At 40.3% G+C, this 121,896-nt stretch overlaps 5 protein-coding genes across 7 annotated transcripts in view; 1 reads left to right on the top strand and 4 right to left on the bottom strand.

Annotated features, from left to right (window-relative positions):
- Positions 1 to 1,436: 1,436 nt before the first annotated feature.
- DCAF13 (DDB1 and CUL4 associated factor 13) lies at positions 1,437 to 27,160 on the bottom strand. The gene is made up of 11 exons (XM_030943143.1): positions 27,047 to 27,160; positions 25,832 to 26,031; positions 23,620 to 23,727; positions 21,781 to 21,870; positions 20,742 to 20,897; positions 19,960 to 20,037; positions 16,006 to 16,088; positions 13,925 to 14,089; positions 10,683 to 10,818; positions 2,785 to 2,948; positions 1,437 to 1,992 (listed from the first exon to the last, which is right to left on the bottom strand). Exons 1-11 carry the CDS (start codon positions 27,114 to 27,116, stop codon positions 1,905 to 1,907), a joined length of 1,338 nt encoding a protein of 445 aa, XP_030799003.1. The 5' UTR covers positions 27,117 to 27,160; the 3' UTR covers positions 1,437 to 1,904.
- A 77-nt stretch (positions 27,161 to 27,237) lies between these two features.
- SLC25A32 (solute carrier family 25 member 32) lies at positions 27,238 to 44,264 on the top strand. The gene is made up of 7 exons (XM_030971609.1): positions 27,238 to 27,427; positions 30,205 to 30,355; positions 31,379 to 31,464; positions 32,683 to 32,843; positions 38,649 to 38,762; positions 39,322 to 39,467; positions 40,934 to 44,264. The coding sequence occupies exons 1-7, from the start codon at positions 27,238 to 27,240 to the stop codon at positions 41,067 to 41,069; spliced, it is 984 nt and encodes a 327-aa protein (XP_030827469.1). The 3' UTR covers positions 41,070 to 44,264.
- A 10-nt stretch (positions 44,265 to 44,274) lies between these two features.
- Positions 44,275 to 51,019, bottom strand: CTHRC1 (collagen triple helix repeat containing 1). 2 transcript variants are annotated; one of them, XM_030971610.1, is made up of 5 exons: positions 50,825 to 51,019; positions 50,686 to 50,760; positions 47,478 to 47,699; positions 45,860 to 46,076; positions 44,275 to 44,711 (listed from the first exon to the last, which is right to left on the bottom strand). In XM_030971610.1, the coding sequence occupies exons 1-5, from the start codon at positions 51,002 to 51,004 to the stop codon at positions 44,569 to 44,571; spliced, it is 837 nt and encodes a 278-aa protein (XP_030827470.1). In that variant the 5' UTR covers positions 51,005 to 51,019; the 3' UTR covers positions 44,275 to 44,568. The 2 variants fall into 2 exon arrangements, with proteins under 2 accessions (XP_030827470.1, XP_030827471.1); XM_030971611.1 differs by having other exon boundaries at positions 50,686 to 50,763; positions 50,820 to 51,013.
- Positions 51,020 to 60,211: 9,192 nt separating this feature from the next.
- Positions 60,212 to 88,621, bottom strand: FZD6 (frizzled class receptor 6). Of its 2 annotated transcripts, none has more exons than XM_030943424.1 (7): positions 88,552 to 88,621; positions 87,681 to 88,061; positions 70,704 to 70,900; positions 66,843 to 67,860; positions 64,333 to 64,481; positions 62,671 to 63,099; positions 60,212 to 62,190 (listed from the first exon to the last, which is right to left on the bottom strand). In XM_030943424.1, exons 2-7 carry the CDS (start codon positions 87,858 to 87,860, stop codon positions 62,034 to 62,036), a joined length of 2,130 nt encoding a protein of 709 aa, XP_030799284.1. In that variant the 5' UTR covers positions 87,861 to 88,061; positions 88,552 to 88,621; the 3' UTR covers positions 60,212 to 62,033. The 2 variants fall into 2 exon arrangements, with proteins under 2 accessions (XP_030799284.1, XP_030799285.1); XM_030943425.1 differs by lacking the exon at positions 88,552 to 88,621 and adding an exon at positions 88,445 to 88,548.
- A 15,528-nt stretch (positions 88,622 to 104,149) lies between these two features.
- Positions 104,150 to 121,896, bottom strand: part of BAALC (BAALC binder of MAP3K1 and KLF4) — a 23,738-nt gene continuing 5,991 nt past the window's right edge. Inside the window, exons 2-3 of the mRNA XM_030943581.1 lie at positions 109,858 to 110,027; positions 104,150 to 104,714 (exon numbers count right to left, since the gene is read on the bottom strand). Of these exons, the coding sequence (XP_030799441.1) occupies positions 104,610 to 104,714; positions 109,858 to 110,027 (275 nt within the window). The 3' untranslated portion in view covers positions 104,150 to 104,609. The remainder of the gene's footprint in view (positions 104,715 to 109,857; positions 110,028 to 121,896) is intronic.

The raw sequence follows: 121,896 nt of genomic DNA, 5'->3' as shown, positions 1-121,896 counted from the left end.
CGATCCTTAGAGTTGCACCACTCGGATTCTCTTGAAAGCAACAGTTCACAAAGGTGTTAGAACATCAGGAGATCCTTTGGACACGGCTCACACCCATTGCTCCACACCAATGCCACACCACAACCTAACCAACTCCACAACTGAAAGCTTTCAGTACATTCAGAGTTCTGCACCAAAGCTAATAAATTCCAAGCAGCAGGGCTTGTTCACACCAGAGGTTACCATGACTCAACAAATCATTAACCAACAGCTTCAACTCACACAAAACTGACAAGGTTGAAAACTTTTAATCACATTTCGGGAGATTAGTCTGGTTTTGCAAATCGTGCAAGACTTGACTACAGCTGTGTCACAAGCCATATTTCAGACTGCATATTCTCCCTCAATTTTTTCAGTATTTCAGGAAGAAAATAAACTGTATTTGGCACAGAGTGCACTGTATTAGTACAACAGGCACACAGCCAGCATCAGCCTATTTCCTGATCTGTTCCAATTCTTCTCATCATGCTACTTATAGCTCTTCAGATCTGCTTCTCTTCCTGCATCACCCATAAAGGTAAGCGATCCAGAGAGTCAAAGATACATTATGGCCTCTTATCACCAAAGAGCCATAATTTTGCCATGATGATTCAGGAATCTTGCCCAAACATTACTGCAAGAGACAAGTTAAAGAGTAGGAACCAGAAATGCATATGGATTAGTGTCAGCAGAAACATTAAACAGGATACTATATGAAGGCAGGTGCTCAAAGTGCTCAATTTCCAGATTTAATAAAAAAAATTAAGTTTACTCTAATTGAGTTCACCATTTTTTTTATGTTGTGCATAAGCTCAGGGCAAGGGGAGTGTCATTACACACTGTAGCGTTAAGACTTAAAAAGAGCTTTTTGTACAGATGATGTTAAGCAACATTACAGTTATTACATATCTCATATCTCTCTTCAGTCTAGACAGCCTAGTTTAATTCCAGCAGGGTTTTCTCATCACCTTGGTAACTTCAGTAAAAGGCTGTTTATTGCATGGGAAGAGAAACAGGGTGTTTCCCAGGCAAACTGTAAAGGAACTTTGGGATACAGATGTAAAGTGTGAAACTTCCACTTTTCTTCTATAAATGTAAAATAGAAAGCTCATAATAAATCTCATCCAAAGGAGTTTCTGTGGTTTATAAAATATATGTCATTTTTTTATCCAGACTTTGCAAGTTTTAAAGTGAAAAAATTACTCAACTAAGTAATTATAAATATTAGCAACTTAACAGTCTGAAGTTCAATCAGCTTATATAATAATAGTTAAAAAGACAGAGCAAAACTATAAATATTTACAGATGTCTGAAAATCCTGTTGAATTTCTTTCTGGATAAAAGAAAAATAATACATTGTACTGTAAGAAGTATAATGCAGACATTAAGAATAATCAGTTGAAATAATCAAAATCTAGTCCATTGCTTAAGATCGCTTTATTAAATTTGTTTAAATAAAAATTTTAAAAAAGGACAGCATAAGGACAATAATTTTGTAACTCTTTATGGAGCAGGTTTTTTTTGCTTTGACAAGTATTAACCTATTTTATCCTCTTTTTGTAGTAACAGTACCAATGCATAGAACTAGAATTACAGATATTCTCCACCAAGTTATCTGCTTGTATCAAAAGGGTCAAACTCCACTGCAATATGCAGTGTTGGGCCAGTAAAATCAGACAAATGGCAAAAAATATTACAGGGGAAATTTTCATAACTACTCAAAACAGATGATGACTTGAGAAGTCAGAGGATGAACAAACTTGGAAGAAAAGTCATGTTTCTGGAAGCACATGCTGTCTTACCAAAGTCCATCAAATTTTGTACAGTGTATTATTTTAATAGTGACATTTTTCTTTCATTGTGGCATTTTGTACATGTGAAAACAATTATTTCACTACTGCCACAATATGCTTCTTCCTCTCTGGCACGAAGGGCACAGATCCTGGCTTGCTGTGCTTACGACGATTCAGTTCCCTAGAAACAAAACAGAAAAATGAAACTCAGTAGTCAGCACAAATGTTTAAGAAATCCTGTCTTCCTCCTCAAGCTACTAATGAAGTCATCCTACAAAGAAAGCCAAAAAAGTTAAGAATTGCTCTGTTTCTAATAACCAAAAGCCATATACTACTTTGGGAAGAAGAAGACCATCCCTTTTGAAAGTAACTTTAAATTTGGCTAATTTAGAAAGGTTTCAAATGAGCCTTTCTTTGGGAGCTCAGCTTGGCTTTCAGGTCAACACGATCAGCTGCTCCAGTTTGTGGAGTTTTTAGCTAATAAAGATGACTAAGACCCATCACTTTACTGTTAATTCAATGCTACAGCAAAGTACACCACCTTCTACTCCTAGAAATTCCAACACGGCAATGATCCAGGTGGTATAAAACACTCATCCTGGAATCTGGCATTATCAAAAAAACTAAAACCACAAACCCACAGAAAACCAAGCAAACACCAAAAAACCCTCCACACACCCTGTAACAGCCCATCCTAGTTCCACTGCAATGGGGCACCATGTCATGTGTAACTCAGCACTGTGGCTCTTTCCAACATGGCATCTCTTGCCATGTCTTCGCTGTACTTCTGGGAAGCAGCCAGCCCTCACTGCCACTGGCACTCATCTGCATTTTCCTTAGAATCAATCCAGTAGCTCATGATGCCTCATGCAGATGCTCAAAGGAGCTCTATCACTCCCACAGACCACAGCAGCACTGCAGGGATGGGTTTTATTTAGAGGAACAGAAAGTGAAGGCAAAGAGGAGCACGCACTTGCGGCGCCGAGCCTCCCTCATGATGCGCTGCTCCTTGATCTGGCAGTAGATGCTCTTGGGCAGGTGCCGGTGCTGAGCTATGCGCCGGATCTGGGGGTGGAACTGGAACTTCTCCTTCAGCTTCTGATTGTAATTCATGGCTGCCTTCTCTCGGGGTGCAAGCTGCAGGGAAAATAACGCAGACAAGCACGTTATAAAGGAACAGGGATTTAACTGTCAATCTTCTCTACAAAACAAAATTTTAACTTTTCATTCAAATGGCTTCTTTCTAGTAAATTCCTCCAGAATACGGGTAGGTAAGTATTAAAAAAGCTAAAATTCCATCAATATCCCAATGCTCAAATGCAAAATGTTATCATTTTAAAGCTGAGTGATGTAACCAAATTTAATTCCTGAGAATCAGATTTTAACGTGCTGTAGAGTGACAAATGACAACATAAATAGCTGACAGTAAACATTCTTTGATTAGTCTTTCCTAACCTCAGATGACGACCAACTTTTCCTGTAAAACAAAGATTTTCAGGCATTTTAATCACTAGCCAGTGCAATTATAAATGCTGTAGAGGAACTGCCCTCATGAACAGCTTTACAGAAAGCTCTTCTGGTGGCCTGAATCTTATCCAGCACCCTGATCCCTTGGGAAGCACAAAGCACGGATCAGATTTGAAGTATAAGCTTGACTAAATGGCACACAGAGAGTTCCAACTTTCATCAAGCAGCTAAAAAAGTCTTCGTATCACAACCACAGGAAATACAGGTGAGCTGGTATTGCCATAAAAGACTAATTTTTAATTCATGTTTAAAATTCTGTCCAAGCCACCATCAACAACACCAAAGTAAGAAACACCTTCTCCTGACAGCCAATTTTTTCAAGTAGTTTTTTTTCCTTTGGTCCTAATGTTTATTTTTCAAACGGAAAAAAATGTGTTTCCTGTGGTTTTATTTAAAGCATGCATTGCTTCATGAGGAAGAGCAATCTCTTATGTATTTTGGATTTACTTGGATCTTTGGGAATTTCAGCTGCATTTCAGTCTAGTGAGTTTTCATATAAATATAAAATGTTAGTATAAATTTAATATTATTTTAATCCCATCCTCTTTTCCTACCCTCCTGCCCAAATTCTGTAACTCCAATATTTCAGACATCTTAAAAACCCTTCATGTTTTCAATTAGACCATGGCACCAGTCTTTTGCCATCCCACATTTATGTCACACTACTATCTCCACCTAGAACATTAAAAGTAAAACAATAGTTCAGGCAACTTCTATTTATTCAGCTTTGCAAATGACTCAGTGTCACTAACTTCTCACTTAAAAGAAAAGACAGAAACTGATGCTAACAACAACAAAAAAAAAGCAGTAACAAAACCAACTTTATTACACATACATTTGGAGATTTCACTTACAATATGATGAGACGTGTTTCCCCCCACCCTTAAAATCAGCAATTAGCTATTTATTCTCCACCCTGGAGATCACTTTTGTGTGTGACTTCTGGTAGAATTTTTCAGAAATTCTGAATAAATAAATATCACACTCATATTATTTTGGCCCAGAATACAATAAATGGTCTGAAAACAAGTATTGATAAAAAATACCCCAAAGGAGCTTCTGATTTGGGACAATAAAGAAACTAGGTACCAGATACAGAGTTGCTCATGGCTCAAAAAATTCTCATTCAGACATCAGAGATACATGATGCTCTTAACATGTTTCTCCACACCCTCTTGTTCATAAAATCCAAATCCTTCTGCTTTACTTACATTCATTGTGGCCTCTGAAATTGAGTACATTTTACAGTCTTAGCCCACTAAAGCTACTCTCCCCCTTTTACTGAAATTCCTTCTTGCGAGCCAGCCTGTGAATAGCTGGTTCACTCTCAGTAAATCCCAGGTGTTCCCACTTTGCAGAAAACTGCCAACATAATCCAAATTAAAGAGCTTTATTTTAATTAAATGCAATGATTTTCCTTTAATTTTAGAAGCGCAAATTGCTGCCGATTTAGTATAACCTTGATGATTCTACAGACAAGAGGTGATTCTGAAATTTAAAGACACATCCTGGACATCTTATTTAAAAAAATAATATAGATTAAGAGGTGGTGGAGCCTGACTCTATTTTTATGGGTAATGTGGTATAGAGAAAGGGACACAGCTGGTGACTTTCCACCCAACTACCAGATGCCAGCGGCCAACACACCCAGCCGTGCCAAGTGCACCCTCATCCACACAATGGGAAAAGAAAATGTTGCAGTAATGACAAGTTTCCTTCATGAGAGGTAGCAGATAGCTAAGAAAGCACATTGCAATAATGCACTGAATTCCAGCTTTCTCTTGTAAGTCACTTTACAAAGTTCAGTGTGAACAGCTCAAGAGAACTGTGCTACTTCCCATTCTGTTTTGGGCTGGAGAAGATGCACAGCACGATTTGCAGGATTAGAGATTTCATTTATAGGGACTAGAACACTCTCCAATTTAATATATGTAATAAATTAGGAGTTATGTGACATCATGAGGGGAAGACATACTTAAAGGTGACATATGACTGTTTTTTCCTATGTTCAAATAATGAATGTGCAATTTCTTTCCTACATGAGAAAAATTAAGATTATGTGGCAGAAACATAACTGATTTGTGTCACTTACACAGGAGGACTTCACAACAAATACTTCGGGTGAAAAAAGGGAGAAAAAATTCTTTAAATGCACCAAGCTGTCAGCAATAGGAAAATGCCTCTTCAAGTAAACTGCCCATGCCTCTTCTCCTCCCTCTTGATGACACAGACTGCTTATTTTTCCATCTAAGCAGAAGTAAGCATTTTTGCACAGCTCTGATTAGAAGCTAAAACCACCCTTAAAAATTCTTCTCTTCAAGAGGGCTGTATTTAAAACTCCACAATATTAAGACTTCTGTAATTCAGCATGAGAAAATGAAATGAATGTTTATCTGTCTTCTTCAGGTTGCCCTTCTAGGTTAGGGCAGGCAAGAGCACAGATGCAATATATTTTTAGAATCCAGATATATCCCAGCAATTTTCTACACCATAGCTCGTCTTTATTTATTTTTCTATTGCTCTGCAGAAAACAACTTCTAAATTTGTAGCCATGAAGTTCATTATTCATTCTTTCCTGGACCAAAAATTTTGATCTCTTTACATCTAAATGGATGATAAAAGCAAAAAACCAGAAAGGTAATATAGGGCAATGTAGATGTTAAGAGCATAAAGTCATAGCTACAGGGCTGAAGTTGCAGGTGCACTGAATTACAAACTGAAAATCACTATGAAAAGAATGCCACGACCCACAGTGTCTGGTAGTGCTTGTTATCAGCATTATCTCAGAAAATGGAACCACATACTAGAAACAGACTGAAAGGATAAACAATTGCTTACGACAGTTTTGACGTGCTCCTGCTAATGCACTTTGCTAGATCAAAACCAAGACTTCTAACAGCACTTCCTCCTCTCTCTACTAGCCCATACTCAAAATCTGGTATTTCTGCATTTTTTAAGAAAGCAGTAAACCTATGCTCTACTACTGTTCACTCACTCATCAGTAGTTTCAATAAAATTCCAAGCATCCTAACCCACTGCTCTGTACTAATTCACAAAAGTAACAGAGAAAAAATTTTGCAGCTGTTACTCAAAGAAGTAAAGTTACTAAGAATTCACACTCTGAGAAGTGCAGGTATAGTTTCTTTTTTAATGTGGCAGTAGACTGAAGAGCAATACAGCTTCTACAAGTTTTATTGATGGTTCATTATTTTCAGTACAATTCAGAGAAACCTAGTCTATCCCTTTCTTTCTATCAATTACATTAATTGTACACTATTAACTGAAATCCACTATATTACTGCTGCTTTTTCAGCCTTTCCACTCAGACCAGGTTCTATTTTCCTCCTCAAAAGTCAAAATCATTTACCTTTTCGTAAGTCCCAAACTTCTTCAAAAGCATAGGTTAAAAAACCATCAAACATACTTAACAAGCCATATTTTATGTATTTGAACAGTCTAGAGTTTCTCAAGTCTTAACTGAGTCTTTTGCTTCTGGGCATGCTGAGATAGATGTTCACTGCTTTAAAAATAAAACCTGTTACATCCTATTTAATAATACATATTAATCAATTAATGAAAATTTATTAAAAGCTAAATGTAGAAAATTATTTTGAAGCAACCTCTGCAGCAGCACAAACACAGATATTTGGGTTTTGTTACCCCTACGTCAAGCCTGTGCAGACTTAATTGTCAGTGGAGTAGAGACACAAGATGCCTCTGGCTCCTCCAGAAACTTTTCTTCTTTCTTTCATATTTCACTGATTTTGAGTAATGAGTGCAGTGCCAAATACATTAAAACCCAAAAGAAACATGCATGTCAGAACTGATGACTGCTTGGGTACAGCTCAGAAAGTACAACTTTCCAACTGGATAAATGTTCACCAAGACACAACATGAGTATTACATATTCACTATAACTTCCTTTGAACTCAGCAATGTGAAAAAACAACTAAGTACTCACCAAAGGAAAAAAAAAAAGTTTGATTACTATTTTTCTTTCTCAGTCAGGATGTTGATTTTTACCCACCCCCAGCACAAAAAATATCCATCTTAAAATCCAATGTATTGCAAGATTTTAGCATTATATCAGAAATACAGTGACCTTTGGATGAGTCATTCAATCAAATCTTCTCAGCAAAGAAAAATAGCAGACCAAGCAACTAAGCATTTAAGACATATTTTGACACTTCTGACAGAATTACTGAATGTTCAGCTTTGAATATTCAAAACATTCAAAAAATAGCCACAGACTGTGGAATGACTGGACACTTATAAAATAAGTAAGCATATGTCTGTGAAGATAAGAACACCAACACTCTAAAAAAGAAGCAGATACTAAAAAAACATCAGTGGAACCTGCTAAATAGCCATTAACAGTTGCATTCTTAAGAATCACAGGAACTACCAGGCTGGATCAAACAGGGATTCGCACTGAATCCCAGCAACATTCCCAAGATATATCCAAGAGCATGATAAACCATGAGGACTCCTGAGTCCTATTAGCTACCATTGCTCTCTTAACATCTGAAAAATAAAACTTCATAGTGCTTCTAAAAAATTTTAAACAACTATAGCCACTTCAGACGGCTTCAAATTCTGTATCTTGCTAAATTCACGGCTTCAACAATACCATGTTTGAACACATTACCACATAAGATACAGGGGTGTGAAATGTTCTTTTCTCATTATAATGTAATTCTTCACAAATTCTTCTCTGTTCTGTGAAGTGAGAGCAATTTTTCTATGCCCCTTTAAGTTCTTCCTGTATTTCTGAATAGTTTTGCCTCTTAAGATGACTTTTTGATGTTGCGAGGTGTTTTCTCTAAAAGAGGATGATAAAACTATGGGAGGATTTTCACTTCTGATAGTTAAACCCCCCCCCCGCCCCCCCCCCAAAAACAAAAAACACCAGAAAAAAAATTCCCCCAAGAATAATTCAAAAAACAGGGGAAGAAAAAAAACCAAATAATAAACCACAAGTCCCCTTGACCTGTGTCATAGATAGTTATTGATCTGGTTCTCTTGGGAGCCGACAGCCCAAGTGCTGTGACAGAACTACACACCCTTACACACGTTACAAAAACTTCACTGGAATGATCCCACAAGAGCCGAACCATATTGTGGGTGCAGCCTCCAAGGGGCACATCAAGCAACAACACTGTACTCACGAAGGAAAACAACAAAGGCTGTTTTTTGTAGGACTCCTGTCAGGCCAAGGAACACAAGAGTATTAACGTGCATACCATATCCAATAGCCAGTAGTCACAACTAAGTAGTGTCTTTTTTTAGGCCCATCCATGGCCAGTTTTCACTGACGCAAATACTACAGAAAAGAACAGAATGTCATTTACCAGTCTGCGCTCTGAACACTTAAACTACAGCAAAGTTGTCCTTTTGGTACGCAACATTTCTGCAATGTAGGAGTAGCTGTGCCTGCCTATTACTTCACAGTCAATTATCCTTACTCTTCCATAAGAAAAGGAGCCAATGCCATCTAGTAGTCAGTGCAGGGAACTTTTTGTTCACATCTGAAAATACCAGGAATGCTTCTACACGAAAATTATATTTGTGACATTCTTTTTACCCACTTGTCCTTCACACAAAGGGCTCAGAGTAAAGATGAACATCAAAAATATCAGACAATTCTGTTACAGAACAGCATCTTAGAGAGAAACATCATGATCTCTTGCTAAAAATATAGTGAAATGGAGAAAGCTTCAGTTAACGTAATAAAATTAGGTGAAAAGGGTGTTGCCATGGGCATACGGATATAACAGAAGGAACACAGACAATATTTCTACCCAACACTGCACTATCTAAACAAATTCAACACGAAGGCTAAATCCAAAAGTCTCAAAATAAGCAACTGTAGAACTGATATTTAAGTGTTTGACCAAAGCACCACATGGGAAAATACCAACAATCAATGCAGAAGAGCAGGGGAGAAAAAAAGGGGAAAAAAAAAGAAAAAAAAAATCCACTAAAAAATTTAAATAAAAAAACTCAACGTAAACAATCATCTGTAATCACAATTACTGCAGAGACCACAAAGCTGTGGGTTTTTTTAATCTACTGCTCTGTAACAAAACTGGGAATACTAGCAGGACTTCCCAATACCTATGGCGGGCCATGGCTAAAGATATACATGTTATTTTAACTGTGCTACTCCACATCCAGTGCTTCAGAGAGCACGGCAGTCCATGAATTTTCCTGTGTCCAGCGTAGCCCTAAGTACTCCTCCACTCCCTCCACCTGCCACCTCTCCCAGCTCTGTTTCACTTCCCTCCTACAGATAATTCACGTTGATAGAGCCTCAGGTAATCACAAGCAGTCCTAGACATTAGTATGCAAGAGATCCAGCATCTCAGCTGTACCACATTCTTCCCTGAATCACAGCTTCCCTTTCCTCTCCCCACAACCTTTCACAAGATCAAGCAGAAACTCCCCCAGACATTATCTGACAGCTCTGCTGATGGGCTAAGAAAAGGCAATGTAAGCACCTCCAAAATACCATAACAATATAAAGCAACATAAAGGGACTACTCCCAGCACACAAAGTGCCAAATTCATTCTCCAAAGTCACTCAATACTTTGACTCAACTGTGCAGATGAATCTATGCAATTGGTAATTGAAAGGGAACATTTGGGCTTTCTCTGTACACAAAGATTTGAACAAGTATAACTGAGAAGCCTTCTCTAATGAGGCTGGTGATCATTCACACTAAGAACACCTCAACCAAACAGACTTACACTGAATTAAGCAGACTTCAGATAGCACCCTAGTTTGCCCACTTGGTATCTGAGAGTTACAAAGGTTAACAACAATCTCAGTGTCAAACTACACAACGGTGCAAATAGTCTACTTTACAATACATATGCTTATCACAGCATGATTTTTTTTACAAACTGCATGAATGAATATGAACTAATCACATTCCAGTCAAAATCTTTAAAATAAACTTCAACAGAATTACTTAAGTATGGCTAAACAGAATTTATTACATTTTTCCCAGTGGTAAAGGATGAATTCTAACCATTAGCACACACGTAAAAAATTCAATTCTAGGTTAGATAGAACTGATGATTATTGTTAACATTAAACAAGACCAAAAGAAGTCATCTTGTATAGCAATAATGAGGCATCTCATTTTCTTCTTATTATTATAAGCTGCAGTAAATGCAATGAGTTGTACTGCACATGTCAATCTACAAATTAAACACAAATGTCATAATATAATTTTACAGCTTCCCTTCATAAACAAGTTTTAAAAGTTGAAGCGGTTGTAATAATAACAAAACCCCCCAAACATCTTGTGATAACAAAAAGCAAAATGCAACTCTTACCACTCCCAGTTTTTCAGAGGCATTAGCTTTCCACAGGCGAATATTCATCTCATCTGAGCCACACAGAATGTATTTGTTATCTGAAGTCCATTTTACGGTGATGACGTGCTGCATTCGTTTGGTATGATAAACCTCCCTAGAGCAGAGAAACATTTTTAAATTATCTATCATCACTTTTCTCACCATTACTTTTAAAATAGCAGAGAGCATTCCGTTCAAGGCAAAATATTTTTATATTTTCTTGCTGTTGTTTTTAAAAAAATCTGACCTTTTTAAACACTTCTGATCTTACCTTTCTATAGATAGAGATTCAAAGGAAGTGTGATAGACTGATAAAGAACTACCTAGGATAAGCTGCTTTTTAAATAAGTGCTTCCACAGAAATCATAGTAATGAGTTAAATAATAACTCTTTTTTCAAATCATGCTAAGGGTATACAGTATGAAATGCATACTGTTCCTGAAGTAATTTTGATTAATATGCTTTTACACCGAGATTAATACAGAATGGGAATGCAGAAAACAGATGCCAAAGAATCTGACACCAAACAGCAACAAAACACCTCCCAGCTGTCCATTTATGATATGGCAATGGATTTGCTACTCTTCATTGTGATTTCCCTCCTTTACCCAAAAATGGACTCCATTTCTTTCTTAATTTCCACTGATCAGACTCCTGCTCAACAAGTGCTGTTGAAAAATGTTTCTGCATGCTGCATTTAAATCAATATTTAAGTTAAACTTTTGTCTAAACTTTTGTTAAATTTTTGTCTAATTTTTTGAAGTATGTATCAAGCAAGTTTATTCTTTTATTTCTCCTATAAAAATAAAGGACTAAATACACTTTTTTTGGGAATTCTATTTATTAGCATTCTGAATTAGCATTCTGAAAAGAAGGAAGAAGGTCTATTTATTGTCTACCAATAGTCATTCCTTTGATGCATCAGTCATGCACTACAGCTTATTCTCTTTCTTCCATTCAGTTATTTTTGCAAGGAAAACCCAAGTAATAATGTAAAAGAAACACAGAAGCAACACCTATTCAAGTGGTGTGGAGAAACTAGACTGGGGTTGAGTTGAAATGGTTGAAAGAAAAGTAATCAATATATCAGAATAAATAAGCTTTAATAAGCTTAATCACCTCTTTTAATTTAATTCACCAGGAAGCAATACTCTACAAGAACAACTATGTGGAAGACTGAGCACAACTACCATCAGAAAACATTAATACTCACATCAGCTTTTCACTGTTTAATGGCATGAGTGCACATCTGCACTTTCACAAGAACTTCTATGTTTTACTTTCCTTCTACCACATGACTCAGTAACAAAGCTTTTCTTCACCCACCTTTGGGGAACTAAGTCATTTTCCTTTTCATACTTTGAATTTGCAGCCTTTGCCTATCCTGTGGCTGTCATCACAAGGTATTAAATGTAATTTTTCAGGGACAGGAAAAACAGAAAACATGGCCAAATAACCTGGATCTGTCATTTAGAAGTTTGCACAGAAATACAGTTCTGTTTGCTAAGCATTTACTAAATTTAATCAACTTCATAAAAAATCTTATTTCTTAGGGCTAAACAATTTCACTATTTGAATTTTCATTTAAAAATAAAAGAGAAAGCAACTGCAGTTGGGAGTTTTTCAGATTGGGAGGACATCAGAAGTAAAAACTAGAATAGCACCAGGATCCTTATTTAGAGGTGTTCCTAACTGCCCTCTCAGTTTTCCAAGCAGGATCAGACCTTCTATTTAGAGACTTTCTCCATTCTGTGAGATTAATATGAACTGCGCAATTCTAAAGAAGCCCAGCTTCTAAAGAAATTTAAGTGTACCAGAACACTCTAATCAGCTTACATGAGGCAAAATTTTTCATTTGTAAAGCTTCTCCTCACTAGATTTATGGCTACAACACAAAAGGGGGAAAAGTGTGGACAAAGAAAAACCCCTTCCACAGGCATTGGCAACAATCTGCTAAAATGTGAAATAAAGTCTTTTACTGTTGTGTTATGGGGTCTGAAAACTTCTGCTCAGTGATGTGTGTTAACTTTACATATCACCACTTCTGTGAACATTCTTAATTCATACAAAGAAGCTGCTAACCATATTGTTTAATAATGCAAGTCATAAAAAAACCCCAAACCTACAGAGAAACTGCACCATCTAATTACATTTAAAGTATTATTGCAAGACAAAAAGAACATGAAAACTATCTGTAGATTACGTATAGAGGGAATGTAAAGAGCCCCTCCCACTATTTAATGCAGCACAGGAGCACAAACAGTTACAGATTTCAATTTACAAACAGCACAATTTCATCAACCAATAATAAAAACATACTCCTTCACCAAAACCAGTATTTCAACGTTTTCACCCTCTTGACTTGGTAACAACCTTCTGGGAGGACAAGGTTGGAGAGAGGAAGTCAAGCAGAAGTAAAATAAAGTCAAGAATAAAGAAAAAGGAGGAAGAACTGACAAGAAAGAATAATGAAGGCAGGTTTATGAAGATCAAATGATACCAGAAAGATCAGATAACTTGCTCCAGTTTCATGAAACTGAAAGAAAACCAAAAAATAATGGAGACACAGTAGATTCAATCTGAACTCCAGCAAAATATTTAATATACTGACTTATGAAACCTTACATGAAAAACAAACTCCACGTGAATTGTATTCAAAGCACTGTATTACAAATCAAAACCAGGTTAACAAAATATGAACAAAAGGTAGTAAATGCACTGAAATAGATCACAAAAGGGTCCCAAACTGATCCTCAGGAATTCATACAGCAATCTATTTTACATAATGTCTTCAGCAATCATCCACATAGGATGAAGACAATCCCTAGGAAACCAAATGCTACAATGCTGTAATACATGGCAAACTCAAGTGGTGACAAAAACAGAACAAAGCAACCTAAAACGACTAAAGACGCATCAACAGGGAAATCAAATGGGATTCATCATGGTAAAATACAAATGACATGAGCACAGTAATCCACTCTAATTTTAATTCCACATTGTGGAAGTACTGCTACTTGTTAAATAGTTCTACTCTTGATTCATTCTCCAGAATTAAGTCAACTACACAGCCTTTCAGTTTCAAGCTACTGACAGAAAAAGATTTCAACATTCACAGGAAGCAAATGCCCCAGTGAAGATGTTAATGAATGAATTAGTAATTTTGAGGATTTGGGAGGAACTCACCAGAATTAAGAGAGAGGAAGTGTAAAACTACTCACCTGCTGTGACCTTTGTCTACAGGAAAAATGCGGATGGACTTGTCAAAGCTGGCAGACACAAATTCTTTCCCAGTGGGTGAATAATCCACGTCAAGGACAGCAGACACATGATCCATGTGCACCATCACAGGCGATTCAAGAAAGCGCATATCAAAAGTATATAAGCTTTAAAATAAATACATCAGTAGCTTAGTATCAGAACAAGTCCTAAGTAAACAGTACATTTTACATAAACCACACTTAAGGACAGAGCCATATTGCAGAGGGAACTCCTTAAAACAGCTCATAATATGTGAAAAGAAAGAAAATGGCATTGTTTAGGGTTTGAAAGAAGCTTGTTAATCAGAGGAACTAGTTATTGGATCAGGTTTCTTGCTCCCTATCAAAGGACAGATAGGCTCCACTTCATCATCTGTCCATGGGTCAGATTGCAGGCATCACACTGGCCTCCTTTACTCCATCTTCCCATGTAAGTATGCACCTGAACTTGTAAAAGCACCTCTCAATCATTACAGCAAGCCCATCAGTTCTGAAAGGTTCCTTAATATTCCCGTGCTATGAACTCCTAGTAATTCAGAGTCTACTGTAAAGTTCCATTTGGTTGGCATCCTTTGTCACTGCCTAATTATCTTAGGCAGACAAGTGCAAGGAAAGCTTGGTGTAGCAAGTCTAGGAGTGCAGGGAAAGCTTGGTCCTTACCCATGGAGATGGTAGTTCAGCAGAGCACACTACCCATAGAAAAACATGGAAAGCAGGTGTTTTATGTTAAAAGTAAACACCCAGCTGCTGGACCACAGCTGGTTTGCTCTTAAGGACTTGAAAGCTCAGATAAAGCCTACCTCTACTCCCTTTGAATAAAGAAGGAAGGCATAATCAACATGCAGATCATCAAATAAGCATATGTGCTTTACAGACAATGCATTTATTGGAACCTGATTAAGATATACTATTTAGTAGAACTATTCGGTTAAAAAATTTAATTCAACAGATTTCTCACCTTCCTTTCTGCAGATGAATGCATAACTGAAATATATCTTACTGAATACTATAATGGCGATTATTGCTTTTTCCTTCTAAATTCCCCAAGTATGCAGCATCTTATTCAAAATTGCTACGCCATATAACCAGCAAATACTTGCATATGCATTGTTGATGTGTCCATTTGCCTTTGCATATTAAATCCTTCAGGCTGCAAGAGAACAGTTGTCCCTGACAGCAACAGCTATAATTTTTAGTTTAGCAAGAGGAAGAAAAAAAAAATTGAAAAAACCCAAACCAGCCAAAAACTAAATGCATAAACAAAAACCTCAAACTTATAAACAAACAGATTAGGTAGTCTAATAGTTTTACCATAACATAAATACAAGAAAAACAGCACATTGAATATAACACCACTTTCAAGCTCTGAGCCAGATTCCATTTCCTTAGAAAAACAGCCTTAAGTTAAGTGATAAAATTTCTATGTTCTAGAAGAAAACAGTGATCTATTGTTAGATCACTGACTTCCTGGAAAAAAGGATATGGAGCATATTTGCAATGGCCTAGTTTTGAAGAGACAGCTTTTTCAATATCAGATTAGCTGTTCACATGAATAGTATTGTTCAAAAGTAAAAAACTGCTCCGAGACATTGAAAGGATAAGTACTGCAGTCTCCAGAACTGTCTCACAAAAGATTAATTTTTTTTTTTTTAAGAAATGTTCTCATGAAAATAGCTGATCAGTACAATGTATCAAGCTTCACAAGAGCTGGCAAGAAAATGAACACTTATATTGCCTCAGACTGGACCAGTAGTACTTATTTTCCAGGCCCCATCTCAAGGTACACTTGCATTCAGCTGCATTTATTCTAAGTTACACTGCTTTTTACCCCCCAGGTACTGAGACACACAGACAGAGGCAGTCTACTATCAATTCATATTTCTTAAAATCAGTATTCCCATAATTCTCTAGGTTATAAAGCAATTCAAATTTAGAGTTTGAGTAGTCTTTTAAAAATTTATTTTAGCACAATCATAAATAACCAAGATACAGATGAAAAATGTAACCTGTCCAGGATTATCAAAAATCAACGTAACACTTACTTGTAATCTTCATTGGCTGCAGTAAAAATGAAAGCTTCCATAGGGTTCCAACACAGTGTATTTGTCCTCATGTTCAAGATAACCTGAAATATATTTACACATTGCTACCTTGTTAAAGGCAGTAAAATACTCACTGCAGTTCAAAACTTCCTACATAGCCCTGAAGACAAGGACTTGGTAGATAGATAATTATGGCAGAGGAATAGTACATGACAGAATGTTTCCTCAGCAGTGTTAGAAGTGAAACCCAAGAACATCGTGTCTCTCATTACATGCTTCTGCTTTGGGCTACACAACAATTAAATTTTCCTCTGTAAATCACCTTAGAATCAAATTCTTCTAAGTGGTCATTTAACATGGCAACCTGTTAGTGGTCAACAAGTAAATCTGGAACTTCCAAAACATGTTGCTTCTGTGTCCTATTTACAGGAACCTTTAGTTAAGTAATCTATAGACACACCTAATTAAATGGTTATTTCAAGGTCATAGTCATTAATTGAAGCTGTGAACCAACATTTGCAAAGCAATTGTAACATGTTTATGTTCTCCCAGTAATTACGCCTTCATTATTTTATGTCTAAAATTGCAGTTCACCAATTCTCCTGGCCAGCTGCCATTTCTTGTGCAAGTGCCAAGCAAGGCACACAGAAGTTACTGTGTTGTCAGGTACTCAGCACTCTCACTGTACTAGCAGTGAATCATTCCTCACACATTTGTAAGATTTGCTTGCTGCTTGTAAGCATATGGCCAACAAAGAGGCCAGCTGGCCCTGAAGTGGGAGGAAGGCAGCTGATAACAGATTAATAAAACCCTTCTGCTTTCTAACTGCAGACTAGACAAGAGGCACTAGCAAGCTATATGTTGGATGTCCCCACCTTGGAGGACAGCTGGGCCCCTGTGGGACAAGGCAAGGCAGGGACAAAGTCATCTGACACATCAGACACTGTAGTTTTGGCTCCTGCAGAGTCTGAGAGGAACTTCCAACCATTTACTTGAAAATAAGAGCTATACAGTATGCCTGACACAAAGTGGATGTGTAATTACAGAGCAACTGATTAACAAACTGAACAACTCTAAACAGGATTTTCTACAATGCTCCAGGCCAGCTATAATCCTACTTTAAAATCCTGAAATTTGGGTGTTTAACAGTATGGTATTCAAATCTCATTTTTATTCTTGGCTTACTATGCTGAACACCATAAATTTACACACCTATTTCAGAATATAGTTGTACAATTATAACCCTTACAGTAATGAACACAGCCTCAAAACAAGTTAATAGTGATGATTTTACTGAACATCCCTCCAAAAGATTGCAATGAATGTGCATCTATTCCTGTAATTCTCATTCTCCCCAAATCCTCATTCCCTAGGTGACACCATCCTGTTCATTATAAAGTCTGTGCTGCAGAACACTGCTTATTTTCAGGAACTGCATGCAGCCAGAAGGGAATGTAACCACCAGATCTCTAAAGTGATCTCTAGTTTAAAAAGCAGACACTGAGATGTCCTCTGTTTACACTAATGTGACAACTAGAATTTGTTCAGATTTCAGTATTGTTCAAGTTATAAAACTTGCACAAAACTGGGAAGTTAATAATCAAGGACTGTTCTTTATTCCTTCCTGGTACAAGTTTACCAGCCACTGCAAAATAAGCACACAATTAATGTCAGCCCACCATATCTATAATAAGTACTTTAGGTCATTTTACAAAATAACTTCAATATTGCTAAAAATCCAGCTCTTTCAAACGGAGTCAAGTTCTGTCACGCTCCAAATCTCTATTTCTTCACCAAAATTTACAAGCCTTCAGTTGATTTCAGCAGTGGCTTTTGGAATTAAAGTAGTGCCTAAGAAATGAGATTGTCTCTACAGTTCTAGCATTAGGTTTAGTAACAACTATGTAAGGCAACCTGGGCTGGAAATTATTTAAGTTGCTGTAAATACATTAATAATGGCATTTCAGAACTATCTAAACCCATGCCAGAGCCATTTTTAACTGCCATTTTTTATCTATTGTACATCTTCTTAGAAAATGGGTACATTTAAGTCCCCATTAAGACAAGTCAAAATTGTGAAGTCCGCAAAGACTTGGTTCTCTGGGTTTAATTATTTTAACTGTGAACAGTTGCTTATAAAGAATGTCAGTCTGGAAATGCTGAGATTATTTTAATACAGAAACATTACCCAAATAATTAACCTGTCTTCCTTTACTACCAGCAAGGTTTTTGGTTGAGATGAACACCTAAGAATGTAACAAGCAAGAGAAAACACAGCTCCTGTCAGCTGTTAAAATGCTAAAGTCTATCTTTACAACACCCTAAGCTTTCCTGATCCCACAGGTTGCACAAGAATGACTTTTAAAGTGTACCAATTCCTATCAGAACATTTTCCTCTTGTCTTTCAACAGAATTGCTTTCATTCATCTTCCCCAGCTTTTTTTAGACTAGTTTTTCTTTTGAACCTAGGTAGCATCTCACTATCTCATCCCTCCCCTTTTTAAAACTTAAGGCTTTGAAACCCACACTCAGGACAAACGGGCAACAGAGCTACACAATGTGAGAAATGTGTGAATAGGAATGCATGTGTGATGTACTCCTATTTCCATTCATGAAAGAACTCCCACTGAGTTCCAACTGCTCTGCTGAGCAAATCCCAGGAATGCAGCAGTGCCAGAAAGCAGTGCCCATACATAAGTATGGTAACACTAATAAGCAAAACCAATCTCCTACGAGTTCCAGAGTTCTTCGCTCTCAATGCAGAAATGGACATTTCACCTCCTCTCCACAGAATTATCCCTATCCCAGGAGGAAACCCAGTACTGTGCCCATGGAAACAAGGAAGTCCTAACCAGTGTTTTATTCTTACAGCAGGAAATGCACCTCAGCACACTGCTTACATGAGATACACAAACACGTGCACACAGTCTACAGTAATTCTATATCCACACGTATGTACAGTCATATATTTAGCATATATACATATGTAAAATTCTCATAGATTCAAACTTTGTTCACAAAGGACTCAACTGCATCCTTTGCTGCAGCTCAACAGCACTGGCTGGGCTCATTTCAATATTCATGTCTTTAGCTGGCATCACTGACAAGTTTCTATAAGCACTGCCTCAGTGGCCCAAATGAAACTTCACTAAAAATTGTTGGGGCACAGGGAGAGAAAGAAACACTGTTATGCCAACAACTTTCTTTTTATAACTAAGTACCATTTTATGTTGTAGTGTGTATCAGCTCAATGACACTGCAGACAGTATGTAACACTGAGTGCATACTCACAAGCCAGAATATTGTATTTCAAGAAGAATACTGTTAAAATAGATCTGGGGCTTAGAACTACTGAACTTGATTGAGGTTTGATAGGTGTGTATGAATTACCAGCCTCTTATCTAAATAAATATAAATATTCTGTTAAATAGGAATCTTTAGGTCATCGGTATGTTCCACATATAAATATTATTTTGATTACACTGCAAAGGATTTCTGAATGTTTATGGTGGGTGTATAGGGAAGGGTTTATGTCCCTTTGAAAAAAAACCACCTTTTCAAATACAGAGCAAGGCTCTCCAGTGATGAAGTTAGCTTGTTTCCTTCTGGTAAGGAAGAGAAAAAAAAATTTAAAAAAAATCACACATACATAGACAGAATGCAATACAGGAACATAAAGTTCTTATTGTGAAATTGCTGTCAGGTCAGGCACTTGATCAAGAATTACAACAGAGTGAGCATGACAGCCTGTCTGAATGCAGAAAAAGGCCCTTCTAACTCTGCATTGTTTAAATCCCAACGTTAATTCAAACTCAGAAGACTCAGACAATGAAAACTCAGTTAACTCAGATTTCAGAGCTTCCCATTCTCTACTGTCACCAACAGTTACAAGCTATTAATATATTCAGTATCATTATTAGCACCAGTAATTAATCTTAAAAAGAAAAATATTACCTTCTTTAATGGAGTTGATTTTCTCATATCATACAGCACAATATTTCTGTCAGAAGCACAGCTTCCCATAAGGTAAGTCTGAAAAAAAAAACCAAAATCAGTGTGTATAGTCTTTTGAATACTTACAGAGTGTGGTTAACAGCTTACATCAGATATCTAAGCTATTTCACAAAGCTGGTCATGAGTTTCTTTTCCAGTCAAGGAAATACCTTCATCATTTCTTTGTGCAGCTAATTACCCAGCACAAACATTTTAAATAGCTTTCCCTGTAAGATCCAGAATCCATGCAGTGCCCTCTACTTTAAAACTAACAGACAATTCCTCATAAACACCTTTTCTATGAGCACAGCCCAGTCAAGGGGTATAACAGAAGTGCTGTAAAAGATCAAATGCAATTGTTTTGCTGTGGGACAGGTGAGAAGTCTCAGTCACAGGGAGTAGAATACTGGAACAGATGAACTGGCAGCTCCTCAGCCACTTAACTGCTACACTGTATGACTGAGCTACTAGGTATGTTGTTGTTGTGGGCAGAATGGAGACTGCTCTGCTTTTGTTTCTCCTCTCCCACACTAGCAGAGACAAAAGATAGGAAGATAAAATTGTATGGTACCACATTCCAAAATAATATAACCATCAAAATCTATATACGCATCTCCTTACATATTCCATTAAAACATAAAATCTAAATTTGGAAGAAAAAAAATCAAGATGGTATAAACAGAGTTTACATTTCATATTGTTCAAGAAAAATACTAATTTCCAATATATTACACAATCATTACCTCAATGGGATTAAATTTTACACTGCTTATGCTATCAAAACCCCAAGTCAGAGAACACTTGGGGCTTGTCCTTTGTTCATCCCAAATGTCCACTTGATGGCCACAGGTAGCAAAAACAGGCTCCTTCCAGTGGTGATCAATTCCTGTATACACTGTCTTTAAGGGAAAATAACAAAAAACAAAGCAACAATTTTAAAACCCAATTGTATGCATAAAATACTCCATTATGTTCTGTTAGAAAAAAAAATCAACAAATCTTTGCATGTGGAGTCTCACATGGTTTTTCTCATTTATATTACTGAAAATTAAGTCATCATTGCTACTAGAAACTAAGCCTTATCAGATGCACCCCTTCCAGTAGGCAAGCTTTCTTTTCCATTTAAGGTGCATGAATGCATTTTTTGGTAATTTACAGTGGAGTTGGCGCTAAAGGCATATCTACAAAATCCTGTCTAATTTTAAAGTAAATGAAAAATTTAAGAGTGCAATTGTATTTTCAGTGGGGACCTGAACGGATTTCACAGACATTACAATAACTAAAGAGTTTCAAACCATCAATTTGAAAAAAGCGTTTAATGTTTTTCTTAACACAAGCTTATCATAAATTCAAAGTGCCAAAATATCTATTTTTAGACTGCTTTTGTCAATAAGGAAGATGTAAAGTTAGTATTTTGTATTGAATGGCTGTGAGATTGATATGAAAAGTAACCTATTTAATGCAGACTAAGCACTGACAATACACATCTGAAGAGACTACAGAGAAATGTGACCAGTTTGCAGGAAAGGGATAATTAGTACAGACAGAGGTAAGCAGTCTCTGGTGGCATCCGAGGAGTCCTTTCTGGTTACATGTAAAGTAAGTGCAATAAAAACATTAAGATACTTTAAAAATGCCATAATAAAATTTGATGCCAGCAAATTACAACCCATTATGATAACAGGTGATATCAAATTATTTCTCTCTCCTTCAAAAGCTAGATATGATTCAAACTTAATTCAAAAGAAGAGGTGTGGGAAAATCAAAACTCAGATTTACTACCTTTCCAAGAATTGTATGAATAGGTTCTTCTTCTTCTCCATATTCTGGACTCTCCATTTTCCACTGTTTTATGGTTTTGTCATCACCAACCTGGAAATATTGGAAAAGTTTTATGTAAATATATTCCCTTTTATTTTGCTAGATGTGCTTTGCAATTACATATAGGAATCCTTTCAAAAAAAATATTCTGTGATATACACAAATGCTTCCTCCTGCCTGTTCATTGTTCCATTTTATACCTCCAAGCTACAGATTAGCTCTCCTGGTCATAACGTGTCATTAAAACATGTACATGGTCTGGCTGCAGTGAACATTCTTCACAGCAGCCCACCTGGTACTGTGTTTTTGATGAAAAAAACATAAGGGCTGAAAAAAACATTTGGGCTGAAACAGCCCTGATAGAGCCCCGAAGCCTTGGCTGTGCATTTCCCCCTGCTCCCACTCTGTCTCCATCATCCCTGCCTCACCCACCAGCCACAGGCTTGGGGTGGGCAGCAGACTGGGAGGGGAGACAGCCCTGACAGATGTCCTGAACTGGCCAAAGGAGTATTCCATACCCCAGAACAACACTCTGCAATAAAAGCTGCAGTACTGGGAGCAGAAAGAGGAGGTGGGGGCTAGCTCCACAGTGGCTGCTGCTCAGAGATTGTCTGGGCATCTGTTGGCTTCTGAGAGCAGGCCATGGATTCCCAGCTTGTCACTTGTTTCCCACCACCACCTTTCCTTCACCTATTCCACTGTCCCATCCTGACCCACAAGACTTTTCCAGTTTCCAGTATAGATAGCTGAATAGGAAAAAGGTGAGCTGGAATGATGGCTATTTTGTAAGGCTGAATTTTGTGGTTTTTCATCACCCTAAACTGCAAATTATCTTCTGGAAGTCACTTTGGCGAGCCTGTAATCAGTTAAAAGGCACTTTCCACCTCAGTTGCTCTGGTTGCCTGCTCCAAATTTTGCTCTACCTCTTGCACTAATGCCAGCACAAGCTTTTGCAGGGCTGTGCAGTGACCTGGATCATGAAAACAGGCCTAAAAAATGTTAGCTTTACAAGTTTATCCTCCCCTCCCTGACTGCACTACTACTATTTCTCTCCCTCTCTCAATTTTCAGGCAGACATTGTCAAAAGGGGTGTAACTAACTTGGAGTCACTTAGGATTTTTTACTGTGACTTTCCCTATATCCTAACTACTGTCCCTGTGACCTGGTATATACCTTAAAAAAATAAATATACTGTAGTGAAAATGGCTCTTCTATGACCAGTTTAAACAAAGCACAACCTCAGGACACTTCCTGTTTTCAAAACCAGCTCTTGTTGTGTTATCTCAGAACTGTTTTAATGCCAACAGGAAGACATACTATTTCCAAGCAGTTTACATGCAACTGAATCTGTTATGGTTTTTATGAATTAATAAAGCTTTATTCATCTGGAATGATCCTATCTTAATCAGATTATTTTTAATCACAGTATATGCAAATGGTTACTTTTTTGCATGGTATATGTATATGCAAATGGTTACTTTTTAACTTTTTTACGTCTTGCAATGAACATAATCCATTTACTACTTTAACAAAAACTAGTTTACTGGAGTTTTAATTACATGACCATCTGTTAGCTCTTTGCTGATATTTATCCCTTCCATGGTCTTGAATGATATCCATATCACAGCATCAGAAAAAACTTCATCCTAAATAGAACTGTTGGGTTCACTGACACATTTAATAAGTGTATTCATACAATATTTAAGTGTTCTACGGCAGAGAGCAAGCTTCTCAGTGGAAAACAGATGGTGAGCAGGTTCTCTGTGCTGCTGCACTGCTAAGGAGCCACATAATACTCACAGTGAAGAATGATGTGCCACAGAAACGGGCACACATGCCTCGAACAAAGCCTTCGTGGGCTTGTATTGTGCGGATACACTGTCGTTTGGTCAAGTTCCAAATCTTAACCTGATAAAAACAAAAAGCAAATATTCTGTAAGCTTTCTACAGCCCACAGCTGCAGTTCACAATACAAGTACAAGAGATCACACATGTTGTAAGGAAATGGTAGAGCTGGCTTGGACACCAGTCAGATTTTATTATGTTAAAAACTAATTATTTCTTTCTTGGAAAATAATTTTAAAAGTGAGGCTCTTTTGTTCCTACCCTCTCCCCGACCTAAGCTGTATACTTTCTGCATTTTGCACTCCCATGGTTTTGAACTAGAATTCTTGCTAAAAAACAGCAGCAGTTATAAATTTAGCAAAATAATACCCCTTTAAAGACAAAAATACAAAGAAATTTGGAACCAACAGAATTTTTTTCTGTCCAGCTGCTGTACTACATTGTCTATAGATGTCCACCTCTCACAGAGGTTTCTGTTCCAAAGCTTTTGGGCTCATTTAAAAATCAACAACAAAGAAATTGAGGTCACTTTTTATATTTTCATGTATTTACGGTACCCAGTACTTGCTCTATCAGTGGATAAGAAATTTGGGTAAGAACTTTCATAGAAATTTGTTCCACTTATCTCTGAAAAGGTTAACCCCCCTTATACTACTGCATGACATGAGCACTTTCTATAAAAAGCAGAAAGCAACCAACTGCCTAGAAGACCTTTAAACTGCCCTTGATTACCTTTAAAGTATTCAAGTACTATCAAATGAGCAATGCAAGGGTGAGAAAAGACAGGTGATTCAGAAAAGACAGGTAGTTTTTTCTGCCACTAGTTCCATTAGTCCTTGATTGCTATTTATAATAGTTATGTAAAACAATCAAATATATACACATAGCGTTAGCCTTTTTGAGGCAATATGAAACCCTGCTATTCCAAAACATTTTTGGTTGTATGCCCCTTCACCCTAGCCAATCTGCCAGTTGAACTTCTTTAGGGGGAGCAATCCCAATGTGTATTGGGTTTGCATGGTCAGGTTTTGGTCATGGGAGTCTACAGGGGTGGCTTCTGTGAGAAGCTGCTGGAATCTTCCTCCATGTCCAGCAGAGCCGATGCCAGCCAGCTCCCACACAGACCCACCCATGGCCAAGGCCAAGCTAATAAGAAATGGTGGCAACAACTCTGTGATAACATATTTAAAAAGGAATAAAAGTTAGCGGGCAAATGTAACTGCACTCAGAGAAGAGAGGAGCAAGAATACATGAGAGGAATAACTCTGCAGACACCAAGGTGAGGGAAGGAGGAGGAGGAAGAACTGAGGTTCCTCTGAGCCTGTTGTGAAGACCATGGTGAGGCAGCAGTGCCCCTGGTGCCCATGGAGGAGGTTAATGGGGGTGCAGAAATCCACCTGCACCTGTGGAGAAGACTGAGGCCAGATGCACCCAAAGCAGGCTGAGATCCACGGCAAGCCCTTGCTGGAGCAGTCTCCTGGCAGGGACCTCAGGACCCATGGAGAGAGGAACCTACACTGGAGCAGGTTTCCCAGGACTTCTGACCCTGTGGGGACCCACCCCGGAGCAGCCTTTTCCTGAAGGACTACACAATGTGGAACAGTCACCCACACAACAGCACAAAAGCTGCAGCCTGTGGAAAGGACTCACACTGGAGAAGGTCATGGAGAACTGTCTCCAAGGAAGGGATCCACAGTGGAGCAGCAGAGCACCTCCTCTCCTTGAGTAGAGGCAGGAACAACTTGTAATGAACTCACTGTAACCCCCTTCCCCCATTTCCTTGTGCTGCTGGGGAGGAGAAGGGAGAGCCTGGGAAGGAGGGAGGGAGGGGTGGGGGGAAGGTAATTTTAAGGTCTTATTTTATTTCTCATTATTCCGTTATGAGTTTGTTAATAATAAATTCAATTATTAATCCCAAGTTCAGTCTGTTTGTCCCTGGTGATCTCTCCCTGCCCTTATCTCAACCCATGAACCTTTCACTAAAATCTGTCTCCCAAGTTTGTCTCCCCTGTACAGTGGCAGAGTTATAGAGCAGCAAAACTGTGTGAGGATGGAGGTAACATGCTGAACAGAGACAGAAAAGTAAGGTGTGACAAAACCAACCAAACAACCCAACAAAACACAAAAGAGAAAAAAGATGTGTGTTTGTTGTGGTTTGCAAGCTTACCTCTCCATCACAGGCTCCAGACAGCACAGTAGACAAACTTTTTGGATGTTTGGCCATGCAATTAACTCCATCTCTGTGGCCATCAAGTGAACTAAGAAAGGGTTTTGCAAACACACGTTCTAGCTTTGTGGCGTTCAGAGCTCTTGTGTACTCTCGTGCAACCTCAAATGGATGCAATGCAGGGTCATAGTTCCTTGGAACTGCAACAGAAAGAACACACATTAGAAACCCATGCTGGAGCAGGTCCAGAGGAGAGATGAGCAGAGGGACGGACTACCTCTCCCATGAGGAAAGGCTGCAAGAGCTGGGGTTGTTCAACCTGGAGAAGAGACGGCTCAGGGCAGATCCCACTGTGGCCTTTCAGTACTTAAAGGGGGCTGTGAGAAAGATGGGGACAGACTTTTTAGACAGTCTGTTATGATATGACAATGAGTAACAGTTTTAAACTTGAAGAGGGTAAATTTAGACTAGATAGTAGTAAGAAGCGTTTTACAATGAGAAGTGTTTTACAATGCTCCCTCAAGGTTCTGATTAGTCCGAGACAGCTGAAGATGTCCCTGTTCACCACAGTGCAGGGTGTGGGGGGTTGGACTAGATAACCTTTAGAGCTCCCTTCCAACCGACAAAACTCTATTACTCTGTGTGTAAAATGAACACAATTTTTGGCAGTTTTAACAATGAACGTGTAAGAAGCAGAACTCGACGTACCAGGAATGGAAGAGCATTAAGTGCAAAAAAACTGCAAAGAGTAACCTAGGAAATACTAAGCGCAATCTCGGGGTACCAGAACAGTGATTAAACCCCCAGCCTCTCATTCCTGCTCTGACGCCGCTCCCAGACCAGGCTCTGGAAGCTCCAGGCTCTGCCACCCCGACGGGAGCTCCCGGCAGCCGCCGCCCCGGGCCACGGCAAGGCAAGTTCAGCTCCGCAGAGGCCCCGCACGCCAATCCCCGCCTGGGAGCGGCGCCCGCGGGGAGAGCTCCCGGTGCCCGCAAGGAGGGAAGCGCAAAGCCCCTGCCCGAGCTCTCCGACTCTCGCTGCTGGGGGCAGCGGCGGAGGGGTGGGGACCGGACAGGAGCGGAGCGGAGCGCGGCGCGGATGACGGGCGCCCGAACGCCTTCCTGGGCCGTCGGCCTCATCCCTTCCGGGCGGGCTGTGCTGTGCCGGGCCGTGCCGGGCCGTGCCGGGCCGTGCCGACCCCGGAGCCGCGCTCACCTCGCTGCAGGTCCAGCTTGGTCTCCCGCACGTAGTCATCGGGGTTGCGGCTCAGCACCTTCACCCGCATCGCGCCGCGCCGGCACCGCGAGCGCACGTGACCGGATGCGCCGCGCGAGCCGTTCTCGCGCGAAGCCGCGAGCCCCGTCGCGGCCCCGGCCCCGCCCCCGCCTCAGCGCGCGCGCGCGGCGATGGGCGCCGCGGGCCCCGCGTGCGCGGCGCGCGAGCCGCTGTCGCCGGAGCCGGCGCTGTCACGCGAGCCGGCGCTGCGCTCCGTGCTGCGGCACGTGCGGCTGGAGAACCTGGCGGCGGGAATGAGCGGCGGCGTCCTGTCCACCCTGGCCCTGCACCCGCTGGACCTCGTGAAGATCCGCTTCGCAGGTGAGGCCGGAGCGGCCGCCCCCGCCGTCCCGCGCTAAGGACGCACCGGCGTGCCCGAGCCCGTCGAGCTCGGCCCGGGACCTGCCGGGCTTCCCGCCCACAGCCCGCGCTGCTCCGCCCGCCCCGTGCCCGGCTGCAGCGCCCCGCTGCCGGGGGCAGCCCCACGGCTTGGAATAAACCGGCCGTGCGCCGAGAGGGTCTCCCGTTCTCTTCCCTGCTATCCCAAGGTGCTCCTTGCGCCGTGCAGGGGCTGCGGCGTGTGCGGTGGCCCCGAGCTGTTTGCGGGCAGGTCGGGAGCTGCCCGCCTCTGCCCGCTCCCGTGCCCGCCAGTGCCGGAGACCCCCGAGCGCTGCTTTAGCAGGCGGGCTGCCCAAGCCGCGTTCAAAGTTCACCTCTATGCCAAACATTTTCAACACTCAAAGCGTAGCGGTGGTTTTGGAATAACCTTGGTTGTTAACAGTAGTGGTATTGTTTTGCAGAAAACTCTGTGACTGGTTTGTTTCTCCACAGGGAAACGTGGCAACTTCTCTTGACTTTTCTGCTGATTTGAAAAATTTGTCCACCATTTATCGTATTTTCTTTCAGAGAGGTTGAAACGTTTTACTGTATCTTTGGATTGTTTTCTTAAATACGGATGTTTATTCTTAAAAATTGATGTTTTAAGATCTGGAAACCAAACTATCACAGAGACATTTTTCAAAATTCAAAACGCTGCATGTCCTAGTTAGGCACATCCTGGGCTGTGTTATGAGAAGCACAGGCAGCAGAAGGGCTCTTTTCTCTCTGTTTTCCATTTGTAAGACTATGTCAGAAGTACTGTGTTTATTTTGGGGCTCTCCAGGACAAGGAAGGAAGGCAGTGACACACACTGGTGTGACTCCAGTGGAAGCCACCAGACTGGTGAAGGGGCTGGAGCACATGGCACAGAATAGGCTGACACAACAGGATCCCTTTGGCCTCAGAAAGGAAGGGCTAAGGGGAGCTAAAATTGCAGTCTATGACAGTGTTCTTGGAAGACAGAGAGAAGGTAAAGCCAGATTCTTGGAGATAGTTAGAAGGAGCCAAAAAGGAACAGGCACAAGCATGGAGAATTCCAGTTATTTTACTGTGAGAATGGTCAAATACTGGAAAAGGTTACCCAGACAGGCTGTAATCTCTTCAGCCGTGGAAATATTCAGGAGTCAACTGGTCATGTCCCTAAGTAACCAGGTCTAATTAAATCTGGTTTGAATACAGGTTTGGATTAGGTGGCTTTTGGAGGTCATGTACTTTCACATGCTTCTTTGGGTTGAAAATAATAATTCCTGTGTTTTGTCTTCAATGAGGGAGCAGGAGCTGTTATCAGAAATGAATGTTGTCAAGATTCTTGGCAGCATCATTGACAGAAAGAGTTGCATTCGTGTCTCTGATTTGCAGTGTTGTTTCATATGTTTATAAACTTGACCTAGTGTCTGCATGGTAAAAAATTTCACAAATGCCTTTGGGAAAGGTCTAGCAACACTTAGGAAGGAGAAAAGAGGTGTTTGTGTTCTAGTTTTGAGTGATTGTCAAGGTGTTCAGTAAAAGCATTTTGTCTTTAATGCTGAAGCCTGTCACAATGTGACACAGAGACTCAAGAGGACACAGAGTTTGGACACAGAGTTCAAGGGGAATTAATAATAAATGTGGCACTGAACAGAAAATGCCTGTTTACCAGGATTAATTTTGATGGGGACACAAAAACTACACTTGTGAAACTTTGAGATCAGTTTTCAGTACAGTTGCAGTCTAGCCATATGTCTGTGGTAAGAATGCTGCTATGTTGGCGTCACAGAGTAATTCAGGTCAGAAGAGAGCTGAGGAGTTCACCCCTACTCAGATAAGCTCTGCTTAGATCAGTTTGTTCAGTCTTGTGTCCTGGAGTTTTGAGTAGCTCCAAAGATGCTCTTCAGGCAACTTATTTAAGTATTTGGCCATTCTGCTGGATAAAAAGTTCTGATCAAAATTCCCTGTATTTCAGCTTGTGTCTGTTGCCTCTTATCATCTCAGCATGGATTGCATCACATATCTCATCAGTAACCAACTTACTCCTTTGTTGTTTTGGTAGGAGCAATAGTAGTCACCACTCCAAGTTTTGTGGACATCCATGTTCTACATGATCTGTCAGACAAAAACTTGGCGTTTTCTCTATTTTTGAATTGATATTTTCTGAACATTTGGACAACAAGCTGTTAGGTTATTAGGTGGGAGAAGAAACCTTTGAGTATTCTGGTAAAAACTGACTTGGGAATCAGTAGGACATGACCCATTGCTTTATAGAACATTTTAGGGAGAAAATTTGAATTTAAGGGTTGTTACTTAGGACTTGTCTAAACAACTTAGAGAAACATGTCAAGGATGCCATCCATATCACTTGAAATATGATGCAAATTTGCTGGAGTGCTAAAAAGAAGAGACAGAAAACTTCAGATCTGCTGCTCATCAAAAATATACAAAAGTGCATTTATTTAGCGTTGTCAAATTAATAGGAACTTTCCTCTTACTGAGCTAAGTAGTTATCTCTGGTTTTTATTTCTTTTTCTGCCCTTTTTCCCCTAAGTTCTTTTAACTCTAAGCTTATAAAGCTGTAAACCCCAACTCTTGCATACTTGTGAAATAACACTCATGTAATACAGTTGATCAGTTATGTTTCATGTCCATTTATTTCTTTGGAGGCTGTGGACTCCTGGGTTGGCTTGGAGGCAGTTGAACTTTATGCTTCCTGAAATGTTTTCCAGTATAATTTCTCTCTTTTGTAGTAAGTGATGGGTTGGAGCTGAGGCCAAAGTACAATGGAATTCTTCACTGTATGAGCACAGTCTGGAAGCATGAAGGGCTTCGAGGCTTGTACCAAGGGGTAACTCCAAACATGGTGGGAGCAGGAGCCTCCTGGGGACTTTACTTCTTCTTGTAAGTAGAACTGTAAAATGTGTCACTGCCTGCAATGTAGTGTTCAGATATACATTGCATCTTCTTTGTGAGGTATAAAAACGTGCTAAGGGACTTACAGACTTGTCATTCTCTTAGCTAGTCCAGGTTTGTTAGCGTTTATTTTGGTTTGCTGTTTTAGAATTTAAACAATTTGAGTCAGAGAGCTGTTCCTTTGTCAGGTACAGTGCATTCCCTTGCTGCTGTGAAAATACTAAGAAATTTGAGAGGTGGTGATACTATTCAGAAAGAATTCTCTAAAAGTGCCAATACACTGTTCTTTAAACCCCATGAAAAACAGGAATCTAAATTGATTTCTTGAAAATAAAGAGCATGAAGTTTTCTACTAAAACTAAATGTTTGATTGTTTTTAATCATTTTAGTGACAGTTTTTTCATTGTTTTTGTCAGTTCATGGGCTTTGCTTTTAAAGCCCATTTTTTAATATTCTACTTTATTAACTCTGTTAGTACTTATCCCTATTAATTCAAACATTTTAGGGGGACTAGTTAGCTGGCATGCCTATGCAAAGCTCACTTGTCAGTTCTCTAGGCTCTATTATTGCTGTACTTGAGTCCTTAAGCTTTGCTGTAGATTGCTATTGACACTTCATCTTCTGTTGACAATTCCTTAATTCACAAAGATTGCAAACAGGATCAAGAGAAGAATGCTCAGTGTATTTCTGAGCTAGAGGGTAGATACCTAGCACTGTGGGTCCCAATAAAACTCTTTTAGAAGTTAATTCTGGATATCTGATAATTTTCAAGATGCAGTCCCATTGATACTGACAGTTTAATTTTACAATTTAAATATATATTACCATAGTTCACTTTAAAGAGCTGACTGCTCAGAGACAATTAATCAATTAAATAACAGTAGTTTGGATGCCTTTTCTTCAAAGGCTGTGTACCACCATGACCTTCAGTCAGGTATGTCATTCTGGATTGGGTTTTTTGTGATGTAGGTCTGCGTTCACCTTCACTAAACTATGTTGTACATTTTGCAGCTACAATGCCATCAAAGCTTACAAGAAGGAAGGGAAGATGGAAAGTCTCAGTGCGAGCGAACACCTAGTGTCAGCTGCAGAGGCTGGTGAGGTTAAATGCAAAAATTAATGTTCACTTGTAGCCTTTCCATATACTGCTGCCTGTCTTTCTGTGTCAGTGCAGCTTTTTTTTACAGCTGGCAAGTGTAAGTGTTCCAGCCCAGATGCAATAGTTTGTTGTCTGTAAATAAAACAAAGATGTCTAGCACAAATAGGTGGGTCACTGTAGTCCTTCAGTTTTGTGCAGAATTAGCAGTTGTCAAAATGTCTTTTGTCCTAGTTTTCATTCTGTGTAAGCACTTTCCATATTTAGTACTGTATTGGGTCCCAAAATGTAACTATAGAAATCTGCTGCTATCAGATTGTTAACTTGTTAAATATTTAACACCTGGACCTGGAAAGGAGGGAGCCTGTTGAATCATAGAATGGTTTGGGTTGGAAGGGACCTTAAAAATAGGGTTCCAACCCCCTGTCTTTGACTGGGACACCTCCCACTAGACCAGGTTGCTCATCGCCCCATCCAGCTTGGTCTTGAACACTTCCAGAGATGGAGCATCCACAACTTCTCTGGGCAACCTGTTCCAGTGCCTTACCACTGTCACAGTAAAGAATTTATGCCTCATACTTAATCTAAACCTACTCTCTTTCAGTTTGAATCATTTCCCCTTGACCTGTCACTACATGCTGTACAGACAATTTGGAAAACTTTTTAGTAGGATTTTGAAGCATTCATTTACCATTGAAATATAAGCCATATTGTTTGACATGAAGTGTCATAATGCTTTCTGTTACAATGGTATTTTCAATAGCCTATAAAGCTGTAACAGGTTCTTGCTATTAACCTGTCAAAATTATTAAGCAAATCTCACATCACTGAGGTGTCCATTAAATTTTGAATTATTGTATATTGAAGAATAACTCAGATAATCAGTGGTACATTAAGAAATTACATTTACTGTCTACTTCACATTATACTACTAACTGTGGAAAGGTGAAGCAAAAAAGGGGCTATATTAGGAATATGCAAAAACACCTGTGCCCTGAAAAAGTACTACAGCAGGAGTGAATTGGACTTGACTGTGAGCTTTGAAGGGAGAGGGAGGGAGCAATGGAAGGCATAAAGTTCACCAGTTTTGAACAGTATGAGTACTCTGGTAGGAGAAGTAGATTTGTCATTGTAGAAGCCTGTGTTATATTGGACTGAATAAACTGGGACAATCTGTGGAGTTGGCATAACAATGAGAGTAACTTCTGTGTGTTCTCAGGAGCCATGACCCTGTGCATTACAAACCCAATATGGGTAACCAAGACTCGACTTGTGCTACAATATAACGCTGGTGTGGATCCATCCAAGCGCCAGTACAGAGGAATGTTTGATGCTCTCATAAAGATATACAAGACAGAGGGCATCTGTGGCTTATATAAGGTAATCACATTTCAGAAAAATTCCATGATTGCCTGGCACCACCCAGTAGCATGGTGAGACTTCTAAATATTTGTCTACAAAAAAATTAATTTTAATAGCTCGCTTTCATTCTGTGAGTCTTCCCCACTGAAGAACTGCAGCAAAAAGGCTTAGTCAGAAGAAAAGCCATTATACTGGTGATAAACTGCTTTGTAATTTTTTTGAATCTTCCTATAATTACAATTTGGATAAGCAGGGCAGCAACAATGTAACCTATGTTGCTGGCAGTACTTCCTTGCATTTTATCCCTTATCTCTGTATTTCTAACCTCTTCTGGAAGATGACATGACGAAAGTACTTGCTAATTTTTTCTTCCACAACACATAGTTTCACAACTGCTTGTTTGCCCTCTGGTTATTGATGTCTGTAATCTGTCAGCTCTAGATACATTAAATTTGCAGACTTCTAAATAGGGCCTGCATATGTGTGGGGTTTTTGTTCCCTTTAATTTAGGGAAACAGATGGCAACAAGATTTGGACTTTTTGCCTCCTCCTCTCTTCAGGTCACAACATCAAGATGCATTCATCAGTGCCTGGAAGTTGTGAAGAAACCTATTTTAGTTCAGGCTGGCTCTTCTCCTGCAAGTAATGCTGCAGAATCATAGAATCATAGAATGGCTTGGGTTGGAAGGGTTCTTAAAGATATTCTTGTTCCAACACCCCTGTGATGGGCAGGTGTACCTTCCACTAGCCCAGGCTGCTCAGAGCTCATCCAGCCTGGCCTTGAACACTGCCAGGAATAGGGAACAAGACCACTTTCTCTTAGAAATTGTCCTGAGTACTGAACATTAGCTTATTTTATTTTCAGTGAAAAATGTGATCCTTCCTATTCTGTAAGACTTGCATGCTTCATGGCAATGAATGCCAAATTCTAACACCAGGAACAGGGCACCTTACTTATTCCTAAATTGAAATTGTCAGGATTTCTGGTTTGCCTGCCTGGATGTCTGCTCTGTTCCATGTAGATAAGTTCTGATTTCTTGGATCTGTTAGGTTTTAAGATGTCCTTCCACCCTTCTTTTCAGATTATTCCTGCCAGTAGCATGTGTCGCCTTTGGCACTAGACACTTCTTTGTAGTGTTAATCTGCAAGTGTGGGACTAAAGCAGCTACTTCCTTTGAAAGAGCAAATTACTTGCTTAAATCTGCAAAGAAGGTGACCTAAATAGGTCCTGAATGACCTACATAAGTATGCACACTGTGCAGCTTCCATTTGACATCAGGACTCTCTCAATCTTGTCTGTACTGGGGAAAAAGGCACCTCTTCAGGTGGCTCTTGGACTTGTACATGCTTTAGCTTCCTCCATTTCAGTGTTTGGGGGAGCTTTTCTTTTTCTTGCTCTATTTGAAATTGTACAGCTAAAGCTTTGTTAATTGCCCTGAGTCAGGAGTTGTAGTACATGCAATTGTCTTCTTTTTCCTCATAATCTTTGTTTCAGATAGCATTCCTTGTAGCAGATAAGGGGATCTCAGGTAGTACCACCTTATAGTAAATGAAGGGATCTCAAACAGAGCAACTGTCTCAGATAGAATTGGAAATAAAATCTGGAAGCAGTTTCTGTTTGAGATTTGTCTCCTTAGACAATAAAGAATGGAATTTCTGACCAAGCATCTTTCCTGCACAGATGCTGTTACTGATCTGAGCAAATCCTTTCAGTCCTTTGAGGTACAAACTGGTAATGTCAGGCTACATCAATCTTTCTAGCAGGGATCAAAGCTGTCTTTATTAGCTCTGCTGGGTATTGATTGTTCATCAGATATAGTTTGTCTGAATCTGGGTTTCTCAGTAAGCTGTTCCTCTTGAACTTGGCCTGGTTCTGAAAAGGCAGGAGGAGTCTCCTTTGCTCATTATCCCAGTAATCATCCAGTCAGTGATCTTCCACACCCTCCGTCCACTGGGCTTTATCTTTTGGCCCCCTGAGGACAGAGCTGCTCTATTGCACACCAGGCTGAATTAAAAAGCAGCTTGGGGTTATGTGCTTTGAACACACCCATGGATCTGCTGGAGATTTGAGCTCTAAAAATTACCTTGCCATTAATGAATGTCATGCAACCATCTCCATGTTATAAGTGCTGTGTTGTTCTTTTCAAGCATAAGGTAGGAGTTCCCAAACATGGTAAAATAGTTGTAAAATTGTAGGATTGGTGCTTTTAGGAAAACATAAAATATCTCTGAGCTGTTGAGAAGCTGTTAGATATATAGTCTAGAGTGACTGACTACTAAGACATCAGTCAGGAATACAACTAGCATCCTTCATGGCCTCTATTTCTGTATGTGCATTTGTTTTTCTCTTTTATTGACGATATAGAAGCAGCAGTTAGAAATAGAGCAGTGCTTAATAAACAAGAGTAAAATACACGGGAAATGTATAAAATTTAAGGAGATAAAAGTAAAATCTAGGGTCATCAAGACTGAGAATAATAATATAGCATGCTGGCAACAACAAATTCATAACAGTAATGTGTGCTTATTACCAAGTGAAATATATTTGGGCACTTCTGTGTTGGCATTTCACTTTTGGTAGGCAAGATTCTATGCTCTGAGGATAAAGTACTTTTCCTGGTCTCTCAATGGCTAAGGCACTTAGCTCTCTTTATTTTGCAATGCTTTTGCTTCTGTTATTTTTCTTCTTGTAAATATGAAGCTTGTAAACTTGCTATATCTTTGTACTTATACATAGCAAAATCCATTGAGATTTGGCCATCTTGATTTTAATTTAAGTTGCAGGTTCTACACAGAGACATAAGCAAAAGTGGCTTTCAGATAAAAGATGGTAACATTTTTCACCATGAGGGAATCAAGATGATGATGGTGACTTCAGTGTCTTGTCTGCACAAGTTGTCAGAGCAGGGCACTCATACGCTGCAGGTCTCTGACGCACTGAGAGCCCAAATGAAGGCGGCACTGGAGAGATAATAAGGGGTATTTGCTGCATTCTTTTGAAACAAGCAGCAGAAGCTGTTCTGGCTTGAGTGCTGTCAAACACTTCAGGCAGTGATGTGAGTACCACATCACCAAATGATCCTTGTTCTCTTCTTTACTAAGAAGCACAGGTTTTCCAGTGTGTACATTTGTTCTGTGTTTCTTTATATTGTGATGGGTAACCTTTGAAACACTAACCAACAGGACATTTTCTTCTTGTCTGGATTTTCAGCACTAAAACACTTTAAGCCAATTTTAAAACATTTCTTTATTCCCACTGCTGCTCAAAATTATATGCCATTTAAATTTCTAATTATAGAATATAAATATAGAACTATATTTAATTCTGTCTGTTGTTCTAATCCTTTGAAAGAGAATTCAAACAGGACTACTTTGAGGAACCATTCATCTTGTCATGCTTCCATGGCGAAAATCTTCTAAAGATATATTTCAAATATTAAAGTAAAAAAGAACAAGAAATACATGAAGTTATTATAAAATTTCTCTTTACAGTCATATTATGTATAAAAATAAACATTTAATTTTGTCAAATTTTGTGGCAAGAAAGAATTTTGAATTAAATTATTCTAAGAATAAGAAAACAGAATATGTTTCAAAAACTTCCCCGGCCAAGATATTTCACTGCTGTGAAGAAATCAGTTTTGCTATGAAACATTTTTCCATAAGAATACATTGTTTTCTATGATCAGTAAAGGTCAGCTCCCATTTTACTGAGGCACATTGGCTGACAGTTGCTTCACTCCCTTCTTGCATTTTTTAATATTGGCCCAACATTAAAAGTCCCTCAGTCTTTGGAAGCTCAGCACAAGACTTTAAGCCTGCTGGTATTTGTGTATGAAGTACAACCAGTAGATGCTTTAGGACTCAAGGGTGTAAGTTATCCAAATCTTCTGGCTTAAGTTTAAGAGTTTAGCTCTCTTAAAGGTTGCTTTACGTTCTTCTTTTGTTGGCAGGGAAAGTATTACCTCATTTTTCTATGATATAAATACATTGTTCTAATTCTTTCCAAGTGGAGAACAATTACTTCCACTGTCTTTTAGTTGTTTTACTGATTAATCACCAGGAAATGTTTGTGAAGATTTTCCCTGCTATCATTGTCCATAAGTTTCATACTGGTTTTGGTATTTTTTTGCTGACCCAGATAATTTTTTCTTTGACATTTTTGCATAGTTTTTTAAATTCTCCTTCTGTTTTTATATTGCTTTTCTTCTCTAATCCAGGATTTCTGAAAACCAAAGTTGTCCTTTTCCCTCTGTTGGGGCCCTTTGGCTTCAAACTTCACTTTGTGATTACAGCTGACAAAACACAGATATGTGGTTTAATTCCACTTGTTCTCATTTGGGGAAGGTTTTTTTTCTGGGACTTTCACTAGCCTTTAATGCATTTCATCAGTTTGTGCTCACCAATGTTGAGTTCATGACCATTATTTCTTACTGTGAGAAGAAGAAATTCTAAAAAAAATCATTTCCTGAATGACTGAAAAACTTTAGAAATCTATATGTAGCATTTGGAAAGCTGATCCCTGAAGTGGTATTTTGTGTATTATCCATTCAAATTTTATGCCTGCTGTAGTTTTAGTTGTTGGGGTTTTTTCTGCAATTCAGGAGTTTTATTATTTTGTCTTGTTAACACTAATTCAGTGGACTCCTTCAGGGATCCCTTCTCCTTTTCACCTTCTCCAGGCTTTTAATCATATTCTGATAAGTCTTCAACATTTTGGGTTTCCCTTTTAGTCTAACACAGAGTCTGGCATCTGAACACATTTTTAAATTCCTTTTTCTTGCCTGAATGGATCATGGGAAATAAAACTGTTCTTTTTTTTTTAACTTTGGTTCTTTGAGTCCTTTTAACCACATTTTGATCACTTGCTCTGTTATAATTGTACACTACACTAACAGTTTGCAGCAATCTTCTGAGTCCCTTTCTGGCCAAGATAGATTAATCCTCCATATATTTGTGTTTTTCAATGCAAGTGACCAACTCTTCAAAAAGAATTAGTGCTTGTCAGAGCCCCTGCAGCTGGCAGCTCATTTTAATGGAGCTAGTCCTGCTCCTGGGGGAACTCCTGTCTTCTCTTTCTTGTGGAGACAGTTCAGAAAGTACCTGTTTTCCCCCTTCATTTCAACTTTTTTGAATCTAAAGGTTGATGTGTATTTTCCTGTGTTTGTGTAAGAAAGACAGTGCTGGAGCAGCACACTCTTTTCTCCCACAAGGACATGTTATGGCAGTGCCAGGTTTATGGTTAGATTTGATAATCCTAAAGATCTTTTCCAACCAAAATGATTCTATGATTCTACACAGACACAAATATTTCAGTGTAGAAATATATATATCTCATAGACACACATTTATGTAGAGACACACATGCAAACACATGCATATCTATTTCCCAGGCTCAATCACAATAATGTTTTGTACCTCTGCTCCTGGTGGCTCTTCTCTGAATTGCCAGCATCTGTCATTACTTTAACAGTCTCAGGTGGAACCAGACCTCTCAGTGCCAGTTTCTGGAAATGTGCACTGAGCTTCATTTGTGATCCTGCAGTCCTAATCTGTGTTACCAGTTTGTGCTCTCTGAGGTGGAGTTCCTGGGCCAGTTGTTTTATCTCAGTGACTCAGGAGGTGACTTTAGGCTGTATGTCAGAAAAGTAGCATTTATTGAGTGTTGGTGTGATGCCTGCCCTTAAGGACACCGAGTCAGACTGCAGCTGCTGTGCGGGCACAGTCTGTACATTAAGGGAGGACAAATATAGGGGGATGTGCTCTGTCAAGTTGTTTAGGCTTTGTGCTTTACCCTTTAACTTTGTTTTATCCTTTTTTTAGGGATTTGTGCCTGGTCTGTTCGGAACATCACATGGAGCTCTTCAGTTCATGGCCTACGAGGATTTGAAAGAGAGATACAACAAGTATAGAAACAGAGTATCAGATACAAAACTGGTAGGATGCTTGAGAATAAAATTGTGTTATGGCATGTAAATAAATAGAAGTGGATTCCATTTGTCAGGTTATACAGCAGCCAAATGCACAAAGTATTGGTACATTAATTGAAGTGCAGAATGTATAGAAGGAAATAATACTTTCTGACTTTTTAGAAACAAGCAACTGGTTTTCACTGGTTTTGAAAACCAACTTCTTATTTTGGCAAGTGTTTTGAGAATTTTAGAGGAAGGAATGAGGGTTTTTTCTAACACTGTGTAACCAGAGGGGGTGGTACTAAACCTTGGAAAACTGTTTGGATGCAAGTTGGGCAAAGGTAGCTACTATTGGAAGAAGTGTTTCTCTTAATGGGAATGAGAAGGTACAACACATGTTTTACAGTCAATTACTTGTAGCACTGCATGTAGTAAAAATTGACATTTCTTTTAATGTGTTCTATTATAAGAGGGAAAAATCTAGAGTATTGTTGGGTTGTACATTTAAGAATCAAATAAGATTTTGGGAACTGGCTAATTTAAACCATACCTAAAGCAAGCCTGACAATTTTTCTTGCTTTTAGAACACTGTGGAATACATAATGATGGCAGCTGTATCCAAAATATTTGCTGTGGTAGCAACATATCCCTATCAAGTAGTGCGAGCTCGTCTTCAAGACCAGCATAACACATACTCTGGGGTGTTTGATGTGATCCGCAGGACCTGGAGGTGGGTGTGCAAAATTAAAAGCCTGCATGTTGCAAACTGAGTTTTACAGAATCAGAGCTACCTTTACTGGCTTCTTGCTGACTTGCAGAACCAGTACAGTTCAGAGCAAACAGAGTGTTAGTTGTACCAAGTCATGTTGTGCAAGATGCCACCAACAGCACTAAGCTAAGCAGAGAGGAGGAGATGGGAGAGAGCCAATGCCCCCTGCAGGTTTCTGTTGTTTATTCTGTCTCCCTTCTCTCTTCTCCAGCAAATTTCACAGGCTAAAAAATAACATTGTCATGGCTGGTTTGGGACACTAAATGACGTCTCACTTGAACTGCTTTGGCTTATCACAGAGGACAGGAGCATTGTGCTGCTGGGAGTTGTGGCTAATCCAGATTCCTGGCAAGGTGAAGTGAGCTAGCCAGAGCTGATTATACTGATGTCCCTGGTTACCCTGGGGCCTGGCTGCACTTGTAGTCTGTTCCCAGCTTCCTGTAGGACCTTTAGAGACCTGTGACCTCACACTTACTCATATCGTCTCACAAACCTTCCCTGAGCTCTTCCCTGAGCTCCACAGTGCAGGGGAGAGTTTTCACACAGACCTGTGTGTTTACCAAGGTGGCCACCTCTGTGTGTGCATCCATGGCTTTGGGCAGTGCTTCTGGGTTGGGCCATATTGCTGCAGAGGTGGGAATGGGCTCCTGGCTGTGAAGAGGGGCCAGCTGAGTAAGTGCCTGAGGCTCTGTTGTTCCAGTAGCACCCCTGGTTCAGAGGCTCTGCAACCATTTTAATTGGAGGCAATTCAGAGCAAAAGTAGCTCTCATGTGTCAGTGCTGAGCCCTTCAGTGCTGCAGGAAGGCTTTTTAGTTCTGGTCAAGTGTATTACAGCCATTGTGGAGCCACTGCTGAGCTCATGATAAAACAAATGGGACTTAGGGAGGGTTGTGTAAACCACACCCAAGCATTTCTTGGGATCTCTGCTTGCTCCTCCTTCCAGGTGTCCTATGCCTGTGAGGCCTGCACCTAAAGAGATAGGATTCAATGTCTCTAAAAGTTTTTAACAGCCCTAGCATGACATACTGATTCAAATTGGGTGAAATTAGGTTCTTATTTATGGGCCTGTAGAATCAAAATTCTGGAGGGGGTGCTTAAATTCTCAAAAAATGAATGCTGACTTTTCTTAGTTGTTTAGCCAGTTGTTGTAGCATGAAGAAAGATGGTAAATTGCCTTACTTAGACAATACCCACAAAAAACACTCAAAGCCTGGGCTAAGTAACTGATCTACATAATGCTATTACATGTTCAGAAGAAAAAACAATGGGTTAATACTTGATGCACTTTAAACACTGTGTGAAATTGTTATTTCTAATCTGAAGTACATCTCTCAATGGGAGTGTGAGAAATAAAATGTCAGGCCTTGTTCTATGTCGTTTTTTTCTATTAAAAGACATTCATTGAAACTTTTTTTTTGTCTTTAAAGGAAAGAAGGTGTTCATGGATTTTACAAAGGAATTATTCCTAATGTAATCAGAGTGACTCCTGCCTGCTGTATTACCTTCGTAGTTTATGAAAATGTGTCTGGCTTTTTACTTGGTTTTAGGAAAGAAAATAATTAAAGGTATGGACATGTGTTCCTAGGAAGGAATATATCCTTTATTTTTTATATTCATGATCTGGGAGAAATTTACTTCAGCAGTCTTCTTTGACACTGTGAATTGATCTGGTATTTTGAGGAAAGAATGTAGAGACAATAAACCCTGCCAACATCTCTCCTGTTGAACGTTCCTGCGTTGCTGCCTTCCTCTCTGAATCAGCTGTGTCTGCATGAAGCAGATGTCTGCAACTGTGAAATAAGAGTGCTGTGACTGGGTGAAGGCAGCTGCACTGCAATTCCATTCATCCTGGCTTGCCTGGAATAACTCACTAAGCAGTTTCAACAAGTCTCAAGATAACAGTTGGTGAGATTCTGCTCCTGCACAAGTGGAAAACTTCATATGAAAGCAACCCTGGGGCCTGTCAAAACTTTCTTAAATCTCTGAGTCTCATTAAAACAAGGAATGTCATCTGAATCCACCTCTGTGTTATTCATCAGATTTAGGATGTGGAATGCTCCAGACTCCATTGTTCATCCAACACAAAAATGTGTGTCTCAGTGGGGTGCAGTTTGGAAACTGAAATTGTTTTTTTAAGACAGCTGTCCATTCTTGGATTTGAATAATTGCAAGTCTGAAGCTCAGTTCTTGTCTCATACCAGGCCAGACTTGCACTGTGGTTTTTGACTTGGTTTTAGCAGCAGACCAACGTGCTGAAAGTGCATACATTGCTGGCAACTTAATTCATTATCTCTCTTTCATTCTCTCTCCATCTCTTTCTGTGCCAGAGTCTGTCTCCATTAATGATACAGCTGACCACATATTACTAAGTAAATGCATATTTGAAAGTAGGCTTACATTTTAAAGATGAGGATTTTTTTCTAGTAATCCCATAGTGATGCCAGTGTAGCAACAGATAGGACCACATTTACTTTCAGTAATATTCTCTGGGAAAAAAAATGTTTCTAGTCTAAAAAAATCCTGTGCACATGACTTTCTTTAAAAAAACAGAACAATCTGTTAATGTCTTCGGATTAATCTTCGGATTAATCTTAAGGAAAAAATTGTTGATATATTGATTGCTAATTTACTGATAAATTAAATTATAGTACATATCAGTAAATTTGTATAATAATTATGTTTTTTTTTTTCCATACCAATAATTGCCATCAAGAATGTGTACTTCTTAGAGTTCTGGGTTTGGTGGTTTTGGGGTTTTTATTTATTTAAGAAAAGACATTAGTGACCCTAACGTCTGCCTCCTGCTGTTGGTAAGAAGATATTAAGTATCTAGTAAATGTCATTTAACTAGGAAATAAGTTAGCAAAGGCTATCAATAAGCAAAGGCTATCAACAGTTAGGGGGGAATCATCCATTTTGTAGGGAGCAGAATAACCACTTGGAGAAGTCTCCTGTTTACCAGACTAACCTAAAGCAGAAAGAACAAATTTTAATGAAAATTTAACAGATTAGGGACTTGGTTTAAATTTTAAGTTAAATCTGGAAAGCTACAGAAACTACTCAGTATTTTGAATCTTCATTCAGCGATCCACTCACTTGTTTTTGTAGATACTGTTGCCACATACCACATTTTGTGTATAACTAAATTTATTCATAATTTACACTTTCTCTTCCACAATCCCATCCCCTCTACTGATAGAGTTGAGAATCTCACTGGAAAGAATAATCTCATTTGAGGCCAGCATGGCTGGCTTTGGTTTTTATTGTGGAAGGTTCTGTGTGTATTTAGCTGAAGATAAATTTACTGGACGTTTACCATGGAAATAATGTAGATCCAAAACAGCAGCTTCTGCCTTTGGAGGGTGCTTACTGGGCTTTGTGTGTTTTGTGGTACACAGAACGAATTTAATGGAACACTGAATTAACTCTACCACCCCGGTCCAAAATATATCGTGAAGACATATGAAAACATGATAAAAAAGCTGTGCACATAATCCAAGCCTGAATTAATGTGCTCTGGGCCCAGAACAGCTTATTCGTGCTTCAGGATAAATGCAGGGGTGGGCTGTGAGCATGTGCACAATCACTCACTGTGTGTTAGCTGACGTTCTGTAAGTTCACACCACAGCTCAGCTCATAGTAACTTGTTTGTGTTCAGGTACCTTAAAACCATCGTCCAAGCCAGTGAAAACATTGCAGTTCTTCAGAGACAAAATACCAGCTGTGTAACTTGCTGGCTTGCAGCAAATCTCACACACCATCTTGCAGTTGGGCAAGCCCAAGTGCTCCCCTCACTGCAGGTGTCCTCCCCTGGTATCTGCAACAACAGCTACAGACAAGAGCTGCCCATCCTGGGGCAAATCTTACAGCTTGTTCAGAAAAGAAAATGAGATTTCATTCTAAATAGCTGAAATAAATTCATTATCTCAGATTTAATGGATTTTTTCCTTTTAATTTCTGGGAAGAGTGAAGATTTTTGCATGTTGTACATGCTTTTCACGAGTTTTTTTATTTCATTAATGTAAAATTGGTTTTGTAATACAAACATGATTGTTGTTTCTCTTTAGAATGCGTACAAATTTTAAAAATGTTTGAGTATGCCACTTGCAGCATTTGGAAGAAAATACTTAAAACACTGAAGCTTATGGTCTGTTGGCATGATTGGTGTTGTCACTTGTCAAACAGCTGTGACATCATTTTTTCACCTTACCAGTTCGGTTTTGGAAAGCCTAGGCATTTCAACCTGTCTTATTTCTGTGTCTTCTAAACTGTTTAATACATCTAGCTTTTAACCAACACCAAAGTGATTCTGTATAACTGAAGGGCTAAATCCAGGAGAATTATTTTAGTGGAGCAATGAAATTAAGTGTTGTAACTGTAAAATTATTTAGTGTCTGCATCTTAGTAGTGGAGACCAGTCATAGATGTTACACTGAAATCCAGTCTATCAAGAAGCAAGAGAGGGAAGAAGAGCTTAGACAGTCTGGTTTTGCTCAGTTATTCATAATATGAGGTATTTAACACTTACCACATTGTCTAGGTCACAGTTAAGTCACCAGGAGTTCGTTGAGGCAAAACAGCAGAGCATCCTATTCTGCAGTCAGGTTTGCAGAAGTGCATTTTATGTATGTTTTCTGAAGGCTAAAGCCAACACCTGATTTTACTTTCTTTGAACTTTATAGATAAAGCCTTCTAAAGAAATCATGTATCACAACACCATGTAAAATACCTTAAACAGATTAATGTTCAATAAAATAACCTGGATTTCTTTTTTGTAAAAGGTCTTATTTATTTGATACAAAAAGTTATGGTTAATTCTAAAGACAGTGGTGGTATTACATCAAAAAAGAAATTTAAAATGTTAATGAACTCGGTTTTGATACTTGTATTCTAAAATGATTATTATAAAAAGCCTCTGCCGTGTGCAAAACAAGACAAAGGCTACAGATGCAAGGCTTTTAGCCTTTCAGTCCAGTACTTGTGTCCAACTCTATTGAAATAAATTCTGAAAAAATAATACAAAATTTAAAAAAAAAAAAGGTATTATAAAAAGAGAGGGAAGTTATTTTGGCAGTTCTTCAATGATGATTCGGGAGACTGAATTCCATCCAGTAGAAGCATCTCCCCGTGGATAATCTGAGCACGTCCCCACCCAGATGGCAATATCCACCAAGCCAGCGTTGATCCCTTCACACAGACCTTCCACTGGTTAAAGACAAAAATCAGGTTACCTCAGCAGACACAATCCCTTTGTATTTCACAACTGAAGGTGGAATCAAGTGCTTAAGAGCAACAACTTGTTGCAAGCTTGTGCTATTTAGTTAAAAGTAAAATGTTTTTAGAATTTTAAAACAATTTCAGCAATAAAAACTATTATGTAGAGATGTGGCAACATTGGTTACCGGCATGCAGTGCCTCTGTCTGTGCTGCTGTTTGACACTTATTCCAGTACCTGAAGCAGATCACCATCCTCAGGATGGTGAAATGGGAGGTATAGCTGCTGCTTTAAAACCCAAATTTACACACTGGGAGCTGGAATATGGCTTCATATCCTTCCAGACATCTTTCTAGCAGTGATGGGAGGGGGTGAGGGCACAGCCATGCCTGGTTTACAGCTCAGCTCTGTAAAGGTGATTGCCACCCTGTAAGCTTTTCCACACGTCCGTCACTGCTTCTGCATGAAGTTGCACTCCTGATGCCCCACTAGCACCACTAGATGGAGGTGGGGTGATGAAGACAAGTCAGCTCTACCCCTATGCTGAAAAAATCCTGTAACAGCTCTAGACATTAGATTTCATGCAGTCATGCAGTACAGGGAGGAAAATGGAGAAAGGACACAGACTTTACATTCCTTTTTCTTAGTATCACATCCTTTTATGTTGAATGAATTCACTAATTTACCTCTGCTAAGCAAATGAATAATTGCTTCCAGATATTTCACTTTGGAGGTACTTTTGCGCCCTGCCCGAAATCAGAGTAGAAATTGCAGGAGGAAAGTCTCATTTTTGCACAGATAATGTGCAAATACCAGTATTTTAAGCCAGGATAACACTATTTGGCAGTAATTCTCTTTCTCCATAGGTCAATACAGCACAGAATGTCTCTGTAGTCATGTTGTGGCAGAGATCAGTAGACCTGTCTGGACAGAAATCTCTTCCATTTCTAAATCTCAGGATATAGTACCACGAAAAGTACCACAGCAAGAAAGTACCACTTAATAAATAATTATATAACTATTACTTATCAATAGCCAGCTCTGAGACAACAGAGTAAGAGAACAAGTGTGAGTTGGCCACGCTCTGTGTTTGCTGCTGCTGCCTTCTGCTCCATCTCTGCTCCCCTAGCATACGTACCTGAGGAAGTTCTGTGTATGTTAATGGTAGAGTTCAGCTCTGGGCTTCCTTGATCTAAGTATATTATGGCTTCGATGGGCAGCGGGCCAGCACACTCTGCCCCGTTGAAGGTGAAGTACCAGCGCTGGCAGCAGGCGCTCCTGCACTTGAGCCGCAGCGAGCCGCTGAAGAGCACGCGGAGGGCGCTGCTGGAGCGCATCTTGGTGAACGTGCATTCCTGACAGGAGACAAAGCTGCTTCGGCACAAACCTCTGGGTTTCAGCCCATCTATTTTCTATATATTTATGTTTAGGACACGGATTTAGGAATGTATTTATTTCAAAATGTTTTGGCTATTCTCTTTAGGCCCCTCTGGGGAAAAAAAATAAAATTACAGCCTGGGAAACCCCTTGTGGTGCAAAGATGCAAATCAGAACAGCACCTCATAGATGGTAAAGGAGAACGGATTATGGGAATTCTTAACTTTACTTAGATAACTCCTGCTGTTAAGTTGCTAGCCTAGTCACTTTCTGGCATTTATGTAAAAGGATATAAGCTCTCTGAAAGCTGCACTCAAGCCACAGGATCACACAATCATAAGGATTGGAAGGGACCTCTGAAGATCATCTAGTCCAACCCCCAAGTCCTTGCACGACAAGACAGCACAGTTTCTGTCTCTGCTAACAGAAATCCTGGACTTAACGATTATCACAAGACTTCTGAGCAGTTTATACCAAATAAAAGCTCCACAACTGAAAAATAAATACTTTCAGGTTTTTAAGTGGTTGTTAGCCTGTCTTCAACATGCTAGATATCATTGGGAAAAAAAAAGGCAAAAAAAGAAAAAAAGAAAAAAAGAAAGAAAAAGACAAAAAAAAAGACACAAAAAAGACCAAAAAAGACAAAAATACCAAAAAAGACCCCACAAAGGGGAAAAAAAGACCAAAAAAAGACAAAAATAAAAAAGAAAAACAAAGAAAAAACGAAGAAAAAAAAAGCTAGGGACAGTCTGCAGGTACAAAGCAGGCAGTAAGAAAAGTCTACTGAAAAAGTTGATTCTCCCTCTAGCCACAGCACAGCGGTTAAACTGCTATAATCACTCTGGGCTTTGCTTCATAGCTGGGATTGAGCAGGGATTTTTTCTACAAGTTTTACACCCAGGGCTGCAGTGAGGACAGACTGTTTGTGTCAGTCTGGGTGACACTGGCAACTGCTCCTGAGCAATGTGGATCCTTTGCAGTAGCATCCTGCAACTGCAACTGAGTTTCAATGAATAACCACTATGAAGCAAGAGTTATAAAGACGGGTACAGCTAACAGGTTAAAGATGTTCATCCCTTCTTAGGATTCAAATGGTGAAAACCTTGCCCTATTTTGGGCAAGCTAGAGGTACTTTTTTGGTACTGTGACTTTCAGCCTTTCAGTTACAGATCTGGTCTACTGAACGTACTCTTACACCAGCTACAAAATTCTTCCGAAACCCTATTCCAGGAATGAAACAGGCACATAGCTGAAACACAGCTGAGAGCAATCCAAAGTAGCTAAGCGTCTGAGAAGTTCACCCTTGCATGCAGAAAAGCAGGAAATCTGGGAGGCTGGTGCTGTGGCTGCCGTGCAGCCCCCGGTGCAGCGCCGCTTACCGCGATCTTGCCCAGGTCGATGCCGTAGTTCAGCGCGCTCCACGAGCACTGCTTGAAGTTGGGCGTCCAGGACTCCTCGATGCTCTCGCGCATGCACTCGCCCTTCTCCCCCTTCAGCCCGTCCCTTCCCGGGATCCCATGTGTCCCAGGGATCCCATTGGCTCCCGGGTTTCCATCCCGTCCAGGAACGCCGCTGGGGCCTTGCAAGCACATGCCATTGTACTGGAAGAGAGAACAGATCTTGCTGCTTCCATCCCTCAACTCCGAGGCTAAGCAAGCCAAACACAAGTGAATAACAACAAAGCACACACCCCTGCTGTGCCACAATGGGCTATTTCTGCATCTCCCAGAAAATGGTTCCACTGAAGTAAAAAAAAAAAAAGAAAGGAAGTATAAATTTTGAAAGATAAGCAGTGCCAGCAGAATTTGCTGTAAAATAAGATGCCTTTTTAAAATGAAAAGATGCATAAATCCTAGCATTAAAAAATTACCTAGTCCAAGAATTAAAACCTGTTGGAAAACTTCACAAGAGTCAAAACAGAAACAAAAAAAAGAAGTCACATGTTAATAATTACTTTCTCCTAACCCACCATTACTTGTATAACTGTCTATGCTAATACATGTTCAGTATTTTTTTTCCTTTTTTTTTTTTTAAGAAAATTTTCCATTTCATAGAGAGCAAAGTTTAATGTCACTTTTCTTCTGTCACTGCTCCTCTGGTGAGGAGGTGACAACCACATGGTGATAATCAAGCCCCACAAATCAGTCTCCAATATGCACACAAATGGATGGTGATATGGATGTGGGAAGCTGCATCCTGGAATAAAGCTGAACTCAGGAAGCCTGTTTGTAACAGTGGAAAAGCAGACATGGGAGGAGGAGGACACTCACATCCTTCCTAACATCACAGTATTAGGAAAGGTCAAATGTTGCCCTCCCAAACTCCATGTTAACACACATCACCTTCTCACCTTCTGCCCGCCTTGGAGAGTAGGTTTGTGAAGCCCAGAGCTCCTTCCCCCAGCAGCCTGAGGGCTGGGATGTGGGAGGAGCACTGGGCATGGGAATGTTGAGCAGGAACCTGCAGGGGCTGGCCATAGCTTTTACTTCATGTGCTCTGTCCCATCTGGTCACTGCTTCCTCCAGTCTTCATCCCAAATCCTCACAGATAGCTGTATTCTGCTCTTCCACTTTCTCACATTTGTCTTCATCTAGTTTAAACCACCCAGTGCCCATCTGTTTCAAAAAGAAACAGTGCTGCAGCTATTCCCCCTCATGCCAGCCATGCCCCTGTCTGCACTGCAGGAGCTGTAAACTACAGCCTCTGCCCTCTTTCCTTGGTCAAATTGGTGAATTTTCTTCACTGAGGCTGTGCCTTTTCACAGGCTCTGGTGCAAAAACCAGCAGAGCCATCACAGGCTTAGCCGGAGCCACACCAGAAGTAAAATCAGTGACTACATGGAGAGGTCTAGTAAGAAGTCAGAAGAGGGTTTGACTAATGGTTGCTAGCTTTCCCTTACTACCTTCACCAAAGAAAACCCTGCTGGCTAAAGGCAGTGGAAACATTGGAATATTTTCACAAAGAAAACCATGTTTCAGAAAAGTTAGCTGAGAGAGGGCTGGTTGGCAAAGCACCAGCCCAGGAGAACAATGCAAGGACATTTCTATTTCACACAGTAACAGTTATCTGGTTTTGCTGTTGCTTTCCCACTGGACTCTGTTTGTAACTGTGACTGGCTCCGACTTTCGCATGTGGTTCCTCACCACAGAAATCCTGCATGTGGAAAAAGGCAAGAGCTGGGTCAGGCCAAAGCTGTGGCCTATTGCCCCCACCCCTAGAGACACCAGGAAGGGCTGGCCTGCCCCCACACAGGAGCTGCCACCCACAGCCAGACAGGGAGAGCGCCTCAGACATTGCACATCTCAAAAAATAAATGAGAGCACAAGAATCACCTGGGCTTTGGGCTCCATTCCAACTAAAATTGTCTGTCTTGCCAAGTCAAGTCTTTTTAATGTTTTCTTAAGCTGGAAATGCATAAAACATACTTTAAACATCCACTGAAGGCAGGATCCCCCCTCGATCCTGCCTCCACTCTGCCCTGGCAGGGCTTCTGCTGAAGCATCTGTACAGCTGGGCTGTGCACGAGTCAGCTGCCATTGATTTACCCACACTTTGCTGCTCACTCTGCTGCACCCAAAAAGCACCGAGCAATTTCAAAGAAATGAGGGATCCTGAAACACTGCTCAGAAAATGTTAGCTCATCCATGTGTACAGACTCCTTATTCTCAACGCAATTCAATTTCCACAATAAAAGTGAAAAGGCAACGAAGTGGTGTGAAAGGGAAGGAGCTTTGCTAGCAGTGGTGCTTCCAGCACATCACTTTAGGGGATCTCTCTGGAGATCATGGAAGAAATGGTCACACCACTGATTTTCTATAGAAGGGGAACGGCAGCCCAGCAACTCACAGAAATACCTTCACATCTGCTTTCTGCATTCCAAGGACTGGAAAACTTCCCTCCTGTCATCTATCCCTGAGATGGGATAGTCCAATGCATTCAGATTTCTAGTCGCAGTGGAATTGCAAACAATGCTGTGCAGTCCCTGCCGCCAAAGGAAATAATGCGTTCATGCCACTCCGAGAAAAAGTCTGCTCGGTGAGCATGCAGACAGTTTTCAGAGCATGCAGATAGTTTTTCTCATTACTATTTATCCACTAGCATTTTAGGAGCTAAACACCAGTTAACTGCTTACGTTGGAAGGAACTAAGCAGCATTTGCTACTGAAGTTGGGAGGGCTGTGAGGCTCCGGCGTTCCCCTGCAGCGCGCGGAGCGCAGAGCCAGCCCCCGGCACCGGGCACGGCGGGAGTGCGGGCTCGGCCGGCTCCAGCCGCCATCCCCGCCCCGGGCCCGATGGGGAGAGCACTCAAACACACACCGGGCGGCCGAGACCCTGCGGTTTGTGTCAAAGCCCGTGCAGCGCCTTCTCCGCATTTTCCTGATTCAGCACAACAAGGGCTCAATTAACTGAACCGAGAGATGCCCAGTGGCGCGGGACCGGCGCTGTCCTGCCTGGAGCGGCCGCCAGGCTTTTCGAAAGCCTCTGATCTATCGCTTTTTTCGTATCTTTGCAATAACAAAGCGGCTGCGTGGCTCCTCCAGCCGCCCCCGGCCCGCCCCGCTCCCGGCCCCCGGCCCGCCGCTCTCACCACGTCCACCACCTCCCGCTGGCGGAGCGCCTTCTGCTTCCCCTTGGGGCTCTCGGAGCCGCCGTGCGGCGGGGCCGCCGCCAGCAGCAGCGCCAGCAGCAGCAGCAGCGGGGCGGCGGCGGCGGCCGGGCCGCGGGGCATCGTGCGGGCCGGGATGCGCGGGGCCGGCGCGGCGGAGCCCGGCTCCCGCTCTGGGCGGCAGCGCGGCGATAAATGAGCCTTTCAGAGCGCGCAGCCCGAGCTCCCTCCCCGGGGAGGCCGGGAATTTCCATCCTGTAACCGAGCGAGACGGCCAGGCAGAGCCACCCCCCTCAGCCATTGGCACGGGGCCGGGGGCTCCCGCCCCCTCGGGCCGGCCCCGCCGAGCTTTGCCCGGGCCGCGCCGGAGCCCCCGGCCGCGCCGAGCCGAGCCGAGCCGAGCCGAGCTGAGCCGAGCGAGCGGCGGCAGCGCTGCGGGGCCATGCCCGGCGCTCCCGGCTCCCCTCCCGGCTCTCCTCCCGACTCTCCTCCCGGCTCTCCTCCCGGCTCTCCTCCCGGCTCTCCTCCCGGCTCTCCTCCCGGCTCTCCTCCCGGCTCTCCTCCCGGCGCTCCCGGAGCCCCAGGCAGTTCCCTTCCACGTCTTCAGGTGTTTGCTCGGCGCTCGGTAGCTCCTTTCCGATGAAGGAGCTGTGTCTGCAAGACACCGCCTAACGCCACAGCGGGATGCTGATGCACCGCGAGGGGAAACTGTGATAAAGTATCAGCTGGGCATCAGTCACAGATTTCACTTTAACAGAGGTTAAGGTAAGGGCGCAAATCCTTAGAGGATTTTGGGCTTTTTCGTAAAACCTGGTATTGCCAGACTGAACATTGGCAATTTAGTAACAAAGGGAACGTTTTCGGCTACCCAGTATAAACCATCCCACTCTGCTTTCATTCGAAATCATATTTTGCTTTTCATCGTTCTAGAATTGAAAGCACTGTAAAATAAAGGATATGTCCTCAAGAATTCGAAATAGAAATAACAAATGTTTGAGAGGTAGCTTCTGTATACTGCAAACTTCGTGGTATTTGTAGAGGTAGAGTTTCCAGAAGGGGGAGATAAGCTTCAACACTTTTTTTTTCTGAACTATTTAACAAAACCACACATTTCTCCTGCAGGAAAGAATGCTACAAGAAGTTGAGTCATTCAAACAGGCTGCATGGAACCACATTTTTGTGTGGACTGAACCCCTTCATGTGGCTCCGTGCTTCAAGGCACTTCTGCCTTTCTCCCTTTTCCATGTCTGTGCCGGTGGAACAAGAGCAGTGAAGTGAGAGCTACACCACCGGTCAGTCACGCTGCTGTCATCAACCCCGTCACACACCGTCCTGAGAGCTGGGACTGACGTCAGCCACATTGCTGACGTGAGGGCTCCTACCTTGTGAAGAAGAGCAGCATTACATGCTGCCAACTTCAAAAAAACAGCTGGTAAATCATAATGGTTCCCTAAACCAGCTGGGAAATTTTATGGAATGATGTAAATCCTTAATTGTAACAATTGCTTTGGTGACAGCCTCAGTCAGCATCCACAAACACAGGCAGAGGCTTCATTGAGCAATGGCTCGGTGCTGTCAGCAAACCCTGCTGCCTCTGGGCTGATGGCAGTGCTGTGAGGGCGGTGATGTTTGATTTCTGTGTCACCTGCATGTTCACACAAGCGTCCTTACCGAGGGCTGGGGATCCTCAGCACCAACACAGGCTGTTGCTAAGGTGTGTCCCTTCACAGGGTGCCAGACTTCTGCATTACAGAATTAATTTCCTCAGGCAAGGCGCAGCAGCTGAAGTACACAGTGCAGCAGCACTGCACGCCTTCCTAAGGCAATCACTCAGGGTTTTAGAGAATAAAATTTGCATGGAGGTTCACAATTATTTCCCCACCTGGGTTTGCTCACCATATGTTTGAGTGTGGTTTAGAAGCTTTGAAACTCCAAATGGCTTTGCCGGAGGAAGCAAACTGAGGAGCACTGTAAGAGAAGGTCTTAGCAAACAGCAGTGGGACATCTGCTTTGAGCTCTGGTGAGTGCATTGTGCAGCTCCTAGCCCTCGTTTGACTTGCAGTGTGCATTTCCATCTGGAAAGCAGAAATGTCAACATCCTCCTTAGCCTTCTTCAGCCCAAGCAAGCCTTGCCATCTGTTAGGCTTATGTTTTGTGGTCTTCTGATATATTTAAATGCTTCTGAGGGCACAAACCACTGCCAAATGCTGGTGCGATACTCGAATCAGAACTACTGATCTACTTTGCCTTAACTATTTTGTAGCTCAAAGGAGTGATAATAAACTTGCCTGAGCATCCTCTGACCATGATCCAAGGACTTGCCTGAGCATTCTCTGACCATGATCCATATAACATCAACTAGTGATTCTTTCATTTTATCCATCCTGCCATATGATATAGGCTTTATCTTTTATATGTGGTCCCACAAACATATCAGAACATATTATGAGTTGTTATTAATGTCACTAAAATCTCCCAGATGGCCAGTCTGCTCCTGCACAGCCTGGGCAGGCTCACACAAGGTCACTGTGGCACAGTCAATGCATCTTGCACCATAGATGCTCATAGATGAGGCTGATGCCATGAGTGCAGTCTCTCTGCTGCAGCTTGAGCTGCTTTCCCCCTCACACAGCCTCTCAGCATCCCAAAAATCCAGACACACAAATCTGGAGAGAAGGATGTTCCCATACACACATGTGTTTCCATTCATCTCAGCTGTAACATATTTAAATTCAAGGGACTGCCCATGGGGTCACTGGGTCTTTCTGCCTTTCCTGTCCAAACGATTCCACTTTATGGATCCTGTTTGTTAGCACACTGGTTTGACTTCAACCAGTGAGTATTTGTTATTCAGTTCAGTTGTTATTCAATCCTTAGTCTTTACAGTGTGAAATAACTGCAGGGAACCAGGAGCACGAGACTCAGGTGTCTATAAACATTACAGAAAGTTCAAGGCTGAGGGTCCTGAGACAAAAGAGGCCCAGTAAGGTAAGTGCCAAGATTTGGACTCTTCATCTGCCTTTAACTCTTATTGCTTCATACATTTCCCTGTTCTGAGGATGTCTGGGGATTTTGACTTTGGCTGGCAGCCTGATCTCTGCATCACTCTGGGGAGCACGTTGTTATACCCTGGATAACAGCAGAGCACTTGAGGTTAGCACTGCAGTACTCAGCACCCTTGCCAACCTGTCCTTGGTGCTTTTAACTGTGGAGTTCATAATTTTAGATCTTGTTCACTTTAATGCTGACATTTTAGGGTGAGTTGTAAGGTGGTGTGAAAGGCTGAGATCGGGGAAAACTGTTGAATTTTTCAAATGCCTCTTTGCAGGCTGCCTGTCTGATCAAGGAGACAAAGAACTGTCTGTACTGCCGTGGAAGAAAACCAAAGTAAGATCTCTCGGGTAATTTATTACAGATTTAAGAAATTGATTCCAACTTCCACCAAAAAAGCCTTTGGAACTGCATAAAAATCAATAGGTTTGTGGCCTTAGTCCCTTCTAACATCTCTTAATTTAAATATATGATTGATATAGCACGAGTAAGATTTTAAAAAAAATCCAAAACATCTCTCCCTCTATTTTATTACTTTACTAACAGAGATAGACCTATTTAAAAAAAATTCCAGTAGCTTCTGCATAAAATGATAAAAGCATTATAGCCCCAGGAGTGCCTTGCAGGTACACATATTAACATTTGAATCTTAAAATCTAATTTGGGGCATGTGCTCCCCCTTCAGAGGCTTGTCTGCAGAAGAGAATTCCTGTGTTCACACACATGAGGACAGCATTTTTTGAGTGTGAGAAAAAAAATCCTAACAGTAAATGTTAATTCTTTTTTTCTGAATAAGCGCATGGCAGTTTTAATGTTACTATAGGAAATGTATTTTTACACAATAAAAAACATGAGAGAATCAACACTTTTTGTTATTCATATTAATTATGTTTTCTATGGTGAGAGATATTTAACATTGTCTCTGTCAAGTCAAGACCAGGACATAGGTCAGATACCAGTGAAAAGTTATGGAAACAGTTCCTTCCATTGCCTGCTGGGGTTCCAGGCAGATCTGTTTTTTTCTGTCCAAGTCATCAGTTGATTTATAGTTGCATTTGCTTATAGCTGTGTTTCTACAGTAATAATGGAGGCACCAAATATTATAAACTAAACACTGTTCACAAACAGTCAGAGAGAGATAAACTTTAATAAAACTATTTGGGAGAACTGTCTGCCTTGCTGATAAAGGATAAATCCCGACATCCAGATGTTTCCATAGTGCAAACTTTATGATGAAAAGCCCATACTGTTTCCATTAACTGCTGGTTGCAGATTTCAGACCCTGAAGGGGTCTGGTCTGTGCCTCTGCAAGGCTGCTCCCAAGAGCAGCTGGCACAATCCCAGCTGCAGTCATGGAAACATTTGGGTCTGCAGGGACATGAGGAGCACATCTGGTTGAAGCAGGTCCACTTGGATTGGGTTGTTCAAGGACTTGTAGAATGGTAAAATTATTTCAGTCCAGTTTTAAATTAAATTTACTGGGTGTCCAGTGAATCAACACGTGCAAGGGGAGAGGTGAGTCTCAGGAGGAACATTTGCTCATTAGAGTGGCTGGGAATCAGCCAGTGGTAGAAAAATCACTTTGCTACCTCATGAAACCTCAATGAATAGAAAGGCTTATACAGAACTGAAAAGCTAACTTTCCTTAAATCCTGTGCTAATACATAGTTATTAGGATGTGAAATACAGTGCTCCATTCAGACAAGAAGGCTTCTTCAAATGAAGGGCACAATCTGCATTTTTCTACACCATTCATCAAAGTTTGGACTTCCAGTTTTGGAAGGTAGTAGCTCGAATTAGTGATAATCTTGAAATTAAAGGAATGAACTTGAACTTTGAAAGTTTTATTTTATTTGTGTCCAGTAAAACCTTTGAAAATGAGTTCCTCAGGATAAGCAATCTATGAGTGGGGCTGAGACAGGGCTCTGCAGCCCTTCAAGGTGGCTTACAGAAACCAGAGGTCTACAGCCACCATAACAGGCACACACAAAATGCACAGAAGCCTGTAGATGAAAGATTTGGTCAAAGAAACAAACTATTTGGCCCATTTGCACAAAACTCAGAAGAGAGACAGATGAACAGAGCCAAACAACAATGACAGATGGGAACACACTTGATCACTGCAGCTCTGCTTCTTGGATGTAGTGGTGGAGCTTGAAGCCTGTGGCATTCCTGTCACCTGGCTCCCCATGCCCACATGGACCTCAGTGAAAAAGTGCCATGGCTTGAGGCAAGCAGGGCTGTGGAGCTTCTGGGCAGCACCTCCAGCATCTGCTCACACATGACCCACTGCCACTGAAAAGGCAATGCATGGACAGGGGCTGCTGGGTCAGGCACAATGAGGATTACCACAAGTGGCTCAGTGGGGTCATCCTTCAGCCCTGAGGATACTGAAACAGGTAAACTCTTGCATTCAAGTTTTACATGCTAATATAGGAATCATATTTGATTCAACATATTTGCATCAACAAGAGACTGGTACAGTAGCATTGGAAAGGATCGAGCACCTGAATCCCTGGCTCATGTGGAGATGAAATTGTGTTTGGCCAGAACAGCAAAAGACCTGCCAGGTTCCTGTGAAGAAAAATGTGGTTTTGAGCTCTTCTTTAAGTTATATTTTTACAGCAGGTGCACATCTAACTACTCTTTTGTGAGGCATAACTTAATGCTGGTTTCCTTGCTTCTATCCTTGTAACTTTGCTGTAATTACAGCACCTCTTGGCTGATTACAGATCTTACTTATGAGTTCATTTCCCATTGTCAAGTAGAGGAACTTTCAGGATGTGTGCCCTAAAAATGCTGTTGAAGTAATATTAATTTAAAAGGCAAATTCCTTCTTTTTTTTCTTTTGTATGTGTTGTGTTTGTGTGTGTGTATGCATGTGTGCTTTCTTGGCTTTTCCTACTGGTTTGGTGACTGTCCATAGAGAACCTCATCACAGCTATCAGCATCTTTAAGTTTTCCTCAGGATAATCTTGCCTACTAAAATGTTGAGAAAAATTTTGACAATAATTTTAGGAAAAATAAAATAATTTGCATGGTGAGCCCTGACTTCAGCCAGCCCAACACATTTGCATTTCATCCACCCACTGGCACATCACACCTATCAGTGCCATGTCTCCACAGTTCACAGATTCATGTGTCTAGATTATTTATCCCTGCAGTGCATCCACTTGTTCTTTACTTGGAAGTCTGGATCACAGCCGTGCCTGTAGGAATCTGGCAGGAGGAGAGCAAGTCCCAGATGGGACAGTGTCCAGTGGGCAACACCAGTGACTCAAACACAGTGCTCAACTGCTTCAGCTTCCTCAAAGCCTCCATCTTCAGTCATTCAAGACTTACCTGCATTCCTGGATAGTAGGTATGATACTACTGGATTTGGGTCTGGAGGGAATGCTTCCCAGATAGGTTAAGCCTTCAACTGATAAATAATTTACTATGAATTTCTTGTGATCCAGTTTCATGTGGTAAGGTAGAACATCAGGAAGATAAACTGGGGCACACATTCTCTTCTTAGTCCTTCATACACAACCAACATGGAACATCCTTTTTCCTGTTAAGATCCCTTTGGTGACCATGTCTAATCATTCCCCGTCACCTCTCTGAGAAACTTATTCAATGGCAACAAAAGGTCTTCTTACTGTTTCTCTTCCCCTTGTATGGCAAAAATGAGTCCTAAAATACCTTTCCCCTTAAAATATCTGATGTTCTCTCATGACTATCCTGCTGTACATGAGTGTGCTCTCTGGGAGGGAAGTCAGTGTCCCTCCACATCATCTCTGCCCAGTACTGAGTGCCTGTTTAGCACCGCCCTTCCACAAAAAGTGCTTTAATCCAGGACACTTCCAAACAGCAGGAACTACTCCCCTCTCCAGCTCCTGTCTGTGCTAAGAAACCAGCTCTGACTCATTTAATGAAGGGAATTTGTTTAAAGAGCTCATTGGCCATTACTTTATTTTGACTAGTAAAACCTGAAAGAAAGTTAACTTTTATTTCACATTTTGTTTCAGTGATCAAAGTTTGAAATGCAGGGAATAAACATTAATGAAGAGCTCAGATATAAATGTCCTGGCTTGTTTTTAATTATAATTTAAATTATAAATTTTTTATAACTTTAAGATTAATTATACTTTTAATCTCAAGTGCTTTTTAATAGGAACTAAAATCCAGTTAATAAAGAGAAGTGGATTTCATAGACATACATCAGAAATACATTCTGAGCTCCACTTCTAGGTATACAAAGCAGAAATTTCATGAATGCATGGTATAAGTTGCTTTAATTAAACTTCAGTCCATTAAAAAATACAAGTATGGTAAGTGTAAAGGTGTGAAAGAATAAGTGCAAAAAAAAAAAAAAAGAAACTTGCAGGAAATAACATCTATACTCATGAGACTCTGAAATACCTTTGGTGCCAGCCATCTCAATTACTGCAAACACCACTGGTTAATACTGGCAGTGAGCTTTACCAGTGAATGCAGGCAGAGAGCAGCCAGATGCCTTCAAAGACTGATCCAACAAGTGGCCAGTGTGAAGGGAAGGATGCAGAATCTGTCCTTTGATGTGCAGCCTTCTGAAACAGCACGTTGAGAGTGGGTGGTCAAACTCCACAGCAAAACAGGATTCCTCATTCTCTTCAGCTACTGCATTTTTCAGTGTTTTGCAGAATAAACTTATTTTTATTTAAAAAGTTCAACTTTCCTTTTTTTTTTTTTCTATTTTGCTTCTGAATTTCAACTGGATTTGACTGTTTAAACCAAATATATTCTGTATCCTGTAAGGAAACAGGAGTTACAGTTTTCTGTAAATCAGCTGAACAGTTGTCAAAGAAAATAGTGTGATACTTCAGCTTGTTAGTGCTCCATCGCTGAATTGTTGGGGTTTTTACTCTAAAAAACTAGGAGGTTTTAAATACTGCAGGTTTGTTTTGTTGTTTTTTTTTTTTCTTCTCTGGTAATAGCACATTTTAAATGTTATAAACATTATTTTGTTTATATTTTCAAAATTAGACTTATTTTTCCAACTATGTGCACAAATTTACACTCTAGGTAAAGTCTACCCTGGTTTTCATTAAACACATTTAGCAAAATAGAAGAGTAAGATACAGTATAAACAACATCTACTATGAAAGTACCATATTGGAATTTCTGGTGCTGTTTATTTCACAAATCAAGGATTATTTGATATGCTAAACTTATCTTGTCCTTTGAAAGATTTTCTATGCAACCTGAAAACTCAGTGCAATGCATAATTTGAACTGATTTATGACATCTTCATTCAGAGAAAGACTATTTGGCACACATAATTCCAGGTTTGGAGAAGCTGCAGCTTCTTGCAAACAGTGGCACCAAACAAGACTAAAATGGCTGTATCAGTGTAAATAGCTGGATTCACAGTACATCTTCCAGAAGACTGCCAGCTTACAACTTCAGCTGATGGAGATCAGCTCCCCTCTTTCCAGGGAGAAGTCATTCTCACAGGTTCAGAAATGCCCTTTGAACATGAATGGTTTAACTTCATTCAGATAACAAGAGGAAAGCAAATAAATAAATACAATAAATAAATACCTTTTGTTAGAGAAGCTGCTTACGAGATTCTGCACTGCCCCTCACCATAAGGCAAACAGTCTTCCAGGCCCTGACTCATCTCTGTGCCCCTTTTCTCTCAGTTTCCTTCTCCTCATCACTGCTGTGAGCATTCAAACAGAACTGTAACTTCCCATCCACTGCTTGGGTACTTGGTTACAGCACCCAGAGAGGTCACAGTCTCTTTGCCTGCAAGGATCACCCTGGGAATTCTGAGTCTGTTTTTTCTGGTGCAGCTGCCCTGGAACACACAAAGTGCTACAGTCTCAATCTACCACTGATGACTTTCACTGCCAGTCAATGTTTCGATTATTGCTTCATATTTCACACTTTGATAATTTACCTATTTTTAAGCCCACAGTATTGCTATAACTTCAAAATTACTTTACTTTTTGTAGAGCAGTTACCACAAAAGCAATTTTTTCCCAGAGCTTTGTGAAAAGGGGGAATAGCACTAAAAAATTAAAAATCAGTATTTTAAGAAGGTGGCAGCATGAGCAGTCTGGAAATATACATTCTACATAATCTAAAGGAGGTCTTTAGAGGTCATGAAAGAAAAGATGCTGTAAATGTTTGGATGAAAGAACTAGTTCAAGTTCCTCACTCCTGCATAAGTTTGTGTTCATGAGAACAATTCCCAGTATTGTTCTCAGTTTCTCACACAGGAGAAATAAAAACATTGCAATACTTACTAACTCACACAGCCCTACTAAAAAATACTTGTGTTTTAGGTGCAAAGATACTACAGTAGTGGGTAGAGCAACAAACATGCCACATCTAGTTACTGAGAAATATCCACTCAGAAGCTCATACTGTACAACAGCATATTTTATTACTAACAAATACAGTAATAACAAAACTACTGAACATGTGTATAAAGTTACCTGGTTACAAACAAAACTAGAAAAATGAAGGGTATTTAGTGCACCTTTTCACAGGAGGTTTTTCATATCTTTCTTGCTGTCCACTCAGTAGTAAGAATTCTGTGTACTTTTAATGGGAAATTTCTAACAGAAACAGCATATCCCATTGATGGCAATAAATTACAAATGCTAAAATGCAGATACTGGAATAGAAATGTAAAGAAATTTCATTTTTAATGCATGATGGATAAAACAAATAACTTTGGTTTATCAGAACGTAGTTCCTGTTGTTCCCAGCATTTACATGTCTTTTGTACCATGCAATTTTCATTGTTCAATGCATCACCATGAATGCTGCCCCAACTCACAGTAAGTTCTCTGCCTAATACCATAACATTGAGACATATTCTTATTTATTAGTGGTCAAATGCAAGATCCTGGACAGTTGTACAAAATGCACTGACATTTAGGTTTAGAAAACAGCAAAATCTGTCTCCAAATTATCTCAAGTAACAAATCCCAATGGCTCTTTAAAAAATTGACTCAAATGAAGTCAGACAATGAAACTGTTATCCACATCAGCAGTACTTGCTCCTGAGAACCACCTAGCATAAGAAAGGCTATATGTATTAAGGCCTTTTTGATTTAGAGAAAATATATTGCTATAGTATAATAGAAAATTAGGCTTTGTAGAAAATTAGGCTTTGGAGGAAAAGTACTAAGGCTGTCTTCTTTGTAAATAGATTGTTAAAGAAGACTGCATATTCATAACTCACCAGTTATTTGCAGCAGTTATCTGCAAGATATTTCTTTATAGCATTTTTTAAAAAATGAAGTTACTCACATAGAAACAGCACGAGATGAGCTGTCACTGCAGCTCAGGACAAAAGCCCCAAGTCTACATGTCAGGCTGTGCCCACTGAGCCCAGGAGTCTGAGATGTCCCCTTCGTCACCATTCCCTGGAACACCAGGCCAGGAGAGGCTCCAACAGGCATTTTTCTGAGACAGTGCTGCACCTTCTGCAGCATCCCCACAGCAGGGCCTGTCTCACCCCAAACATCAGTGCATGCTATGGATAAAGGTCCAGCCTGCTTTTCTCAGTACTGTGTCACGTTGGCTGATCACCAGGGGACTGCTGGCTTCAGCAACACCCTAAGGGAAGCACAGGAACTTTCCCAAGTTTGTACAATACATACAAAACAGTAGTTCTAAAGATTGACCTTATGCAGTCATTTATTTACAAAATTCATTTTTATGTACAAAATAAACTGCTATAATTTCAGATTCCCTTTCATATTCAGTGTACAAGCTACCATAAACCAGTGCTATAATTGATACAGCATGATGCATAATTTAGAGTATTTAGAAATTTGTGCATCACTTACTTAAGTGATACTGTTGTTTAAGACAGTAAAAAAAAAGAAAAAAAATTAACAAGTTTTGAAAAATATTGAAGAGGCAGATGGACTTTTATACCTTGAGAAGTAACAGTGCTTTTGAAGATTATTTTAATGCAATTCATTACAAAGTGTTCTTTATATAAGGAATAATATTTGTCTCTCATCTTTTTCTTACATTATTGCCATGTTCTACAGAACTTCAATTTCCATTAGTCCTGGACAGGATTAAATACAGTACATTATTGCTAGCTGTCCCCACAACAAAACATACATTTTTAAGTGCAAAGCAGGATATATGTGTTTTTTAATAAGGCACAGAATATCCATTATTTCCAGTGTAACAACGAACTCATGTCAGTTTTATACAATGCAAATGTTCATATAAATTTTCAGTCTTATGCAATACAAATGTTCATATACATTGTCAATCTTTCAAGGATTAGAACTGTTTCCTGAATCCAAGTCTCTTCTGGTGTCTGAAGCTGAGTAGACGAGTAGTGATATGGAAGGTGACTGTGGGGCATCAGGTATTTGGGAACAGCTCCTTTGCAGTGAAGGAGATTCACTAAAATCATTTTTAGGAGTTATTCTGTAAGTAATGAAAAATAAAACACAGACAGTAAATTTTAAGAACAGTTTAATTTCCATTACACTGGAAAAAACTGAGTAGTGAAATCATAATATATATTCAGCTGTAAGAATGCAGTACAGTTCTGTACACTTTTCCAAGCCTACAGTCATCATTGCTCTTTTTCAGATCTGTCACCTCTCAAAGTGATTGCAGAGCAGACACAGGTTTCTTGAGGGTCACTGTTCAGCAAGGCAAGATATCCTACAAGCTGAAGCTCCAGCACACAATGCTTAAAAAGGAAAAGAAGAACCCTACAAAAATACAAAACAGCCCAGAAGCTAAACATACATGGCCACAGTCTGCAAGCTCTCTTGACAGCTCCTGAAGGTCAGGTGCATCCTGAGAGTATCCTGATTCTTCAGAGAGCAGAAACAGAACACTAACAAAACCAGCGGTAATATGTAGAAACAAAGAAAATACTGAGTTCAGGAGCCTTACCTTCCTTCACCTACTCTCTTAATATTCTCAGCCAAAGTACTCATATGGCAGGTGCTGTCTGCTTTGTTTCTCCTTTCCAGCTGATCCACGGTCAGTTTAGCACTGGGGAACATCTGATCTCCGCTGGTTTCACCTTCCTCCACTCTTCGGGCAGATGCTCCGTCTGCCTCCATCTCCTTCTCAGATGTCTCTGGAGAGCTTTTAATTTCTGCCACAGTTTCCTGGCTCAAGTAATCATGATTAGTGATTGCTACTGCAGAAGTTCCATGATTTGTTGTGCCACCTGTACTGGTCCCCATTGACTTTGAAATGACTTTCAGTCTGTGTGAAGTTGACTTGTAGTGCTTCTTTTTATGTTTAACTTTGGAATTGTGCCTCAAGAAAAATTCACATGATTCTTGCAGCACTCTTCGACTCTCGCTGATTGGACTGGAAGAGAGTACAAGCACATCACTGAACAAAGAGGATAATGTTAGCTATAATATAATAAAGACTACTACACAAAACCTTGAAAGAATAGCAACCAGTGATGCAATCTGAGCTGGGTGTTAATGAACACAAGGAAAAAAATTGTATGTGAAAAGAGGAAGAAAAATCATAATGGCTCCAAAGTAACTGTCTGTGGAACAAATAAATAAAGCAGATTTCTACATTTCTTACTTCTGCAAATAGGTCCAATGACTACAGTGAATTAATGATCTACTAGAGAGAAAAGAAGAATTAGCTCATAAGCAGCTGCATTACCAACTTTATATAGAATCAATCTCCTCCAAATGAAAAAATACTAGCATTGTAAAAATTACTTCATTATTTTTTAATCCTTGTAGCTAAAAGCAATTAACATCTGAAACACAAGCAAAAATGATACAGGAAATGGAAAAAGAGGGGAGAGGGAAAGGAAGCTATAGATTCACCATTGAGGAATGGAGATGTAAAATAAAAAGAGCTTAGAGACTACTGCCTTGGGAAAACCAAAGAAACAAAATTATCCAAAGCCACAATATAATTTACAAGTAACAGATAATCTGAAAAGAAATCATCAAGACATAAAAAAGAATTGAAAAAAGCAACAACTATAAGAAACAGAGACAAAATTTATAAGCTATTTAAATCCACAGATATAAATTTGCTTAAATTAGGCAATAAAACTGAATTCTTCTGTTTAATTAAAAAAAGGAACACTAGATTAATGCAATAAAAGTAGTAGTAAGGAGGGTTCAATGAATATTAATTTTAAAAGAAGACAAGCCTGGCAGAGGAGAAAAGAGGACATTATTATCGTATGACAGTAAACATAGTACTAAGTACTGTGTCAAATGATGTGGTCACAACACCTGAAAAGAACTAAACTGATGACTGAAATTATCTTTCCTCCTTTGACTGAACCAGAGATGTATTAGCCAATGCTAAACACAGCAACACACTTTCTGCTCTACAAAAGAGAAATCAGCAGAGGAAAAGATTTACTGTCTTCTTGAGACTGTTGTTAAAAAGTCACTGCATATTTAAAACCCCCAGATTCCAGTGGAATTCTGCTGATGTCCAAACCAGCATTTATAGTCTGAGCACAACATTTTGATTATCTGAGCTATATATAGAAAAACATGTCTGAAAGCCAAACTTAAGTATACATTTTTAAAAGCAGAGAAAAAAAAATCTTACTCTCTTTTGCGGTTTCTGTTGAAGAAATTGGCCCATTCAGAGCAGGTCTTTTTACTTCCCACCCAGAACACTGGAGATATGCCAACAATTAATGTCAGCAAATATTTCATCAGAAACAAAAATATTTCTGGTCTTGCTAGTGCCTTTGCCTAGAAGATAACAAAATTTAATAAATGCAAAGAAGAAAATATACTTATTGATTTATTTTTTTAAAGGAAGAAAACAAATACATTTCTTAAATGAGAGACTTTCTCCTTATGACTGTTGCTCTTTGTTGAGGCTTGTACTGTGGACAAACATCAGACATGTACAGACAAGTCAGATGTGTTCAGCTGAATATACACACAGAAGAGATCTGTCAGAAGGAATTGTTTTTCTTTTAAATTGAAATGAAAGGTAATTTTGGGAGTAATAGTATCAGTAAAAATGTTCTCCAGAGGTAAGTGTGAAAGATTTATCCCTTCAACTCAAAAGAAACAATAAGTGGATCACAGAATGGTTTGGGTTGGAAAGGACCCCAAAGATCATCAACTTCCACCCCAGCTGCCACAAGCAGGAACACCTCCCACTAGACCAGGCTGATCAAAGCCCCATTCCAGCTTGGCCTTGAACACTGCAGGGATAAGGCATCCATAACTTCTCTGGCAGACCTGTTTCAGTGCCTCTCCACCTTCAAAGTAAAGGATTTCTTCCGAATATCTTCCTAATCTAATCTTACTCTCTTTTCAGTTCAAAGCTATTCTCCCTTGTCCTGTCACTACACGCCCTTGTAAAAAGTCTCTCTTCCTCTTTCTTGTAGGCTCCCTTCAGGTACTGGAAGGATTAGTTGGGAGTTAATCTGATTAGACAGCATCTTCAAGGAGCTGCAGGGAACTACACAGTAGCTGTTTATTGCAAAATTAATCCACCTATTTCCAGAGCTGTATCATAGGAGCTGAGACATTTAACCCAGTGAGAGATCATCATCTTCAGCTGTCATGCTGCAAGTTTAATTTATGCCACTTGTCTTATCTGCCAGACCCATCTATGAAAGCCACTATTTTTGTTAGCCAGGTAACATTAGCTACTTCAGTCTGTTTTTATTTGGTTTTCATCTGGCAAATGTAACAAAAGTCTACAAGCCAGCTCAGATAAGCCAAGGCCAAGCACACCACTTTGAGCTATTCCACAATTAGTACACACTGTCTATCATAGGGACAGATCCCATAAAGTAGATCTTTGTGTAATATTTAATGTTGATATTTCTTCCTTCCAATGGGTTAATTAAAGGCTAAAAATACATGCTCTGTGTTATTATGCCAAGCTGTTATATTTAAGCACTACAAAACACATTTATTGATTATTTTTAAAGCATAAAAGTCTTGTTTTCAAACTTGCATATTCTGAAGCATTTAGGTTTATACAGAGCTCAGAATAAAACCCACTGAAGTCAAAATACATTTGTTAAGAAACAGCATTGGAAGCCAAAATAACCAAGTAGTCTGTGAGCTGTGCTACTCTCAGCCTACACTGACTTCAATCCAGAGGATACTAAATGGTGTTTAAGAATGAAAAAGGTCAATCCTGATAATTCCATAATGTCTGTATTTCTATTCCTCATTTTTAATGAAAGTTTATTGCAGCAAAAAACATAGATGGGAAGTTTAATGCAATGAAAGATGACACAAGACACTTGCATTTTTTAGTGATGCTGTCTTCTTAAATATTTGTTTTTAAATTGAAAGAACTAATACTTGTCAGTATACAAAACTCCCTGCAACTGCAGCAGATTTAATCCACTGAACATAGGCAGATTAAATTTAGAAGTCTTTCCAAGGAAGTTGGATTTTAAGAGGCAAATGTTAAACACAATCACCTCCACAATTTTAAGTTGACTTTTTTTTCATTTACTTTTTTTTTTGGTTGGTTTTTTTAATAAAGAATTCTTTGCATTTCTGAAAATCAGCCTGCAAACTAGAGCTATTGTGAAAAAAATACGTGGGAAATTTGTTCTGTAAATTCATATGGTTTACACTTCTACACTTCAAAGAAAAAAAAAGAAAAAAGTGATTCTAAATCTGTGACTATAAGCAGCATTTAAAATCCAATTTTGTCTAAATTTTTAAGAATCCTTATTTCAGCTTCAACTAAAATTGATGAAAATTCAACTTAAGTACTTTGATACTGAGCTTGGCATCGAAGTACTAAGCAAATTCTTTCAGAAACAAATATTGTGAAGAACGACCTTCCTCCACCAAAACTTCTAACATGAAGTTCGAAGATGATAAAAAGCTATATATACTGTTAGAGCTGCAAGTTGAATTTAATTGCTGAACACTACCAATTAGATTAAAATTTTCAAAGCAAAAATAATATTCCATTGTTTTTTGACTTGAAGAGGAACTAATCACTCCATGTTTTTGAACTGATTACTTAATGTAAAAATAATTTATTCATTGCACGGCAGATATGCATAAGGGTTTTTGCTAATTAACTTTACAGTATTATTTATAAAGGAAAACATTACTTGCCTGATAGGGACAAGGAATATGGTACTGGTCACAGTGGTCAAACACCCAAGTAGTTTCCCAGATTTTCCGATTCACCAGTTCATAAACGTAACATCCAAGAAGGGCTACAAGGGGCACCAAGTACAACCCACTGAAAACCCCAATTCGGATCATGAACTTCTTGAGCTTCTCCTGGTTCCGGCCGTCGTGCTGGATGACCTGCCGCACGTGGTTCAGAGAAATGATGCCGGCTAAAAGGAGAGAGAGACCGAAAAACACACAGAGGCACAGCGGCAAAAGCACGAAGTACAGCGAGGCATCCAGGTCATAGAGACCCACAAAACAAACTCCACTGATATTGTCCCCTTCCACTTTGTTCATTGCAAGGAGCATAATGGTTAGAAAACCAGGTATTCCCCAGGCAACTGCATGGAACCACATGGCCTTCTGTGCAATAGCTTCACAGCTCCATTTTCTTCCCGCTGCAAGGAACCAAGTGATGGTCAGAATCACCCACCATATAGTTCCTGCCATAGTGAAAAAGTACAAAACCATGAAAAGGACAGTACAGGCTTTGTTTTGGGAGCCAAGAACAACCGTTTCACCAATTTCTAACTTCTCATCTGCCTCATTACAGGCAGTTCTGTTCCCAAGTAAAAATCCAATAAAGTACATTAGAGAGACTATGCTGTAACAGACAGAATAATAGATGATTGGTCTCTCTGGGTATCTAAACCTTTTAACATCAATCAGAAAAGTTAAAAACGTGAACAGCGTAGCACAAAGACAAAAGATTGAAACTATTCCAATGAAGCTTTTTGCCACATCCAATTCATAATTTTTGAAGTACATATTAGGACATGGGGGTGCACACTGATCAATTCCTAGAAACTTGTAGCCTTGTCCATTGGTAGTGTGTAGGTGTCGGGGACACCAGAATCCATAATCCCTTCGGATCTGGCTTGGGGTCTTCTGAGTTCCATGTACGTTTGTGGTTACAGCAGCAGTGGCAGAAGCAGTCTCATCACAATTGATTAACCTGAATGAGTAAAGAGAAGAGGAAATATCTCAATAGCCCTCATTTTCAACTAGAACTGATGCCTTGGGTTTTAGCTTTTATATTTTTCAGACTCGGTGCTGCTTTAGTGTGTAGTTCTGAGCTTCATATTAAGGGATGGTAAGCTCTCTACATAGAGGAGCTAGACAAAAACAATTCCTTTCCTAGCTTGGAACCAAAGACAACTACCCAAAATTCAGGCCCAAGAGCATAAACAGCAGTGAACTAAAGAGAGAAAAACAAGAAGGATGGGACTTCATAACCTAAAGCTATAATTGGACAATTAACTCCAATATGCTAATGGACCAGAACTTATAAAAGTGAGAAACCTCGTGACCAGTTGTCCATTTTGTGACCATTTTGGGTTCATCTTGGGTGTAGCCCTGGCTGGGCTCTTGTGCTGCCCAAGGTGCATCCATTGAGGCCTTCTAATAAATACCTGCTTTATTCTTTAACTCTCTCTAGCCTCTGTTCTAGGTCAGCCTTGATAAGGCATCAGAATCTCTTCTTAGAAATATGAGAAAAATCTGATCCTAAGCACTGTTAAATTATATATATGATGCAAATGTCAAATTATATGAAAAAAAAATCAAATGGCATTACAAAAACCAAACTTCAACTATCTTTATTTCAGAAGATTTCAATCACATTTAACTGTTGTTCTCTAGCTGTTGTTTTATAGTTCATGAAACACTACTCAAATCACAATCATTCTACACTTTAAAATTATACTAAACTTTTACATACGTACATAAAATATTTACAGTATATATATATTTTTTTAGTTTTTGATAACAGACTGTTTGTGACAACAAAAAAATCTTGTGAAAATACAAGCTTCCAATCAAGGAAGAAGACAGACATCATACTTGATGACTAGTACATGATTATTAGAATTTTTTGTGTTGTACTGCTATTTCATTACCAACAATAAACAACCTAACTGAAAAAAAACCTAAGTAGAATATGCAAGCGCTGTCAAAATTATTAGTATTGTCACAGTTTTCTAGCACTTAATTTCAAAACAGCTCCAGGGTTTAACTGGACACAGGATGTGATGTTTTTATAATACTATCATATTAGTAGTGCTGGATGTATCTTCAAATAAGATTATTTAACTCAAGAGGTAAGCATTTACTCAAAATGGGATTGATGGTCGCATGCATTCCAAGTTTAAGTGTATGTTAAAAGGAACAAGTTTCACATTCTAGCTTTTAAAGTGAAATTCTGTTACGCTGACATTCTTTGTCAAACGCTATTACAAGAGCCTCTCAATTCAGCATCCAAGCTCAGCTCCAGCTAAAAACTCCTTCAGTTCTGTGTTTTACTGCCTATCACGCTGTCCAACTAAATCCAGACTAATTGTTAAGAAAACTGATGCTATGGCAGATTCTTTCATTAACCACAGGCTGGAGGAGTACATGTGGAAACAAAGTGAACTTCATCCACTCATTGTCTTAATCAGCTTCATGTTCATCTGTAAGAATACAGAAGTGTGAACTTCAGTATTCCAGTTACTGCCCATGCTCACTCCAGCTCCTCTTCCATGGGCTGCAGCAGCAGGATTTCTGCTGCTCTGACAACATCCTGGACTTCTCAGAACATGGACTTTTCAGTATTGGCTACCAGGGAGGTATCACTTCACGTATGAACAGGAAAGGTTCATTTTCAGTAAATGGTAACAGTATTAAAATAATTTAAGGCTACATTAAATCCTGCAAAAAACATAATTTCATTTAAAATGTAATTTTAAAGATATATTGAATAATTGGATTCACTTGTAATTGTCATACTTTTTCAAAACAATCCTTGAAGATATCTGCTGGCTGAGTGGCACTATTGTCACATAGAACCCCATAAAAGATGGGAGAAGTTAATGCCTTCTTGTCTTAAAACTCCGTAACTTCTATTTTTCTGCAGAACTATGGGAAATGGCATTAATGTCACTTGTCATATTGACTCCAGTACTGATTTCTACCAGAAGTCATCCACGGGACAACTGTCCCAGCTCTCCCTCAGCCCCATCACAGATTAGCAACCGCTAAAAATTGAGCTTCCAGTCTCTGCTCCTTTCCTGCACCTCTTGACCTGATGCGTGTTAACAAACAAAAAAAAAATCTGGCCTTAATAATTTATAAATATCCACAGTTGGAGGTTATAGTCTCAGAAAGAATACACTGGAGTGTTTCCAGCAGTTTCCATTTAAAATATATAGAAATATTTTCCCCAGATGAAGTATTAGTTGTCCTCTATCTGAAAAAGACATGTGAACACCTTTGAGGAACAGGTGACACTTCAAAAAAGGGAGTTTTGGCAGGCAGTACAGGAAAAGCAACACAAGACTAGGTTGGCACATTCAAACAGGGGCAAAGAAAGGTTTCTACTATGCAATGTTCTGGGTCTGTTGAAAACCAGAATATTCTATATTTCATTATCTTATGAGCAGTTATGTCTAAGACCCCTAATAAAGTAAGCATGATCATCCCTAGTCTAGAGATCAGAAACCAAAGCAAAATCTGTAACATATAGTATTTTAAACTTTCAGAAATGTGCAGTGAAAAAGCTACCTCTTGCAAGGATCTGATTATTGAAAAGAACTGCCACAGAGCTTTGTTGCAAAAACTGTCACAGGCAAAAAATGCAGGTGATAATTTGAATAACAAAAAAGTTTTAATAAAGAAATGGTCCCATGCATAAGCACTGCAAGGTCAGCATTCCAAGGAAGTTACTGCGAGGTGATATTAAACATCCTGCCTCAGATTTTCAACTCAGTCTGTGTCAAACATGAAAATACCACTCCCACCATGTGTCAATATGAAAAATACCTGGTACATTCCAGCTCTTCAGGCCATGCAATTCCAAAAGTGTCCATCAACTGCTTACAGTCAGAATATACTTTCTCACAGAGGCTTCGACAGGGGTGAATCACATGAATCTGATCTAGACAGGCTGGGACAAAGGCTCTGCACAGAAATGTGTGGACGTCTGGCGAACAGTGAAGATTCATAAGAATAAGGAAAGGCTACAGGGAAGAAAAAGGCTTTGGTTAGCAATTTTTAAAAGATAATTCAAAGCATCAAAACTAACTTTCATCACTAGGGCTTACATTTAATCCTATATAGGTTTGAAAAGGTACTAGAAAAGAGTGTTTGTTCAGCAGTTCTGAAAAAGCAAAACCCACTGGCTTGAGTGGCAAGAGGCTCGGTTGGCACTTCCAGCCTAGCCCTTGTCCCAGGATCTTGGACAACCTTTGGCCATCCAAACCTCATCTTTCCTATCTGACAATGTTAGAAATCTGAAAGGTATTATGAATGCCCAAGATATTTAAAAATAAAGTAAAACATTGAGTTTCTTTGTACACCAATCAGCTTCTAAACAAATGCCCTGAGGTTTTCCAAGGTGTGTCTGTTCCTGTAGTTCCTGTTAGATTACATTTTCAGTCCTAAGTGGTGTGATATACTCATCTCTCATGCTAATGAAATTTAGGTGGGTTTTTTTTTTGTTAATGAGGTCTAAACATTATTAAACATCTCATTTAAAATCTCTATCAACATGATTGAGAATTTCTTTGCCTGGATTACCAAGTACCAGGCAGTGAGTAACTGATGACTGTTCTTACTAAAGAATTCATAGAATGAAGTTTAATTTTTTCTGCTCAATGCATTCAATTGCTTATTCACAGTCAGACAGGCTTTTAAGGAAAAAAACCCCAGCCTTTCTGTTCTACATTTTCTCAGCTATATTGTTAGGGCAAATTATTTTGCTCAAAATACTACTGTATGTGCAAACGTTATGTGCGATGCTAAACAGGAACAGTGCATGCAATTTTCAAAGTAGGCCAAGCTTTTAGTAAGATTTTGTTTAGTAAGAATTTTATTTAATTATTTCCCATCAGTATCTATGTCTTTCAAACATTCAACCAACGGCTGTAAAAGGAAAGATGAGAGTCTGAGGTCAGAACAGTATCCTTACTTTTTCCAGCTTTTAAGCATTGCATATCTGTCTATCTATCTATCTATCTATCTATCTATCTATCTATCTATCTATCTATCTATCTATCTATCTATCTATCTATCTCTCCTTACTCAAGAAGCAAGTCTTACTACTGAACATGCAGTTTAAAAGAAAAGACATTGCTAAATAAAATTTCCTTACAAAATTGAATACCTACAAGTCCTTAAAGGACTTTGGTAATAAATACAGGAGGGTGTGGAGAGGAAGGAGGAAGATAAGGCAGAGAAAGAATAACATTCAAGTACTTTATGACAAACCAAAAAATGCTGGCAGTACCCTTCAGAGCACTCCAGCTGTGTGCTGCATCTGCACATGCCATTACAAGAGGCACACATTCGTTTGATCCCCTCTCTGAATGTCTCCTCTTGAGCTGCCTTTGCTGGAACCCAGGATTTGAGTATTTCTTGACAAGGACAGAAATGCAGTTCTGGTATACTGTGTACCAGTTCTGTAAATTGGATTATTTCCTAAAGTCTGCACAGCTTCAGATGAAAAAAGTACTTAGGAGTTTACCTTAAATGAATTAAATTCCCTTTGCATAATTATGATGCTTCTTTTCTTCTCAATTGTTAATTAGTATTTGCTCTGTTCTTCCTGGAACTTAGGATAAACAAAATAGCCTGGGTAGTCATATTAAATTGTTACAGAAATTGAGTTTATTTTTGACATTGTCTTGCAGAATTTGTCTTGATTGTTCTGAATTCTTCCTTTTTGTTACCCACAGTTCATCTCATTCAATAAAAAGTAAAATTAATTTTCTAGAGCAAGTTTTGGACACCAGCCAAAAACTTTTTCATCAATCTTATCTAGAAAAGTAAAAATTTTTTAAAATCTCGGTATTTATATCAATGAAACTGCATTTACCTACAGAGATATTTTACCAATTGTTTTTATAAGCAACTTGACAGTTTCTAAATAGCATTTTCCAATACAGATAATAAGCTTACATATTTTAAGCCTGCTCCTTTGATATAGAAAATGAGCATAAAGAAAACATCCAGAGAAGAAAGTCAGGACATAAAACTAACCTCTACCACTCTAACAGAGTTTCTGTCATATGAAGCTACCTAAAAGCTAAAATAGCACAAAAATCACAATATGTATAATGATATTGTATATTAGAGGCAGATAACGAATGACAAGCAAGAATAAAATGTTTGCGTTTGCACAGAGTTTTACTAAAGCATGTTGTCATTGTCTAAACACTCATTTAAAGAGTATATTTTATTTAAATGTAAAACCACCCTAACAGATAAATTTAAAAAATTTTAGGAAGAATGCTATGTTTAGCCTATAATGTAATCAGAGTAGTATTCCAAGGACTTGGCTGCCAAAAGTAACTGTCCTTACAATATTTCTTTTATTTCTTTCAGCTTGCTAAAAATATTCACCTTCTGACACCTGAAAGTATGAGCACAAGAGCAGTTTGATGTTCTGAAAACACAAGCTGACCTCCTGAGTCAGACCATTCAGCTGGACACCTCATTCCAACCTGGCTGGCAGCAAAGGGGCTGTAATAAGACAAGCTGACATCTCTTCCAGTTTCCTATTAGCAAGGGTTTAGGAAATAAGCTGCAACACAACCACTGTCCTGAGAAGAGTGACAAACCTTTCTTCCTAAAATGCATGTTCTCCCTTTTTCAATCATTTATGTTTGAACCCTTTGTAAAATACTACAGCAGTAAGCTGTCCTGCATAGTTTAAGCAGACATTGGTAAGAAAATACTGCATTTTATCTGTTTATTGTAACTCCTGGTTTTGCAGCCTAATGTGTGTTTTGACAAACAGGTAACAAGTTGCACTATACTTTTTCCTTTCCATTTTGTCTTCCTGCTATAATTTTTATAATATATTTATATACTAGTACAGTAATGCTTTATATTTTGATTTCTGCTCCTTTCTTAATATACTTTGTCTTCTATTTGCCTTGACTAAATTTGAAGACTGACATCACATTTCCAGTGACAACAAAGTCTTTCTGAGTGACAGTAACTGGTAAATTACTGTGCCCACCCAGATAGTGGGTCTTACTCTTCCCCCATATTTATTACTCTGGGGGTTATTTTACCCCAAACTTATTACTCTGCATTTCCCTATCCTAAATCACACCTACCATTTTATTGTCCAGTTGCTTCTAGTACATGATCTCTCTGCAATTCTTTCATCCCATTTGTTTTCTCAGCAAATTTAGTACCTATCCCTCTTCTAGATCCATTTATGAATTAGTTTGTTATCAGAGGTTTCAGTACAAGTAACTAAGGGGAACCACTCTAGTGATTTATTTGATATAGCATGAAACTATCAGCTCAGGATTTAATACCTCTTATTGGGAAAAAAACATGTATCTATTTATTTATACCTACTTTTCTTCTTATTCTTTAGGCAGGCATTGGAAAACAAGTCTACAATGGCTTACCAGCACAGTTGCTTAAAAAAATATAGGCTGTGACCATGTTTTTGGAAACTGAAGTATATATAATCTGAATTTTCCCTTTCAGCAGAAGTATGGAGTCAGTCAAAAAAACTGATAGATTTTACAGCCAATGAGTTTTCTCAACCAAAAAAACCTCTATAAAATGTAAAACTTTGCCTCAGGCACACACAAATGGGATTTGAAAAATACAGATATATTTTCAGCAACTGCCTACTTTTACCATTTAAGAACATCAGAAGAGTTAGTGAATTGTGCCTGGAACTCTGCTAAAATGAGGTATATTTAAATGTGGGCTTCTCTTCCAGCTAGCCAAAATGGAAAAGTCTGCTCATAGAAAATAGTATGTCTGCGTTTCCTGATGGACCATAAAAACAAAATCTTACCAAAACCAAAGTATTTGCTCCTCCAGCTTTATAGTCTACAAGCACAAAGTAAAGCCAAGATCACAAGCTCACTGACAGTAAAATCAGTTCCTTCAAGGACACTTTATCTGAACCGTGGATGTCCCAACCACAAACCACATTTTACCCACGTGGTCAGCTGGGTAAATTGCATGCATGCACATGCTGGTGTCCTAAGCATGCATGTCTGGGATTAAACTCAGTCTTCTACCATAATCCTCCTCTCTTTGGGAAGTTCAGGGTCTGCACATGGCACAAACAAACAAAATTCACTCTTCCAGGAAACTAAGGCACTTGGCATTTCAAGCATTAGCAACCACTGCCCTGTCATTTGAAGAAGAGATGAAAATCTGCACACTGGGTGATGAGAATGCTAAAAATAGAGTGAAACCACACTCTTGAAAAAAACAGAAAGGGAGCCTCACACAGTCAGTGTAAGTTCGAAAATATAAATTCTCATCTTCTTGACAATGGGAAACAAAACTCAGTAAATATAAGGCAAGCTAGAATACAGTAACAATCTTAAAAAAAAAAAAAAAAAAACAACACAAAAACCCCCAAAACAACAAACTAATAGCGGCTGTAAAGTCAAAGATGATGTAGCCTGTAACAGCAAGAGGGGCATGCCTCAAGTACTATCAGTGAAGAACCAAGGACGGTGGGATGCAAACCACCCACTAACAAATATGAACACCTTATGAAGTCCTAGATTCCTTACAGAGTGTATCTATGTTATATTTTCTCTAGCAGCAAAGACAAACTACCTCAGAAATCCAGTTATGGTGTGGTTCTACAAACAGTAACACAACAGAGACAAGTGAAGACAAATGGTGCAAAACACAGAAAAAATGTCTAAGTGCAAACATGTTCTTAAATGTGCCTTGCCAACAAGTACATTGCAACCTAGAACTATATATGGATCCTGTGCTCACCATGCTTCTCTGTTTTGTGCTTAGCAGGCTTACAACTGCAAGACACAAGAGAAATAAGTTCATTATTCCATGCAAACAGTTCAAATGCTCTGTTGTACCTCACCTCAGTCTGATCCTAGAGAGAAGCATTACCAGAGATGATCAGTCTCTGGGGCTCTGATGTATGATAACTACCAGCATATACCAAAACAAGTAAGTGAAAATACTCTCCTGTACTCTGCTGATTAGTGTCACAGAGACACTTTCATAATACAGAAAACTGTGGACTGAAATATCAATGTCTTTGTTACAATCATCTATGGCAAACCTTCATTGTAAAAGACAGGAAATACCTTGAATTGCTGAGACACACAGAGGACTTGAGCCTTTGTTCAGCCACTGGAGTCAGATACAGACAGTAACAACCTGCTCTCCTAACCTCTGGGCTCTACCTACCATGTGGAAGCATTTAGCTTCATTAATCTAGTCAACACTGAGGTTAACTGAGTTAAACAATGACAGACACTAACTGTCTCAGTGTTAAGCCATATCACCTCTTTGATACATATGCTGTGACTAAAGGAACAACACTACAACCTTGTTGCTTACAGAACTCTGTATTTCAGTCACTGAAGCAAAGGTGGGCTTAAAGCTGTATTTCTACAATTGTACTCCACTGTGTACCTGAGATTCCTACCTATACTAAAGATACACATGTAACTATGTATCTGCTTTACAGGAAATAACCCCCACCTCAATAATGAATAATAGAGTCATGGAATATCTCAGACTGGAAAGGGCCCAGAAGGATCACAAATTCCCTTGCTTCTCGCAGGGCACCTTCATGATTAATAATTAAAAATTAATTGTTAATAATTGACAGTACCATATAGACAAACCTACTATCCAGTCACTACAGAATTTAAGTACAACCTCAAACCCTAAACGGAATATATTTATAAATATGTAAGTTTTCAGATGTGACTGATAGTCAGGAAATACAGCCACTGTCAATGACAGTGTACATAAACTATCTCAGAAGAGGAGACATTAATTACTCTTTCTACTCACAGAGCTACACTAACAATCTTCACAGTATCTTTAGCGACTTTTACAGTGATAATCTCTTTCATCAAAAACAGTGGAGCAAGTATGGCACGGCTGATTTAATCCTACACTATTGTTACAATGGAGTTCTTCTCAACTGGATGCAAACAAGATTAGCATCACACCCAGAGGGATTAATGCCTTCATGCAATTCCTAGACAGGCTGGCAAGGGTGGCAGTTTGCTGATGGCCATAGTGAATCAGCTGCCAAGAACCTCTGACTTCTAGTTCATGCACAATTAACTAAGTCATGATAAATAAACGTCCCAACACATGAAACTAAACGAAGGATAAAATGCACAAGTTCAATAGACTCAAAGCAAGGTTGAGAGAAGACTAGGTTTTTCCCACTGGAAGTTACATTGATGAATTTAGATCAAAGGCAAGTTAAATACACTTAATTTCATATGTAAGGATTTTGCAGGAAGCTGAGGCAGTTTCCTGCAAGTGTCAGTGCCTTGTTGCTACATGCCTGCTAAAAGCTGCTACTCAACAGAACTGCAAAACAGGAACATGGGAATGCCCAGAAACATTAGTGCAATGTCAACCATCCTTTAAACCAGCAAGAACATGGTATGAGCTCATCTCAGAGCCCATACACACCATGTCTCTACCTGAACTCTGAGTAATAATCAACTACTGCTGCCAGCAGCAAGTATCAGCTGTAATCTGTATTTTCTCAATTCAGTTAAAATTACATGGGTAAACCAACAACAGATTTTCAGGACTAAAAGTCACCATTTATATTTTGGCTATAAATGTAGAGAAGATATATATTATCTTCTGACAATATAAAAATCCGAATATTTTTAAAGTTTAATATGCATTATTAATGCATCTTGATTTGACAAGGTAAAAAAAAGAGGTAAAAAAACCCTGATCAAACATACAGTAATTTGATTTCTATTTTAATAAGCTGCTTTAAAAAAAAGCATTACTTTCTGCAGCTTCCACAATAAACTAAAAGTACATGCTGTTGTGTTTTATCTAAAAGCTTTTCAAACATTTTTAAAATGCAATCAACTAAACATTTACATAGATAAGAATGAAGTATTTTGTCAGAGTACAAAGTAGGTTGCCCCCATAGTTTAAAAGACAATAGTTTAAGTTTCCTACTCCCGGAAATCTGCAGTTCAAAGAGCTGGTAGAGGCTAGGGGCGGTGCAGGGAAAGAAATGGGCAGTAAACAAGCAGTGAGACAAACGATGCCGTTCTGCAGAGAGATGTTTGCAAAGATATAAGCTTATTTTTGTCCTTCAACCGAACAGCAAAGGCAACACATGCACTTCGACTGTCAAAGGGCTGTGAACAAAGCCTGCGCACAGCCCAGTGCAGCGGCTGATAAACCGGACTGTGCCCAGCAGCGCTCCTCCCACAGCCGGACGGACAGGAGCTGCAGGCCGCTCGGCAGACAGCGGATCAGTGTTCAGAGGGCAAAGGATGGCAGCTGATCCTAAAAACCCCGTGCTGTGAAGTGCCCCGGGACCGCCAGCGGGCAGCCAGGTGCCCCTGGGGGCGGGACGGAGCTTCATCACCCGTCCTGGCAAGAGTGCAGATGCCGGCCTGGGCAACCGCTCAGGGAGCCCCATCGCTCAGCGGCCAAACGTTCAATGGATCTGCAGCAAGAACGAGACTGTCTGCAAACTCTTCAGCATCCCTCCTCCAACACAATATAATATACATACATACATAATATATATGTATGCAATATACATACATACATATATATTATACACGCACGTCTGCATATACATCCTGGTCTGAACTTTCATATTAGCTATTCAAAGGTTATGGGAATATTAATCAAAAATCCTACCAGGGCAAAGATAAAGCACACGGGGGAATGTTTTCAAAGGTTAATAGGACAGCAAGGCACTCATGCACTTTCAAAAAAAGGTAAGATAAACTCCATAAAACTACTCCAATACCACACCTCGGCACTAAGGTTGCCATTGACACTATAAATGGGGACAGACACAGAAGGATAAAGCAGGCTATTCTGCTTTTTTACTTTTATACACTCTGAATGGTTTTTTATTAACTATACAGAACCACAAGATATTCAGAGTTGGAAGGGACTCACTAGGACCAAGTCCAACTCAAGAGAATGGCCCACACAGGGATCTAGCAACAGAATTTCTTTCTGTAGTAAAACAACTTAATTCCATATTTTCTCTTTAAGTATTTTCACATGCAAAATAAAGATACACATATATCTATATTTTTTAACCACAGCAAAGATTATAAACAATATAAATAGGAATATTACATCTCACTATCTGAAGCAAACTAAAGTACAAGTATTTCAAATACTTTTCAAAATAGCTTATGACCAAAATCCACTGCATTTTTTTGTTCTAACCTAAATTATAGCTTGACCTAAATTACAGCTATTCCAGCCTCTGCAATTTACAGTCCTTAACAAACATGAGAGCTTTCACCCAAAAGTTACAGAACTGAACTGTTTTTACAAAGATTTTCAGTTATACATTGTATCTGGTTTAGATTTTGTGTAAACTAGACAGCATAAAAGAAAACTATAAGTTAACTGAAGGAAGGTATACTGCAGGCCCTCAAACATCTGAAGTCTAGACAAAGCTTCATTACATCTGGACTGTAATAGCATAAGAACCTCAAATCTTAAATTCTCCTATTTGCCATGTGTTACAGGAGTACGTGGATTTATTGCTAAACTTTTGCGCAGCATTCAATGTAAAGGATTACCTGTAATAATGTTGATAGACAGTCTTATAATTAAAAAAGCCCCCATTTCTAAGAAAAGCAGAAGTCATTACAGCTCTGGTTCCAAAAGTCATCCAGATTCATGCTTCCCCCTCTCTCTGTGAGTGTGGAGACACACTTCACCATAACAGCACCAGCCAAGTTACCAGATTAGTAAACCTGCACCGTTTCTTTCTTGCCTACTGCATGCATTTTTAAGCAGTCTTAAATGAAAACTTCAGTAGTCTTTAAAAAACCAACTTTGTTATGATGTAGGAGATGTCAGTCAGGTATGCACAAGTAATCTGACCAAGCTAAAGCCCATGAAGCTGCAGTCACCTACCTCAGCATCTGCAATCACTACCTCTGTCTGCTGCTTTCACTACTTCCAGTAGGTCATCCTTTGAGACACTCCCCTGTTTTGAATGCCTGCATTAGACACCGTTTCCTTATTGTTAGCCCACAGTGCTCATCTTCGTGACATTCCCCTCATTATCCTCCCATTTCTCCCATTCTAAAAATTTAAGGCCACCTTTTCTTTTTCCCTGTCACGTTATGATTTGTGGGCCATGCTAACCTTCGACATTTAATGTTCTGTTTGTAGCTCTGTGTATAATCCCCAGCGAGATCCCCCACCCAACTGGATTCTTAGAGTGGTGCACCTTGTACCTTCCTTGCAAGAGCATTAGCTCATGTGAAACATTATGCAGCAGGGACATGGCATACTAGCAAACAGGTATTGCTAGGTCACCATGAGGCTGGATGGGTACAATCCCTCTCCAGAAAAGCAATGCTTTTAATTTTGTATGCAGGAAAACTGTTTGGAGAGTTTGGCCACTAAGTGCTTTGTGGCAGTAGCTACTGAGTCTAAAGAAATCTGGTTATGCAGGCCCTCTGGGGAATACAGCATGAGCCAAACTTGGAAGGATGCGGTTAGTCTCTGAAATAACTTGATCCACCAGAAGTTTAAGTACAGGAAAGGTGGATTTTTTTTTTCTTCCCAGGAAGCTCTTGTCTAGAGGAGAGGTATCTTCAGTAAGAGGACATCCTTACTGTCCTACAAAGACTGATCATCCAGGCCTCTCTCCCCCCATATACCGTAGCTACTCACACAGCTCTTACACACCCCTGCACACCTCTCCCAATAGCTATGCAGAAATCTAGCAAGTCTCCACTCGTCTACACTACACAGCTCAGAAGAAGAGGGCAGACATATGCATCTTTTACTCTGGCAGGCAAATTACCAACATGTTACAGCAATCACAGATGCACACAAATACATAGAAAAGACCCAAAAAGGCAACCATGTGACAAAGGAACTATGTTTGTCCCTAAGGGCTGGTGAATCAACAGTCAGCACTGAGAGAGAGAAAAAGGCAGCAAATTTTGTGGTGCAGTTACTCCCACCCCCTCCCTTTGGAATACAGTAAAGAACTAAAGAGATGACACAATAGTAGTTTTAGAAATTGTCAGCTTTAATCACTGCACTGTCAAATTAGAAAAGAAATCATGGACATGTGACCACATTCCCCATCCAATGTGGTTATTTTCTGGACCATTTGCTTTTTATGGTCTTTATCAAAGAAGGCATAGGTAATATCTTGTAGCCAAGTTATCACTCTGAACATCCATCCTGCAAATGGAAAACTAAGCCTGCATTCCACCTCCACCAGCACACAACGAGAGCCTGAGCTCCATCCAGCCTCCTGACCCATGCAGCACTGTGGGCAAAGAGCATCTCACACCCAAACACCACAAAGGTCACTTCAGAAAGACATCAGGATCCTCTGCCATTCTTAGGCTAGATTTGTAGATGACAAACATCAGGAGCCTTGCAAAGATGTCCCACAATGTACCTTGCTTCACCAAATCCTTCAAGACTGCCCAGTGGCTGTTGCCAGAGCTGCTGTGGGCCAATGCACTGGGTGTGAGTTGTTACCGAGTTGTTGATCCCACAGTTTGACAGCTCACAGACAGCAGAGGGCAAACAGTGTGGACCACCAGCACCCAACAATATACAATTTTGTCCTACTTGCCTACTATTCAAAGAAAGATATGTGAAGATGACCTTCAAAATCATGGTCACCACATCAACCTCAGCAGACCTATCCTACCTAATCTAATGCTAGGTTTTACTAAAGACCAGGTGAAGTTCACAAGGTTCCACTGGGCAGCAGCCACTTCAAAAAAACACTAAGACAATATGGAAATTGCACCTGTGTCTCAAAGCTTTGTACCACTGCTGACTCTCCCCAACTCCAACGATGATGTGTTCTCAGCAGACAGCTCAGCTCCCAGGCCTTACCTGCCTTCCATCAGTAAAGCAAAGTAGTTACAAACTCAGTAGCCCTGTTCCTGCTTTCATTCTCTATATAAAAAGTTTCAGGGAAGCTGTTCTGTTCATCCACAGGTGTCCTCTAGGAGTAGGCTACAGCCACAGGACTAAGTCCATCACTGCCTTCATTTACCCAGTAATTGCAGATTTGAGTGTGGAGAAGAGGGAACTGGAGACACGGCTGCACAGCAGGACTAAGAAACCACCTACAGCTTGCAGCTACACTTGAACATTAATCAGGGCACTGCAGAAGGGACAGACATCTGCAGGAGACAAACAACAAGATACCATGGTATTTCTCAGAAGTCTGCTGTTGACAAAGATGTGCAGGACAGCCTTCCACAGGCCAGCTTCAGACCCCACGCACAGTGAGACTGGCCAAAATCTAACCCAGAGTAGAACTCCTCTATCTCAGGCAGCAGACAGGTAAGAAGTGTGCTGACAACTTCACCTAGTGATCCACTTCTGTAACACCAAATTACTTGCTAGAGTAGCCATAACCTCTGAAGATGGATAGAGAGGAGGCTCTTGGAATCACGCTGTCAACACCTTCTCCAAGAACCCCAGCCACCATCTCTTTGCCAAGCAAGCAGTACTTTGGACCCCCATGCATTCTAAACAGCATCCTTGCAGAATAAGAGCAAGGCAGTGCTATTCACATGATCAAGTGGGCCAAGTCCTGCTGCTCAGAGATAGCAGCAGCAGATTTTGCAGATGACTGATATGCTCAGAGCCAGGGTAATGGGATTACACAGATTCACCTGTCTGCTTTCAGTCAATCTGCACAAGCCAATCACACTTGAAGGGCCTCAGTACTACTGAGGTAACAAACACTTTTTTAGTGGCTGTAATTTACTGTACCCATAAGAATCCGCAAAACCAGTTTATGAATGTTGCTATAAGCACCACTCTAAGAACTAAACATGATGTTTCTTTGGAATACCTGACAGCAAGAGAGCACAAAAAATGAACACGCATCTCAAATTTTTGTTATTTTACAAAATTACACAGATAATTCTCGTTTTCAAACCCTTAGTCAATGCTTTTCTGCAACTTCCAAGGCGATGTTCAAAAGAATTACTCATGTCCACTATTCCATATTTCTTGAGACATAACCAACAGAGAAGTCAGTTGCACTGTCTTGTATTTCCTTTGATCCATATGAAGTATGTATAAAAAATACTTTGGCATCTGCCAACTTCCATTTAACAAGCATCAATTCAACTGTTTCATCACACAATCTTTCGTGACATCCACTACATTCTGAGAAGCTAGAAAAGTTACCTTAGTTTGTAAACAGTAACACATGATGGTCTAAATTTACCGCTTTTTACAAAAGTGTTTCCTGCTTTTTAGTACCGCAGTAGAGAGACAAAAATGTTACAAGCAAAATATGAATTGAACACTCCTTTGTGCTTCTTCCATTGGGTCAATGTCCACACCTCTGCACACATTTCTCCACTTCAGGGTCTGAGGCAGCACCAGGGACAAAACATAACTCCAAGCAGATCAACAATACTGACTGTTTTCCTAAAAGATGCTGAGATTTAAGCTTCAAGTTTCAAGTACTAGTGTTTCATATATTACACCAAGCACTGCTCACGTGGAGTACAAGTGAGAAGCAAAGATGTCTGTCTCTAGAGATTAAGTAAATTTACACCTGTGCTACTTTGCAGGCTATCCCAGTAATAACCTTTTCACAAAACAGCACTTATTTCCCCAAAACTCCCAACCTACAATGGTAGACAGCTTTTTCCTTCCTGTGTGTATACACACACACACACGTACCAATTTGAACTTGCAGACACCAGGTTTGCAGGTTTTTTATAAGTATCATTATATTGAATTAAGTGTAAATTTGGATTTAGTGGAAGCAAATGAAGCCATTACACTACAAATTTTAACTCATGCAACTTCAATATTAAACTTTGGAAGGTACTTTTTAACCCCCTCTAAATGGCTTTGTTTCAACTGACCCCAGTTCTCACACAATTTCTGCCACTGCTGCAGCCAGCTGCATTTAACCCTCCATAGGCATGCACGCACATATTCTGGCACATGGCCATGAACTCAGAAGTGAATGGAAAATTCATACTGAATCATTTTTTCAGTCTCTCTGAGGTACTTCATTGTTCCCTGTGCAACATTTTCCAGTGTTTTCTATAGTCTGCTCTAAAAGCTCACTGGCAAGCCTTTTCCCTTTGTACTTCTACAGACCTGGATCTTGCCCACATCAGGAAGTCTTAAGGGCTCGTCTCCTGTGGACACATTCCAGAACTGCAGCAGAACAGATTAAGAGATAAGAATGTAAGTTACAACACAGTAACTCTCTTCCCTGATGGAATAATGCCTTCAGTTGACAACCTATACCAGGATAGTTAAAGTAGGAATACCTTTGGAATTAGAAGGGACTTGTTTTTGTGGATGACCACGAGGGGGAGTTACACCGATTTAAGTGCAGCTGTAATGAAACAGATCTTCTGTTATGTCCACTTATTTTCTTCATCAGACAAACCCTAGATCTTCCACCTCCCAATCTGAACTAGCAGTAACAAGAACAGTTACAGAACAGTTACTGATAAACTGCTTTGAGATACAGAGATGGTAGGCATCTGCAAATAATCAGATTCCACAGTCATGAAGCTGTTTAGCAAACATACACAAAACTTCACACCACAAAACCATGTGGTTTTACTTTCCTAAAGCCACCATTTGTTGTGTAAACAAAACGAATCCAAATATAAAGTAAAACTCAAGAAGTCAAAACTCAGTCTGTCAAGTTGAAAGCTCAAAATTAAACTAAATAAATAAATATGTGAATGGAGGGAGCAACTGGAAATTACACATTTTTTATTTCAGAAAACAAGATCCCAGAGGGACTATCCTCACTAACCAGAACATCCATACCAGAGGCCCTAGGACTGAGTTAGTCATCTTCCTGCTCTAGTGTTTCAGTGTTCTGGTTTATAGCACATCATTATGAACAGCTGATACATGAGGCAGAATTGTAAAACCATCTATCAGCTGCTTTCCTCGAAGACAACCACTACCTGAGACAGTAGCTCCACATCATCCTCTTCTGGAGGAGTACTGTGAAGATACCATCCAGAAATACTAATTTAACACATCCCCAGCACAGATCTTCTTGCTATACAACACTCCTTTGCAGCAGAACACATCTGTAGAGCCTTCAGAGCAGGGCATGGTGAGTTACCACTGTTTTGGAGAGTGAACTTCACCTTGTGGTGAGACTTGCCCCCTTGACAAATCTTGGTCCTTTTGGGGAGTAAACACTCCACAAAAATTCTTAGAGGGGATAGAAACATAAACATGGATTAACATTAGGGCTCTCTGCACAAAATATTTTTGCTTTCTGGAAGAAAGCCCTACCTTGCTCCTTAGGATTCAATGATCCTACTAAAAGTCAGTTATGATACAGGGAGCAAAATACTGGAGGCCTCAACCTCAAAACCCTGTGAGACCTTACATGCAAATATGTAAATCTCATGCCAAATTTTGAGAACAGGCAGGGGGAAGGGAGGGGAGGAACAAGACAGAATTAAAAAAGAAAGCCTTTAAGCATTCCTACTGAGGATCAAAGGAAAGCACTTCTACAGAGTGAAAACATGCCATTAAAATTCTTTCTTTGGTATGAATGAAGTTTGGACTGAAAACTGACCAAAAAAATTAAGCTCTTAAAACAACAGAAGTCTCCTCCATCTCCTAACACACTGCCTTGTTATGGCTGCAAACTGAAATTAAACACTATTCCAGAAGTGAGTGACTCCTCCTCCCCTGCTGCAACACTGAAAATCCCCTGAAAAGCAGAATCCTTTGGCAATCCTGAGAAGGTTCTCTGCTGCAATCAACTATGGATAAACTGGCACCATTACTGAATGATATGAAGAATGACATCAAAATATGTGACACTGGTACACACTGGTCCCTCTCAGAAAGAAGGTCCATCAATGAACCACAGTAAGCTTTTACCATATTAATGCCAAATCTAACCACTAGCAGTGGATTCAACATGAACTTCATACAGAATGGAGCAAAGACCCTTTCACCTGTAAAGCAGCTGTCTTAAAAATTCTCTTTGACCAAGTAATCCATCATCACTGCTGGACCACAACAAAGGCAGCCAGACCACCACACAAGAGGCAGTTCAGAAATGTCTGCACAGCACCACAGTAGTTAGGAATATCAAATTAGAGGCCAGGCGGTGGGAATGACAGGAGACTAGGAAGCAAATCAAAGAGAGTAGGCAAATTAAATCCTAATAGACAGTGTTGTTCCCTGCAGCCACCCAGCCAGTTGGCTGAGTAGTAATCCAACACTAGTAGTCAGGTTATAAGGGTGACAGGATGGAAAAAGAGAGAAAACAAGAAAACTTCTCACTACCACACATTTTTTTATGAAACAGCTATACAAGAAGGTAGGTAACTATATGTAAGGCAAGCCATGAATACTTTCCAGGAGGAACTCCCTCCACACATGCACTAGGCACAAGTTACTGACAGTTGAGAAAAGTCAGCCATAGCAACCTAATAAAAATGGCTCTGTGGTCTCTCTGCCCTAGCAGCAGCATGACTGGAAGGCACAAATACTGACAAGTGCTGGCTCAATGGCTGCAGTTAACACACACCGAGTCAGAAGCAGCAGTGTACCTGAGGAGATAAAGTGGCAGACACTGCAGGAAGCACTCCTGAGAAGTGATGGCTAGAGAAGCACTGCACAGCTCACAGCTGAAGCCTACAGCCTGCCTTCCAACTAAAAAGCCCTCAATTTGTCAGAGATCTGCAGCAAATTCAGTTGCCTGCATACAAATGGCTTAACATTTGATACCAGAATTTCCCACACATCTACACTGGGCTGACAAAACCAATGTGAGACCAAAGCCTGTGCTATTCCAGGCTGGCAACTGGCAGGGAATTGTGATTATCCCAAGCAACACTAAAAACATGTTTCGGCAACTGAACCAAGCTCCTCCTCCAAGCTCAGTAAACAGTATGCAAATAAGATTTTAGTAGCAGCACCTTCAACACCACATATAATTTTTTTTAAAACAGAAATTTAATATTCATCTCACTTCTGTTGCACTCTCTGCATAGCACAAGACACTGAGCTTTTCAAGACCTGTGTTAAGATTTTCCCCCTCCTCTTACCACTCAAAAGCCATTATTAAAACAGGTTTAAAACTTGTTTTACAAGCCTCTCACCCAGAGAGGCTTTCGCCCTTTACAGGTATTGCTATGGGCAAAGCCTTTCCACAACGTGGCATATTCTCAGGGGAGCCACACTTACAAGTCAGTTCAGGTAAGAAAAGTGCTTATTTTCAGTTTAAAAGAGTGAAGTTGCTCTTTCACTCAGAGGTTCAGCATCCAGTCAGAAGACAACAGAATGCAAAAGCCACAATGGAGAATAGGGCTAAGAATAACTTCAGGTGATCCTCCTTAGTAGATGTAAGGTGAGAGAGGAGCAAAGAGCATCTTCTAAATATGATTTTTGCACTGAGTTCAAGCAGGCCAGGATATCATAAACTATTTCTCCTGAGAATTTCAACAATTGTTCTGTATAGCAGTAAAGTGCCTGAGCTATATGTGATCAGCTCTGCCAAAATGCTCTGAATAGCCACATTGCTGTGCTACACCCATTCCTCTTCCACTCTAATACAGGATCCAAGGCAGGGTGGAGGGAGGAAGTCGGTAGCTCCCTTATATAGTGCTTTACAAGGAGCTCTAGAACACTCTGTTTGAAGACACATCTACTCACTAAACATTACCAGTCTTGTCATTCAGTGCAACAGGAATCCCAAATAGTTTCTTAATGACAAACTTGTTACATACAATTTGGGGGGGGAGACAGGGGTGAGAAACTTACGTCCATTTGGCGAGCAGCCGTGTCCTGATCATAGTGCCCCATGAGGTTTGGAAAAAAAGTCATATTGTAAGGCATTCCTGAGCATCTGGCAATAGTAATTGGCTCACATGTGAATAAGCTGTGCCCTTGCACCAGAGCTACAAGTAAACTGCAGGTCACAGAGAACACAAGTGCTCCCATTTTGTCAGGATCTCCAACTTCAGCACATCGCTCTGTTCAGCAGTTAGACAGACCGGCGTTGCACAAGGATAAAAACACGCATCTTCCTCTGCTAGCTCCGGCGCAAGGCAGCAAGGCACACGATCGGACTCCTCAGAGCTGCTTTACCTATTGTCCCATTTTAGCTGAGCGCGACTTTGCTAAATCCCTTCTTCTTCGAGCCTGTACGTGCAAAGACGGGACAGAGCAGTGAACAGCAGAAACAACCCGACCGCGACCACCCGTCCGAAGGCCGAGCTCGGCCTCCCGGCCGGCCTGCAGGCGAGAGGGCGGCTCCGGCCGGGCCGGGTGCCCCCGCGGCACCTCCCCGACCCCACACACCCCGCCGGGGCCGCAGCCGCGCTCCGGGAGCGGCGCGTTCGTCCCCCGCTCCCGCCCGGGCCCCGGAGCCGCCGCCGCTCCCAACGCCCCGTTCCCAGCCCCGCCCTGGGAAGCGGCGCCCGCGGGCTCGGCAGTGCAGTCGGCCCAGGACCCGGGGCTCGCCGGGCGCGGCCCCGGCGCCGCATCCCCGCCACGCCCGGGCCGCGCCCCCGCCGCCCCCTCACCGGGACCCGCCTCCCGGCGGCCACCCCGCGGCAACGCTCCGAGTTGGAGTCGCTGCTCCCCGGGACGAGACGGGACGGGGCCCTGACCCGCTGCCCGCCGCACTCACCGGTGGCGGCCCCTCCGCGATGGCCGCCCCGCGGCACCTGCAGGATGTGGCGTCTGGCGGGCGGGGCGGGGCGGCTGCACCTTCCCGCCCCGGCGGGGCTGCGGGCCGGTGGCGGCGGGCGGGGCCCCGGCCGGAGCAGTGAGGGGCCGTGAGGAGCAGTGAGGAGCAGTGAGGGGCCGTGAGGAGCAGTGAGGGGCCGTGAGGGGCCGTGAGGGGCAGTGAGGGGCAGTGGGGGAGCGGCAGTGGGGAGCAGTGGGGGGCAGTGACGAGCCGTGAGGGGCAGTGAGGAGCAGTGGCCCGGCCATGCGGCCACGGCCCCGGAGCCGTCCGTGTTGCCCCAGCGCGCCTCGCGTGCCGGGAGAGCCCCGGCTGAGAAGGGCTCCGGGACTGCAGCACAGACGAAAACGGCGTGAAAATCCCTTCAAACTGGCTCGACACTGGGGTTTTCGTAAACATCTCTGAAATGCCCTGTATAAATTCTGAAGGCAATTTACAGACATTCGAATGTCGGGCCATGAACCTGTCCCGCCGTTGGAAGCGTTCTCCAGGATTGTTTCCAAACGCACCTCGGTCTCTGCCAGGCGGGAGGGCCCCGCGCTGCCACCTTCACTGTCACCTTCACTGTCACCTTCACCGCCACCTTCACCGCCACCTTCACTGACATCCTTGCTGCCACCTTCGCTGTCACTCTCGCTGCCACCCATGCTGCGACCTTCGCTGCCGCCCTGGTCGCTACTTTCACTGCTACTTTTGCTGGCACCCAAGCTGCCATCCTGCAAAAGGCTCGAATCCTCAGGAGATGATGGATGCAGACACTCAGTAGATGAGGCTACAGCTGAGGAAGAGGTTGATATTAGAAGTCGATGTTCAGCAATTTAATTTAATGAAGGAAAGGGAAGTAATCAGAAATATTTGCTGAGGAAAGGGACGCTGTGGTGAGAAGAAAGGGAAATGACCGTTCACGTGAAGGAGGAGCACTGCGGTGACTTTGGTGCTCAGACTACTGCTGTCTTCCAGAAACGCAGCTCGAGGATGTGTGAACTGTCCTCCTACTGCTCCCACACCTGCTGCTGGCCGAGACCACACATACCAGCAAGTACTGGCCAGTAGTGCTCAACTGTGTTCACAAACACAGGCCTGAGCTAATGAGACCTAACTATAGAAATTTGTAATGTTACTAAGCAGAGGTGACCAAATTTCTCGTCATGGAGCCATCCAAGGTCTCATCAGGCTGTTGTTCAACCATGCAAGTTGCTCCATGCTCCAGGACTGGAACAGGAAACACCAGATGCTGAGACATGCAAACCAGATTTAGGAATAGGTTGATGATGTTCAGGCGGCACTGCTTCTCTTCTAATGAGCCCCTGGATAGTCTGTGCAGTCTGGCACATTCATCCAGAGAATCCCTCCATGGATTGTGTATGGAGAGTATGAACCTGCATATGGTTATTCAGAAGACAGTAAGTATCTAGAAGCTCTCTATTCGTGCAGGTATTTTGTGTGTCATTGCCTATGTCACTCTAAAGAAACATAAAACTGTCCGGCTTCCCTTACACCAAACCATTTCAGCACCTCTGTGAATCATGAGGAGGATTGTACCTACCTGCTGCATATCTACGTAGTTCTGGCACTTGAGCACGTGGAGTAACTTGATAGCTGGAATTAAATTTGCTGTACAAACAAGCAAATGATGCTAAATTAAATGTTATTTGCAGGATGTGGAAGTTAATGTACTTTACTATATGATAACCCCCATCTACATTATCCTTTGTCATTGCTCCATTTCTCATCTTCCAGCTGTCTTCTGTCCTAGTCTCTCTCAGTAGCTCTTCCTATCCTAGAAATACTACATTTTTCTTTTCATGAGCTCTGAGAGGCCACATACTCCAGGGGTCTGGACGTGAGAGCCCCAGGAGCATGCAAGGGACAGCTTCCCCACTCCATTTCTGCAGAAGTTCTTCTTGGGAAGTTCTTGATCAGCCCTTGCTGAGGTTGCACAGTTGTTCTCAGCTCGGGGAACACCATTAGAGACATTGAAACCTTTCAGAGACAAAGCATGCTCAGTGCAGATTCACACTCCATTAGATTTCTAATGAACTCCCTTTCTAGTTCCATTGACTAAGGCATTATATAAAGTCGTGGCTTAGTTTGTTCCATCAGAATGCATTTTTTAACATAAATCTCTGAGAAATAGATATGGTTAAGTAACATTTTTTTCCTTCTCTAAAGACTCTCATGTTTTTATTAGATGACAGGAAAAGGCAGAGAACAGGAAGCATGAAGCCTTTCTTCAGTCACTCTATTAATATACTTTCTTTGCTCAGAACCTAGTTAAGCAAGTTATTCCAGAGGTTGGTTCTCAGAGTGTGATCTAAATATATTTGTTTCTGGCTCTATTAAGGTCTTGACTAACCAGAGGGGGGAATGTGAGCACTCTCTTTGGTATCTAGCAAAGCACCTTTAAGTATGATTAAGTATTTTAAGCATGTGCTCAGCTGTCTTGCTGATTAGGGATGCAGCTACTCAGATGTGTAAATACTTTTCTTACCTGGCACTGGAGATATTGTTAACATTCCAGTTAATATTGATTTGCTGATCTTCCCTGGCACTGCCTCAAATAATTATTGTTTAGCAATTTTTACTGCAGAGAGTATAAGTTATTTAAAGCGTTATTTAAATCCTAGGTCATCTTCAGATGTCTTTCCACAAATTTAGCAGAAGGAAATTCAGCAGTCACACACAGCAGGTCCCTTCCAAGCTCTGGTTACTCCCACCATCTCTGCAATGGATGTTCTGGAACAGGCTTTGTGCCATGCCCTCCATGCCCATGCTCCCTCCAGCTTGCTTAAACCCACCCTCAGCAGAAACATTCACATCTTGCCTGGGCTATGAGCTAAAGCACCATTTTCTCCATCCAATTTTTGTGGTGACATCCCTCCAGCCAAGGCAAACAGCAAGGTGACCATGTTTACCTGCTGTGTGAACATGTTAGTGCCCCGTGTGCTTTGTAGAGGGGGGATCTCAAGCGGTGGCAGTTGTCAGGAAGAAGCCTTCCTCTCACACAGCAGGAGGATGTGTGTGGTGGTAATGCTTTGAGTCTGCACACAAGTACTTGTACATGAGCTTTCTCCTCTTGACACATCTAAAAGCTTCATAATTGAATTGCACAGTTGGAACATTGTACCAAAGTTTCACCTAATGTAATTTAAATGTTACAGATTTGCCAATTACATAGCTTGATGTTGGCTGATTCAGTTATAAGGCTCATAATGTTCTTATTATTCTGCATTTAAAACACATTATTCATAATTTGTTGGAATTTAAAAGGACTAAATAGCCAGTAGATGGCACCAATAAATCCTGTTGTGAGACTTAGAATGGCAAAGTGTAGTTCTTGTCTTTTTCTCAAATGCATTTTGGAAATGAAAAAACTAGACAAAACAGCATTACTGACAACATTTTACCTTTTCATTTACAGTAATAGTTTTTGATGAAATGTTTGTCTGAAGTCAAAACTCTACTGTGTTATTGAACACATAAACTCGTGAGGAAGAACACAAAAATGTCTTACAGTAATTTCCCACTTATTTAGAAAATCCAGTCATTGATGAGTTGGTCCCTTCTGAGTACTTCTGCAGTCTCATGCAGTTGTGTCAGCTTAAACCTTGTTTATAACATTTTCTTCCATAAAGCCTTTAAACTGTAACTCACCCCCCTCAACTCACTACAGCAATGAAGACTAGAGAAGGAATCATATAGAGAAAGCCAGAATGTTGGTGCCTTGCTGTGTATTGACCTCATTACTGGGTACTTGGAACCCATGTCATGTTCCTCCCCGAACAAAGTATGTTATTTAGACTTTAGTCCTTCAAAATATTAAGCTGTGTGGGTTCTGGCACCCCCACACAAGAAGATGTTGATTTCTTTGATGTAAGAAAGATCTCAAGAAAGATCTCATCTTTCATTTGTCTGTAAATGACAACACCATGCCTTCACAGCATTGCTTTAATAAAACAGTGATTATGCTAATAGTGTTTCTTTCCAAACAGGTTACCTCACCTAGCCTTGGATATTAAGCACGATGCAAACTAAACAGGAAGTACGCTTGTATAGAATAAGCTGTCCTAACAGTTTAAGGCCAAGGACACCTCATTCCTTGTGGACCTTTAGCAGCTGCCTTCACTCCTGATAAATCTGCAGCCCATCCGTCTGGGTGGGTTAAGGGACAGCAACAGTAGCAGCAGCAGTGAGCGTTTTTCTTGAGAGAGCCCCTCTTGTCCCATTGTTCCTGTGGCTGTAGTGGAACTCACCTTAGACAATGTCACACAGGCTGGGGAAAAAGAAATCTGTATTTCAGAGCATGAGCGATTTCCTATGGAAAAGACTGATACAAACCAAGCTATCTCTTAGAGTGGACAGGCAAGGTATAGGTGATTCTGACGGCAAAGCAGAAAATCCTGGCTTAAGAGGTTTATGGTAGCTCTTAAGCTACCAAAACCCAAGTTTTACTCCCTCCAAAATATCAACCCAATAATTTGAGGTGAACTGTCCATTTCAGTACAATGTGTAGTTATCAAAGCAGAAGTGTCACACATAGGTAAAACCTTACAAAAGAAAGGCCTTGTAAAACCGTAGTTCAGGCCTTGTTATTTCAGCTAAGTATAGCTAACAGCTAGCCTGTCCCATGAGAACCTGCAAGCACATCAGCCATTGCTCATGAAAACCTGTGAAAATAAGAAGTCTATCCCATGAGAATCCATGAAGAATAAACATGAACATCTCTTGAAGAAGATGGCCTTAGCACATACACACATGAACACCTATGAACCAATGAATTGAGTGGCAAGAAAGTTACTAACCAATTAGAATTAAACACAAGGCTTTTGAAAACTGTATAAAAATAGGCTGTGGACATTAAAGTGCAGCTTTTGCTGCTTGACTTTGAAAGTGTTGTGTCTGTCTTTATCCTCCTCACAGCAGTACAGGAGTGACTTCACATAGATTTCAAATGTTGTTCTTTAAGTTGGTAGTTCAAGATATTTATTGAAATGTGAGCGTGCTAGAGATACAAGAAAACAATAGCTTTGGAAGTTCAGAGGCACCTACTACAAGGTGATTCATGTCAGGCTGTTAAAGGCAGACCAATGAGCATCCACAGCAGTGTTCCAGGACATTGATAATTATATCCATCCCTTAACCAGCTACTGTATCATCTCTCCTCCTCATAACACTCCTGTGCTGCAGGGATTTCCCAGGTTCTGGTGAACTACATAACAGAGTGCCCTTGTAAAAATAAAACAGATCTGCCTGTAAATACATCCTCTCAACACCTCCTCCCAGTGGGAATTCTGGAGTAGAAGATTCACTATTTGCTAAAACATGAAGGAAGAAGTTCAGATAAGAAGCACAAATCTTTCATTATTATTGCTTCACAATTTCTTTAATAGCATTTCTTTTAAATCCTGTGGAATAAAGCTATTGTTAATGTGTGGAAAATTTATTAGAAAGTGTCACGATCACTGTATGCATTGCCTTTACAAACAGAACAGCAAGTCATTTTCTGTCTTTTTTTGGTCACTGTTTCTGACAACAAAAACTTATTTTAATAATGGTTTTAATGCTCAAAAATAATGTTTTTCCTAAGCTTGTTTGCAGGTGCTCCTACGCTATTATAAATAGAAGCATCATGCAGAATACTAAGTATGTTTTCAGCTGAGAGATACAGTTGTGCCTGAGATCAATGCACAATACAAAAATGAGTCACTCTTTAGATCTTATAGTAAGTCTAACCACGTAAGAACTAATTTCTCAGGTTAATAAAACCTGCTACACTCCAGGACTTGTGTCAGCATAACTGTTTTAAATTAGGATTTGCAAAATAGGGTTCTGAAACCAGTTATACCATGTCCTGGGAGATAGTGCTGACCACTTTTAAGGCTTCCAAAGTATATAAACCTCATTTTCTTAGCCTCCTTCCATGTTTTTTCATCCTTGGTGTTTAAGATCAACCATCATATAACCAGTCAATGTCTGGAAACTAAGCTTTTCCATCCAGGCATTTGTGGTCAGATGATGGAGACAACTGTGTGAGTGTGAAAGCATCTCGAATACAAATTATAGCAGAAAATAAAATCATGGAATTATAGAATGGTTTGGGTTGTAAGTGGATCTTAAAGATGATCTCATTTCAATTTCCCTGCCATGGGCAGGGACATCTCCAAATAGACCAGATTGCTTAGAGCCCCATCCCACCTGGCCTTCAACACCTGCAGGGGTGGGGCAAGTGGAACATGGAATATTGTCAGGCAAAAAAATTAATAGACAAAGCAATAATGAATGAGCTAGGAAAGATTTTGGTATGCATCAGTAGTAATCACAGTAGTTCATAAAACAGAAAAAAAAAAGCTTAATTAGTGAGGGATTGAGTCGAACCATAAAAATGTTTTTTTTCTGACTACATCTAGTTAACATTCAAATTTGTCTTCCCACCTGGCATGCCAGAGTTTCAGTAACTCATATCATCAACTGTGACAGCAGACAATTGGGGCACAAGGAGGCAAACAAGGGGCAAACCACTACTCTCAGGTATTTTTGCATGACTTTTGTACAAAGTGTACTGATTTCATGTTTGTGCCTTCATTTCCCTTCTTGGACTTTCTGACATATAACTGAATGTGTTCAACTTGAAGATGAAAGAGGAGGCCAAAAGTCAGAAATTAAAGCTTCAGATAGAGAAGGAAGGCCAGGAGCCAATGGGGACAGAGGGACAGGATTCTCCAAAGTATAAATATTAGAGGCACGGGAGAAAGGCCAGGAGGCTCTTTGCTTCTCAGAGCACTGGGTCATAAAGGCCTTGTTTTCCAAACAGGTTGTATGGCAGAGAAATATCCATACAACACTGCCTATTACAAACAGAAAATGAAGGCCACTCATGCCATCAGCTCCTGGATCCTAGAGACCTTCTGAGAAATAGAGACACTTAGGATTCATGGGAAAGTTCTCAAGGCTTCCTTCCCAACAGCAGCCTAATCATCGTTGTTATCTTTGTCCTCAGAGGACCCAAATTGCCCTTGAATGAGAGAGATGTCCATGTCCTCTTCCATGGAGCATGAGGTGATGCCCTTATCCTGCAACAGAACACAATTCAGAGCCTTCCAGTAGCAGAGGACAATGACTTAGCAATGGATAACTGCTCATTGTTGTATTTAACTGTTTTCCAAGTCCGACTCAGGGCTTTAATTTTAGTCCTGCACTGCAATAAGTTGCATTCTACCTGTGCTGGGACATATGGGCACAGAAGACCACAGTGAGTCACCCTGTGCCACCAATTACCACCTCATGCACTGATGATCCTTTGCTCAAACTTCCAGGCAGTTTAAGAACCATCCAAAAGGTTCAATTTGATCATGGTATGCTGGAATTACACATTCTTCTGGAGCATTGTTTCTCATGGTTGTATTTAGGGGTAAGTTTGGAACTATGTTCTATGTCTGGTCTAATTTCAGAGTGGTATCATTCTGTAGGGCTGATACTTTCATGGTGGAAAGTGAAGAAAGGCAAAACAATCCCAGCATAGTAGCAGAGGCCATAGGTCTGCTGAGGAGCAAGATGGAAAGGTTGATCATGGTTGGGAGCCACTCCAGACCTAAGGATACTGACAACACTTAAGGGAATAGGCCAACCAATCCATGTAAAGAGAGCATGGACATCCAGAGATGGCAACCCTGTTTACAGAGGTCAGAAAGAGAAAGATATTCCGTAGCAAAGGTATTCTAACACACATCCTGGGACCCTTTCAAAATGTCAGTAGAGCAAAAACAATAGACAAGTAAAAAATCAGTTTAACTCACCCAATTCAATTTATGATGGAAATTCAATTGGAATAATGTTACTAGAATTTGTCAGTTTGGCCCTTGGATTCATAAATCCTTCATAAATTCAATTGTCCTGTCTCTGTGCATCACCACTCAAACAGTTATTTGCTCTTGAACAAAGGGATTGAAATTAAATAACAGACAAAGACAGCATTTTTTTTCTATTCTCCTCTTTGCACTTGCATTATATGAACATATGCCTCATATTTTGCACCGAATCGATTCAGCTTCCTTAGAAAAACTCAGATGAAGCTGTTTAAGCAAGTGTTGTGGAGTAATTTACCCTAAAAACAGATACTAACAATTTCAATAGAAGTTAATAACAATTTTTGTTATCATATCAAAAATTTTAATATATTCATTGATTTATACAGGTATAACCAGAACAACCAAACAACCATTTAATCCAATGGACTGACATTCCCTTAATTTCATAATTTGTATGTTTCCCTTGTTCCATTTTCCTCTCTGGGCCTTTTCTGGCAAGATACACGTTTCTACATCTCTGCCAATTGCATTGTGTCTTTTTCTCAGCCACTAGCAAATACAAGGTTTCTACACTCCTGTGAGTTAAGTGAATAATTTAGCTAAGCTTTTGTTTGAGCTCTACAAGAACTGTGTGAGTGAAGCTGTTGAATGCCAGGAACAAGTTCTCAAATCTCCACCAGTTCAGAAGAATCTAAAGTTGCTTTATATTCAGGAGCTCTAGCTGTGTCAGTTGAAGTGCTGCTTTTAACCTGTATCTGAATTTGAAAGCAATTAAAAGGGAAGAAAATCAAACCTGCATTACTAGAATTTTCTGCTTTCATACTAATTTATAGTGAAGTAACATGGTTTCTTCTAGATTGTGGACTATTGTAGGAGAACAGCAGCAGCATAATCTACGTTGAATGAATGAAACCAGAGGCTCACTAATGAACAGATCAAAGTGGATTTTTTGGTATAAAAATGTTTATAAAATATTGTCTAAAATTCTAGAAAAGTTATTTTTATGTTGTATAACATTATATAAGCAAAACCATAGGAAAAACTACAAATGCACTGATTTGACCCCACATTTAAGTTACTTTATATCACAGTGCCAATGTAAAGTGTATAGAGTGTGCAAGCCATACTCACTTTAAAGTTTTTATGCTAACAAAGTAGACAATGGGGTATGCAATGGCCTTAGTAGTAGTGAAAATCAGTGTCTCTTGAATTAGAACTTACCTTTGCTAAATGCAACCAAAATGGTAAGTTAACAGAAGGAGAAAGATATCACATAGACCTATTGCCACAGAATTTTAGATATATGGAAGAAAATCAGAGAGTAGAAAAAATTTATATTAAATTGCACTGGTGTAAGCAGAGCTTAAACTTGCCTGTCATGTAAAGATGGAAGTCATTATTTCTTTTGATCTCAAAGATCCCAAACACCCAGCAGAAGTGGGAGGTGCTATTACTTTTCTAAGAGTACAGCAGGCAGTCTGAGAGCATTGTCAATACATATTTTATTATAATACACATGTCCAAAAAGTGGTCACCTGGATTTGCTCAAGCAAATCTCCAACAGGTTCTTGAGAGCACAGAAATATATCTGAGTGGCACTGACTCTTCAAGTATGTGGGATAAACCCCACATGAATTTGAAGAGAAACAGCCAAAGAACTGAGCAGTTATAAGTGAGGATATCCTGAGCTAATAAGATTATAAATTTGCAACTGAAGATGTCCTGGACCAGCACACTTTTATTGCAGAGGGAACTGGTTGTTTTGTTCCTGTGTGTTCTCCAGAGGTGAACTTGCACATGTGCCACATGTGCACAGATGGTCTGGGACTAGGGTACAGGAGCAGGCATTGGAGCTAAGAGATTTGGCAGCATAAATTCACCCTGTGATAAAAATGCATCTGTAACATGAAATACCAGCAAGAGCTTATTAGACAGAAATTAAAAATACCTATATGGTGAAGGCATAAGGAATTAATTCTCACCATGGATGCAAGTAATCAATACATTGTAAGAAAAGACAGCATGCAGACAGATGAGCAGCAATGATGACAGCAATTTTGTGCTGGAAAAAAAAATATACATATATATATATACCAGTATATATTCTGGAAGTTATTCTGTTATACTTGTTAATTATTCCTCTAAATTGTCAAAAGATATCAGGCACAGACCAGGGACAGAAAATCCTTATCAGATATGAAATCCCAGCTAGAGCGGGAATGGGTATGAAGTGTTGGCTTCCACAATGATTTTAAACATGTTAGTTCATCTGAAAGATGGTTTTGAGTCAGAAATATGAATAATGAGTATCATTTGCATAGGACACCATACATGTACATTAATATTGCACTCCCTACATCCCAACAGTTCCCAGAGGTGATGATACTGTTTGGGTGGGGTTGTGGCTGTTCAGTGAGTTTATGAGAATTATTTTTGTCCCTGTGCTTGGCAGTTGTGATCATGAGCTTTAGTTTTCAGACCCATGTCTCAATTGGTAAAATTATGCTCTCAATAATATAATAATGTGTCTAATAATGTGCTCCAAAAAATATGTCATATTAATAGTAAAGAGGAAAATAATAAAGTGGAAAAAATCTTCTAGGACGGAACTAATTTGAGGGCAAAGGAAATGCTACTGCCCTGCAGAAGGGCTGGTTTAGGGACCTGGACAGGCCACAAAACCCAGTGTTTCAGGTTCAAATCAGTCCTTGAGCCAGGCAAACTGCACATAAAGCCACTTACAAGTGTGACCTGGAAAGTTCTCCCTCCCTTACATGAACAACTCCAGTATTTAATTTCCTGGTAAAACCAGATCCAGATGAACATGAATAATTTCATGCCTTTTGTATTTGACAACTCTTCATAGCTGATAAAGAATAGGCTGCTGCTTAGCTATGGTGCCTTTTCTTAAGCTGCTTTTTGACTGTGAGCAAACTGTTTTTTCTATCCATGCAGTAATACCCCAGACACATTTCCCTGTATCCAAACATGTGGGTGTTTTGTAGAGGTTAATGGAAATTAAATTAAAGCTGAATAATACTAATTATAATGCAAAAGTGTGCAAGCAAAGCTAATTAATACAACTGGCAGCATAGCTCAATCTTGCCCTGTGACACCACTCTCTCTTTCTCCCTCAATCCCATTTTTTTCCTAAGCAGGGACCCACAGCAACCTAAAGCTACTTGTTTTATACAGTCTTGAATGGACAGATATACAGCAGCATCCCACTTTTTGCACTCAGGTCTTAAATGATATTCAGTCCTCCAGAAATAAATGAAAAGCTATTATGTTCTCCCTTTTTTCTTCTTGCTGATGAACATCCTAGTTCTACCATTAGGATTTCAGTATTTTCTAGATTTTAGTGTTTGTTGAGTTTTTCTACGCAAGGAGCTGTTGCAAATAAACTTGGATTTTATCTTGATTAAGTGACACATGTCAACAAATGTAATTTCTGGTGGACCACCTCACTTTTTATCTTATATTAATGACCCAACTTTGCCATTAGTTTACCAAAGGGCAGAAGAATGGCTTTTAACTATGGAGAGTATGCACAGGCTACCTGAAAAAAACCTTGAAAATCAGAAGGAAAGATTTGAAAACTGGAGGGTGGTAACAGGACAGAATAAGTTCTCACATCCCTGCATCTTACAGTACACCTTATTTCTTGCTAGCACCTTTTCCACATGCTTCACTGAGACAGCCTGGAAAGGAGGCACCTGAGTAGGCACTGGTGCAATGAGGGATGCTTGGCCTGAGGACAATGAAAGTTTAGTGTTTCAAAACTAAACAGTGTATTGAGTTCAAAGGCTCCACTTGCAAGGTACTGTCTGATCCCAGATTTTGAAGCATCCTGTTTGTAGGGTTCCCATGGGCTGTTACACGCCTGAGTGCTGGACTACATCTTCCTTGTGTCCCTAAATCCTTCTTTTTTGGCACATCTGAAAGCCATTCCTCTGATATTATTCTTCCTTTTCCACAGGAAACAAACCAGTTGTTGTGTCAGCATCCTGGCCAGGAATCAAAGAGAACAAGCAACTTGTCAGGCAACACCCAGGGCACAGACAATTAGGATGGGGAGGATATTTCAGCAATAGTCTTTCTGCTAGTAAGGAAAAATATAATGAAAATTTCATGCAATTTTTGAAAAAATAAGAAGCATCATCTGTAAAAGTTATGAGTTTATTTCTATGGCAGAGGTCAAACAACACCACAGCTACTTTTCCATCCTGTGCTCTCCAGTTCGGGCAGGAATAAGAGCTTTTTTTAGCTAGGTATTCTAGTTGCCTCATAGTTGCATCAGGGCATCTTAGTAGAGAAAGTGTCTCAGATTCCCACTGTCTTCCACTTTAGCCATGACAGCAACCACGAACTGTCCCATTTATAATGACACAGGTGCAACTGTATTTTGACCTCATAATCCCTCTTCGGCAAATACACCGATACCTTATGGGAATATATATATTTTGCCTTCTTTCATATGACTAAACAGTCCATAAGCCACAACCTGAGGACATCAGATATTCTGATTCCATGAATAGCAGATGTGCCATTCATTACACCTTTACCCTCTTTGATCTCATCTTTAAAAGCTAACCCAACCTCAAATGCAGAAATGTGAAATAAGTGGAGTAATAAACAGGCACTTTAAAAATGTTCTTTATTTTTATTTTCAAATTTAAGGTCAATCTTCATTAATTTGCAGAGAGTACAAAAATGTTCCCATTAGTCTAGTTTGAATTTAGATGTATTTGTAAATAAAACTAAGCCTGCGTTTTCAAATACCATTTCTGTGCACAAATTATATATCTCATTCTTTTCATAAAGCATGTAAAACAAATTTCAGTTCAAACATTAAAATATTTTACACTTGGGTATCAGAATTACGAACAGGAATTAAAGGTTCTCAAAAAAATGTGCCTGAACTCCAGAAGTACACACTAAAGACATTACGATATACACATGCAGAGACATGCACAAATAAATATGTATATGAGCATACTAGGAAGATCAAAACTACCTGTGTCCTGGTTTTAATGAAATCTCAGTAAGTCTACTAACAAGAATGCATGTTTAATGCAGTACTCATATATTGCTTACACAATAATTATAGTTTCCTATTTATGTCAGTACAAAATCATTTCAGTCAGACATTAAAACTATGTGTCTTCCAGTCAGTGTCCTACAGTGATGCTGAAAAGAAGAAATACATTAAGGAATCATAAGGGAGAAGATGAAGGAATAGTGCAAGATAAAGCTGTACTGAGTTTTCGAGAAGATTAATTTGTCTCATGATGAATTGGTAACTGTAAATCCTCTCTCTTCTTTAGACAATATCCTCTTGCTTTTGAATGATTCAATTTCTCACATAGTGGAAGAAGATCTATCAAGATATATAGGAAAATCCCATGTATATATTGTGTTGGAATTGTGGAAATGTGACAAAGTTCCTTTCTGTTTAAAATCTGAACTTAGATAAATCATAAGAACTCACCATCTGTTGGCAAATCACTCCAGCAGAAAGTGTACCTGTAGAAATCTTCACGTGCAGCCAAGGGACATCAAATAAATTATATGACAATAATGCCTTTTTGGGGAAAATTACATTTAAAAAATCCTGACATATAAGACAGAGATGCCCACAGGTCCTTCATCTGAAAGTCCATGTCTTTTAACATGGTTATTTTATTTGATGTCTTTGAGCCATCCATATTTGAAAGATGATGCTCAAAGAACAGACCCTGTAAATAAGACTCCTCATTTATAGGAAGGCCACCTGGAGTGAAAATGTCCAGATGATTCTTTGGTCTTGCTTCTTCCACTAAAACTAACATGGGAATCTATTATGAGGACTTTAAATTGTCAAAAGTGGTATAGACTAGATTCTGTCACCCTAATTATACAGAGTGTGGTATTATTTTATAAATTGGTTGTTTCTACTTGTGGTTATCTCTAGTAGAAGGAAAGTAAACATAAGTATATCCCAATCTGTGTACAGAAGCAAGATCTACATATCCACAACATGCTCTTAGTTTTATTAAGGTCATTGGAAGCTTGCACATCAAACACAAAGAAGCCACCTAGGACATGTCATTTCTTTTCAGTTACTAATGCCTAATGAATAAGAACAGTAATGTAGTACATGGGGAGTGTGGATAAAATTGCTTATTACTAAACATGGCTTTTACCACAGAAGTTGGATCCAATCTTTGAATGTCGTAAAGTTAAGTTTCAGGATATAAACAGGTTTAGGGGATCTTGGAGTAGCTCAGGAACATTATCATGAGCAGTCCAGGGCAGGCAGCATCCAGCACACTGCAGCTGCCACCCTGATGGGAGCATGGGTCAGCATGAGCAAGGTCTGTGCTGTTGCCCAGGTAATTGTGTACCAAGGCCATCTCCTGCAAACCATCCTGTCACAGCTCATGCTGGGAATACAAGCCTCAAGAGCTGCCTCCCTGATGGCTGCTGGCATGAGCCAGGGCTGCTTCATGTCACATGCAGCTCATGGGCTTCCTTCTGTGGTGTGACCCGAGCTGTGTGACACATCTGCTCAGCACATCATCACTAAATACTTTCTTAGCTAATAAATACTCTCACTGCCTTTGTTCTTGCATCTACTCACTCTAATGTGGTATCCACCCAAGGCCACAACCTCTGGAACAGCTTCTTACACAACAAACCTTCCCTTTTGCCTTCCTTCAAAATCCTGTTTATCCTTAAACACATCAGGATCATTAATCACTTTCTGTAGCTTTCTCATATCATACAAGTTTATATTGCACTCTCTCTGCCAGTAAATCCTTTTAGAATATGCTATGGTATGCAAAATTCTGGCTCTAACTCTGGATTCCAGTTTGCCTTTTTGTTGGAGTAATTAATAAACAAATCCTATTGCATAGACTTGTTGTACAACAAGGAAAGTAACTCATACACTTAAGCAGCAAGCTATTAAAAGGGTCCCAATACAGAACAAACTAGGGTTCAGTTCACAATTCTATTCTTTTATGCTTGTTTTGAGTAGTTCTTTTAAATGGCCCTTTAAGGATACTAATACACATCCATATATATATATGGATGTATATTATGGATATATGGATATATGTCTGATAGGGGAGGCAAATAAATTTACCTCTTTTATCTTCATAAACATGCAAACTCACAGAGAATATATATTATTACTTCCATATGAAGAAGTAATATGTTGAATTAATTCCTAGACTTCACTGTACTGAACAGTTATATTCCTTTTAGATATATATTTATTATAATAATGGAGTACTGTGGTACAGGATGTTCACAATGTATTAAATAAGTTCAGCACAGTGAATTTATTATATCTTATCCAAAAAAGTTAACTTTTTGAACTGACATTAGATATTACTTTAAAAATTGTGGTTATTTTCTTGTAATATTAATGGTAACTTTTTTCCTAGTCAGACTGGGCTTCAACATGATCAAAGGGGCATTTATAAAACAACCAAGTAGCCACAACTCTACTTATTAGTTGAGACTAGGACTTTCGAGTAAGGCTGATCAATATGAGAGTTACTATTTTTTAGACCAAAATTATATCAATACAAACATAATAAATTAAATTAAAACGAAGTAATTGAACATTTAATATATAAAAACATTACAGTATGACTTAACTATATATAACCTATATATATATAGTTGAAAAGAGATTTAGTGGAAGACTAGACTTTAGTCTCACTTTCTTGAGATGTCTGGGTTTGTATTTTAAAATATGTGAGTGCTTTAAATGAACTCTGGGTTTGAATATCCACACTTAAAAGCACTTTATGACTAAAAATTCAGATTCATTTGTTCATTTTCTGGTTTTAATTGTGATGAACTGTACCCTTTATTATCTAGTCTCATCTTAATAGCAACACAGAACAGGACATACACAAGGGATAACATGGAAGTCAGTAAAAAACCAAATATAATGAATTTCTGTGTATGTCTGTGCAGTGCCACTGCTTTAGACAAACTACTATGTCTGTCTTTAGACAAACACTATAATGTTTACAGTGCTTGGAGCTGGTTTCCACAAGACCTGCTTCTGGAGGCACTCAGTAGCAGCTGCCCGCTGTATTCAACCTGGAACACCTAGAGATCTTTATGTCTTCAGTGGCTGACATTTAAAGTGCAGTGAAGCTTTGTTAAGTCCATCCTCACCTGCAATTTTCTTCATTAATTGGCACAATTCTTTGTTTTTCTTCTGTCACTTTGTCTGATGCCTTTTGTAACATTAATGGCAACTTCTTGTGAGGACGTTTTCTGTGTGTCCCATTTACTCTGTGGGAGTTTTAAACAGTACAGTGAGTTCCACAATGACAACAGAAAGAGTCACTGATGATTAACCCCTAACTTACAAAAACAGTTCTATGTAATAAACAGAATGTCTCCAGCATCCTTCACACAGCACTGTGGTGCAGAGCAACTGTGTCATTCAGCATGGACACAAGCTTTTATCTGCTGCAAAGGCAGCGGATGCCCATAGGCTTTGGATCAACATTCTTGCCTATAATTATCATCTCTGCATGTGTGTACTGTAAAGGCAGAGCAAATAAATCTGGTTTCAGTCCAGGAGTGAAAATTAGAGGTTCCTTTTTGTGTTGTCGTGAATAGTGCCTCACTAGCCTGAACTTGAATTTTCTGTACTTGATTTTATGTTTCTGATGTGAAAATATAGTTTTAAATTAACACTTCTGCCTGCATACAAGATCCAAGCACACTATATACCTTTCAGGGATTCATCAGTTTATTTTCAATATTCAAAAAAGTCAGTCTGTCTGAGGCATGCAAGTGCATCCCTAATTTAAATTTATACTTTTCCATCTCCCAGACTGCTTGTTGCCATAAGCAACGCACCATAATGCACAGGAAACTGGATAGGTCTAATAAAGTGTACCCAGATCTGGGCTGATAGAGACACACAGCTGGGTTAGGTGGGTTTGATTATTGCATTGCCAGTGTTCCATGAGACTATTTGTGAGTGTAAGGAATGCCAGGTGAATTAGCCATTATTTACATGGTAAGAGTGCCAGGTAAAATAATATCTGATAAAGTTCAGACATTGATATAAGTGGAAGGTTCATATATATCACAGAGAAACATCTGGAGTTAATTTGTTGCTGTGTATGATTTCACATTTCTGCAGCCTGAATGCACCAGCTCCTTTGCTATTTGCTCCCCCTGTGCTACTGCTCATGCAAGTCCTTGCCAAAGACTACAATGAGAATCAAAGCAGATTATTGTCAGTCAGGGACATAATCTGGATACCACCTTTTCTTTGGAGGGATATCTGACCAACCTGTTACCTTCACTGGTATTAGCAGTCCTTTCTTTATTACTGTCTTCATCATCATCATCATCTTTTACTTCTAAATTGTTTTGACATTACAGTCATGAGAGGATAATAAAATTTCTCTGACTCACTTGGTGTCAAACCTTTTCCGCTTCAACAGCACAAGCTGTACCCTGTCATAACCAGGTATCAAGGGATAAGGCAGATGGCTGCTTCAGAGCTTGATGCAGGAGAAAGTGAGAAACAGAGAGGTGACATGATTTATCCCCTGCTGGCCCACAGGCCAATGGCACAACCCAAGCCTTGCAAGGGCACCATGTGCTGCATTGCACTGTATTCTATAGCGTGTCGAGACAAAAGAAAAACTCTATTAAATGTGAATGCTCAGGTAGATAAAATGGGTACATTTTGAGCTGCAGGGGAAAGTCACCTTTTCAACTCTAAACTTAAGGTGTTCACATTATATGCTCACCTTATGGTTCCCTAAAAGTGGAAGAACAGAGATGCAGAATGGCAGACCAGAGCTGGAGCCTAAATTAGATACTACACTTTCTCTCTAGGCATTTATATTTCTTTTTTTACTATAAGAAGTTTAAACAACTTCTTATGTACCTGCATTGGATGTGGAGAATAATGTAAATGCTTTAGTTATTATCAGAAATTGTTTTGCACTGAACTGCAACAGCACAGATAAATGTTACTGAATGTATCTCAGCTAGAAAATGCAGGGGTGTATCTTCAAAGTCATGGGGCCTCAGGGCAGGAACCCACACTTCACTGACTGGTACCATTACAGTCACCACTCACATGATTAATATGTTGTGGGAATTTGCCCATACTTCCTACTAAGTGCAATACAGAAGTAATTTTCCATTCAATTACAAAATTAGACAATTTTCTCTAACAGTAGGACAGGTACACACTGTAATTATGAATTGTGACCAAGTGTTTTTCAAATTGGATTGATAATGTGTAGTTCTGTTCGGCCACATCCAACCTCACCAATTAAAATTTCTCTGTGGGCTAATGGCTATGACAAGCATTTGGACTTTTCATTTACAGAAATCCCACAGCTCTAGATGTTATGCTGCTGTGGAATGTGCCCCTGTCCACCTGGAGGTGCAGTACCTCATGAAAAGATACAGCAGTATCTGATTAAAAGATACAGCATCTTTTATGTCACCTGGGAATATCTGTGTACTATATCAACACGGAAGATAATAATACAATGGAGGTATAAAATAAATAGACATGTACTGATGTGTTTTGTGTTGGCAAATGCAAGGTGAAGCTCCATCCAAATTCCCTTTTTCATTTGCTCAGACCCCTTGGTTTAGGGATGTGACTCCCAAGATGGGACAGCTTCTGATGGGGTGGGTGTAGCTGTTCTGCCACATGCTGTGCTGAGGCACTTTCTGTGGAAAAATGTCAAAAGACAAAGCTCAGCGAGAAGGAGTGCCCACACTGGCAGTAATTCAGCAGGAGCAAACTGCATGTCTGAGGAGCAGGGACACCAGGAGAGCTTGTTTCATGTCTGAGAGAGGCAAGAAACAAAGGGGGGATTGCACAGAGGTGTTGCAGTCATTCTCTGTTTAAAACAATGCAGCTAACAGGAATTAAGCTAAAGGAATGACCCAAATGGTGACCAAAAGCTGAAATTTTCTTGAACTTGAAATCTCATCTTCCTTTTCATGCCCCATGTAGTATGCTAGCAAAGTAAAACCTGTACAATCTTTACATGTATATAAAGTTACGCAAACTCCATTTAAGTGTGAAATTATGTCAACTGAAACTTTTTCCCCCATCCTTGAAGAGAACAATATAAATATGACTTAATAGGGGAAGGAGGTCAGAGGATACTCTTCCTTTGTGTCCTGGGATGCTCAACAGGCTGTACCCTCTCCTCCCCCATGGGGACTCCTGTCAGGTAGGCTTTATTCCACAGTAATACTATTGCTTATGCATTCTGATGTCATTGCATTTATCAACAGCAGTTTGTGGACCTTACTCTGTCCAAGAGGCAAGAAATTGCCCTATTTGTGAATGCGGAGTCTTACTGAGTTCGCCCAGACTTACAGTGCAATGCATGTCAGTTCTGCATCAGGGGTTGCAGTCCTGACCAGAATTACTGTGCCACCACTCTGTGCCTCCAGCACCTCCCCAGACTCACAGTGCCAGAGTGCTTACTCTGAAATATTGTCTGTGAAGGTCTCCCAGGATCTCAGACAGACAGGTAATACCGAGTGAGGAAGGGAAGGCCCCCATGCCCACTACATCTGCAGACAGCACAGAAAGCAAGGGGGGGAGGGGGATGTCTGCCTTGCCTAATTTTTAATGTGACAGAAGAATTGGTGTAGTCAATAGGATTGCCATGGATAAACAGTTACAGAAGTATGAATATGCTCCTTCCCAGGCAGGCAAGAAATGGGCCCAAAAATTCTGGAAAGATGAAGCAATTATTTGTGCAGTATTGGAGGCTCACTTATCTTACATGCAACAGAGAATCAAAGAGTCCTTCCCTCAAATATATTATGTATAGAACATGTGGCTTTGAAATCAGAAAATGGAGTATTAAATTCATCGCTGGCTTTTGAGAGGGAAATAAAAGATTGGAAACCCAATAACAAGCTTACAACTGAGAAAAATAATTTTAAGGTTCTATTCGCTTCAATAGAGCATAGGGAAAGACAATTATTGTAGAAACTAGGTAGGAAAAAAACATAGCAGTGTGAAACAAAATCTGAGAGAGGAAATAGAGGGCAGGAAAACAACTGAATTGTTGCTATCTTTGGAAACTGAGCAGCTGCACAAACAGTTGCAGAAAGAAAAGGAGATAAAGCAAAAACTGGAAGTAAAGGTAAAAATTATGCTTAAGAGGGCTACCAATCCAGCCAGCATTGTACAGATAAGAAAAACAATTGTATCCCTTGGAAAATGGTGAAAAAACTGAGGGACAGTGGCCACTCACCATTGTCTGCAGGAGACTGAATGCCAATATTACACCTTTAACCACTGCTGTGCTGAATTTTGTGGAACTGTAATGCAAATTCAGGGAGCATCCTATTCACAGAGGGCAAAACTCGATGTAAAAGATGTTATTTATGATTCCACTTGGAATACCTCAAGGCTCAATTCATGCTCACCCAGAAGGAAGTGCAGTGTACCTTTGACAGATTCCCACAGGGATGTAAACATTCACCCGTGACTGCACATTACAGTCTCACTCTCCCCAGATGTGAAATTAGATGATATAGTAATGAGACTCCCCTGAAAAAGTAGGGGAAACAGCAATAACAGCATGGCAAACACTTCTCAAAGCAGAAATTGAGATTCCCCCAGAAATGCCAAGGACCATGTAAAGGACTTTATCTGCTACATCTGCAGATAACCCAGAAGGCAATGAAGTCTTCCTTCCCCAAATTTTTAGCTAATACCTTCTCACATGAGAAACCAAGGAAGCGGTAAACCAGCCATAGATTTTGGCGTTCTTTAGTCTGCAGCAGCTCAGCAGCTGCTGTGCAAACAGGGCAGCAAGTGGAAGGAAGGCTGGAGGAGGCAGGTGGGTGGGTAGGCAACTGCGGCAGGATAAGGCTGGACTTTGGCATAGCCCCAAAGCCTCGTCCTTACAATGTATACAGTGTACACAACACATAAGTGAGGGGAAAATGGGGGAGTCGCTGATCCAAAGCCAGCTGAAGTTATTGAAAAGACACCCATTGACTTTTTCCAGCTTTGAATGAACCAGGGTTCATGCAGTGCACGTATTTTAAGCAGAACAGCAATTAAGGGAAAACAAGTTCCTTTTCAGATAATTAATCGAAGTAGTTTGCACGATACATGCCACAGATGGACTGAGTTGGAAAGAAATGAGCATGACGGCTTTTTTTACTGTAGCAAGTGTGTGTTACTCTGATTGACAAATAAAACATCAATTCTGTGGCTGTTCAGGCATGAAGCATCACCAGAGGTGCTCGGCTCAATCATGCCATGCCTATAGAGCAGCGTGGCACCATTTTCTCATATCTCAAGACACTGAATACAGTTTCACTGCAAAGAGAAAGCTGTCACAAAAGTAACTTAGACCTGGTTGAAGCTCGTGCTGGGCAATAGGGACCATAATTATACTCATACCTCTGTGGTCCTGAAGCCATTCTGTCTCTGTGTTGTAGTTCCCGTGCCATGGACTATGGGGTTTGCACACTGAGAGCCACAGCTGCTCCTCTTCTCAGCATTCAGCATTCCAGCTGTGGCTGATGCTGTAGGTACACCTGTGTGAGCCAATTTCCCATCCTCCAGAAGACCTAGTAGGGACACATGGAATTGGGCAGTTAGTACTGAGGAGCAATGTGAGCTGGCCCTGGCATGCCTGTTTTGCCTCGTTTTGTGGTGGTGTCAGTGATGCAAGGTGCGGTACAGTACCCCAGGGAGAGCAGTCTACCTCCCTGTGGCATCTTCATCCTCACATTTGACATCATTTGGCTTTTTTCCTATGGTCCACTGCTCTGGGAAACATTGGCTCAGGAAATCTTGGGAAAACAGTCAATGAGTGCAGCATGTCCATGGATTTTTGTCACCTGCAGGTCTCCACTGACTTCTCTACACACACAACTCCTTGCATGACCAAGAGTTGAACTTAAGACCCAGAGAAGGCCCCCTTAAATCTGTTCCAGTTCTAGGAAATGAAGGGGTTAGATGTGAGCATGACAGATGAGAACAATAGGGATGAAAGGCTGCTCTATGCACGGCCTTGCTTTGAATATTTTTTTCATTTGAAGTTGAGAAATTTAGAAAAAAATTATTTCATGTTCTTCTGCTTATCAGCAATCAAATAAATAATTTATTTCTGCTCTAGCTGTGTGGATACACATGAATTGTACAATATGATATTGGACAGCATAGATGAATTTTCCCATCTTACTGCATTAACAAAAATCAGTTGTTATTTATGGTGGGTGCAGAGAACTCAACATCTGGTTGCAACAATGGGTCAGAAATCCAAATACAAGGAGGATGCATGACTGTTGCTCTCAGTTTAGTTTTTGTCAAAGCCTATTTATGAAGAGCTTTATGTTAAAAGAGAAACAAAGAAGGCAAATTTACTAACTGGCAATGCAGGTATCAAACCTAGAAAAATTAAGGAGTCATAGACGCTAAATGAGAAAAAAATGTGTGAAAAAACAATGACAAGCCATGGCTGTATGAAGTGACATTGTGTCATCAAAACCTTCTACATTAATCAGGTAGGATTCAAGTGCTGTGTTAAAGATATTAAAAATGAAGCAATGTCCTGAATTCTTTTTCAGAAATCTGTAAGAAAAGATGATTTGTCAGTAGAAAGCAACATTTGTCAGTATTAGCTAGAAAAGGCAATGACTGAATTCAACAAAGTTTCACCCAAATATTCAAAGCCTTGTTCTTGAAAATATATTAGATTTTGTAAAAATAAAAGGTCTCTAAGATCTCTTCTGACTCAAGCCATTCTACGATTCTGTGAGTTAAGAAGTCTGAATACAAACTAGTCACTGCATTTCACTGAGCAGTCAGAAGATGGAGTCAGAGTACTCCAAAGACACTTGTAGTGGTGGTAACTAATAATGCTGTCATGTAGTTTTTGATTGAAAAAATTTGAACTGAAACTTGAAAATATTAGATTATAATTTATTTTTTAAAAAATACTTCTGTCTTTGGAACTGCCTTTTCTGCTAGATATAAAAACTGATGTTGTTCTTGTGTCCAAGTTTAGACGCAACTTCAATAAGGCAACAGTAAACTTCACCTCTCCTGCATCTCCCAAAATTCCCCTCCTAGTTGTGTTTTAGGTCTTCCCTCTCCCTATCACTCCACAGGACCAGAGGAGAGGCAAACGATGCCTTGGTGCAGGGCAGTGAGTGGCACAGGCTGATGTTGTAGACAAAAGCACTGTCAGGAAGGGAGATGGAGAGGCAGTGAGCCACGTGTGAGTCAGAGCTCCAGCCAGGAGCTCACTGCTTCACCTGGCAGTGGAGCTCTGAGAACAGGCTTGAGCACAGCTTTCAACAGGCAAACTGCACTAGGAATTACACACTAATTCCATTAATTGAGTCTTTGACATTTCAAACATCCAAATGATGAGTTTTTCCTTTTGTGGAGTCATCCTATGAAATTACTTTCCACCATGTATCTCTTTGGCCATCTGGTCTCTGACTAAATTGTCTGGTGAAACATCTGTCAGCTAAAAAGCCATTTTGTTATTAAGTTCAATTGTTCATTTATCAGATTGTATTGTGTCTTTTGGTCTTGCACAGAAAAACTTTTCTTACATTAATCCATTTCCAGAGGCAGATGCAAAATCTCAATCCTGAAAATGTATATCTGGATCATTTTTTGTCTCTGTCATTTTGCAGCCTGAGCATACTTGCTGCATCCTGTGTTGCAGGGGTGTGACTTTTTTTGCAATACTTGTCAAATATAAACCAAGTATCAGTATTGAGCCTTCCACTATCACTACTATATTTTTATATGGATGACCTAGTGATCACCAATACTAGACAAAAAGATTTTTTATTTTATACTGTAATATGTTTGCTATTCTGAAGTTAAGAAACTAATTTAGAATTCATTTTCATTAGCAAATAGATGATTTAGACAGTGGGCAACAGCTTAGAGGCTTAAGTGAGTTGCTCATTATGTATGAACACCAAGAAGAAATTACAGTGAGAATACATAAGTAGTGGTGTTAAGAGCATGAGATTTATTGGCAATCCATAAAGCAGTACCTATTTATAGACTAGATACATAACACAAGATGATGATTGCAAAACAGAGATGATGTTTAAAAAGGATTAGGAACACAGGGTTGCTTTTAAAATAGCAAATATTTTTGTCTTGCTATTTAGGATTTGCCACAGTACACAAAAATGAAGAGTTAAGTCTCTTATGTACTATTGGAATTTAAAAGCCAGCAGGGTGGCAATAGTAAAGGTCTTGCCTCATTGTGGTTTAAAACAAGCAAACTGTTGAGATATTTATGCTATCCTCACATTAGGGGTTTGGTAAATAATCTCCTTGGTCTTTCATGGTAGATTTTCAGCTTACACCAGTGCTGTTAAATCAATGTAAACATCTAAATGAACAGGTTCCATAATGTTGTCTTCATTCTCCTCTTCTCAATCATGGCACCCCTGCCAAAAGTCTGTGGGCCTCTTTAGGCCAGGGGAAACAGCAGATCCCACTTCAATGCTCTGTCAAATACACGTTTTACTTTCAAAAGAACTGGCAAGGCTGCAATATTCTCAAGGTTCCATTCCCAAAACCTGGGTTTCTGGGTGATTATTAAATGCCCACAAATGTGATGGGGACCCTCCCCTCAGGAATGGCTGGTTGGGGTTTGGGGACTGCCAGGCTGCTCCCTCTGTGGGGAGGAATGGAGGACAAGGGGCAGGTATTTCACTGCATGCAGTCTGGTTTATTTGAAAGGAACACACACGAGTTCTGTGTCAATGGCCACAGGGAGAACAGCCCTGCAGCAGCCCCATTGCTCATAAATTCAGAAATCCAAGTCCACCTTTCCAGCACAAAGTGTGCCTAAAAGAACTTACCCTCCCATGGCAACGTTTACCACCTTTCTCTTTGCTTGCTGGCCTGCACAGGCACACTGTCTTGCCTTTCTTACCATGCCAATAGAAATCCCTTAGGCTGTAGCTTGACAAATGCTTTTTTCAGCAGCATCAGGGGAAAAAAGGGTTATTTTAAACTGAAATCAATCCTAGACTTCATTCTTCCCCCAATGACGCAAGCAGTCAGACTGACACAACTTGGGAGGTAGCACAGGAATCAGAACAAGCAGCTGAAAGCAGCTTAGCTTGGTGTGCTCTCCAATAATACAAAGCAAACACTACAATTTTAAAATTTTGAATGAGTTTTCATAAATTGTCAGACAGTACCATCCCAATTTTGTGGTTTGGGCAATAGATATTAAAAATTGAAGTCTGAAAAATTGCTCACAGACTTGCAGGCCTATGTCCATTCAAAATGCTTAAATCATATAGCTCTAAACCTCCTCCCCCACCATTTACCTGGGGAGGAGCTGTCTAAGAAAGCTTTGAAAATAACTATTTTAGTAAACAGGATGTTCATCACAGAGAAGTCAGCGAAAATGTATAATTCAGAATGAAAATGTAAGACATTAGACCTGTATTTTTTATTTTTTCTGGTTTCTTTTATTATAATGACAATACTAATGATAATCAAAGATAAACATTGCATACATGCTGCTCTAGTTCTTCATACAGCCTAGTCACACCTAAGAATTCAAATTATTCTTAATAACAGTACTTCATAAAGAGGAGAGGAAATTTTTACTCTTAAGTCTTTCTAACCAGTTTTGTATGATTTTTGTATTACCTTTGTATAAAGATTATGTGAAAAGGGGGGAAATCACCTAATTTATTCAGGTTTTGAATGTAAAACTGGTCTGAAAAGCAAAGTAGTGTCATGGATTGACATCTGGCACAGAGAGACAGAAAAGAGATCTAGGGGACACAGTTCTGTGGCTCTTAAATAACAGGACCACAGGAAACTTCTCAAACCACAAATAACACATAGGTAGGTCTGCCTGGATCTCCTGCACAGGCTTAATACAAAGAGTAAATCTTAGCAAGGTTCAAGGTGACCTGAACATTTCTGTGACTAAGAAAATCAGCAATGCTGCAGTAGCCAATGCTGTTGAGAAGTTTGGGCAGGGTATGAAGCCTTGTAGTAAGGAGACAAAGTTAATCTTAGCCAGAAGAATCAACTATTTGTGGAGAAAATTACTGCATGTGTGTTTGCCATGGTATTCTCCCACTTCATCTTAAAGCAACAGGTAGTGACCAAAACAGGAGATGAATTCTGACCCAAACCTGTTCTAGGTCTGACCCAGAACCCAGGAGACCCTGTGCTGTCAGGTGCTCTGTTATGGAATAACAAGCATACATTTGTTTAAAGCAAGTAGCTGTTGATTAGCCAAATTTCTACCTTTGGAACTGACTATGAACAAACCAGTAGGGTTCCATTTTCTAGTTCAGCAACACCCTTTCTTATTTATCAGGACTGTTATCTCATGTATAATGCATAAGATGCTGCTCTAGAAAGTGCCTGCCTAAAAAGATGCTGCACTCTAAAGATGGAGAGAAAGCTCACAGGGAAGACAAATGGAAAGTGTTATCACCACATACAGGTGCTTCCAGAGGAAATATGTGTTTGAAATCCTCACCAAGTTTCTTGCATTTAATGCTACAGAGTGATAATAAGTATAGAAAGCACTGAAACATCTGTTTTCTCTACCAATTTTCCTGCTTTGAAACTATATATTTTTGGGAAAGCCACGCATCTGCAGGCCTGAGGACTGGTGCATGCTTTGGCTGCAAAAGCCAGACATAGCAAGGATCCAATAAAAAAATGGAGTGGGGGCTGTGACAAAAGTCAGGTTTAAGTCATTTCCTATAAAGTAGTAGCCTCAGGGATGAGGCCAGATGCTCAGGAAATATGCAATAGCTCTTTTACCTAACAAGAAACAATTTAGAAACTTTGACGCATAGCAGAGAGTGGGTTTGTGAGCTAGGATGAAGGATCCAGATTTACAGAGGGATGACCTACTGCAGCAGGAAAATATTATCAGAAACAATGCTTTGTATCAGTAAATACAATAATGCAATAAATTTTCTTCCCAAACATCCAGAGGATCCAGAATGATTTCTCTGAACTCTAATATGATATGAATTTTAGACAGTGAAGCAAAATACAACAAATGCATTTTCACTTTCCACACATTTTGGAGGTCTCTCCACAGCTGTCTCCAGGCAGGCAGGGCTGAGCCGTGCCCAGGCACAGTGCTGGTGTGGGGAGGCAGCCAGGAGCTCTGTACCTTTCTCCATCTTACAGGGGGAAGCTTATTTCAAGTGAGCTCATCCTAAAGCACAAACAAATTCTCCAGCTGCAAACCTTGATATCACCTGCATGGCCTAAATTCACAAGTACATGCTAAATCTGTGCATATTGGTATATTTCAATTTCAAATGGGGATACAGAATCACAGAATAACTATCTTGTAAACAAATTTAACAGTGTTGCAACCATGTCTGTGAAATAAAAGTGAATATTAAAATTTATATTTATTCCAAATAGGAAAAGCATGCTGCAACACTCTTTAACAAATGTGTGATCATTTCAAAGCTCCAGACAAAGGGTTCTTCATGGCAAATAGACCCCAGAAGATGAATTAAAGGAATTGGCCTGACCATCAAGGGAAGATACAAAAGGTAAACTTGAGAGAATTGTAATTATGGTGCTAGGCAAGGACTTAATGTCAGAAAGACAACAGAGTTTAATGCATGAAGGTACAATTTTTGATAACTGGAACAAGATAGAAGAAGCAAATTTTCACCATATTTTGGAATACGCATCAGCAACATTTTGGAAGACCTTGACAGCTGAGTACATCTTTTGCCTGGGAAAATAACACAGAATGGATTAAGCAACTAACTAGTGTCACATGATGTGCCAGAAACAGATCACTCCTTCCTCCAACCTGAAAAACTAACACAAAATAGCAAAGCTCTGAAGTGCTTTTCATGGTACTGGATATTAGAAGGATAGAGAGTGGGGGTATTTGCTTTTCTACATGGAAATATACTGGCTGTGTTTTAGTAAAGCCCATGAAAAGTACATGTTAAAAATTATATACTCCATGCACAATGCCTTGTATCATGGGTCCAAATTATGACAAATCAGCCTGCTTTCCCAAAGTGCTGGCTTTTGGCTCAGTTCCTGTCTAAACCTTTCCTTAAAAGGCCAAGAAAGAAGTTTTCCTTACAGGAGAGCACTGTGTGAGATGGAAAACAAGCAGCAGGTTGCTGGCCCTCTCAGTCACCCTTCCCACAGCAGTAGCCACCCTGTTCTGAGCAGTGCCTTACAGCTGGAGGTGTTCACAGGCTCCTTCCCTCCCTCTCCTTTGCCTGGGCTTTCCTTCTCCTTTGGGATGCGGTAATAAAACCTCTCATTATGGTCTAGACTAATTTCCAACATAGACATGGAAAGCATTACTATCAGTCTCATTACCTAGCTAATCACACATGGAGTTTTAAGATGAGCAAAATGCATCATTTCACTTAATCACACTGAGGAGCAGCAAAAAATATTTAGGCAGACTAAATAGAAATTCTCATGAAAAGCATTTAAAGGTACCTGAAATATGAGCTGAAATGAATCCTCACTTTTGCCTACCAAGGTTCAGCAGCTGGAATTGAAGTTAAACATTCCAAGTAGTACATTGCACATTTATTTTTTAAAATAGTGATTGATTACTGGAATAATTTACAAAAGCTTAAGCAAAATGTCAACCACTGGAAAGCTGTAAATTCAGACTCAATGTCCCAAAGGTATGTTTCTTGTGGGAATTAACTCAGGAAACTCCAGTGGACTGTATGACCTGGTGGCATTCCCAGCCTTACAGTATGAATACATATGAATATACAGATACTCCTGACTTAACCAGTGTAACTATGATCATAAAGTGCTTTGGCTTTAAGGCACCTGTATGCATGTGAAAAAGTCATCACTCACATTTATGTTCACTCTAAAATGAAGGCAGTAACTACATTAAAACTTCATGCCATCAGCCATCAACCATCTTCTAGATAAATCCATTGCATTTTTCCATCTTTTCCGCACAAAATGTAAACATTCAGAAAGCACTCAGGCATCAGCATTGTGCAAATGTCAGATATTCATGCTTTTAGTACTGCAAGTGCTTGAAACAATTCTGATGGCCCACATGGGAAATGCTAGCAGTTAACAAAAATGAAAAGTGCAACATGAGGACAATATCCACACAAAATGTACAGAGACAGAAACACAACTATATACACTGTTTGGAAACTGGCAAAAAACCCACAATCAAAATATTTCAGTCAGTCAATAAAGAATGGGCTATTTTTATGGGTTATTTTTCTCTACAGTAGCTAGCATGCATCTGGACCAGCTAGCCTAAATCTTCCATCTCCCAGGAGGAGGCTCAACATTGCTTTGTTTTAATCAGCTGCTTAAAATGTGAGGCTCAGTTAGGCAAACAGCAATGCAGAGGGGCTCAGTGAACTCACGAAAAGCTTAAAATGTAAAGTCCTGGCTCACAGCCTCCAGTTGCCCATGTTAATTGGTAAAACACCACTCCTTCATCTACCTCTTTGACTTACTTTTAAGCTGTTGGTTTTTTTCCTAAACAGAACAGAAAAGACATTGTGGCACTCTAGGGAAGCAGACTGGTGTTTTATTTTCTAATGTATTCAGCAGAAGATAAAATTGCCTTATTGCATTATTTCTTTGTGCACAGCAAAGGGCCAAGGCCATTATTTCATGTGAGACAGCTGCTGAAAAATGGACCCACTCACCACACAGCCAGAGAGATCTGGTCCTGTACTCCAGAAAAGAGGAGTGCTGGGTGCAGGTCACAGAGAAAGCCTTACAATAAACTGCTGGCTTTGACCATTCTGTTCCTGGGTCTTAAATATTACAGATTCAATTGAAGATAAACCCCAACTTTCAATCCCAGATTTCTTTTAACTGGAATCTGTTCTAAACTGCAGGAGCATCTGAGGAAAAAAAAGTTGGAACTAACATTATAATTTCTGCTTCTATGAAAAGATACATTTCTAGAACTGATTACAGTTAAAGAAAAGAGAGATTTTGGTCACTTCAATGCAGAACTACTGCAATATGTGCTTTATGTGGAAATTTTGGAAATTTTAATTAATGAACAAGAGGGTAAACTGCACTCTTAACTGTGTTTCCTGTATGCAATACATTGCTCTTCTGCTTTGAAATTGGTAGGAATCTTTGCTTAAATCTAATTAAATTTTTAAATTTTTGCTGTGAATTCTACATTCCTAAACTGGAAAATGCAGAATTAGAACTGGCTAGAAAGTGTAACATTCCCAAGGAAAAGAAAAAACAATTTTTAAACGTCCTGAATCAGGATATAAAGGCTGGGATGGGGCAAAGAGTGCTGTTTCCACAAAAAGAGTAATTTTGCAGAGCAATTTCCTTCTCAGCATTTTGCAGGCAGGATCTACTATTGACAAAACCACGACTCAGGTTTCCTGCTCAACCCTTTCAGGCACTCTCCCTCTTTCACCATCCCTCCTCCCCACCACCTGCTGCAGAGACAGTGTAAAATCCCTTCCCTTAGTTAATTACAGACCTCTGGCTCTCAATAACTAGGAATATTTTTGCCTTTAAAGACTTCAGTGCTGCAAAAAAAAGAGGGTTTTTTTCCACGGGGAAGTAATTTGGAGAGATGGTTCCAGTTCATCTTCCTGCAAATCATCTCTATTGATGCTCAACAGCCTTTCTGCTTTCTGGTATGTGAGAGCTGGGAAAGCATTTCATGTAATTCAGGTGCTCCTGTACGTGACATTTTTAGCAAATTTACTTTATCAGTGGCAAATTATTGTGGGGTAAACTGTGGGTGATCAATCCTAGCAGGTCTGCTTTAGACTGTAGGGAGGGTTTATCAAGGCTGTTGGCCACCAACTAAATGGATGCTAATCAAAGTCTGAGAGGTTTTGTGGGAAGATGATCACAGTTTAGGTTGGCTGGCATTACAACTCTTGCAGTGTTTTGAGAAAATCACAGAAGCAGACAGTGCAATGAAGAGGCTGCTGGGGAAGGAGGAAGCATCTGGAGAGCCCTGTCCAGCCCCTGCCCTCCCCTCCTGTCACAGGGCTGGGGGGTGGCTGCTCCCACCTGAGACACAGGGACTGGTCAGGAGGCTTCCTGCATTATCTGAACCACCTACTCTCAAATAAGATTGAAGATTTCCCAGCAATTGGGTCTGATACATCTCACAGAACAGCAAGCTGAAGGGTCATAGAAAAAAAATTCTCATCTCTTAATTACCTTTGACACTTTTACTTATGTTCTGCTATCTATGGATGCTGGATCTATTTAAGGCAGTGGATATTTATTAAAAAACAATCAATTTAAAAATAGTTCCAGAGGTGGTGGGGTAGATTGCTTAGTATGATCTGATGGGCCAAATAAGTATTGGTGCCATTTTTTAACTGAAATGTGAAATTAAACCATTATTGCACTATCAAATGACAGCAAAGGTGAAAATGCATGGAATGGAAGCATTAACAGCTAGGGTTGGGCTGAAAAATATGGTCATTACAAAAAGTTGTATTTATCATCTGAGTCTGATTTTTTTCCCAATCATTTCAGTGCTTTCTTGTGAAGCAACAAATAGCGGTTTAGGCCAACACTGTAATCCTTGATTGGCTTCTACACTGAGCAAACCCCAAGTATATGATGTACTGTACAAGAAAATCCAAACAAAGGTTGTAGTGTAGTGATAATTTTCCTGCAGAGAAGAGTGAGAATATGTGAGAGGAACAACCCTGCAGACACCAAGGTCAGCAGAGAAGGAGGGACAGGAGGTGCTCCAGGCACCAGAGCTGAGATTCCTCTGCAGGCCTTGGTGCAGCCCATGGTGAAGCCACTGTGCCCTGCAGCCCACTGAGGTCCAAAGGGATGCAGAGATCCACCTGAAACTGTGGATGAGACCCACACTGGAGCTGTGGATGCCTGGAGGAGGCTGTCTCCCTGTGGAAGAGCCAGTGGGGAGAGGGCCCGGCCCCCAGGCCGGAGCAGCTGTCCTTGGAGGGCTGCACCCATGGCAGAGTGACCCACACTGCAGCAGCGGTGGGAGGACAGCTGCCCATGGGGTGGACTCACACTGCAGCTGTTCACAGAGAGCTGTTGCTCGTGAGATGGACTCACATTGGAGAGGTTCATGGAGAACTGTCTCCTGTGAGAGGGACCCCACAGTGCAGCAGGGGAAGGAAGGACTCCCCTCCCTGAGCAGCAGGAGAAGCCTTGGGTGATGAACTGACCATAACCCCCATTCCCTGCCTCCTTGAGCCACTGGGGGAAGAGGTAGAGGTGGGAAGGAGGGCTTATTTTACTTCTCATTATCCTGCTCTGGTTTTGTTAGTGCAGTAAATTCATTTGATATCACTAAGTTGAGCCTGTTTTTCCAGTGACAGTATTTAATGAGTGATTTCTCTCCCAGTCCTTATCTCAACCCATGAAACCTTTATTCAATTTGCTCTCCTCTGTCCAGCTGGGAGGGGAGTGAGTGAGTGCCTGACAGCTGGCCCAGATCAACCCACAACAGTGTGTTGAATGGGAAATGGCAAAGTGTTGTATTAAACACATTTACAACAATACTTATACATTACAGTAATACATTATAACAGTATACACAATACAACAATACTTCTGTTTTACAGCAATACATTACAACTTATACATTATAACAGTTACATTACTACAGCATCTATCTTTTCTTGTCAAGGCGGTCATAACACAAAGCAGAGACCTCAAATGCCCATAAACAAAGACTTCAAATGTCCCATTATTACTCGTTGGTGGCTCACCTACTTCCAGGTGTCTTGATTGGAGAAAATCAGGTCCAGACCTCCTTGTGGCTTCCACCTGCCACTCTCAGCTTCACCAGCACCACCTCCCCCACTCCATCCCAGTGGGTCACAGTTGCCCTATACACTTTACAGAAATACTTCTACTCTACAGTAAACATTACAACCACACTTATATATTACAGTGTCCACCCCCTCCAGGGGCTTTTTCTGAAGCACACAGCCAGAAGCATCTGCAGCTAATCCAGCAGCAATCCAACAAAGGATATTGCTGCTAAATTGCTACAGAGCCCTGGCATGTCCACAGGCTTTGGAGTCCATTCTCTTAGGATTCTCCAACCCTCTCCTGTGGTCTATCCTCTTCTGAGATTATTCATCCCTTCCAGGAGAACTCACCATCTTCTCCTGGGACTCTCCTGGTCCTCGCAGCAGCCATCTCTGGGACTCTCCTGGTCCTCACAGTCGTCTCCTGCTTCTTGCAGCAGCCTTCTACAGTCTTCTTCTGGTTCCTGCAGTCTTCCCCTGCTTCTTGCAGTCTTCTGACTCTTACTCTGACTCCACCCTTTTATGCCATTTATTCTTAATTGGTTACAGGTGTGTATGCCACTTGTTCTTAATTGGCCCCAGCTGCAACTCATTGGGGAATAAGATTACATACTGTGCCCCCTTGCAATTCTCCCTACAGCAAAGGCACTGCTCTCACATATTCTCTCTCCTC

The sequence above is a fragment of the Camarhynchus parvulus genome, chromosome 2, assembly GCF_901933205.1.
Source record: "Camarhynchus parvulus chromosome 2, STF_HiC, whole genome shotgun sequence".
NCBI lineage: Eukaryota > Metazoa > Chordata > Aves > Passeriformes > Thraupidae > Camarhynchus > Camarhynchus parvulus.
The sequence above is the reverse complement of the archived record's forward strand: the minus strand, read 5'-3'. Positions and strand labels throughout refer to the sequence as shown.

Bases quoted from the DNA above. Each gene is read 5' to 3' on its own strand.
- FZD6 (XM_030943424.1), bottom strand. From the start codon at position 87,860: ATGGGAGCACTTGTGTTCTCTGTGACCTGCAGTTTACTTGTAGCTCTG. The intron at 64,482-66,842 runs GCAAGTAATGTT...GTTATCTTCTAG, and splicing joins ATATTCCTTGTCCCTATCAG to GCAAAGGCACTAGCAAGACC. The intron at 63,100-64,332 runs GTAAGATTTTTT...ACTCTCTTCCAG, and splicing joins AACAGAAACCGCAAAAGAGA to TCCAATCAGCGAGAGTCGAA.
- DCAF13 (XM_030943143.1), bottom strand. From the start codon at position 27,116: ATGCGGGTGAAGGTGCTGAGCCGCAACCCCGATGACTACGTGCGGGAG. The intron at 20,038-20,741 runs GTAATGATTGTG...TTTTTTTTTCAG, and splicing joins TAAAATTTAATCCCATTGAG to ACTTACCTTATGGGAAGCTG. The intron at 10,819-13,924 runs GTGAGTAGTTTT...TCTCTGCTCTAG, and splicing joins GTAGACAAAGGTCACAGCAG to GGAGGTTTATCATACCAAAC.
- SLC25A32 (XM_030971609.1), top strand. From the start codon at position 27,238: ATGGGCGCCGCGGGCCCCGCGTGCGCGGCGCGCGAGCCGCTGTCGCCG. The intron at 27,428-30,204 runs GTGAGGCCGGAG...TCTCTTTTGTAG, and splicing joins CGTGAAGATCCGCTTCGCAG to TAAGTGATGGGTTGGAGCTG. The intron at 39,468-40,933 runs GTGGGTGTGCAA...TTGTCTTTAAAG, and splicing joins GTGATCCGCAGGACCTGGAG to GAAAGAAGGTGTTCATGGAT.
- CTHRC1 (XM_030971610.1), bottom strand. From the start codon at position 51,004: ATGGCTGAGGGGGGTGGCTCTGCCTGGCCGTCTCGCTCGGTTACAGGA. The intron at 47,700-50,685 runs GTGAGAGCGGCG...TCTCTCTTCCAG, and splicing joins AGCGGGAGGTGGTGGACGTG to TACAATGGCATGTGCTTGCA. The intron at 46,077-47,477 runs GTAAGCGGCGCT...GTCTCCTGTCAG, and splicing joins TCGACCTGGGCAAGATCGCG to GAATGCACGTTCACCAAGAT.